The sequence below is a fragment of the Cibotium barometz genome, chromosome 12 (genome assembly GCF_041138505.1).
Source record: "Cibotium barometz isolate CiBa-2024 chromosome 12, ASM4113850v1, whole genome shotgun sequence".
Lineage (NCBI taxonomy): Eukaryota > Viridiplantae > Streptophyta > Polypodiopsida > Cyatheales > Cibotiaceae > Cibotium > Cibotium barometz.
This window is the reverse complement of record NC_141057.1, coordinates 58,973,356-59,117,534: the sequence shown is the minus strand read 5'-3', so window position 1 is coordinate 59,117,534 and position 144,179 is coordinate 58,973,356. Positions and strand designations below refer to the sequence as shown.

At 41.2% G+C, this 144,179-nt stretch overlaps 2 protein-coding genes across 4 annotated transcripts; both read left to right on the top strand.

Annotated features, from left to right (window-relative positions):
* The first annotated feature begins 7,647 nt into the window (after nt 1-7,647).
* On the top strand, nt 7,648-9,047 carry LOC147633631 (chalcone isomerase-like protein 2). Of its 2 annotated transcripts, none has more exons than XM_086806776.1 (5): nt 7,648-7,779; nt 7,907-7,999; nt 8,102-8,260; nt 8,348-8,574; nt 8,672-9,047. In XM_086806776.1, coding segments are annotated over exons 1-5 (657 nt in total). In that variant the 5' UTR covers nt 7,648-7,778; the 3' UTR covers nt 8,849-9,047. The 2 variants fall into 2 exon arrangements, with proteins under 2 accessions (XP_086662902.1, XP_086662901.1); XM_086806775.1 differs by having other exon boundaries at nt 8,656-9,047.
* Nucleotides 9,048-50,710: 41,663 nt separating this feature from the next.
* LOC147633630 (uncharacterized) lies at nt 50,711-117,752 on the top strand. 2 transcript variants are annotated; one of them, XM_086806774.1, is made up of 4 exons: nt 50,711-50,955; nt 51,337-53,032; nt 114,878-117,475; nt 117,569-117,752. In XM_086806774.1, exons 1-4 carry the CDS (start codon nt 50,831-50,833, stop codon nt 117,587-117,589), a joined length of 4,440 nt encoding a protein of 1,479 aa, XP_086662900.1. In that variant the 5' UTR covers nt 50,711-50,830; the 3' UTR covers nt 117,590-117,752. The 2 variants fall into 2 exon arrangements, with proteins under 2 accessions (XP_086662900.1, XP_086662899.1); XM_086806773.1 differs by having other exon boundaries at nt 50,713-50,955; nt 114,878-117,752.
* The last annotated feature ends 26,427 nt before the right edge of the window (nt 117,753-144,179 follow it).

The following is a 144,179-nucleotide window of genomic DNA, read 5'->3' as shown; positions in this document are numbered from 1 at the left end:
TTCCATGGACATCATTTAGGAATGCCATTCCGTCGTCATCAACACAATCCTAACATTGATTACAACACTCATACTATACAATTCACACATAATGACACATTGATATCAATTTATAGTGACTCTTCACTTGATTTTTTTCCATTGATTACACATACACAAGCAAAAAGAGCACAAAGCATACATGATTTATGTGATTGAGATAGAGAAAGTAAACTAAATACTCACCCCACATAAACAACACTTTCTTGATTCTTTTCATGATTGTTTTGTTAATAATGACTATCCCTTACCTCCTTCTCGCCCCCGAGGACCATAAAAATATATCTCTTGCCAGAAAGTCAACCACCACATCGTGCACCTTATAGACAAAACCCTTTGCAACAACAAGAAATTTAATGCCAAATTAAGGAATTACTAGATAGAGGATTGATACAACCATTTGGAGCACCAATCTTGTTAGTTCAGAAGAATAAGACTTATTGACATGACTATCTCAAATATCTCTTAACTCACGCCCCAATCCTATAGTTACCTAGCTTTACTAGACCATTTTTTCCTAGTTGTCACTGACCCTAGTGGATCTGATATAGGAGAAGTTTTGATGCAAGATGACCATCCCTTAGCATTTTGAAAGTTGTAATCTAAAATCCTCTAAACTCAACTATAGCACCTATGATAAGGAACTTTTAGCCGTAGTACATGCTCTTTGCATGTGGAAACACTACTTCATGGCTTCAGAATTCTTGATTAAGACTGACCAGCCAACAAAACATTAGACACCTACTTAGTCAACCATTGATCTTTGACCATCATATTAAATGGGCTTCCTTTCTTGATTAAGACTGACCAGCCAACAAAACATTAGACACCTACTTAGTCAGCCATTGATCTTTGACCATCATATTAAATGGGCTTCCTTTCTTCAAAGTTTTCACCCCATGATCCAATATCAATTAGGTTATGCTAATGTTGTTGTAGATGCTTTGAACTATAGACCATCAATAATATTTATGTTATTCATATTGAATCTTTTGATGTTATGCATGATAGTTATGCCCATGATGTTGATTTTTCAAATGATTGGAATGCACTTATTCATAATAACTATTTGCCTCTCAATAGTTATTCATATGCTAATGGTTTCCTATTATTTGAGAAAAGATTATGCATTATTGCACCATTTAGGTATATTGTTTTGCAAGAAATGCATGAACCACCTTATAATGGGCATTGTGGCATACCTTCTACTTTGAAATCATGTGAAAAACTTTTTTATTGACCTAACATGAAAAAAGATATTGCAAAATATGTCTCTGATTGCATTGTTTGTCAACTTGTCAAGCGTCATCATGGAAAACCATATGGACTATTGATGCCTTTGCCAATTTCGAATGGTCCATGGAAAGAAATTTCAATGGATTTCATTACAAGATTACCTACTACTTCCTCGCATAATGATATGATTTGGACCATAGTAGATATGTTTTGCAAACAAGCATTCTTTGTGGCATGCAAGAAGACATTGACTGCTCCACTTGTTGCAAAGATATTTATTAAAACTGTTTTCACTCATCATGGTTTTCCTAGACTAATTGTTTTTGATAGAGACTCTCGCTTTTGCAATCATTTTTGGATAGCTTTGTTTTAAAATTTAGGCTCTAAGATGGACATTAGTTCTGCTTTCCACCCAGAAAGCAATGGCCAGGACCGAAGTTACTAATAGCACTATCATGAACTTTAGTTTCGCTTTCTACCTAGAAAGCAATGGTAGACCGAAGCTACTAATAGCACTATCATGGACCTTTTGAGGGCCTATACCATTGACAAACCTTCTAATTGGGATGAGAATTTGCACATTTTGCAATTTTCTTATAACAATACCACACACTCTGCCCCACAGGAAAGGCACCCTTTGAAGTTATCTATGGTAAAAAGTTACCTACTTCGACTTTTAGAATCGGAACACAAGTTCCAGCCGCCACATACCATTTTGCATGTGACCATACCTAGATTTTGACTAAAGTGACTCAATCTATTCAAAAAGCTTAAGAAAGATATATAAAACAAGTAAACAAGAAGCGAAGACCTATGCAATTTCAAGAGAATGGCATCGTTTGGTTAAGAATCGAAAAAGAGACCTAAGAGCATAGAAAAGCACCCCAAGCTTAAACTCACTCCATGTTTTTATGGGCCTTTCAAGATTTTGAAGAAAATCAATGCCAATGCTTTTAAATTGATATCCCACCTCACTCACGTATACACAACTTCTTCCATATCAGTTTGCTATGCCCATTTAAGGGAACTCTTCCACTTTATACTATTCTAGATGACCCACCTCTTTTACAAGAAGACTTAGAAATTTTAATCCAAGAATCTATCCTTGACCATGACCAGACCATTGCTCATACAGGTACTATGTATCATCTATACTTGATTCAATACAAGAATCACTCTACTGAAGAAGCAAAGTGGATACCTGAATCATCGTTGTCCACCTATCATGCCCTAATTACTGCCTACTATTCATAGTCGCCTTGATTCCAGCTATGTGCATAGACTCGTTGATTGAGATAGTGAACATATATGCATTTGTGTGTATAGACTCGCCGATTGTGGGCAGCATGATTTTGTGTAGACTCGCTGACTGAGGCAACACGAGTAGAGGAAGAAGACTCACCGATTGAGGCATCTTCCTAGCTTTTGTGGTATATTTTTCATGGATATTTATTTTTGATTATTTGCCACATGGTCAGTGACTTACTGCAAGGTATTGGTTGCACCATGTTAGGTAGATAGTCATTGGATATATAAATCTTGTGCATGTGTTTTTAATAGCAGATCAGTGGCAGTGCTAGTGCGAGCGGCATGATAATGGGTTACACATTTTTGGTGTGCATATTCGATGCACATTTTGGCATCACTATGTTCATGGCAATATTATATTTTTGGCAACAATATATTTATGCGACATTTTATGTAGTGGCTTGGTGGCCATCAATATCTTGTACATAAAATGGTGGCACACATATTTATTATAGGGACATATTTATTCAAATGGTTTGTTTACCCTTAGTAGATGGCCCATATAAATTTGTACATGACACTTTGCTAAAGTCAAGGCCCAAAGATGGTTCACATTACTTCATGCATGACACTTTCCTTAAGTTTAGGGGCAAGGCCCAAAGTGGAGTGTAAAAGTCATTTTTGGCTCACAAAACAATATATCTAAATACACTTGCTTGAAAGCGTAAGCCATCAAGCAAGTGGGGGGAGATTGTAGCCAATGTGTGTGTCGTGCATCTTCTCTTTTTTCATGTTCATGCAAGTTTATTTCTCAATAAGCTATGGTGTTTTGAGAGAGGTAGAGTGAGCTTTGTCCATTATTTTATTGAATTTGTGTATGAGGACTACAACCCTCTCACAACATGTTGTGCTAGTCAACATGGAGTGTGAGTGCAATTATACCTTTTGAGATAAAAATTAATGTACTTGGAATATCATTGCAAAACAAAACTTTATGAGTAAATTTATGTGATTTGTGAGCGTATTATCTTTCCAAGCCTCTTGTTAATTAAGTTTTCTAGTTATATTAATTATTCAACTATGAGTTTGTTTATGATTTCCACCAGAGGATACTCATCAAGCTAGTGGAAACAATTAAGGAGGATCTAGTCACCTTTATTGAGATATATTATGTTCTAATGGATCCTTGAATTCACAAAATGAGGATACTCATCAAGCTAGTGGAAATAATTAAGGAGGATCTAGTCACCTTTATTGAGATATATTATGTTCTAATGGATCCTTGAATTCACAAAATGATCCTCAATTATGAGCTTATTCATGCCATTTATGAGATGTCCATGTATCTCGATACAAAGTTTTATTGTCCAACATCACTTCTTATCAATGTTCTCACTACCCCTACTTTTGAGCTTACACTATTTAAAGGTTTTTTAATATCGACTTCAAGCTCTAGACAATGGACCATTGGATCATAAGCATGAGATTTTGGTGCCTTGTGTTGATGGGGACACATTAGTAGATCTCCTTGGTTAACTTTCACATGCAAATCAAAAGCAAGAACAAGAAGAATATGATGAGGTGCCAACAACACTGCATTATCATCCCAAGGGCTCAATCATTCCATTAATTGAGTCATCATCATCATTTCATCACCATTTTAGATGTAGAATAGATAGCCAAGTGGTGTACTTGTACTCTCAAGTGGACAACTTCAAGTCTTGACTAAAATGTTTCCCAAAAGCCAACCATTATAGTCTTGTACATAACTATAACATATATCTAGTCTTATACACATATAGCTACTCTTGTACATATATATAGCCTTGAACATAACTATAACATATTGCTAGGGATGGGGCAAGTGTAGTCCTATTAATGTGTCTAGGCTAACTTTTTTACTCAATAATGTTAATAAATAATATAAAGATATGATAGTATAAGGTATCAGTGAGTTATGGATTGTGAAGTGTACTTAGCATATTTTAACACTTTGTATATAAACTTTTTTCTCTACATTCTAATGGGATTTACATGCTTAATCTTAATTTAGGAACTCAACTCCCTTTTTTCCTCTCATTATAAATTCCCGTTTCTTCATATGGTATACCCTCGTTAATTTGCAGGTGCTATGGAGTTTATGAGTCCTCAAGCCATTAAAGATTTAGTTTAGCTTTTAGATAACTCTTATGGTTGCTGATGTTATGGTAATTAATTTATTATTGGGTGATCCAATAAGTAAAGAGAATATCTTGGGTGACCCAAGTGTGATTAATTTGGTTGTGAGTGAATCCAACCAACTGTGACACGTGTGACACATGTAAGAAATGTGTGAGTTTGATTGTGAGTGAATCCAATCAACTCTTTTGAATTAATGAGGGTGACCCTAGTTGGTTGTGAGTGAGTTCAACTAGTTGTGACACGTGTGAGACCTGTGGTATACTTTTGAATACGTGTGATGTGTATGAAAACATTATGAGTGAATCCAATGTACAAGTTTGATTGTGAGTGAGTTCGATCAATTCTTTTTAATTAATTCTTGATGAGGGTGACCGTAGTTGGTTATGAGTGAGTCCAACAACTGTGACATGTGTGGTGTACTCTGTGAATACGTGTGACTCGTATGAAAACATTGTTAGTGAATCCAATGTAGCAGGAGTTTGATTGTGAGTGAGTCCAATCAACTCTAAGACGTGTGATGCATGTAAAGGTCCTGTGAATTTGATCGTGAGTGAATCCGATCAACTTTAAGACACATGTGGTGCGTGTGAGAATATGTGGGAGTGAATCCACTTAAATACATAATGACGTTGTGAGTAAATCCAATGTGGGAACAATTAATGTGTTTGATCACTCGCATGTACTGATAGTTACAACCGAGGGGACGGTTGTTTTCTCAAATGGGAGGACTATCACGGGAGTGAGTTTTTTTAGAATATTTTTTCATGGGAGTGAATCCAATTAATTACGTGTGATGCATGGTTCATGTGTGAAGCATGGTAAAGTGAATGATTTCCGTTTGTTAGAATAATTTTTGTGAGTGATTCCGAAGAAGTAATCTAGCCAAGTACACGTGTGCTAAATATTTAATTTTGTATAGTTTGGCCCATTGTACATATGTTGGGCAAGGTTTATTTTTGATGAGATGCTTTAAAAGCATTGGACGAAGGTCCAATTTTGTAAAAAGCCCAACTTTACAAAAGCTATGCTATTTATGGCTCCAAGGGCTAAATTTATTAATATGATTTAAATACCACTTGTGGGAGTGGAGCCACACATATCGAGGGGGAGTTTGCACCCAATCTTGTGTTCTTTGATTTTCATGTTCTTGATTTATGCTATGATGTTATGGTTTATTTTTTTTATTATTTAATTTGTGGAATAATCTAATCTCCATGTACCATGGTCCTGAAACGCAGAATAAAAGGTTAAGGAGTGTTAAGAAACACACATAGAGCTTCTCTTTGAGTCAAGAGTCCAGAGAGAGCCACTTGGTTGAAGTCCTTGTAAAATGAGTGAAAGAAAGCTTGGGATGGGAAACTAGTAGTGATAGGGAGTTGTGAGAAGCTATCATAGAATGTAGATTGGAAAACCAACTTAATTAGGTGTAGGGATTCAAGAGTGCAATTGTGAGTTTTTAAGTTTCTGAAGTCCTAATAGGATAGCCATCTCTTATTAATCTTCTAATTATTAAGGTGAGCATTTCTACACAAGGAATCATTTCCTTTAAGTGATAGAAGTGTCAATGCATAAGGAAGCATTTCCTTTAAGAGATAGAAGTGTCAATGCACATTGATGAGTTTGAGAGAACGCATAGTCCTTAATTTTGGAAGAATGCATGCAAGATCTACTGGGCTTTGACCAAAGGTTATTTTTGGGATTGTTATTCGAGAAAGATGGGTGGTAAAGAAAGATGAAAAAATGGCTCAAGGTGATAATTAGAAGAGGGAGAACTGGGTAGGCTTAAACGGACAACACCTCACGCCTTGTCCAAATTTTACCATTACTATAGAGCCACTCATGCATCTATTATGTTAACAAACCTCTGGAAAGAGACTCTTGTGCATCCTAGACATTAGACTAACAAAAAAAGTTACTTTCTGGTCTCACAATATTTCTACAAGGAGTAGACTAGAGATAAAGCTTGCAAGTATGTGAAAGGCATGTAAGGGATCAATAATTTATTCATTGCTCCATATACAAATAAAGAGTAGACCGTACAAGAAGAGAACAATTGTCTAAACTAGAAAAATGACACATACTCTGTCAAAATGATAAGCCTAAATTTTTTTCTCTTTTTATTTGCTTAAAACATTGAAGATTAGCATGAGAACAATTCCTCTTATGTGGTAGTTTTTTATTGGATGGAAAATGGTTTTTTTCCCTCAAAATAAATCGGGTAGGATCAAAGGTTCAAGTAGTACAAAGATTGGTGCAGAAATAATCATTTTAGACTATAATCACAACAAAATAGAATGTTTATACACATTTCTATTTGTAAGTCACCCCTTGTCCCGGGTTGGGGGATATATTCGACTTGTCCATGGCATTTCTAGCTCCCCTTTTACACCTCTAAATATATGGAAAGAGTTTGAAAACACATAAAAAGCTTTAGTCTTTTTAATGCAATTGGCTAGTTATTGCATGCCTATCCTAGCACCACGTTGTGTTTAAACGAGTAGGGGGGTAACTATAAAATATGTAACCAGAAATTCACAAAATTATACATTTCACAAAATCGTAAAATTCAATTTTCATAAAGGTAAAGATTGCCCAAATCTTTTGAGAGCGTGGGTTTCCTTGTGAAAATTTTCGTGGGCCCCGACCTTTACCTATCTGAGAGCTATATATATATATATATTGTGTAAAGAAGACGAGCCACGGAGAGCTTGCGCTCGCAATGAATGCGATGCTTGCTGGTCGGGGGATCTCATCCTCCAACTAACCAAATAGACCAAAAACGATATGCCCGTCTCTGCTGGGACACGTTTTTGCGTGAGCTGAGCGAGAAGTAGGTGACGTGTAGCGTTCCTCCTCCTCGTGCATGTTAATGTGTGTGTCGCACGAGATCCACACGACGGGCGAACTGCACAGGAGGCAATCGGCGCATTCTAACCGACTGAGTAGTCCTCATCATTATTAGGCTTTACAATTAAAGAAGAAGAAGAAGGGCAAGGAGTTCTCAGGAATTCCTCTGCATCAAACTAGCCTGAAGCAAGCGGCTTTGCTCTTGCTGGATCCAGATCAGAACTCCAAGTACACTCACATTCAACCTCTGCACGACCCTTATTCTTCTGTGTATTTCGATGCTCAGCAATCTTTTCTACGCCCGTCATTCTAACTTCTTTCACGTGCATGTGCAATATATGGCCGGTCGGAGCAGTGGGATCAGAGTGCGTTGCTTTCGAAGGGACAAGTTTTCCATGCTTAGTTGCATCACCTTCCTCCTCCAAACCTTTAGCTCTCCTGGGCTGTGGTAGTTCTCATTTCTTTTGGTACTGTTGTAGTGATCTCGGCATCGCTAACGCGCTAGATGTTTGCTCATGGACTGAATTTTGTGGGCAATTTGTATTGGCAGGCATCTACGACACGGAGATTCACTACCTTCAGATCAAGTTCTATGCGATCGGAGTGTATGTCGAATCCGATGTTGCACAACACCTTCAGCCGTGGAAAGGAAAGGCGCAGGACGATCTTTTGGCAGAAGACAGTGGCTTCTTCCCCAGTTTTTGCAAAGGTAATTGATGCTCCTATGTGTATTAATCTCTAGCTTGCGACCCCCAGACTGCAGTAACGCTGAAGGTCTTAGTGTAATGGTCTGCAGCTCCTGTGGAGAAGTTGTTTAAAATAGTGATCATCAAGGAGGTGAAGGGCAGCCAGTTCGTGACACCGTTGCAGTCCAGCGTGAGAGACAAGCTCGCATACGCAGACAAGTACGAGGAGGAAGAGGAGAACGTGCTGGACAAGTTGGTAGAGTATTTCCAGAAGAAGACGTGGCTGTCCAAGGACACCACCATCTACCTCCACTGGCCATCCCAAAAATCGCTACAGGTGAGGCAGTCGTCTCTCGCTCCCCATGTATGATCTGTAGACTGCCCTCTGGGCTCATCTCTGTGCTTTAAAAATGCGTAGTGGGCCTCTACTGCAGGTGAGCGTTTGCAAAGACGTTTGGGATGCAGGAGATGTCCCAAAGAGTTTCGAGTTCTGCCTGGAGAACGAGAACGTGGTGGGTGGAATCTTGGAGTGGATCGTGGGAGACTGTTCCTTCTCTCCCTCCCTTCTCAAGTCCGTCGCTGCTCACGTTGCACAACGCCTCTCCTCCTAGCTACACTAGAGTTAGCTTCTCACAAGGGGGGATTATAGCGGCCACTGCCAGGTTATCCGTAGAGCTAAAAAATCCTATTAAATAACAAGACTGGCACCCAACCATGACCAGCAGCAGCAGTAGTGTTTCTTGCAAGTCCCAAGCTTCGACCCCTTTAATTTCCCCCTCCCCGACGCTAATGTTGTTGTGAATTGATTTATCGTGTGCCCTTTTAATGTTCTACTCTTCTCCACGTTTTTGAATTTAAGCGTTGCTATATGATCTGGTATATTTGCGAGGCGCCTCAACACTTGTTTATTCAGTTCACGTCTCAGCTTGTGGTTGTTCCTCCACCTAATTGTACAACCCTCTTATTTCTCTTGCGCGCAGAGTAAATTGCCGTACTAAAAAAAATGAGTGTCTAATTTTATGGTCATTACTTAGGCAAGTGGAAGGTTCTCAGTTCAAAAATCTATTAGTACCTCGATGAAGGTTTTTTTTAATTTAAATTTCTCAGAGGGTGAAGGAAAATGTGATATTTTTATAGATAGTTATTCCAATTACTCCATATATATGGGCGGACGGTATTGGACTCGCGCAGAAGGTCAATTAATGAGTAATGCCATGATATAAAACAGAAGCTAAAAATCTGTGATCTTTTACCAATTCATCTTTGATCCAACCTCCATGCGATTATAAGATGTTAAGCACTCCTCCTTAATGCTCATCGTTCTGCTCACACCGGTTTTACAATTATGGCGTCCTGAAAGATGAGAGTAGAGATATGATTGTGGTCTTAAAATTGCACGTTCGAACTTAACCTACCAATGTAACTTCCACATTCTTTAGCAGGTGGGCGACTAAGTGTAGTAAAAATTGCATCTTAAAAACCACTCTCGCTTGACGACTTTCGTTTCGCATCCTCGATAAATAATAATTTGGACATGTTCCATTCATACTTATCATACGCAATATTCAACATCAATCTTTATATCAACTCATAAATAGCAGAAACATGAATTGGGACATGTTCCACTTCAAACAACTTTCTTAAAATAGTCATACTAAGAATCTTATACTCATACATTTAATTCAACACAAAATTCGTCACATCAGCTACTAGAGAGTCCTAAAGTAAAAATGGTGGAACCATTTTGATGTGTGCGTCTCCTTATCTTATGTCGAAGATAACGAAAAGTTGTAATGTTAGTATGCGAGGTTTGCTAATTACCATGGCAAGGAGTGGAAAGTAACAAAGCACAACACCATCAGTAGTAGACACTTCAGTCACGGCCTAGTTCCATCTAAGAAGTGAAGCCATGTTACTACTCCACAGGGTCTTGTTGCATCTTTTCGTTAAGCTACAAAGTGTATGCGCAACACATGCCATCTACTCATTAGATGAGTAACAAAGAAGGCTCTCGTCTACATTTTCTCCTTGTGCCTTCTATTGCTCTTCTTTAAATAATAAAAAGTGGTGGTGAAGGTATGAAAACAAAACATAGGATTCAAAGGAGGTTGGTTAAGTTTTTTGATGTAGGGCACCAAGATATTTTCATTATCTAAGAAGTCTATATAGAGCTTTTTAAAGTATGTTATCCTTAACCTAAGGAGAAGTTGATATGCTTTTGTCAATTCTACATATAATCTTAAGATACATTGTGTGCATGTGTCGCATGTGCACTATGTTTAGAAGGTAGATAGAGGGAAGAGATAGTGACTAATTCTGGTATAGACCCTAATATCAATCGGAGAGAACTAAGCTAGGGAGCTTCAAAACACATTGTTGCATCTAGCAGGTCTGTGGTGGTAGAAAGCGCTGACAACCCACTCCCCATGTCACACCACCTCGGTATCACACTTGTGGAGGTGATAAACTGCAACCATTGGAGAGTCGTTGTCAAGAACAAGAAGACTCTGCCTGAAAGGGCAACTGGTCTCTATAGATGGTGACGAGGGTTAATGCTGCGTTAGGTACGAGAAGAGATGAGTGCTCAGATAGCAGCAATGTATGAAGGGTGCAATAGCTGTATGCTCTTAACAGATAGTTGACAGTTGTGTCATGAATCTTGTTATAATGATATTACTTAGGGAATGTTAGTTCATAATGGTCAATTGCTCTGTTTTAGACTGAAATGCTTCTGGAATATGACCAAGTGCAAGCTTGCCATCTCACTATTGTTTTGAGTTGTTCTCTACATTGTGTGGATTAAATTTATAGTATCTCTATTCTATTGAACATGTTGTCTATGTATGAGAGAGTGAGTGAGATAGTTAGTGAACAGACGGAGAGTGAGAGTGAAGGTTTGCTCACAGCAGAGTGGTGTCCTATGTCTCCATTACCATATGAGAGTTGGAATTCGTACCCAAAAATTCTGGTGGGTGGCTGTACATCTCCCACGGCATTTTACCTGACTGGTTTATTACCACAGACTAATGTCTTACCATTCCCAAGAGGAAAATCAGCAAAAGAAACACTCGGAGATCTTGCTGGGGAAACAACAAACATACTGCTAGGGAAAACATTCATGTATTAACATTCTCTACACCATCAGCCAAAGGAAAGTGTAGGACTACTTAGAACAAATATGAGAAGAAACCATAACATAAAAGAATCTTTCTAGAGAAGACAATACGGTGAGCTTCGCACCACACAACTCAGCCAACTTTAGGCATGCCTCATTCTTGGGTCCAAGGACGGTGGAAAATAATGCCTTCCAAAAGACCCTCTAGGAAGCTCACAACTGGGAGTGCATCACGCCATTCTACAATGAAGAAGAAAGTGTTGAAACTTCTGCAACCCTGCACGAGCAAGAAGAAGTGTTAAAATTCAGGCACAACTTGGATCAAGCCAAGGAGTGCCAAGAGTGAGAAGCCGACCACAGTCCAGGTCCGTCTGGAAAGCTCAAGAACGGTGGAGTAGCAAAACTAGGAAGAACAACCATAACAAAACCCCGAAAAAGGTTCAAGGGAGCCATGGCATCATTACGCAAAAATTTCATACTGTTCTCAGGAGAAAATGGGGAAGATGTAGATATGCATGTGAGGAAGGTTGACTTCAAGGTCAGCGTGGTGGTTTTTACCACAGAAAACCACATCGGGTCTTACCAGGTGTTATTGGGAAGGTCCTGGTTGAGAAATGGCAAGGTAAAGTAGGACTAGAGCAGGAATAGAATTACCATCAGTAAAGGAAAGTGGAAAGTGCATGTTGATCTCTATGATGCAAGGGGTTCAGTGAAGCTTGCTCAAAGATCAGTCCATGTAGAAATATTCAATATGGCAAAAGGCTTTGATGGAGGACAAAGAGAACACAATACTTCGTGAACATTCAACATGTCAGAAGACTTTGATGATGACATTCAACATGTCAGAAGGCTTTAATGACAGCAAAGAGAACAGAATACTCTGTGAACACTCGGACCTAGTGCCTCGTACATGTTGAATGTGGATGAAGTAAAAAGTGCAACCGGAATCTTATTCTAGGAATTGATTGTGGAAGAGTAGAGAATTAATTCAATCATAAAAACCATTGCTTGTAAGCTTCAACTAAATCAAATCAATTGAAATTTAAACACTTCAACAAAATTAAAAATACTTAGCTCATAGACCATATTGGGTGCAATCTTCCCCCCTCTTGTGCGTGGCCTCTCCCCACACAAGAGTATTTCTTTATTAGCTTTCTTTTTCACCAAAATTAGGCCATAGCCCCCAAAATATACAAGATGTGCTTTTTAGAGCACGGCACTCTTCTTTAACAAAAATAGAGTGTCAAATTGGGACTAGGGTAAAGCCATAGGCTTTAATAAATTCCACATAAATAAATGTATCTTTCCTAAAGTTCAAAATGGAAAAATCATTTGATAAGGTTACAAGCTACTATGCTTGTCAGAAATGAAATGTGATGAACCAAGACATTTCTTCCAAAGTAAACTCTTCAATTCCCATAGTCTTCATCACGTGAAAATATAAGCCCAATTAATTATTAAATTAATCCCACAAATATTAAACAGGCACAAATCATCACCAACTCATGACTACCAGGCGTAAGTACCCCAGGAATCACCCTGCCATACAAACCTAACTGAAATAATCATAGGTGGCCTCAAACATACGTCATATACCACACGTATTAATATTTATAGTGGTGTCACCCACGATATTAACCTAGCCGACATGACGCAAGAGTAATCTAGGCGTCCCCAAATTACTCAAGAGGGGATAAATAATATTTTTCTAGAGGACTTAAAATATATTCTCATGACAATAAGGCATTATGCAGAAGCAAAGGGTGAAAAATAAGGAGGCACCAGACAATCAAATGAAGAGAGAAGCAGATTTTGAAAAGATAGAGGCCTCAAAATTGAGCAAAACCTTGCAAAAAAAAGCCTTGGAAGAAATCAAATGGGCCCAAAATCTGGAGCAAGAAGAAGAGATCCAGGAGATTCGGGACTAGGTGTAAACGAAAAAGAAGAACCAGGAAAAAATGCCACAAAAGTAAGCCCGGACAAACTACAGGAGGTAAATCTAGGGGATGGAAAAGAAGAAAAACATGTAAAGATCAATCTCAAACTGGAAGATGAATTCAAACAGGAGTTGGTATCCTTGCTAAAGGAATACCAAGATGTCTTCGCTTGGTCATACAAAGACATGGAGGGCATTGGAGTTGGTATCCTTGAAAAGACCGCATTCATCACCGAATGGGGTGTCTTTATGGCAACTATTATGATATTTGGCTTTAAAAATGCACTGCCACCTTCCAAACAATTGCACAAGAGATTTTCTATGACTATCTGACAGACTTCATGAAAGCTTTTGTGGACTATTCCAGCGAGTCTAGAAATAAGGCAAAGCACATCTATTATTTAAGGCTATGTTTGCAGAGGTGCAGAGATACAAGGCTGAAGTTGAATCCGGCCAAGTGTGCTTTTGCAGTAAAATCTGGAACATTGTTAGGACACATTGTGTCAGCCCAAAGATTGGCTATAGATCCATCTAAGACGGAGGCCATATCCAAAATGTTTGCTCCCTATAACATTAAGAAACTTGAATGATTCCTTGGCAAGGTGAAGTGGCATGCGAGATTTTTGAAGTATTTAGCACATGTAGCTTACCCATTATATGCACTTACCAAGAAAGATGCAAAGTATGAATGGAGTCTGGAATGTCAGAAGGTATTCCATTGGCTGAAAAGCATGGTGTCATCCGCACCAGTGATGATCAACCTAGAATGGAATTTAATGCTCCATGTTGATGTAGATGCTTCAGACAAAACAGTGGGCAACACACTAATGCAGGAAAAACGAAAAGGTTCTATGCAACCCATCCATTATGCCAACAAAGCTCTCACAAGGGCAAAAAGAAGCTACAGCACAACAGAACGAGAAGCCCTCTCAATGATTTATGCTGCTGCGAACAAGTTCTGGCACTATCTCTTTTTTGTTTTCCATGTGGACCATCAAACACTCATTTACCTAGTAAAGAAAGCTTTTCTGGTGGGAAAAGTGGCAAGATGGATGCTCCTACTTCAAGAATTTGAGTTCACCATCTATAGAGCACACACCCGAAAAAGAAAATGCGGTGGTAGATTTATTGTCTAGATTAGATTCCGGAGAACCTGCCTTGGGGGGTGTAGAAGATCAACTCCCAGACACCAACTTATTCAGAGTAGCAGCGGCCCGAAGTGGAAGAAAACTGGTATTATGACATGATGCAGTTTCTAGAGGATGGGAATTTTCCAGAAGGATACACGCTAACAAGAAAAAGAGAATTGCCTTAAGAAGCATAAAATTCACCATGATTACTGGGCACGTCTACAAAAGAGGCATAGACCATATCTTAGGCAGATGTGTCCTAGATCATGAGCAGCAACAAGCTGTGATAAGAGAAGCACACTTACTGTGGGATCACCGGAGGACACATGGGCGAAGAAATAACAACTCGAAAATTTTACATAAGGGATGCCAACAGTGAAGCAAAGAACTGTGATGTCTAGCAATGAATGGGTCAACCTGAATATTCCGATAGATTTCCCATCTCACTTATACTGCCGCTATCTTCATTCATGAAGTGGGGATTGGATTTCGTTGGACCAGTTAAGCCACCCACAAAGAGCAGTAGATGTGAGTACATCATTGCTACAGACTATTTTACCAAGTGGGCTGGAAGCTAGAGTTGTAAAGAGCAACTCCATAGAAGAGGTCGTGAAGTTCCTCTTCAAGGCCATCTTTGCTAGGCATGGATTGCTAGTGGAAATAGTCAGTTACCAGGGCATGCATTTCATGAACAAAGTAATGAAAGGGTTGATGGAGAGATACCTGATCGATCACAAGAAGTCCTCACCCTACTGCAACGGCCAGGTAGATCAACTAACAAAGTTTTGACCAAGATTCTAAAGAAAATTGTAAATGCTAACAAAAATGATTGGAAACAAGAAGCTGGATGCAGCCCTATGGGCATTCTGCACATTCTACAAAGTCTAAACTAGGCAAACACCATTCAAGCTGATCTACAAGTTGGAAGCAGTTATGCCCATGGAGTTGGTGGTACCCAACCTGAGAAGCTGCCACAATGGAAAAATCCTGGGAGATTAGAATACAGGAACTCTTAGTCTTAGAGGAAGAAAGGTAAATCAGCTCTCTAAAGGCGACGATAGTGTAGCGAAGAAGAAAGGCTTGGACTAATAGGCAGCTCAAGCACATGATTTTTGAGAAAGGAGATCTTGTATTGGTCTACAATTCCAAATTGAGAGCTCACCCCGGAAAATGCAAAATCCGATGGATCAGACCATTCATAGTATAGTGAAAGATCGGATCAGCTAGAATGCCTTTACCTTAGAAAACTTGGATGGCACACCTTTTCAAAAGACAGTAAATGGCTTCAGGGGGATGAGAAAATACGAAGGCCACCCGATGGTGATTACACCGCCAAGAAGCAGAAGCGGAGGACCAGGAGCCGGTCTGGAGCATATGTTGTGGCATGATCTCACTAGTGGAGGTGGATGCAAAAAATTAAAGAGACCGCAAAGCTGTAGAAGGATTTCCAGTCTGCAAGGGTGGCCAGACTGCAAAACCTCATATCTCCGCAACCAATCAAAGCCAAAATAGTAGAAAAGCACATGACCAAGTGTGTGCCAGCCCGATCCATGTCAACAAGTCAAAAGGTCATGAGGATAGCATAAGCAACTACATGGAGGACAAGTGTCACGACATCATTAAAACACCACTCGCAAGTAAGACGGGAAGACAGTAAGAACGCTTTAATACCATTAAGCCGAGATGGCAGCCATAATATAAATCAAGGGTCACATCACATCAAAAAGCGAGAAGTTTAAAATGACAATGCCCCAAAAAAGGAAGTGAAAAGGAGAAAACATCACAACAAAGAACACAAGGAGTCTAAAAATGCACATTCACAATCTACCCTCTTGCTGAGAACTCTCGCACCTATCTGCAGCACTTTCTCAGAAAACATCACCATGCCAAAGGTCAATATGTCCTAGGGGCGAGACAAAAGGCCTGAGAAAAGCCTCTGCATGCCCATGATCATCCCCGATATGAGGAAGAAAGAGCATCAGGAGTGGGCAAGGAAGTGTGGATTTGAAAAACTGTTGGAGCACCACAGGGAAGAGCTGCAAGACCCCGACGATGGAGGGAAACTGATAAATCAATTTTTGGAGACAAACACAGCTCATATAGAGGGAAAGGAGCCCATAAAGGTTTCTGAGCTCGTAGTGCATCATGCATTGGGATTACTAATGGATGGTGCGATGGACACAAATCTGAAGTCGAGGGTGGAAGAAGAAATTCCAAAGATTGGAAACATGCATCACGTGAAGGACATGGAGAATGAAATCCATGACAAACATCAACATAAGGAAGCCTGAGGATCCTCAAAAGTTGCCATAGTCACTTTTAGTTCATTTGAGGATGACATAGATTAGGAGGAGGAAAACGACAAAAGATTGCTCAGAAAGCTAGCAAAGAAAACACAGGGTAGATGAAGAGATGTTGCTTGACCCGGAAGAGGTCAAGAAACAAAGAGTAGAAGAAGAAAGAAAAAGGGAGTTGGAGGAGAGATAGAAGTAGGAAGCTGCTACAGAAGAAAGAAAGAAGAAGCTTGAAGAAGAGGAAAAGAAGAAGGAAGAAGAGGAAAAGAGAAGAAAGGAGGAAGGAGGAAGGAGAAGAAAAGGAAAGAAGGAGAACAACAGAAAAAGAAAGAAGAAGCTCAAAAGGAAAAATTGCCCATAAGAACAGAAGTGGTCATCCCAGTAGAACTGCAGCCTTAGGTAGCAAATCTGGCACAAAAGGTCCAGGAAGGAGCAAGCCACAATTTTAAGCTACCCAGAGAATTGGAAGCAGGACTTCCCAGCCAGCAACTCCATATAAACAAAGGGCTGATGATTGTAGCCTAGAACATCCTCTCACAAGCTCTCTCGTCTGTGGGACTCGGGGGGTTCACTATAAGTAAACCCTCCATATCATGTGCGTTCAAGGCCTATTTTAAAAATTCCTTATCTGTGAATTTTTTATGAATAAAACATATCCTTTTTCTATTCAACCTGTGAGTCCCCCTTTTATATGGTAACCTTTTGTATGTAAAAAGTGTGTAAAAAAGGGACTTTAAAAATCCCTTCTGTTGAACCCGGAATGTGTGCCCGGAATCATAAACAACATGGAATGCTAGTGAACGCCACAACTAAAGCCAAAGAGTTAGAAAGCAAATCACATTGATGGCACAACAAAATGAGGAGATGCAAAAAAATATTGCCATATCAGAGAGGGCCTTAGTGCAACAAAAGGAGCTGAGTGAGGGGAAAATTAGAGCCCTCATGAGCAAAAGGCACCTGCTCCAAGCTCAGGTGAGGAGGCTCCATGCAAAATTAGCATAAGCAAGAAAGCCAACAAAGGTCTAGGCTAATACCATACAAGCACTGAAAGACAAAGTGCTGGATAGCACAACAACGGTGCCTGTAGCACAATCAAAAGCCAAGCCCTGAAAAACCAAGACGAAGAAGAAGTTATGTGCCTACCACTAGACACCAAAGCAACGGTGATAAAAATAGTAAAGGCCAAACTTAGTAAGGTGTGGGATCACGCATTGCATGTCCTAATAGAAATTCAAGAATAGATGTCTTGCAAACCGCAAGTCTTGCAAACCGCAAACAGGTCATCCATGACTTGGATAAAGGTGATAATGCAGACAGGGAACTGCAACAACAACAACAACAGCAACAACAACACTAGCACCAAAAATAGCCAATGGGACAAGAGTCCCCCAAAACAAGCACTTCAGGAAAAGGAAAGCAACTGGAGGATGAGGACCATAATCTGGCACAAGCACTGAAGGCCACCACTTGGAAAGAAGAACACTGGGAAAAGGATGTGAAGAAGTTAGCTGAAAGAAATAAGGTGTTGCAGAGTAGGAGTTGCAGGATGCCACACCCTCCGAAGAATATGCAGATATATTGAGAGAAGCCCTCCAAGATAGAGATAAGGCCAAAGATCAAGTAGAGGAGTACAAACAGAGGCTTGAAAAGGAGTACTAAATTTGAGATAGATACCATCAATGAGGTGAATGCACTAGAATTAGAAATGCAGTAATGCATGGAAAATGAGAATCAACTCAGAGAAGAAGGGCCCGAAGATTGGGAAAGTTACAAAGCCGCCCTCCAAATGCAAATAGAAGAGGCAAAGCAAATGGCAGAAAGGGTGCAGTAGCAGACCCAGAAGACAAGACTACAATGGAAGATAGAGCTCACAGAAGCAAAGGAAGAAGTGGCCGGACTGCAAGCAGAATTAACAAAGGTAAAGGCCGATGTCGAGCTAGCCACTGAGAGCACAACAATGCTGTCACCCGGAGTTCCTAGAAAGGAAAGAGGAGAGCTATTGGTTGAGGTCCGGAAATTAAATGACACTAGCCAAGCCTACACAAAGAGAATGAGCACCTCAAAGACCGACTGGTCACAACAGCTCAGCAACTTCGTGGGCCAGCTTGGACAACCCATTTTTTGAAGCCACACATGTAATGTTCTCTAAGTTGCTGAGGGCCAACAAAGAACTACCACCATATTTCGAGAATGAAGACAGAATAAGTTCAATGCTTACCAGGAAGCCTCTTCCCCCGAAACACCCATGCTCACAATTCTTATTCTCACAGATGCTCCCACTTATAATGAAACCAACCATAAGTGTCAATATCTAGAAGTGGGGTACTGGAGATCCACAAGTGGAAAAGGTGCAAAGCTCACCTATAGATGATCAAGCAGAGTATGAAGAAGCTACACAGTGGAGGTTGATACCAATGGTGGCAGAAAACAAGATGCTGCTCAGAAAAGTAGGCAGAAAAACTAAAGAGAAAGGAGAAGCATGCCACCTACTCAGATGACATATACATCCCGGACCATACTCCCCAGAGATGTTCATAAGATTCAAAGAGAAATTTGTCATGGCAATGGGTTCAGGAGTAGAAGCTCAAGCATCAAGGGTGCCAAGTGTTGCGCCCAACAGCTCAGTGGTAGTAGAAGATGCCGACAACCCACTCCCCATGTCATGAGCACCACCTCGGTATCACACATGTGGAGGTGGTAAACTGTAACCACTGGAGAGCCGTTTTCAAGTACAAGAAGACTCGGCATAAAAGGACAACTGGTCTCTACAAATAGTGATGAGGGTTAATGCTGTGTTAGGTAGGAGTAGAGATGAATGCTCAGATAAAAGGAATGTATGAAGGGTGCAGTAGTTGTATGCTCTCAATAGATAGTTGACAGTTGTGTCATGAAGCTTGTTATAATGATAATACTTAGGGAATGTTAGTCTTTATAATGGGCAATTACTCTGTATTAATATAACTAAGTGCAAGCTTGCCATCTCATTGTTGTTCTAAGTTGTTCTCTACATTGTGTGGATTTAGTCTGCAGTATCTCTGTAACATGTTCTACTGAACATGTTGTCTATGTATGAGAGAGTGAATGAGATAGTTAGTGAATAGATGTAGAGTGAGAACTGAGAGAGTGAGAGTGAAGGTTTTGCTCAGTAGTGTGGTGTTCTATGTGTCCCCATGACCATATGAGAGTTAGTGTTCGTACCCGAAAACTTTGGTGGGTGGCTGTACATCTCCCACAACATTGCCTGACTAGTCTATCACCACAGATTGTTGTCTTGCCATTCCACTAAGAGGGAAATCAGCGAGAAACACACATCAATGTCTTTATGATTAATGAAGGAACGTAATCACAACAGTATTGGTTTTTGCTACTAGAGACCTTCAGGTATGCAAAGAATTCTTGCTTGGGATATAGCTAAAGCTTTAGTCCATTAGATGGCCAATTGATAATCTTAATTTATTCTATATGATTGAATCTAAATACAAAGCTCAACTAGGTGGTCAATGAGATTCTTGCCTATAGCACAAGCTCTCAAATAAATCATGTCACAAATCCATGCTAATTACATACATAACATAGTCAAGTCCTACTAAGCAGCCTTAATCAAAGTGTAAAGCAACCTAAAATCATTTATTAGGAAAAATTCGGGCTCCAAAGAGGCCCTTTATTATGGACTTTCTCTTTCTTCCCAAAATCTAAGAAAAGTGCAAAAATAATATTTTTATATTGGGTTTCTCTCTCTACTTTTAGAATCTAAATACACTTTTTTTTAATATTTTCTAAAGAGATTCAATGCTTATTTTATTCTTCTAATGTGCTTAAATTTCACATAACTTCAACCACTATGAGTTAAAATTCATAAATGTGAAAAGCTAGTACTCTATAAAGTAAGAAAACAAGTATGAGAATACTTTTGACATAAGTAACTATGTAACTTCAAGTACAATATGGAATTCAAAGATGTCGATTGAAAAAAGTAGCATTAAAAAAAACTTGAATATATCTTGAAGTAGACTTAGTATTTTGAAAAGTTTTTTTTTCCAGTGCATATAAACACGCTTAAGTTCTATTCTAGTGCATTTTCATGAAGTTACCATAGTTGTTATTGGGCAAGTTTTCCTCATTTAATAGCCACTCTTCTCACCCAACCTCCATTTGAATTTTCCTTCATTTAAATCTTCAATCTCTCAAGAAATCCTTTAAGATTTCACCGGAATCTCCCCTTTCCTCACATACTATTTATGCATAGACAACAATGAAGAGAGATTTAATTTTCTGGTGCCATTAAGTGGAACCAAAAAGTCATATTTTCCTTTCTTGATTTTCTATACCCAATTTCTCTATTACCCGGAAGTCTTTTTGCATCAGGAAGTGTTGCTACTATACTTTTCAATGGAGGTATGGATATGTTAAAAGGGCATTAATTTTATGTTATTTGAAATGCAAGTGTCTAAAATTAATGATAACGTTTTACTACGCTTATTTTTTTTAAAAGAAAGGAGTTAATTACAATTACTATTGTTTTATGGTTTGTAGAACATTAAAAAATGATTCTAAGAAGCGATTTATACATGTGGACCTGAATGATGGGTATGCTCCTCTCTACAAAAGAACAGAGGCTTCTAAGGTCAACCCTTATGTAATGCAATAGGCTAGGGCATTAGGGAGAAAGCATGTTGATATATGGTTAAAAGGATCAATTTACCCACCCGATCCCTCAACTCAACAACCACGTAAATTTTCATGGATAGCGACTAATAGGTTCTTCTAATGTAGAAGGCCCATTGGAATGAGAAGGTTTTAGAAAAATTCTTCTACAACTAGGACACAAAGTTCAAACCTCAAAAAAATTATTCTTAAATGCTTTCCAAGTGGTTGGATCTCATCCACTCATCTTTAGTCCCATATCTTCAGTCCCATGGTGGCAGCTACTTCTTTAGGAAGTTGAATATGAGATACAAAAGAGATTGAGTTTCCTTCAATGCCGGTATGTAGTTCAAACTTCTTTTGCATCCTCGTATGATTGATGAGTCATAATGTGATCATCCCACCTATGAATGAAAATGTGAGAGATTCTTTAGTATCAAGATGATGGGTGTTCCTTGGCTTTTTTTAACAAAAATCTAGCAATGTTAGGACGTTTTGAGGCATTAGATATTTTTACTTACTCAAAAAAACATGTTGGGGTCCCCTCTAAGAGATAATTACCCCTCAACCTCACACACACACACACACACACACACACACACATAGACTCCCATATTTTTATTTCTATTAAGTTAATTTTGAATTCTTATTTTGATAGAGCATGAAAAATCGAGCACTTTTGCTTTTTATAGCTCATCAATCCGAGCTACGGATCAAAAGTTATGGTCATTTCTTTAACACTCTTGAGAAAGTCACTACAAAGCGATCTAGGACATCCAACAAGATTGTGACCATCTAATCACCTTGTAGTGATTCTACTTTATTTTCTCACATAAGTTCTTCATAATGTAACATGAAACCATTTCTTCGACACCCTTGAGAAAGTCACTATAAAGTGATTTGGGACATCCAACAAGATTGTGACTATCTAATTGCCTTATAGTGATTCTACAGCAATTTCTCTCCCTACCCTTCTTGTATCCATCTACTCCTCTCCCTCTACTGTCACACCTATGAGATGTTTTGCACTAGACACCATGGGCCACTATCATTGCAACTCATTTAAAAAGACACCATGTTATGATCTAAAACTTTCATTATATTTCAAAGCAAATTTACAAGAACACAACATTACATGGTAAACACCTATGAGATGTTAAACACACACAACAATAGATGAAAGAATTTGTGTACACAATGTTCTTTACTTCTATGGGCCACCATCATTGCAACTCCTTTATAAAGACACCATATTATGATCTAAAACTTGCATTATATTCCGAAGCATATTTAGAAGACCACAATATTACATGACAAAATCTGGCGGCGGAGATGTTGAACACATGCATTGATACATGAACACAAGGGTGTACACAATGTTCTTTACTTCTATGGGCCACTATCATTACTACTTCTTCACAACGACATAGAGAGATGCAACTTCCGTTATATTTCAAAGAAAAATTACAATATTGTAGCATATTATGACAAACACCTATGAATATGTTGAACACATGCAACAATATATGAAAGCGTTTTGGGCCTCAACTATCATCTTGGCCTTCTCCATCTACCCTAAATTTACAATGAAGGTGACAACTTTTACTCGAAGAGGAACCTCCTTTGCCTCTTCATCAATGATACCAAAAGCTCTCTATAGCTTTCACCTCTAGCATATTCTTGTCTACAAGGTCTACCACTTTCTCTGTTGTGAGCTTTTTGTAGAGCTCTTGCACTTCATATGTTATTGTCCATGCTTCCATAAGGGCATCTGATCTAGGTTCCTTTTCTTTGAGGTGCATGAAAGATTGAAGAGATTTACTTAAGATGCTTGCAAATGTAGTAGTATTAGAGGGATTGCTGGATGACGCCATGATAAAAGAGTTTATGCCTAGTCTATTGCAACATGAACATATGAGGGGAGGGTGGGGTGGGATGTGTGCCTAGAAGAAGAGCACTGGAACATGGCGATATCTACTATATTTATAACTCCTCAGAAATATAAATAACTATTTTAAGCAAAAAAAACTATTTTAAGCATAATAATTATTTTAAGGTCTCACTCACACTCTCTCTCGTGGCCTTGAGATCTCTATCCATCTTGCTGCATCTTTCTCAATTGTCAATTTAATTACCTAAATGGTCATGATAGAAGCTAAAAAAAACTATTTTAAGCATAATAATTATTTTAAGGTCTCACTCACACTCTCTCTCGTGGCCTTGAGATCTCTATCCATCTTGCTGCATCTTTCTCAATTGTCAATTTAATTACCTAAATGGTCATGATAGAAGCTAAAAACAATGCCATTGACATAATTTGAGTGTACAAGAGTGCATCACAATAATGTCTAAAATAATATATTTCTTTCATTACAAGTGAGTGAAATACATCAGTAAGGACGTCGTGGGTGCTGGTGGAAGAAGGAAGGTGGTATGGGATAGGAAGCTCTACCAAATGGTGCGAAAATAGTAGCCTCGCAAGCTCAGGATGTGGTGCCTATGATGAGGGCATTGTAAAAGAACCCACGGGGGATATCTGTGGCATGACATGTTGATATTGGGGCTCACTTGGAACATCGGCGGGTGGCCATAACAAGGCACTTAACTATGTTGGGCTCATGGGTGTGGGACTCATGCTCATCATCCTTAGAGTGGCTATCCTCAACATCCTCATCAATGTCATCCCCTTCCCACTTTGGCTGTGACCTCTTTTTGGGCGTTGGTGTCACGGTTGTGGACAATGGAGGCTCCTCGTTTGTTGATTTCTTTCCCTTCTTCTTGGGGTCGATTGCTACTCAGTGCCAGGCTTCTTGCCCTTCTTCGCTCTTGCATCATTCAACCAATATAGGAACTTTAAACTCCCAAAAAACAAGCTTCAGAGTTCATACAAATGTGCTACCCTACGCAATGAAACGTACTCTGAAAATGCTCAGCCTCCTTTGGAGGAAAGTCCCCCTCTGGGTAGTCTACCAACCATGGGCACAGTATCAAAGTGTCCTTACCCTGTAGCTCATTGATCCACTCCTCGGCGGGGTATAATCGCATCTCCTCTATCTCGGATTGCACCCATGCGTCTGAAGGATGTACAGGAATATATATCCGAGTGCACACACTACACCTATGCATCTGGAGGGTGTTCGAGAATACCCGAGTACACACAGTGCACCTAAGAATTTGAAGGGTGCTCGGAAATATATACCCAAGTACACACACTACACCCATACGTCTAAATGGTGTTTGGGAATATATACCAAAGTACACACACTACACCCATGCGTCTGAAGGGTGTTTAGGAATACACACACTACTTCTCCACCACCTAATAAAGAAACATTAATATTCTATAAGAAATCAATAAAATAACAATAACAACTTCTCCACCAAGTAATGTGATAAAATAACAATAATAGTATTGTGACATGCTACTACATACCTGTACAAGAGGCATCGTGCCGTGCACGATAGGTGTGGTTGCTAGTCAGGATCCAAGGTGGCATGCATTTACCCTTTCCACCTTATAAACGCCTTCTTAAAGTGAGTCTTCTTGTAATATTTGAGGACATCCGTGATACCTACCCCAAAGTCCACTGTGGCTCTCTCATGCACGGTGGCAGCTACGATGGGTGAGCCCATCTCTAACTTCGCATACAATTGTAGTGTGTACTCAGTCAATTAGAACTAGTACACCGCCAATATGTCCTGGAGCCTACATTTTTTGCATTGTGAATCAACGTTAAGTTTCTACCTACGTATAAAAAATATTTTTATGCATGTAGAGAGTTAGAGATCTTACTTTCCATTTGGATTATGTGTTGAGTGTAATCTCTGCTAGCTTGAGAGGAGTGAATTTGCTAGCCTTTTTACCCCAGCCCTAGCAGCAGGAGATCACTTTCTTGAAAAACTCTTGCCATAGTCAGGGTTGGCAATTTGTGCCAACTCATGTTCCCTCTTAGTAAATAGTGCCTCCCTCTCCTTCAGGGCATCTTTGTAATTCTTGTCGAGAACATTTATACATTCAAAAGGTATTTTCTACTCCCTCGCTCAAGCAAGCCACTGACATTGGCTTAGTACGTGGCATTGAACTCCGACTATAATGCGTTGTGTTCGGCACATGAATGGTAGTGACCTTAGCAATTTTACATGTATATAAAATAAGGTAAATGATGACATATAAGATGTTTGTTCATTTGAATCACACAAAAACAAGATACAATCCACTTACTTATTTATCATTCGCAACACCAACTCGGCACATGAATGGTAGTGACCTTAGCAATTTTACATGCATATAAAATAAGGTAAATGATGACATATAAGATGTTTGTTCATTTGAATCACACAAAAACAAGATACAATCCATTACTTATTTATCATTCGCAACACCAACAAGAACTCTGCCCCCTTCTCCTCAAGGAATCGGACCACTCTACAAATCACCTTGGGAATCTTCTCTCTTTCAAAACTCAATTTGTTTTTACCCATTCTTGCCATGCTTTGAGTTGATGGTTGCTATCCTAGACAACAAACATCTTTCCATGTGTTGCCATCCTTCCATCTATTGTAGTATCATGTCAAACTCTATTGACAAATGATAGGTTGTGGACAACTGCACTTCAACGGTCGAATGGAAAGGACCCTCGACTAGGGAATCCCTCTGAGATAATGAACGCCGCCATTGTCGACTCGTGTGGGATATCTTTCATGCTTTTAATTAACTCCTCGATAGAATCCTCATTCGTACGGATTGTCTAGTTTGCAAGGAGGACACAAAGAGGCACTCGAGTGATGCATCCTTCTCGACTTGTGCGAGTAATGTCTTCAAATATAACATGCATATAAGCTGGTAGACATTTGAGGCGGTGGTAGTACAACATCATGCCACACTCATTAGAGCCTTGGTTCATGTCGAAGAGTAACTGATCTACCTTAAAGCCATCATATCTTTCTTTAGGTTGGTCAATAAGCACCACGATCAGCTTTAAGAATCAGACATTTGCCACAATTATTAGATCTAAAATATGGCATCACACACGTATCCATGTCAACATTTGTTGTCATTGTTGTGCTATTATCGCAAAAGCTATTGTTGGGACAAACAATGGAAAGTTGTAGCATAGATGTGAATCACGCTACTTTGCATCATGGAATTCCAAGGGCATCATCCTTCTTTTTACTGGCATGTATAGTGGATCCACGCACGTATCCATGTCAGCATTTGTTGTCGTTGTTGCGCTATTGTCGCAAAAGTTGTTGGGACAAACAATGGAAAGTTGTAGCACAGATGTGAGTTACGCTGCTTTGCATCATGGAATTCCAAGGATCTGGAATACGGTGCCATACACATCATAGAAAGTTGGATCTAGAATACAACGCCACGCACGTATCCATGTCAACATTTGTTGTCGTGTTGTTGCGCTATTGTCGTAAAAGTTGCTAAGGTAAACAATGGAAAGTTGTAGTACAGGTGTGAGTCGTGTTGCTTTGCATCATGGAATTCCAACAATGTCATCCTTCTTTTTACTGGCACATACAGTGGGTCCACTCTTTGTGTGGGTGGGGCACACTGGTATTGTTGACTATACTCTAGAATGGTTAAGTATTCCTTTCGCCATGCTGGTTGTATACCAAAATCTTCTATTTTGGGACTTGCATCATCTGTGACTATTGTGGTGTAGCCCCCTCTTGTATGGACAGGATGCACTTTTTGCCATCGGCGGGAAACAATAGCTGATCATAAAAGTAACAATTCGGATCTCAAGTAGATCCAACAAATAAGGGTTGGCCAGTTTGGTATGCTTTGCCACATTTGCCCATAAAGTTCCTTCTCCTCCTAGTGGCAATAATTCCTCCAGTTCTGGAATTGGTGCGTGGAGATGATATGGTACATACGACTACTTTGTATATATGACTTTCGAGTAGGCTTCTAGCAGTATTCATCTGGTTGGTTCAAATGTTGTGATTTGCATTAGTACCTTGAACATCAATTTTGGCTTTAACAAGGGATTGCCTGCTCTGATTAATCCTTCATATTCTTCACACAACGACTCAAGCACAGTGTCATCAGTAAAAGGCTGAATGTTATCTTGTGGTTGAATGTGACATACCTCTTGAGTTGGCTGTGGTGGAGACGTGTGGGGTGTCGAAAAAACTCCTTGGGGGCGAGTGTGAGTGGGAAATTCTAAAGGGATAGAAGGAAGACGAGAGAATATTCAATCTGCCTTAGACTTGTTAGTAGGAGTAACACTAGGGTATGGATGTAGTAGTTTACTAGCTACTACAGAGGAAAACACAGGGTAAGTGGTGAGATTTGAAGAACTTAGTGTTTCCTCTTGACCCTCTCCGGAGCTAGGGGTGGGTGGGAGGGCATGTTAACTTTCATGAACTCTTGGAGTTCTATGATATCTTCATTAGTTACATCAGGATATTCGATGTGCACTTTATCAAAGTTATAGATTAATGTAGTCATTATGGCTTCTAGATGTTTATGTATATAACAATAAAGTTTGAGAATGCCATAAGGATGATAGAGGGTTGATTCACTAATATTTAAATGTTGGTGTGTGTTATAAACTTCTAGCCATCCATGACTAATTATCCATTGATAACTTCTTGCTACAACCTCATAGTTGGCTGGTGTATTTGGGATATCATCTAGTACATACAGATCAAGTTTATTGACAATGTTGTCCAAGATGTCTAAATTTTGCAACACCCTACACCAACTACGTAGGTTGAGCACAATGGGATCCAATGGGTAGAAGAAGATATCTTTGGGGTCAGTTAGTACTATGTCCCCCCAAAAAATACCCATAATAATGGTTCGGTCGGCATCTCTCTCTGTATTTTGCCTAATTAGTGTTAAATCTCCTAGGCTTAAGTCTTCAAATAAGTTGGTTTCATATTGAAGTAATGAGAGGGTTAGTGTAGATAAAAACAAAGTTAGAGTTTGAGGAGGGGCCCGAGGAGTCACCGGCCAACGAACCTATCTCCGAGGCTCGCTGAAGAAGCAATCACAATTTGTCTATGTTGGCTCTTGTCTTTCGCTTCTTTCTCGAATTGCTAGTTGGCGCTCCTGTTCTTGTATCCTTGCATCTTTGGTTGAGAGAAGATCGGATCTTACCATTTCTTAAACAATTCTAGTCGCATCCAAGTCCTCAAACCTACGTGTGGTTGCTTCCTGTGCTCTTTTTGCGGATGCTTCCAACCCTTGAGCCTCTTCAATCCTCTCAAGAATTTTTGCTACCAATACTTGGTTGTCCTTAAGATGCTGAGTGAGTTGGTCCATTTCCTGTTTATGGCTCTTGGACATCTGTTCTATTTCCAAGGACTTAGCATTGAGCATCTCATTTAATGTTCTTACTTTTTCTGCATGTGCTTTGTTTGTCTGTTCCCTTTCAGCCTAAAGATGAAGTATCTTTTGTTCAGTAGATGCAAGGGCTTCATTTATTATAGTTATGGTCTTGGTGAAATCCTCTACCTTTTTGTTAGCTTCTTGAAGCTGTTGGGCATGCTGCTAGGCTTGTTCCTTTGTGTGTGCAACTTCTTTTTGAATTTGTTTTTTGGCTTGCTCCACTTGCGCCTTTAGTTCTGTATTTTCCTTAATCCTCTGTATAATCGTTTGGCTCTCTAAGACCTGGTACCTTGCTTCTTGCTCCTTTGCAGCCTTTAACCCTTTGAGGATTACATCTTTGTGTGTAGATGCAGCTTCCACCATTTGTTCTTGGATAGTTTGCACCTAGTCAGTTTGCCTCTTGGATTTGCCTCCACAATGTAGCATTTATGTCGCTAAGCATGTGAGTGGTTAATAGGTGGCAGTGCCACACCCTCTATTCTTGTTCCCAAATGGAGGCACTTGATGGCTAATAATCGTCAACAACCACTCATGGGCATCCAAATGCTTCAAAAAGTGCAATCATTTGTACAACCGATTGGGTGGTGCCAAAGTCCCATTGCCAACTACCAATCCTACAATCATGGACACAGTATGATCAATCGTTTATGAGCAATCGTATACGAGTAGTCCGTTATACGACCAATGCCAAGAAGTTACTGATTGGTGAGCCCGATCACTGGAGGTTATGAACGTTGGATTATCCAATCACCAATCATTTACAGATTGCCCAAAGTTTGGTTACCCTAATTTGACCAATCCAAACATTGGAAACTAATCTTCGAAGTGTAATTGTCCTAGAGTTGAATTAGTCAATCAAACTATCCAATCGCCCAATGAAAGATTCTAGGGACAAAATTTTTAGAAATTTTAGAGAGTGACCTAATCTAATTTACTGACATGTGTGAGACCTAGGACCTTCACAAAACCAGTCATTCTTAAAAAAACACACATAAAAACCTAAAAAACCATTAAAAAAGTATAAAATTTCAAAAAAGTAAAACATTGAAAAACCTAGAAAATCATAAAAGCATCTCTGAGAGTAATTTCAGCATTGGACTAAGTGCTTATACATTCCCTTGGTTAGGAAGTGCTATCATCAAAGCCACTGACCAAAATGTGTACTTTGATGAGAAGAGGGTAACACCTATTACCCAAAATTTCCGAGGTTGCAGATACCAAAGGGTCTAGGCAGGGGGTGTCATCTCACCTGCAACAACCGACCAAGGACAAGAAGCTTCAAGAGCTAACAAATTAAGGATGTCCCAGCCGGCAGAGATAACTTCAAATCCTAGTAGTCCAAAGGTTGGGCATGACTTTTTTGAATCCCAATATGTAAACAAGAAGGTGAAGACTAACTTCCTTTTTTTATGCATAAGCATAAAGCTTATACATAAGCTATAACTATAAACATATGCATAAGGCCTTGTGCGTGGATTATAATGATTAAGATTTTGTGGCAAAGGACAAAGGCAAAGAAAGGGAAGTTAGGTAGTTATTATCCCCAATGGCTGATTATGGACAGCCATAAAAAAGATGCTAGTAGACCCAAGAAGAAGGGCAAATGCAATTATTGTAAAAATCAAGGTCACTACTTTGATGAGTGTAAAAAGATGATTGTGCCAAGGAAAAGAAAAAGGAATCTTGCATGATAGTCACAGATGCCTTGGCTTCTAGTGCTAAGAAAGAAGAACCCTCGGTCAATTTTTTGCAAGATGATTGGGCTTTTCTTGTATGCAGCTATCATGTCTCTAAGGAGGACATGTCATTGAAGACACGATCACAGAGGGAGGAGCATCAAGCTCCATTAGAGGCCAGATCTAGGCAAAGGGAATCAACACTTCATGAAAGACCTAGAAGTGCTACCCTGATAGAACCCATCATACCTATTCAACCAAGAACGATGAGCAAATAGACCTGGGAGGCAGAAACATAGTGTTCCAAGTGCACATGTGACTAGTAGGATACAAGTCTATGGACCATGATACATACAACAATTAAGCCTTTAGAACCTTAACAAGAAATATTGTTAAATTGTAGAATTATCTTTTTGTGCACTACTATTATCTCCTAGAGACAAGCTAAGATATATACCTGCCATGGCTCCTGAACCAACAGAAGAGGGAGCTCATACTCATATTCCTAAGGAAGTGAGAAAAGTTATAGACACCATTCCAATGGGGGTTGAACCACCAAGAAAAATGAGATTAGAATATGAACACAACCCTCTAAGGATAAGAGCCTTATAGAAGGATCTTAAGGAAGACTTAGAGCTAGCATCTATCACAAGGGGACTAAGCTTTGTGAAGAGAATAAAAACAATATGAAGCTTATCAGAGCTACGATACTAGAAATTCCAAAATAAACCTTATCTCACGAGGGAAAGGAGAGACATAAATAGAGAAAAATCCCTCAAATAAAGCCACAACAGCACCAATCCAAGGCTTTAGTGTAGGCCTTGAGCCTAGTAGCACCTCTGAAAGTGAGGACAATGAGGAGGAAGAGGTGAAGTCTGCAAGGCTTTGCTTGGATAAGATCCCCATGACATAAGGGTGTATAATATAAGTTTCAAAATAAACACCTTATAATTAAGGGAATATGGGTATGCTTAATATATATATACGCACTCTTATTAGCCTCTTAATTTGTAGTAGCCTTTAAAAGAACTATGCTATTGCAACTCTTTGATGAGAGATAAAGTATATAACATCACCATAGCAAAAGGTGCAAGGTATATTATACCTTATATAAATATGGTGAAAGTCTAAATTAGAAGCTATTGTAAGGTCCCTCCCTCTCTAAAACTTGTGAATTTTGCTTGGGTAGTAGGCTATAAAAATTCTTAAGCTGGGCATTATAAAGGGATATAATATTACTTTTTTATTCCAAGACTTAGAGATAGATACTAATAGATATTTTGTAAATTCTATAGGGCAATGGTGTAGTAAATATTAGATAAGAAAATTTTCACTCGATAAAGAGTTAGAAAAATTATTAAACCTAGTCATTATTGGGATTTATGCTAATAAATTTTAATTTCAAGATGGGCATGGTACATTAGCAAGGTATCAAAGAAAAAAATAAATTATTTTTTAAAATTACAAAAAAATAGTCTTGGTTATTTTTGTGAAGGGTGAAATTTTGGGCCAGTGTAAGTGACCATTCGAGCACCTAGGTGTGTGTAGATTGTAAACTTAGTCAGTTAAACCTAATTAATAAGAGGCCTACTTAAGGAACCTAGATGTGTGTAGATTGTAACCTTAGTCAATTGAACCTAATTAAAATAAGAGGCCTATTTAAGTAACCTGCTTAAGGGGCTTGCTTACCCATTCTCAACCATGTGTCTCCCGTATGGGCAAATATGCTATTCACCTCACCTCTTGCCATCCCCTTTTCATGGGAGACCTGCCATTCTATTGGCAATTTTGGCATGTTTGGATGCTTCTCTTTTTATCCTCATGGATGAAAAATGCACCTACTTCGTTGCCCCTTGGTAGTCACTTTTTGTCATAACAAAGTTTCCCTTTTGCTACCTTTTGCCTCCTACTATACCCCCTCCACTCTCTAGTGCTTTTAGAGATGTTTCTAGAGTAGAGGCCACATCCTACTCTCCCAAAGTGAAGTTATGTGTGTTGTAAGTAAAAGTTTTAGTTTTTCTCTTAAGTTTTAGTAATTATTTTTCTAAGGTCTAATTATGTTGCTAATGTGCTATGGAATGTTGTAGAGTGTCTTGGTTTTTCTCTTAATTTTTTTGTAATTAAACTTAATTTATTTTTCTAATTATGTTTCTAATGTGCTATGGAATGTTGTAGACTGTCTTGGGACACCATTTCTTGGGGCTTTCATCTATGAGCAACAGCAAACTGGGCTAATGTTACCCACAAAATCTAAACCCCATTTTTCAAATGTTGTTTTCAAATAACTGGGGTTAGGAGTATTTGGTCCTTCTCATGGACTACGACCAACCTTTGGCATTCATTGTTGCAAATGTTTAATAAACTTAGCTACATTTCATAAACTGTAGGCCACCAAAGTCTGGCCTAGAGAACTGAACCTTGCAGGCAATCGTGTCCTTAGCAAAGTGTCCTCTACCTATGTCGAAATGGGCTTACTCTCGAGTGAAAACAAAGTCATCTTCATGAATACATCTTGTCATGATTCTATCTTGACCCTTCCTGTAAAGCATTCCCGCTATCAATTGATAGGGGGCCACATTCCTAATGAGATGTCTGGCTCTATCCTTTTTTGTGGGATAATCAATGGGAAATCCATTGGCCAAGAAGTAGGTGGTCTTCACTTTGTTTCGGTATGTGGTCAATGTGGAACAATGGAGTGTCAAGAAGACCATCTTTCACTCCTAGAGGGGGTTCTCCATTTGGAATTCTCGAAAGGTGGTCATCAACGACATGCATGTACTGAGCGCCGTCAAACGCAAGTTGACGCGCTCATGGATTTAGCAATGGAGCTCCCCTACCTTGCCACCCCCCCCACAAAACCCCACCCAAATCCTCGACCTCCACCACCATGCCATCCGCCTCAACCTCCTCCAACACGAAATTTTCATTAACGACCCCATCTCCCATGCCACCCTTTACTACATCCTCACCAAACTCCCATCTGACTCCATCTCTTTTCTCGTCACCCTCTTCTTCCACGCGTGAATCTCCTTCTTGGAACTTGCCACCCTCGTCACCCTCCTCGTTCACCCTCTCTCGGGCTGACCCATCAACTAGGCAAACCTCATCAGGTACAAGCACCCACTAACCACTATAGAACCCCTCGACTTCGCCATTCTCGACGGACTCTGCACGTACCCATACCCCTCCTCTCCAAAACTGTCCACGCTGTCCATTTCCTCCAACACCAGGGGTGGGAGATCATCTATTGGGATTGCAAGTCTCTATGCCACTACTATGAGCTCCCACCTTATATTTCCTCTAGCACTAGGGGTGGGAGACCATCTATTGGGCCTACAAGTCTCTACGCTGCTACTACAAGCTCTCACCCTACACCCCCAGGGCCTCCTCATCGTCTACCACCGATGCCACCTCCAACTCCAGGTCATCTAGGCCACTGGGATCATGCAGTTCAATGATTCCCATGTGGCCATCCCCCTTGCCTTGTCTCCCTAGGAAGCAGAAGAAGCCCACATTCTACCGACAATATGGATGATGACGAATGGGATCCACAAGCATAATTATATCACTATATTGAGAAAGGGATTTGTACCCCCATAAAGGGATTCGATTACATAAGCCCAGAATGTCCACACCCTAAGCGAAACCCGTGTGCATACTAGTGCTTCCACCAATAACTGTGGCACCTTCCAACAGGTACAAGCCACAAACGGAGATTCTAAATGTGTCCAATATTACATCTCTCTCTCTCTCTCTCTCTCTCTCTCTCTCTCTCCACGTAGACAACGCAGTCCATGTGGCAGTTTCCATGTGTAATGCTAGAGCTCAGGCAATACACGTGGCAATGTCGCATGTCATGTGCATGCCACGTGGTGCTTCCTATTGTTGTCTAACGGCTTTTTAAGGGCTCACAATAGCCCTCCCCCCTCAACCACCACCTGCAATGAGCACTCGCCCTCACGCGCTCCCCCTCAACGCGCCCTCTTTCCTCAACATGCCCCCCCTTCAAAGAACCTTAGATATGTAGGATGAGGTTTGTAAGATTCCTCCCTCCGGCTTTTGAGGTGTGCAGGTGCAAGAACCTCCCCTTGTGATCTTATAATTATTCCCCTCTCTGAAATAAAAGAAATACCCTGTTTTGGCCTAGAGAGAGAAAATATTCTAGAGAGAGATTATTCAATTTTTAGATATTTTTGGATGGAAAAATATCTCTTCTTATTAAAATAAATTCCCCCGAAATAGAAGTTCAAAAAGATTTTCAGAAGGTGCATTAGAAATCAATTATAATCTGTTCAAAAGGCCTTATCCTAAGGATCTTGATTTTTGAAAAATTTTAAATTAAGGTTATGAGGGGCCAATTAGATTAATCCAAATGTAGGGAGGAGATAAATTGAAGAAATAAAGAAAATCCCCCAAAAATGAGTAAATACCCAAATGTAGGGAGGAGATAAATTGAAGAAATAAAGAAAATCCCCTAAAAATGAGTAAATACTCACATAAGATGAAGAGTTGACTAAGGACAAGGATATTAGTTAAAAAAGAAGAGATATTTAGAGAAATGATGCATTTTTGACACCTCAGTGTGGGGGAATTCCCCTCATGAAGGAGGCGCCTATTTCACGTGTGGTTGAGTTTTAAACTCACAAATAATGAGATATTTTCATCTCTCCTCTCTCCCGCTTCAACTACATCCAAAAAGTAAGCTAAACTGACCTAAAAATGGTCAAAAATTGACCAAACTGATCTGAAAAATTCTAGAATCAGTTTCCTTGGTTAGAGGCTCACTTTTTCCTATAAATGAAGCCTCCCTCTTTGTAAATGGATAATAGTGTTTTATGCATTGTTACTCTACTTCTCTCCAGAGTCAAAAACTGTGAATTTATTAATAATTCATTAGTTTTTGACCATTCCCTCTTCTAAAGAATTGGTGGCCACTCTTGTTACAAACAAGAGTAGATCCCTCAAACCATCAAGCCAAAGGAAAGCTCCCAGAAATTCATGTAAGTTAGAAATCCTACTTTTTCTTATTCCTTTTAATGGTTTTCTAATTTTTGTTTTGTTTTAAAATGTAAAATGATGCTATGCCTTGCTGGAAAGGCTTTCCCCCTCTCTTCTTCTTAAAGTCAGTCTTTCTTTATCCTAGATAAGTAATCTAATTGTTGGAATTAAACTTTTTATATTGTTTCTCTTTTAAAAGTGGAATTTGATTAGTTTAGAATGCTTTAAACCATTTGGGGATAATTTTTAAGTAACTTAAAGAATAGATAAAATTTAAAAAATGGTCAGCCATACAAAGGAGGTTATGGAAAAATTTTCTTAAATTTTGTGAAATAAGTTTTATCTTTTATTATTCAAAAAGAGTAATCCCCATCGTTTGTGTATTCTAAAAGTGTTATTTTCATTCTATGCATAGAAAAATGCATAGTATAAATATTTTTATTATAAAAGTGTTATTTCTATTAAAATTAAATTCTATGCATAGAAAGATGCATACTGAATTTTTTTTAATTATAAAAGTGTTACTTTCATCAATTTTGATTTTATGCATAGAAAGATGCATAAAGAATTTATTTTTATTTCAAAAGAGTTATTCTCATCAATTTTTGATTTTATGCATAGAAAGATGCATAAAGAATTTATTTTTATTTCAAAAGAGTTATTCTCATCAATTTTGATTTTATGCATAGAAAGATGCATAAAGGAATTTATTTTTATTTTATTTTCAAAGTGTTATTTTCCTTAAAATTGAATTTATGCATAAATAGATGTATAAAGGGATTTTTATAAAAGTGTTATTCCCACTGAAGTTGATTTTTATATAAGAATGGATGGATGGATAGATGTGACGTGAATCAGATAAATGTGAATGATGTGATGGAATCAGATAAATGTGAATGAATGGATGAATAGATGTGATGTGAATCAGATAAATGTGAATGAATGGATGGATAGATGTGATGAGAATCAGATAAATGTGAATGAATGGATGGATAGATGTGATGTGAATCAGATAAATGTGAATGAATGGATGGATAGATGTGATGTGAATCAGATAAATGTGAATGAATGGATGGATAGATGTGATGTGAATCAGATAAATGTGAATGAATGGATGGATAGATGTGATGAGAATCAGATAAATGTGAATGAATAGATGGATGGATGTGGATGTGTGTATGTGAAAGGATGGATGTGGATGTATGTGAAGAATAGAAGTGGATGTATGTGAAAGAATGGATGTGGATGTGTGTATGTGAAGGGATGGATGTGGATGTATGGACGTGTGTATGTGAAAGGATGGATGTGGATGTATGTGAAGAATAGAAGTGGATGTATGTGAAAGAATGGATGTGGATGTGTGTATGTGAAAGGATGGATGTGGATGTATGTGAAGAATAGAAGTGGATGTATGTGAAGAGTAGAAGTGGATGTATGTGAAAGAATGGATGTGGATGTATGTGAAAGGATAGATGTGGATGTGTATGTGATAAGTATGGATGTGGATGTATGTGAAAGGATACATGTGGATGTAAATGTGATGGATATGAATGAGAATTGAGGCGATGAGATGTGATGTAAATTAGATAGATATGAATGATAAGGGATGTGAATGAATGTGATAGCATGTGAAACAGCATGTAAACATGTGAATCAAGATGTGAATGAATGATAAGGGATGTGAATGAATGTGATAGCATGTAAATCAGGATATAAACATGTGAATCGGGATGTGAATGAATGATATAGGATGTGAATGAATGTGTTAGCATGTGAATCGGGATGTGAATGAATGATATAGGATGTGCATGAATGTGTTAGTATGTGAATCAGGATGTGAATGAATGATAAGTGGTGAAGTGATGAGATGTATGGGTAGATGCAAGTGGATGAGACCTAATGAGGATAAATGAGGAAGTAAGTGATGAGATAGAAAAAGATGTGATTAGATGAGAATGGGAATACTTATGAAATGAATGTGGATTGATGTGTGGGTAATGTGGATTGATGTGGATGGATGGATTGATGTGGATGGATGTATGGATGATGTGGGTTGATGTGGATGATGTGAATGGATGTGTGAATAATGTGGATTGATGTGGATGGATGTATGGATAATGTGGATTGATGTGGATGGATGTATGGATGATGTGGATTGATGTGGTTGATGTGGTTGATGTGGTTGATGTGGATGGATGTATGGATGATGTGGATTAATGTGTGGATGATGCGATTGGATGTGATTTGATGTGGGAATGATGTGATGTGATAGGGATTGATGAAGAAAATAAAATTGTGGTAAGATGAGAAAAGATGGGGACTAATGTGAAAGGATGTGGAGTAATGAGAAAAGATGGAAATATTGTTGGAACTGTATTTGTATGTGAAATCTGTTTTTAAATGACTGTTTTACATCAAGAATGCTGGGAAAGCATTTTGACCGTCTTGTGATTGAGGTCGTGGAGACCTATCTGTTAAAGTTGCAACTGCTAACGGAGAGTCAACGGAGGACGTCTCGCGTAGCAAGGTCGGCCGAGGTCTTGACCAGCCTCCTCGGATTGATTTAAATGGTGAGCTTCCGGTACAGTGGATGAGGGACCAAGGAAGCGGCCTATGAGTGAAGCGCACTTGCGAAGGATCCTAGAGGGTGCTGACCATACGGTGCTCGGGCTTTGGGTCGTCGAAGATACCCACAAGTACGTCAGGGAAGATATTGGAACAAAGTAAGAGTTGTTTTCTGAATTCGGGCATGGATTTGGTTGATTGACCTTGCTGGTCCTCAAAACGGATGAGTCCATGGCTCTTTTATATGGATCTGTTGGTTGATCTTGCTGATCTTCAACGGAGATTCCATCTGGATACTTTTATGTGATTATATTGTCGGGTACTATGAGCTAGGAACTATTGAAAAGGCCCTTGAGTGAACAGGTGGTGAGCGTTCTGGTTGCTAATGATGCCATAGGTACACCGATGAAGGAATGAATTGGAAATTAAGATTCAACTGGATAATTAGAGGATTATGATCAATAACACTATGGTTTCATTAAATGATTGTTTTAAAGATTGCTGAATCTGTGAAAAAGGCAAGTTCATATTGGGTGTGTAAGTGGTGTGACTAGTTTTATGTTTGCATGAATATCCGGCTAGGGGGCCTGGGAACTCTTTCCCTGGTACCCAGGACAAAACCTAACCAAATTCCTAATTGGATCCCATCACTACAGTGGTTGGGCGGTTGGCTAACCCATGGGACTAATGGATCCGTAAATCAAGATTCAATTTCTGTATAGTACGATAGATGAGGTAAATCTTGGATATAAATTGTTCTATGGAAAAGAATCAACGGCTGTGCCTCTCAATGTGGAAAAAAGCATTGGTGTCTATGATCCAAGTATAATCTTTTCCCTGATCTGACTATGGGACTTACGGGTTCGGTTAGATCAGTTCAGTTAGTTCAGGCTTTTGACTACGTTAGAGAAAAGTTATCCTGGAGGAATCGCCCGTGCTTTCCGGGGGGGCAAGGGAAGTTTTTCGAGTTTGGTTTTGGAAGAACCGATGGATTAGTCTCTTATATGGATATCCGTGGGGCGAGGCCCCATGGATATCCGTGGGGCGAGGCCCCGAGTGTGGGACCCTGCCCGCGCAAGAAGTGCTACTTCCGCTGCTAGCACCCCCAAATTCATTGCGCAGTGGGGTCAGGGATCTTACAAGGTTGGAAATAATATATACTTTATCCTTGTATTATAAGAGGTTATTGTGAAGCTTGTAATGAGGGATATCTTCATGATCACCTTGCTAATTTCTTGTAAATATGTACATCACCCTCATTTAAAAGATAATCCTCTTGAATCTTTGTAATGCAATCACTATAAACCTCCATGATTGATTTCATAGTGCAAGCTCACATCCTTGACAATTCATCCGCTACCACATTGTCCTTGCCTGGTGTATATGATATCTCAAAATCATAACTTTGAAGAGTGGCTAGGCACCTCTTTTACTTGGCAGAGAGCTTAGGTTAGGATATACGAAAATTCAACACTCTATGGTCACTTCTCACCTTGAAATGGACACCATAAAGGTAATGATGTCACTTCTTGATGGCATAAAGAATAGCAAGCATTTTTTTTTCATGAATATACAATCCCATCTCCTTATCACAGTAAGCATTCTACTCTCAAATGCAATGACTCCATGCTCTTGGTATAAAACAGTCCCAAGTCCCTTTCCACTTGCATTCGCTCTCACATAGAAAGTCTTTGAAAAATCAAAGCAAACAAGAACGAGGGCTGATATAAGTAAAGATTTGAGTTCATTAAAACTTTTGTTGGTAATGGAATCCCAAAATAAAGCTTCTCTCTTGAGAAGATCGATAAGAGGTGCAGTTATCAATGCATAGTACTCCATAAATCTCCTATAGAAAGAAGACAATCCCATAAATCTCATATAGAAAGAAGATAATCCCAAAAACCCTCTTAGTTGGGTAGAGTTGCTTGATGTTGGCGAATCTTTGACACATGCCACTTTCTTTGGAGCCACCCTTATGCCATTCTCTATAATCCCCATCCATTGATACTTGCATAGTCAAAACATTGTCCTTTGTTTGAATAAATCCAATACCTAATGATCCAATTGCTGATTCAATTTGAGTAGAGTGTCGATGATGAGGATTTGCTTGCCAATATCTTGGCCAAACCTTCTCACCTCCTTACCAAGTTTGGAATAATCCAATGGCAAGGATTGAGGCCAAATCTTCACACCAATTTACCTAATCCCCCTCCTTTACCGCTTTTTCAAAAGCACTCACATTAAGGAGAGTTTAAGACATGCTCCCCCTTGGCCTCTTCCCCAATACCAAGGGTACCCTCTTAACATGCTAGATTCTAGCGCTTGTTTATAATGAACTTACATAATTGGATTGAGAATCTAGCAATGTAAAGAGAGTAAAGTGTTCAAGGGCTTATACTTCAAAGCATCTACTCGTGTTTCTATACATTATAAACTTTAGCATGCACTCGTGCTTGCATTATGCTCCTTGTTCCCTTTCTTCATCAAAATCCATTGCTCTAAAGCCTGTAATAGTCATCCAACAATAGAGAAGCAATACAATGCCCTCACCAAGGTATAACAAGTGTAAAAACCATCAATGATTCCATGCTTTTTCCCGTTATTTAATTTAAATGTTGGTTTCTTTGTATGTGTAGGGTAAAGGTGATTGGAGAAGTGTGTGGGAATGTTCAAGAGCATGTAGAGGTTCAAGACAATGTAAGCATTATGCAAAAAAAAATGAAGAGAATCTCTCCTTAATTTGTAAGGATTTTTCCTAAACCCTGTTTTCTCCCAAAACCCTAATGCGTGTGGCCAAATTAATCAAGCAATGCATGGTTGTGTAGAAGAGATCAAGGGGAAAAGGATTATGGATTGAAAACTCAAGAAATCCCACCATAAACCCTAATCTTGAAGGAAATTCCCAAAACATTGTTTCTCCCAATAAACCTTAAAATAGTAATTGTTATGCAAATCAATGGTATGGGAGAGTAGAGGAGAGTTAGGGGAAGGGAACTAACACCTTGGATCCCAAACTTTTTTTGGTGGAAACCCTAATTTTGGAAAAAATCCCAAATTTGGAGAAAGAGGTAAAGAAACCCTAATCCCATGGTTTAAGAGCCAATCAAATACATGAGTGAGTAGGAAAGAGCATGAGGAAAAAGATTATGGAGTGAATTTATGCATAAACCCCTCAAAAACCCTAATTTGATGTAAAACCCTAATTCCTTAAAACAAGCTCAAATGTATGTGTAGGGTAAAGGTGATTGGAGAAGTGTGTGGGAATGTTCAAGAGCATGTAGAGGTTAAAGACAGTGTAAGCATTATGCAAAGAAATGAAGAGAATCCCCCCTTAATTTGTAAGGATTTTTCCTAAACCCTGTTTTCTCCCAAAACCCTAATGCGTGTGGCCAAATTAATCAAGCAATGCATGGTTGTGTAGAAGAGATCAAGGGGAAAAGGATTATGGATTGAAAACTCAAGAAATCCCACCATAAACCCTAATCTTGAAGGAAATTCCCAAAACATTGTTTCTCCCAAGAAACCCTAAAATAGTAATTGTTATGCAAATCAATGGTATGGGAGGGTTGAGGAGAGTTAGGGGAAGGGAACTAACACCTTGGATCCCAAAAAAATTTGGTGGAAACCCTAATTTTGGAAGAAACCCCAAATTTGGAGAAAGAGGTAAAGAAACCCTAATCCCATGGTTTAAGAGCCAACCAAATGCATGAGTAAGTAGGGAAGAGCAAGAGGAAAAAGATTATGGAGTCAATTTATGCATAAACCCCTCAAAAATCCTAATTTGATGTAAAACCCTAATTCCTTGAAACAAGCTCAAATGATGCAAAAGAAGTACCAAATGCAAGCATATTGATCATAGGGAAGCTTGTATACCATGTATGAGCCCTACTTGGTGATGAGAAACTCCAAAAGACCACAAGAAGAGGGTGGCAATTTCAGCCTGCATGATAGAACTTCGTGGACTTCATCTTGCCAATAGTGTGCTTGCCAAGTGATTGGGAATCAAATTGGTGAGATTTCAAGCATCAAATGTGAAAATAAGGGAGTGTAGAGGGCAAGCAAATGAACTTTCTATGGAAGCTTGGAGGAGGGGGGAGGAAAATGTAGAAACGTGGAGAAATTAAATGCTTTCCCCCAATTTTCGTCTTGCAGATCAAAATTTGCTCCAAACTGGGGCAAATTTGGTGCCCATGCTCAAATCTTGCTCCAAAACCTTAGAAAATTGATGAAATGAAGCAAAATTTTGCAATCTCACCATCTCCCCCATTAACATCCAGGAAATCTAAGGAAATGCAAAATTTAGAGTATGCAGAAAATCAAGAACATACCAAAAGCACATGTAAATATACATTTTCTTAGAAGTTTCTTGCCCAAATGTATAATAAAACTCCAAAAAATCAAAATCGAGGATCTGATACCAATTGTAGTGAAGAATCACTGATGCAAAACTTGAAAACTAAGATATAGAAAATCACCATGGAATCTTGCATGTATTAAAAAGATAATCTCATACAAAGCCATGCTGCCTAAGTGAGTTAACCTCTCACCAAGAGGATGGAAATAGCCTTCCACAAGCCCAAAGTAAGAAAGCCTAAGACTCCAAGATTTTCCAAACGATAAAATGTTAAAAGATACAATAATGGCCCATGAGTCCCCTTTTATACTTGAGTCCATGACCATGATCCCTAAATCTAACTAATGAAGTTGCTACTTCATTGCATATGTATAGAGAGTATGGGTGAGGGAGATCTTATTCCCATCTAGCCTAAGTTGTATTCCATCCTTGTGTTTTTTCTTAAATTAGCTAGTTGAGTGAGTTTATCTCCTCCTCGTTCTCTCGGGATTTAAGCTTAGAATGTGATGTGTTTGGGCATAGCATACTCACTCTCGAGCACTCCCCATGTGTAAGAGGCTTGCAGTTGAGAGCTTGTGTGTAGGTTTTGCCATGTTCTTGTCATTTGCCTGAGCTTAGGCTTGTGAGAGTGAGAGGTGAGTATGGAGTAAGAGTGTGTAGTGATGGTGTGAGAATGAGTGTGTTGTGTTGCTTGCCTTTTCCTTTTCTTTAGGTTCATTCCCTCTTGTTACCCTCTTCCCTTCTTATTATTCCCATTAGATTAGCCCATCAAACTAGACTACAAATGGAGATTAACACATTCATTATTCTTTTCTCAAGGGCTTGGGTGAGAGATAAACTCTTGAGTGCCTCCCATGGGCATCGACCCTGAACACTCAGACTAGAGACCACTCATTTTTATCTTTAAAACAATTTCAATGGTTTGAAAAATGTGTTTTACCATAGTTCTTCCAAAGGCTACTAAAAATTAAGAGGCTAATAAGAATGCGTCTTTGTAATTAAGCATACTCACATTCCCTTCATAATCAATTGCTATTTTGAGTGGATGTGTTTGAAAAATGTGTTTTACCATAGTTCTTCCAAAGGCTACTAAAAATTAAGAGGCTAATAAGAATGCTTCTTTGTAATTAAGCATACTCACATTCCCTTCATAATCAATTGCTATTTTAAGTAGACACAGCTCATGCTGCAATCAAAGGGTTATACGTTTCATTATAATGCTATTTTGTGTTACTAGGCACGTTTGGATAGATGGTACCTTCTAAATGTCACTCAATATGATGCATACACATGTAAGATGTGGATTGATGACACGTGCCTTTCTGATCATTCACTAGTATGGCTTGCTTTGTACTTTGGCATGGTTGACAAGGATTATCCCGTACCTTCATAAAAGATTTCTCATGATTAATAATAGTTATTTGTCGCATGCTCTTTTTACTAATTTCATACATATAACTCTGCATCCTCTTCTCATGTAAGAGGATATAGATTTTTCTTGGTTCAGCTTTGTACGGTGAATGCAAGCTGTGATACAAGACTATGGAAGGTGATATATGGGAGGAGAGAACAGAAAACAAGTTGAACAAGCAAAATTGGCAATATAAGAGTACACTAAAATTAGTCATTATGGAGAGCTGAATAATGATGAGCATTAACACAAGCTGAAAAAAGAAAACAAGTTGAACAAGGTGATATATGGGAGAGAACAGAAAATAAGTTGAACAAGCAAAATTGGCAATACAAGAGTACACTAAAATTAATCATTCTAGAGAGCTGAATAATGATGAGCATTGACGCAAGTTGAAATTTATCTTCGTCATGATGACTTAAGCTTAATAAATGGCAAACTAGGGTAAGGCAAAAGCCATTTGCTTGGTAAAGGCTGTTCACCAAAATCTTTTTTCAAAGGTCTCCATGCTTTTAAGAAAAAACAATGCATTGCAAGAGTGAAAATAACAGACGGTACCTTGACATGCACAAAAACATAGCTTGTAAAGGCTTGCCATGATTACTTTTCTCATATTTTTGTTGCCCCTCTCCCTCTTTTAAGAGAGGCTCTTGATGCGCGAGAACTTTTCTTACATCAGGTTATGCCTATCATTACACGCCAAGAGGTTGACAATATGGATGAGCCCTTCATGGATGTGAACTAGATGATGCTTTAAAAGTCCTAGGTAAATGGAAGTCTCTAGGCTGGGATGGTTTGACAGTGGAGTTATTTCAAATGTTATGAGATATTTTGAGATCGCCAATTTTGCTTATGGTGGGTGAATCACTGCTGAAATGTTGGATGCTTGCCATCCTCATGGAAAGAGGGTTTGTTGAAATTACTGCCCAAAAAACAGCTTTGTGAAGCCATATCAGATTGGCGTCCTATATCTTTAATGCCAATCATATATAAATTGGTTACCAAGATGCTTGTTAATAGAATAAAAGTTGTCTTACATGTAGGTTTGCATCCTGCGCAGCAGTATGGATTTGTCCCTTGAAGACAAATCACTAATAATATAGCAAATGTGTATACTGGCATTAAATATGCCAAGCATACAGATTAGGATGTTCTTATCATGTAGGTGGACATAGCTAAGGCTTTTAATACAGTACAATGGGAGTTCATAGCTCAGGTGATGGACAGAATGGGATTCAAGCCTTAAATGAAAAATTTCATCTTTTGGCTTTATCAAGAGGAATCAACTAAATGCATTTTGGACGGAGAACTTTCAGCCTTATGGTATCTTGGGAAATCTATTCGGTAGGGTTGTTCACTTGTGTGTATGCCATTGCAACTCACCCAATGCTCCTTTACATGGATAGATTAACACGAGATGGACAGCTACATGCTCTCTCCATGGCCGCATCGGTACACAATTTGTGGCACATGCATATGCTGACGACTCTTTCTTTTTTCCCAAGAATAGAGAGGCTTATGTAAGAACTCTCATAAAAGCATTGTCCCTCTATGGTTTGGCTGCAGGATTACATGTAAATTTTTTAAAACCAAAGTTTCTCACTTTGAAAGATTATAATTGGCATATCAGCTTTTGTGGTTGGGTCAAATCATCCCACTAAAAAGATAGTCAAACATCTTGATTATCCCATTGGTTGGGAATTGTCTTTGAAAGATGAAACTCAATGGGTGACGGAAAATTTGCACTCTAAAATAGAATACTGGAAATTATCTACATGGCCTCTACATGTGCAATTGCATATAGTACAATCAATAATTATAGCATATGTCCAGTTCTATCGTTTGCTCTTACCTTGGTCGAGCAAATAGATTAATAATTTCATGTTTAAAGCAATGGAATGTCTAGGAAAACCAACACAGATAGAAAAGGCGTACGTTTGTTAAGACACGACTTTATCTATTTGCCCAAAGTGCATGGTGGGCTTAATGTCCTTAACATTCATTATCATATACTGACAAGGAAAGCCACTCTTCTACCTACATTTACAGAGCACGTCAAGCCATGGGCATGCATGCTTGGAGCTCTATGCACTGACATGTAAACAGATGTATATAGACATTGGATCATCAATTATGATGATAAAATCTTTGGGCATTTCATTGTCGTATTCTAGGCTCTCCATATTCAATGCTCTCATTCAAGATTGGCAAGCTACATTGTGTCACTTGAAATGGTCAAATAGGCCTCCAAATCAAGGAAACTCACTAATTTTACAAAGTATTCATTGGAGCAGGGTGTTTGATCCTCCGCTTGCTTTGCCTTAACAAAGAAAGGCCTACAATCTTTCTACATTGGGAATTCGTTGCATATGCGACGTTGTGGATGAAAATGGTTATATTCTTAGCTTCCCACATGAACTCAGACAATGTAATTTGGGGATGCACCACAAGCCAATTTGAAACTCATTTCATAAATAATCCAGCCCTTTCAGCCAGTCCCAATGCTTGAGGAATCAATGAGAATTCAAGATTGGCATTTTGATAGGCAACTTTGAGGATATACTCTTGTATCATTGGAGCAGGGTGTTTGATCCTCCGCTTGCTTTGCCTTAACAAAGAAAGGCCTACAATCTTTCTACATTGGGAATTCATTGCATATGCAACGTTGTGGATGAAAATGGTTATATTCTTAGCTTCCCACGTGAAGTTAGACAATGTAATTTGGGGATGCACCACAAGCCAATCTGAAACTCATTTCATAAATAATCCAGCCCTTTCAGCCAGTCTCCCAATGCTTGAGGAATCGATGAGAATTCAAGATTGGCATTTTGATAGGCAACTAGGATATACTCTTGTATCATTTGCTAATTTGTCTATAGCTAAGGCTTATAGGTTGCTTTTACCACCTCCATGGATTGAGGATCATGTAAATCACCTTTGGCATATGTCAAAATCCATTTCTTGGTGGAAAGTTGCAAAGAATTTGGAAGAGTGGATTACCCCTCAAGCAATGATTGTTTTTTAGGAGATGTCTAGTTGGAGTATTTCCAGTTGGATCTCTTTTGGTATGAAGGTGCATTGCCACTGCTTCTTGTAGACGATGCTCTCATCCTACAGAGATAATGCCTCACCTTCTATGGTATTGTTCACACTCTCACGATTTTTTTGATGATTTGTCTGCACATCTTTGGGCTCTTTTTTTGGGGAGGCGCTTCGGGGGAGAGAGAGAGAGAGAGAGAGAGAGAGAGAGAGAGAGAGAGAAGTTTCATAATGGTTTCAAACCCTTTAAAAGACATGATGGGTAAAAGCACTAAAAAGTTACGAGGTTTGATAAATTATGCTTATTTTTATAAGCATAATTTACGAGGTTTGATAAATTATGCTTATTTCTATAAGACCATCACTTGTCACCATTTCAGATTCATAGCCCTCAAAGCATGTAATTCTTCGTAAGTGAGAGATGGTAACTAGAGTTTATTTGAACATTTTTGTATGACAATAGGGGTGGATAACGAGTGAGAAATGATTTTTCATTAACTTGTGTAAGAGGCATAATAGGAAAACCTTAGAAGTGCTATGGATTTAATGAAGGTTTTTAATTGTAATGGAAATTTGAGATCAATATTAAAGAAAGAAAGAAAGTTTAAACCTTAGTTTTATAATCAATGGAGAGTTCTAAAGATTAGCAATCCCTTGTAGGCTAGTATGACATTGAACATAAATTTAAAAAAATTCAGAATAAGAGTTGGATCCACTTATTCTTGCCTCTTCATGCATGTAGGTAGGTATTTATGAAATTTGAACATTTGAAGCATTCATTTTTTCTTTAAAACTTTGTGTGGTTTGAAATTTTTTATTTTTCACCTATATAGGCAAGCCTTTTCACACATATTCACTCAAACCTATTAATTAATTTTTTTAGGTGGTGCATATTCACTCAAACCTAGACTTTATAAGGTTACCAATCTTTTAAAGTCTATGGTTACAAAATTTACATTTTCTATCCTGAAAGTTTTAATTAATAAATACCTTATACCTTAGGGTATCCCTCTCTCCCTCGAAGTGAAAAAGCTCTCTTGCCTTTTTAAAGAAAATCGTGAGCCCCAAAAAAGAAAGATTATGGAGGACATCACGAGCCCAAAAAAAGAAACATTATGGAGGACATCAGTCTTTTAAAAAAGAAAGTAATGGAGGCTAACATAGATAGAAAGAAAGCAAAAATAGAAAGCATGTGGACCCAACACCATTTCCATTTTTGACCTTACAAAAAACCTTACTAAACATAACAAAATTTTGGTGCGTTGAACCCAAGGTTTGTACACACCAACTAATTAATTAATTAATCACAAAAAAAAGTTTTGGGTGCATATAGGCAAGCCTTTTCACACATTTAAGGCTTAACTCACTTGGATGCTTTCAATCAATTATCAAGATCTTTCTTGGCTATTCATAGTTTGGAATATACAGTCGGGAAGGGGCTGGACAATAGCAAACAGTCCACCAAAGCTTATTGAAAAACACCCACAAAGTAGGTAGATCCATCGAAGAAGAGGCAGGCTGAAGTGCCACAAGTCTGTGGCGCTCCACACATGCCTTGTTATGCTTCTAAAGAGTGCATGCAATTTTCATGCAATTTTATTGTTAGCCTTCGTTATTTTCTCTACCATCTTAAAGAAAACAAGGCAACTTGGTTATGGTGGTGCAAGTTATGAGTACTTATGCAAAGACATAGTAAATATGCACCCCAAATCTTTTTTAGGGGTATTTAATTTATTATTACACTTACTATCAACATGTGTTAAGGGTTGGGGTGCAACACGTGTTGGATGCATGCATGTGTATTAAGGTGTGCACGTGTTTGTTTACTGGACAAGTGTTTGATTATGGTTTTGAAATTAAGGCTTCCATGTAACCTTCGCCTGCTTCGTTGGGCTTCCATGCAACCTTCACCCGCTTCTGTTCGTTGGACTTCTGGAGCGAGTCATCACCAATTTTTCTGGTTTTGGGTCTTCTGGAATGGTACGGCGCAACCTTCCCCTGCTTTCGTTCGTTGGGCTTTTGGAGCGAGTCATCACCGTTTTTTCTAGTTCTGGCTCTTCTGGAATGGTATGGCGAGCTGTTCTTCTTCACGTGCTTCTGGATTTGCTTCGTGGCCTCTCCACATGATTGCTCGTGCGGGCAACTTTTTGGATGCTCGTGCCGTTTTGAAGCTTATACGTGTCAATGTTCCGTTCTCGCCTCTTATTGGCAGGTTATGGTTCTTGTACCTATTTAACGAATGTTGTGTTCGTCTTTTTGGTGTATCTCTTTGGTATCACAGTTCGTATAGTTGCCTTCTCTACAGTTTGTGTGATCCTGCTCTATGAAATGGCTCCTAAAAGGAAAGCCATGAATGATATCACCAACTTTATGTGTGTTGATCGTCGCCGTCCTTCTACTTTGGGTTGTCCTCAAGGACATCCCTCTGCCATGACAGTTTCTGGTGTCCCTACTCGTCGTTCAGATGGAGTTAATGCATGCATGCAAAATCCGGCACGAGCATCTCAAATTTTCGATTGCCCTACTGCATCTACTTTGCCTAGAGACGTCTCTGTGGGACCGTGCATCACCACTCCACAGGATGGGCCTTCTGGAGTCCATAATCTTCGTGCGGTCAAGCAAACAACTAGATTGTTCGGTATGTAGTTGCTTGTTTATTTTTTGTTGTTATGTTATCATTTTTTCCCTGCCTCATTCTGATAGGCTATTGTATGAAGGATTTGCACAAGCCACACTTTGAATTTTTCTCACACAACATTTCAACTGAAGAGATAACAAGAGGTAGACAGCTATATGCTTTGTATGGCTAGGCAGACTTAAAAAATAAGGTTTGCCTATCACCTGTAAACTTATTTGAGAGAGCATATGTATATATGTACAACTACATAGCCAATAAACTAGGAGCCTCATTGCAAAGCACACTTTTGAAGATGGTACGTACGGGTAAATACTACCCGGCTGCTTCATGAATCATTCCCAAAACTGGTTCTGGCATGAACAGGCAAAGATCAACGCTATTTGGAAAGTAATGAAACTGCCTCACCTGAGCCAATGTATTGACATCGAAGAAATTTTCTTCTCGGAAGAACCTGACAGAAGATATTTCAACCAGATGAATGCAGCACCTCAAGCCCAACATGAAGATGAAGGCAGCGACAACACCGAAGAAGAACAATATGTGAACAACAACGAGCTAGGGACTCGAAACAACCCGATTGTGGTTGATGATGATGTGCCAGAACAGCAACAACTAGACTACAACACATCATTTCTTTCCGTGTGGGAAAGGACTATAGACTTCAAAAGATCTATTATGGAAGGACATAGTTTTGTACCTCTATCTTCTGAAGTGTGTAAATATGTGGGCCTTAGTGAAGAAGTCTATAGCTTTTTTGATAAAACTCACTTTCAAAGTATAGTGCCCCGCTTGTAATGAAGTTGTTCTACTTGATGTATTATACAAGTCAACTTTTTCCCGAAATCTACTTCTCTTTTTTCTCTGTAATGTATTACTTCGGTTATACCAAAAGAGTGCGTATAAACATCGAAGGTTCTAGTTTTTTTCTAAAGTTTATGACCTTAGTCGTATACATCAAAGGTTCTATTTTTTTCCTCATGTGTATGACCCTTAGTCATTAACATCGAAGGTTCTATTTTTTTCCTAAAGTTTATGACCTTAGTTATATACATCGAAGGTTCTATTTTTTTCCAAAAGTTTATGACCTTAGTCCATCTTTAATTTTTTTCCACCACCAACAAAACAAACTTAATTAATATGCAGAGTGAATAAGCACCACCAACAAAAAAAAATAATTAATATGCAAAGACGTAGTAACTTATCTATCGTGGCACAACTCTTTTATCTTGTGAACTTCTTAGTTGATGTATGGTTTGCAAGTGCAAGCAGCAGCAATAATAATAATTATTATGCTCGCTTCTGTCTTTCGCCACCACCACTCCTCCCCCATTCATATTCATTTTATTTTATAGGGGAGAGAGAGAGAGAGAGAGAGAGAGAACAGCTGGGTTTCCCTTTTCTCTCTCTACACCCTTTTCCTGGCCCCCCACCAGCTCCAGGCGATGGCGACGGTAACGATCACGGTGTTGTTGGCGACGACGACGATGATGGTGGCGGCTAAGGAGGACTACCCTTCTTTCTGCGGAGCGCGGCATTTCAATCTCAAGCACAAGCCTGCATGCCCATGGTACCTCCTCTCCCCTTTCTTGCTTTCCACGCACAGAAAGCAAACAGTTGCTTCTTCCAAAGATTCCATCTTTTTCTTTGCTGAGCTCCTGAGCTCAAACGAAACTTGCGAGGACTGCGGTTTCTTGAAATTCCACGGTCTTCTCGGGGCGGAAACTGACTGCTGCCGCTGATCAGCTGCCACCCTTATGTAACTGTAGTCCTTTTTACCTTCACTGATACTCAAAAGGCCCTGCGGCAGGCATACTTTTGTTTGCTTTGTGTTTTGCACCGAGACGAAAGTTTAAAGTAGCGGCCGGAATTTGTTTACCATAGGGTGGGTCAGAGGTTCGATTACAACTGTCTTGCGCCAGTTAACACACATGTTGGGATGCGTATGCAGGACATCGTGGTGCTGCAAGCAAGGATGGCAGCTGTTCCAGTTGATTTTTCCCTGGTTTATATTGCTAGCGCTATGCATGCCTTGCATTGGTGCCACAGGGCAGAGCATATTCAGAACAGACGTGAAATGTCTCCATTCTAACCTTGGTTCCTCAGAGGTTGGGGTTATGGCCCCTGACAAGGAATCAAGGCCAGTTGCTCGTACAGTGAGTGATGGCCTTGCAAGAACCACCCGGCAAAAGGATCCCTCACCAGGTGGAAGTGGATCGTTTCTCAAGGCTCCAGAGGTTGGCAAAGTTGACCTAATGGGTGGCTTTGAAGCAGCAGAGTCGGTGGACCCAGGAGTTTCTGTGGCAGAAGAGGAGCTTGAATCTAGGTCATCAGATTCCTACATTCTAGAGTGCTTTGCCTCATTCTTAAAAAGTTGGGCTCATGTGCAGCAAGTCTTACTTATTACATTCACTCCAGTTGAATCAGCAGCCCGATTTGTTGTTCAGGCTTCTTCATCACAGGAGTGGATTGTGTCTGCCCTTTTAGACTGGGGTTCTCACGCTCTTTATTTGGCTTCTTTGAAATTTCTGACTATAGTTAATGCACAAAAAAATACAGGACTATTTGTTTTTAGGCCCTTCAGTAGTAACACACAGTTTTGTACAGTTGGCTTTCAAGAAGCAGTTTTTCCTCGGGATAGTGTTCTCTCAATACCTGTTGTATACATACCTACGTGTAGTGGTAAGGCAGAAGGTATGGTACTTTTGCAGACAAGTGTAGGTGGATACTTGGTTGAAATTCTAGGAGAGGGGATTCCGTCTCCTTACAAGCTGCATCCTCTTTCAGGCCTGATGGTTGTTCCAAAGGCAGAAGTGCAGTATGCAATCTTCTTCTACAATCCTTTTGATGAACCGCTTTTTGTCAAGGAAGCTTATGCATGGGTAGAATCCAGCAATAGATTTTCTACTTGTTCTCAGGCAATGGGTGAAGAGGTACTCTGCAAAAGGTATGTCTCCATGACTAGAAGCTCTAGTCTCAGCAGGCTCACTATAAGACCCACAGGAATCTGGGTTGTTGCTCCCCTTTCTTTAAGCCCAATTGTGGACGTGGGGATCCTAATTGATGATGGGGAGCATTTAATAGGGACCTTGTGCTTAAAAATATATCGCCATTCTATGCAGCTTTATGAGATGCTGGTTGTGCCTGTGAAAACAGAGTGGATTAATAAAGAGAATGATGGTGCTAAAAACCATGCAAGAACAAACTTTGAAGTGTTGATCAAAACAAAACAGGAAAGTAAATGGGCTGTGTATTTGGTGAATTCTGGATTACTGCCAGTCCAGGTTAGCAGGGCATTTTCTCTCGTTGAAGACAACCACCTATCAAGTATCAGTTTTACTGGAGAGTTGATATCGGATTCTGGAATCAAAATGCAGGTTGCAACCATCACTTTTAGTGCTTTTGAGTGCAAATCATGTTGGTTGCCAGGATTCTGTGTTCAAAATAAGTTGATCATGCACATCAATAGGACAATTGACACAGTTGTTGAGGTTCCATTTGGTGTTTTGATACTTCATGGAGCAATTAAATGTGCTGCCGCAACACGCATATTGGAATCAAGGATGTGCTTGGGAACTTTTCCAGAACATACATGTGATGCTTCACGTTGTGAGAATCGTTTTGACATGCCTTCTGCACCATCCAAAGTAAGTACCTATTTTTCTTTGCAGTAAAACTTGAAGGTTGAGATTTTACTAGTTTTGCAACCCCCTATTTTTTTCCTTGTCATCATCTGCTAAAAAGAAAAAGAAAAAGTGGGGGGGGATATATTGCTCAGTATGATTTTATAGGCACGAAGACTGCAAAGTTATTGCAAAGTCTCCGTCGTGTGATTATCCCTTGGAAGAACTTAGGAACATTGGATTTGATAATGTCTCAATATATAAACATATCTTTATATATAAACATATTTATTACTCAGTGAACTTGCAGTGCTTCTTAGGAGACTGCTATGTGATATGCAGCGGAAGTCTTTGTATTGGTTGATCCTGTCACACAATATGCTCACACCGTCTTCTGTATCCTGAGTTTCGTGAGTTTAGCAATCCATTTCATTTACTTCAAACTTTAAAGAGATGAGAGAGAGATATGAACACTGTACACCAGATTGGGTCCCGAATTACCCACTGAAGGGCCCCCTATCCCGATAACGAGATAGTATTTGCTTTATTACTTTAGAGAGAATGACTTTGGACTGTAGATAAGCCAAACGCAAGATCTCGGAGGATCGGAGTAGGGCTGATCTGTACACTGCTGTAGAAACACCTCGATGACTTGATCTTGAGCCTATGCACTCCTCCCAAGGGCATGAGGAAGGGCTGCACACCTGAGGCTCAAAGAAGAAGAAGGTGGACTGTTCTACACACTGTTAGAATGCTGAAAACACATATGAATGCTGAGTTACCTTCACCAGATGACTGCTGAATGTGCTGATGATGCAGAGAATGCTGGATACTGATGCAAACAACTGTTTCAATGCTGGAAACTGTTGTAAACTGTTGCTTCAGGGCTGGCTTCTGCTGTGGACAGAAACGCAGGTCTGTGGAGGATGCTGTGGACTGAAACGCAGCAGCAACAGGTGATTTCAGGGCTGCTACTGTGGCTGGAGCAAAACGCAGCACTTCTGTACTTGCTGGATCAGAAAACGCAGGTGAAACAGGCTGCAATCTGCTGGATTCAGGCGTTGAACTGAGATGAAGAGGATGCTGAATCTATGGCATGAACTGATGCTGAATTCAGGCTGAGTAGAGGCTGAGGACAAACACCTAGGGCTGGACTGAAGCTATGGTTCTCAAGGGCTGGAGAAGAAAGCTTATGGGCACTAGGGCATGGATTAGTCTTATGCTGAGAGAAAGAGAGAGAGGAGAGCTCTTAGCACAATGAAGACTGAATGAGCAAAAGAGGCTCTAGGCAAGCCTATTTATACTAACTGGGGGTTGGTCATTTAATAAACTTAATATTTATAAATGCCCAATAATGCAAATAATGATAAATAAATACTAATAAATATGGGAAAAATACCAGATAAATCCCAGTAAATTCCCTAAGGCTTTGGGGATGTTCTAAATGATGCACAGGCATATGTATGCATGTTATGCAAGATGCAGAGTGCTTTCTGATGCAAACCCTAAGGCTTCTACTGACTCTACATGCATGAATGATTCTCTCCAAGTGGGTTAAGGGACTTGACTGACTGACTGACCCACTAAGGCTGAGGAATGACCTACGTAGCTCGTGCCTGACTTATCCTGGACTGAGGATGTACAATGGGGTCACGGCGTACGACAAATATCATCCTACTGGGTTCTAAAACTGTACAAATGATGCACTTCTGATGATGAGCCATCTTGTCACCATGCACTAAGTGCAGAGTGCATGTGACATTCCCTCCTGATTAGCTTGGCGGCAGGTTCATGGCTTCCAAGTAGTCCGCCAATAACTGGGGGTACTCCTGGAAGAACTCCTCGTCGAGCCATACGGCTTCGTGGGTGCCTCGATCTCGGAACTTCGTATAGAACTGACGAATCCGTCGACCGGAACCATGCTTCCATCGATGAAGAAGGATCTGCTCAGGCTCAATAACTTCTGCCTCGTCTACCACGTCTGGCTGCTGTTCATCTGAAACATCAAACACTTCTGGACCAACATATGGTTTTAGCCAAGAAACATGGAAAACATCATGCATTGTCCAACTGGCAGGCAACTTTAACTTCATTGAGACATCACTTATCTTCTTAACTATTGGAAAAGGGCCAAAACTACGGAAAGAAAGCTTGGGACAACGTTTGCCCACTTGTTTCAATCTCTGCTTCATGATACGCAAATAGACCCAATCCCCTTCCTTGAAGTGGACATCTCGTCTAGATTTATTTGCCTGTCTGCTATATGCTTCCTGAGCTTTGGTCAAGCGGTCTTTGACTGACTCAATGATCTCGGAAAATGCTTCCGTGGTTTTATTAGCCTCTAAAGATGGAGACACCATTCTCGTCAAAAGAGAAGAAAAACGGCGACCAAAGGCTGCTTCATATGGAGTCCGTCCGACACTGGATGAATGCGTGTCGTTCAAGATAGCTTGGACCAACGGAAGATAGTGCTCCCATTTGGACTGCTGGTCATGACAATATGACTTGAGGACATCAAAGGCCAATTGATTATAAATTTCTGTCTGGCCATCTGTCTGGGGATGGAATGCACTAGACAACTGCAACTTAGTTCCAAAGTTTTCAAATAATGCCCTCCAGAAATGCGAGGTAAACTTGGAATCTCTATCTGATGTTATGGTGCTAGGCAAACCACAAATTGGATACCAATGCTTGAGAAACAGACGGGCTACGTCCTCGGCTGTGGCCGTATGTTTGCATGGGATGAGCATGCAGAACTTACTAAAGCGATCCACAATGGTAAAACACTGAGTGTTACGGGATCCAGTGGATGCTGGTAGAGGCCCTACAAAGTCCATAGATATGTCGATGAAAGGTCCGTCGGGGATAGGCAAAGGTTGAAGTAAACCTGCCTTCTTTGTATGGGGAACCTTGACTTTTTGACAAATCTTACAGGCTTGGACATGTGCATAGACATCACGCCTCATCTTTGGCCAATAAAAGGACCGTTCTAATTTCTCGAGGGTACTGTTGATACCCCTATGTCCTCCAACTAAGGAGTCATGGGCATCATGGAGAAGAGCGGAACGCTTTTCTCGAGTAACACAGAGACGGTTCTTGTAGAACAACCAACCGTTTTGTACTGAATAGTGGCCAGGCTCAGAAGTGAGGGCCAAACTATACTGAGTACCAAACTCAGGGGAGTCGACATATTGGTCTTTCATACTATCTAAGTCCTTCCCCGTGATTTCGAGAATGGTAGCTTCTTGAACTGCCTGGATGCTGGACTTGCGACTGAGAGCATCTGCTACTGGGTTATGCTTACCAGGGATGTATTCAATCATACCTCCAAACTGTTGGAAGATTTGACTCCACCTGGCCTGTCGATCACTCCACTGGGCACTTGGCATAGTCTGAAGCCACTTAAGTGCTTGGTGGTCTGTTTTCACTGTGAAAGCCTGTCCATAAAGAAAAGGCTTCCAATGTTTAAGCGCTGTGATCACACCCAAAAGCTCTTTGTCATATACCGAATAATTCTTTTCGGCGACATCCAATTTTCTGCTGTAATAAGCCACGGGTCTATTGTCCTGCTGGAGGACTGCACCTATGGCTACATTGCTGGCATCGGTGATGACCTCGAAAGGTTCGTCCCATGATGCTAACTTTAATACAGGTGCTTCTGAGGCAGCTTTCTGGAGTGCACGGAATGCATCAAGTGCCTTACCTGTAACTGAGACTTTCTGCTTGCGAGTCTTCACCCCCTTGAGCAAGTCGGTAAGAGGTGCTGCAAGGTTGGAAAACTGATGCACATGGGTACTATAGGCTTGACAAAGACCTACGAATGAACGGATTTCTTGGGCGGTCTTAGGAATATCCCAATCTAAGATCTCTTGAACCTTTGAGGGGTCCAGTCTAATCCCATCGGAACCGATGATGTAGCCCAAATACTGAACTTCCTTAACACCAAAGATAGACTTTTTGGCATTTATGTAGAGCTGATTATCTCGCAAAAGTTGCAAGACTTTCTCCACATCTTTCTCATGCTGCTCCGCAGTGGCTGAGAAGACTAGTATGTCATCAAGGAATATGAAAACACACTTCCCAATGTGGACTGCGAAAATCCTAGACATCATCTTATTGAACGTTGCTGGTGCGTTTGTAAGCCCAAAAGGCATGACTACGAACTCGTAGTGACCACGCTCTGTCCTGAAAGCTGTTTTTGGAATGTCAGCTTCAAAAATGCGGACCTGATGGTAACCACTCTTGAGATCGATCTTAGTGAAAAACTTAGCACCGTCTAAACGCTCCAAAATGTACTCTATCCTGGGCATAGGAAACTTGTTCTTGATAGTGAGTTTGTTTAATGCCCTGTAGTCTACACAAAGGCGTGCAGACTTGTCCTTCTTTTGGACAAATAGGATAGGTGCAGCAAATGGGGAGGAAGAAGGCCGAATGAATCCGGCTCGGAGAAGCTCAGATAACTGCTTTTCCAACTCGCCCTCTAAAGTCTTGGAAAGACGATAGGGAAACCTGCTCGGAGGGTCTGATCCAGGGACCAAATCAATGTGATGGTCCTCAAGGCGAGAGGGTGGGAGACTGGGTGGGAGATCGTCCCTAAGCATAATGTCCTGGTGTCTGGATAGGAGGTCTGCTAACTGAGGGACTGAAGATGTAATGGATGCTACTAATGAGGGAGAGGCTGTTTGAGCACGAACATAAAGCAGTGCTCCTTCTGCTCCCTTGCGGATAGCTCGTCGGGCCTGGAGATGCGAAATCAATGGGATGCCAAGAATGCTTCTATCCCCACGAATCATGACAGGCTCAGGAAAACCTTTACAAATAGTAAAAGTGTCCTGCCCCCAATCGGGAATAGGCTCATACTGACGGAACCACTGAATTCCTAAGATCATGTCACACCCTAACAGAGGGGAGACGATGAAATCTCGTTGAAATGAGGCCTTCTGAACTTCAAAGGCAAACTGCTGTGCCTTCTGGGAAATGTGGGTGCGAAGACCAGGTGTAAACCCGTCCACATCCAGATGATATGGGACTAATGTGCAGTTCAATTTATTAGCCAACTGGGGAGAGATGGCGTCTTCAGAACTACCCATATCGAAAAGGACTACAAACTGTCGGCCCTGGGCAGAGCCATAAGCTCGGATAAGGCTCTTCTGAGCAGCATCGCTCTCACCCTCCTGCTTAGCATCAAATACCACGGATGGTATAGGATGCATGGAAGGTAAAAGTTGAACTGCATTTGAGGTAGTAGGCGGGGCTGGAGGAGTTGGGGAAGCTGTGGCAACTGTGGCAGAAGGAGCTTTGGCAGCTTGTGCCGCTTGCCATTTGTGGCAATCCTTCTTACCATGCCCTATAATATGACAGAAAAAACATCTATTTTCTGACTGGTACTTCTTTTGCTCCTCTGGAGGAAGATAACCTCCAGTAATGCCTGCTTTAGCCTTTTCATCAGGGGTTTTCTTAGGTTCTTTATCCTTCTTACCCCCTGAACTGGAGCTATTACTGCTGTCCTTCTTAGCATCTTTAGAAGATGCGGTACCTTTCCCTGACTGTGCAGCTGATTGCTGCTGCTGGGGTTTGGTACTGGACTGAGATGTCTGCTTGGGCTTGCCCCCGTTGAGCTTCATTTCTTCATTCTGAGCGAGAGTCAGAGCCCGGTCATATGTACTTGGTTCAAAGTTACGAACTGTGAACCGAATGTTGGAGTCCAATCCACGAATGAATTGCTCCATCTTGGCCTGCTCAGATAACCCTAACTGCTGTGCTAAAGTAATAACCTTACCGGAAAACTGAAGCACTGGGGAACCGTTCTGTCTGAGTCCATAGAACTCGTCTTTCAGACCGGTCATGTACTGGGGCGGGAGAAATCTGGTCTTCAGGTCATGGACAAAGATGTCCCAGTCAAAGGCTGTGACACCTGTGGCCTGGTCAGTATGAATACTAGACCAATGCTGCCACCAAGTGACTGCCTCACCAGTGAGATGGGGAGCCGCTAAGTGGACTTTGTCTTGTGGGTCTGTGATCCTAGCTAATGGAAAATGAGCATTAAATTGATGAACAAATTGATTAACTGAAGAATGATCACACTTACCATCATACTTGCTGAAATTCGGTTGACTGCGAATGATGGTGGTTGAAGCTGCTGTTGCGGGATGCTGGCTGGTGACACCTATGACTGGGGAGACTGAGGAGAGCTGCTGATACCTCAAGTGTATGGCCTCCTTTTCCCGTTGGTGTTCGAGTAACATACGTTCTCGATCAAGCTCACGTTGGTGTTCCCGAGCGGCGAGTTCAGCCTGACGCCGGTCTTCTTCGATCCTGCGTTGGGCTTCCTCATAGTCCCGTCTTTCTTCTTTTTCTCTTCTCCGTCGGGCCTCGTCCTCTCTCCTTTGTTGTTCCATCTGAAAGAAGAGGGAGATGTAGTCGGGTGCTGCTGGAGGTGTAGAAGGACGTGTTGCTGCTGCCTCCAAGAGTTGGAGACGCTCCATGAGTAGCTGGTTCTGAGCTCTTAGAAGAGCTATGGTGTCTGCTGTAGGCGGAAGAGCAAGGTCTCCTTCGGGGGAGACGTCTTCCGGCTGATGAGTACTCTCTCCTGTAGACATGATGCTGAAGTCGGTGGTCGTGCCGGAACGCAATCTAACCATCCGAGGATGCCCCCACGCTAGGATACGGTGTGTGTGGACTATCTGAATCTGATACCAATGTGATATGCAGCGGAAGTCTTTGTATTGGTTGATCCTGTCACACAATATGCTCACACCGTCTTCTGTATCCTGAGTTTCGTGAGTTTAGCAATCCATTTCATTTACTTCAAACTTTAAAGAGATGAGAGAGAGATATGAACACTGTACACCAGATTGGGTCCCGAATTACCCACTGAAGGGCCCCCTATCCCGATAACGAGATAGTATTTGCTTTATTACTTTAGAGAGAATGACTTTGGACTGTAGATAAGCCAAACGCAAGATCTCGGAGGATCGGAGTAGGGCTGATCTGTACACTGCTGTAGAAACACCTCGATGACTTGATCTTGAGCCTATGCACTCCTCCCAAGGGCATGAGGAAGGGCTGCACACCTGAGGCTCAAAGAAGAAGAAGGTGGACTGTTCTACACACTGTTAGAATGCTGAAAACACATATGAATGCTGAGTTACCTTCACCAGATGACTGCTGAATGTGCTGATGATGCAGAGAATGCTGGATACTGATGCAAACAACTGTTTCAATGCTGGAAACTGTTGTAAACTGTTGCTTCAGGGCTGGCTTCTGCTGTGGACAGAAACGCAGGTCTGTGGAGGATGCTGTGGACTGAAACGCAGCAGCAACAGGTGATTTCAGGGCTGCTACTGTGGCTGGAGCAAAACGCAGCACTTCTGTACTTGCTGGATCAGAAAACGCAGGTGAAACAGGCTGCAATCTGCTGGATTCAGGCGTTGAACTGAGATGAAGAGGATGCTGAATCTATGGCATGAACTGATGCTGAATTCAGGCTGAGTAGAGGCTGAGGACAAACACCTAGGGCTGGACTGAAGCTATGGTTCTCAAGGGCTGGAGAAGAAAGCTTATGGGCACTAGGGCATGGATTAGTCTTATGCTGAGAGAAAGAGAGAGAGGAGAGCTCTTAGCACAATGAAGACTGAATGAGCAAAAGAGGCTCTAGGCAAGCCTATTTATACTAACTGGGGGTTGGTCATTTAATAAACTTAATATTTATAAATGCCCAATAATGCAAATAATGATAAATAAATACTAATAAATATGGGAAAAATACCAGATAAATCCCAGTAAATTCCCTAAGGCTTTGGGGATGTTCTAAATGATGCACAGGCATATGTATGCATGTTATGCAAGATGCAGAGTGCTTTCTGATGCAAACCCTAAGGCTTCTACTGACTCTACATGCATGAATGATTCTCTCCAAGTGGGTTAAGGGACTTGACTGACTGACTGACCCACTAAGGCTGAGGAATGACCTACGTAGCTCGTGCCTGACTTATCCTGGACTGAGGATGTACAATGGGGTCACGGCGTACGACAAATATCATCCTACTGGGTTCTAAAACTGTACAAATGATGCACTTCTGATGATGAGCCATCTTGTCACCATGCACTAAGTGCAGAGTGCATGTGACATGCTATGTGCTAGACCTCTAAGCCCCTCATGTAAAGAATATAAAGTTCAGATCTCAGCTCCAGCAAGACTTTTGTGATTGTATCTGCCAAGTGCGAAAAAAGTGTGACAAGGTGCTTTTGGTATGATGTAGAGCAGTTGACATGACCAATTCTTTTCAGACGTTCAGGGCCTGGAAAGATATCTCAGAACGAGTGACATGTTGTTTTAGGTATGGCTGAAAAGTCTTCGCTACACAGTGATGCTGACTAAACCAAAGTACATGAATGAAAAATCAAAATGAAGTGCAAAAGCCTGTGTTATACATCTCTGTTGTTTGGGTAAGTGCTGAATTGTTAATAATTCGGGCTTGCTTAGAACACCTTCCAATGACGTACTGAAACAACCTTATGATTTTATCCTGAATGGTAATGGTGAACTAAGAGGGCCATATATTTCAGGGTCAAAAAGGTGATGTTTACAGGCAAGGCTTATTGTCGAAATTGATGGAGGGAAACTTTTTCTGCCCCATCTAGACAAAAAGTAAAAAAATCCAAAACACGTGAATAACTTTTGGGGAGCCTGCTGCTGCTCCTGAGTGCCGTTGTTGCCCTGTTTGCTGCTGTTGCTGTTGCTGACAGCCTCCTTCATACACTGCTGTCCCTGAGCACGGTTCTATTGATGCTGTACCTGCACGTAGCTCTGCTGTACTCGCACTCGTACATGCTGGCACCTCGTCTGTCAGCTGTGCAGCACTGCCACGTCAGCTGTACCCGCAGGCTGCCACACCAGCAAAAATTATGGTTTTTCAGACATCAGGTAAAAATCATCACATTTGAGCTCTTTCAATCACAAAAATTTTGGGATTTTGCAAAAAGTAGCCGTCTGCATCATATAGGACCACCTGCAGCATCCAAAATTTGGGGCTTTTCCAAGTTAAAGCCTCCTACATTGATTTGAAGTTCCTATTGTGCCATGGCAGGAGCAGTGGCATGGAAACATTGCCAAGAGAGGTCATTCTTCACCGAAGTACAAGGGGAAGTTTGTGAACTTCCCAAAAAAAATTACTTTCCCTATTTTTGTGTTTGAGTCATGGGTTCTTTACCCACGAAGTTCCCCCCACCCCCAAAAACTGAATTAAATCTTCTCTATGTATGTTTCCATTTTGTAATGCCTTAATGTTATAGAAGGTCTCGTTTCGTGTCATACCTTGCATAGAGCAAGGGGATTTGTCTTTGGGTAGACTGATGTAGGCACACTCATGTGTGATCAAGCTCTTCTATTAGGCATGAGAGGAGAGTTTCAAGTGTTGGCACATTGTGTTCTTTTGTACGACGTGGTGGAGTTTAGAGCTCAAATCACCATGGCTATTGAAGGTCTTCTCAAGCATCTGCACCTTTGCTCCGAAGGGGGGGTTGTTGGGATTTGGAGTCTCATGTGTGTATGTCCCCTTGTGTGTTTGAACTTCTATTTGTGTGTGTGTGTGTGTGTGTGTGTCTGTGTGTCCCCTTGTGTGTTTGAACTTCTATTTGTGTGTGTGTGTGTGTGTGTGTGTGTGTGTGTCTCTGTGTGAACAGCCCCTAAAAGGGTTATTGTTATAAGGCTGCAAGCTTACAAAAGCATTATACTTGGTGAGTATCAATAATTTCTATCAATCTAATTTATCATTTAGTCATGCAATACTCTCTGTCTCTTGAGCTTGTCACAAATCTCTTTCTCCCCCTCTCTCTCTACACACACACCATGGATATCTTCCATCCACCTTAGCTTAGTTGCACCTATCAAATCGTAACCTTACCCTACAACTTTCTTGTTTAAATAGTTAACAGTTTTTGAATTTTCAGAAATTTTGTAGTTGTTTAAATAGTTAACAGTTTTTGAATTTTCAGAAATTTTGTAGTTTTACTATTTAAACAACTTTCTTGTTTAAATAGTTAAATAGTTAACAGTTTTTGAATTTTCAGAAATTTTGTAGTTTTTCTTTATGTCCTTGTATTCTTTGCAAAACTTTCTCAACTGATTTCCTTGTTTGTGGTTGTTTGTTGTTAAAAAAGTGCAATCATTCACGTTGGACATTTTCCAATCTTTTTTTTTTCTGACTAGCCTTAGGCCCAAGGTCCTCCCGTAGTTACCATTTTTCACCACCCGTAGGCGATGCCGTCGAGGAAGCACCTTGTGGGGTTTTGTGTTGAGAGATCGAGCAGCGCACGAAATGGCCAGCTGGCCAAGCCTCCCACAGAGCCCTCCGATCCCTCAACCCACTCACCCGTAAAGGGTGGTGAAGGGATGTGGGAGGCCTAAGGGTCTTTTGACCCTTATACTAAGGGTTTTTAACCCTTCACATAACATATGGGATAATACCCATGCTATGTGGCAGCAGGAGGAGACGGCTTCTTCCAACACCTCCCCTGGCGTCGACTTCGGCTCCTTGGTGATCATGAGAAAGGCTGCAGCGAGTACGATGGCTTGGCTCAGAGGCTTGACAGCGGCTTAGGCTCAGGGGCAGCATTGGCTTGGCCATGGCAACAGCAGCTTGGTCAGGGGCCATGGCGAGCTTGGGCGCAGAGGCTTTACGAAGAGCTTGGCTTGGTTCAGCCCAGCAACGTGTACACACAAGCGGGAGCAGACGACGAGCAGAGCAAGGCGAGGAGAGCGACCCGCTCTGATACCATGTTGAGAGATCGAGTAGCGCACGAAATGGCCCAGTTGGCCGAGCCTCCCACAGAGCCCTCCGATCCCTCAACCCTCTCACGCGTAAAGGGTGGTGGAGGGATGTGGGAGGCCTAAGGGTCTTTTGACCCTTAATACTAAGGGTTTTTAACCCTTCACATAACATATGGGATAATACCCATGCTACCTGGTAGCAGGAGGAGACGACTTCTTCCAACATTTTGAACCCAGGACCTCCAGGTCCTAAGCAAACACATTCACCAATTGGGTTGTCACCTCATTGGCGGACATATTCTAATCTTATGAAGGTACATACTCGATCCTATCCTCATTGCTTAGTATTTTACTCCCCTTGGTTATGTTAGAGTGTGCATAGGCGGAAGCATAGACAAAGAGAGAGAGAGAGAGAGAGAGAGAGAGAGAGAGAGAGAGAGAGAGCGATTGCAGACAAGATCACCTTATTGATTAGCAAGAGGCTTACGATGGCAATAGCCAGCAAATGGGCATTACAATGTGCTTTAGGATTGGATACAAGAGTGAGAAGACGAGGCCTTCATAAAGGAGGCCGTGTAGTTGGCCGACTAGCACCATGAAGCTGACCGACCCACGACTCATAAAACATGGAAAAATACATGTGCGCCAATAAAAGGCCATGTTCCCACAACACCAGATACACAAAATTCTAACACCCCCTTTGCAGCTCATAGTGTGCAAAAGTCTGAAGAAGATCAGTTGATGAAGATGCAACCATGGACACTCTAGTATTACGCTATACCAGATACACCTCGGAAAGAGCACATATCAACTTGGCTCCTCGAAACAAAATGTCACCTTGAACAACAAAGAAATCTGCTTGGCTCCGAAGTCCCACACCAATGTGTAGTGAACTCCAAGTATATAGAATGATGAGTTGTCGGACAAAACGCACCCATTATTCCCCAATGGTGGACTGTGAACACATCACGTTCTAAAAACTTTGAACAATGAACTTGACACACATAGTGTCCATAGTCTTTGCTACACCAAGCAATGAATTTGAAACACAATCAATCCATAGCTACCAAAGGTAACCTTGTCTTGCCAGATTTTCCTGCTTGGAACTCCGACTCACGGTTCCCATGCACCGAAATTAGGAGCTGCTAACCGCCCACAAGCCTAGTATAGCTAGAGAAGAACACCATCCTGGTCCTCTCGGGCCGGAAGCGCCCTGGGAGCCCTAGACGAGTCACTAGTATCATCTAAATCACTGTCTTGTGTCCTGTCTTTGCCCTTCTTTTGGGATGAAGACTCACCCTTGCCCTTGTTGTCACATGCACCCTGCATTGGAGTGCTATGTGACACACTCGCTCTACATCAGTACAACATTCATACAATAGGATTTACCTTTTTAGAAATATTTGTTGTATGCCGTGACCCCATTGTGAGCCCCAATCCGGGACATGTCAAGCACGAGCTACGTAGGTTAGTCTCCATAGCCATAGAGAGTCTGCATGTGTTAGTCCTCTTACCCACTTGGAAAATTCATGAGATAGGGCATATAGAAGTCAAACCATAGCATGTAGTTGCATGGGAAATAGGTCTATGGGCTAGCCAAAGGCCAGCCCATAAGTGCATCATCCAAAGCCAGGCAGCTAGGCGCTTACAGATGCCCCAGATCTGTGGTCAGTCAGCACTAGATGCCTACAGCCATCAGTCGGCCAGCATTGAAAAGGCACAGGATATGTTCAGCGCAGCATTAAATACCGTAAATAGCATTATTTGTCCAAATGAAACAGGCCGACAGCATGAAGCCCACTGACCAGCAGCACATAAGCATATCACACCCAGTTGGTGTACAAGTGACATGGCATTCTAGGCATTCATAAGCATTAAGCAGATAGTATTCATGAGCATTAAGCAAAGGCATTCAAGCATTTACAGCATGGTATGGGACTGTTAACAGCACCTACAGCAGTACATGAAGCATTCAGGGCATTTAGTGCATGCATCCCATCAGGTCAGGGCTTGTGGAACCAGCCGACAGGAGTATTACAACAGCTGACTAGGCTTTATTGCTAGTCCTGGTAATTATCAGCAGCTGACAGCAGCATATTAGGCATTTATGAAGTCGTGAGGTCCCAGACAGGCTGGCTGACTGCAGTACACTGGCTGACCAGCAGCATAATTCACTCAGTATACATAGAAGCGCATCATTCCTTTAGTCATAGCTTCCTACTCCTCAGTGTTTCCAGCCTATGGAGCAAGAGGGATCATCAGCATATCCAGCATTCAGCATACAATTAAGCATTCAGCAATCAGTTCATCTCCTTCTCCTACAGAGAGGAAAACTAGCATTCCAAGGGTGGACCTCGGCATTGGAGAAAGGAGCATTTAGTCATCATCAACATTCAGCCTTCATCGACATTCAGTCGTCATCTTCATCAGCATATCTCTCTCTTCACGAGAAAGGATATTCATTTAGGACCAGCATAGATCTATCAATAGATCTCATTGTAGCCATCGCATTTAATATAGCTGCATTGCATTGCATCGCATTGACACCATTGTCTATCTCTTACGTATTCTAAGTGCAGTTTAGTTAAGCCTAAGGTTGTTTTACTACGATCAATCTTTCGCATGTCACATTGGTATCAGAGCGTTATAGGGTAACCAGCCTTAGTTCATGTTCATTCCAAAGGTCATTCAGTAAGTCAGCATGTTAGTCGCTTCCACTCTGTTAAATCCAGTCCTTAAGATCTTGTAGGCCATCCTTAGGGTTTTCCCCTTAGGCATGCATCGGTAATCCATCCATCTGCATTCTTGCATAGCATATAGGGTTGCACATGGCTTGCATCAGCATAGTAGTCATCCTAGCAGGCCTTCCTTAGGGTTTTCCCCTTAGTAATGCATTAGTAACCCATCCATCTGCATTCTTGCATAGCATATAGGGTTGCACATGGTTTGCATGAGCATAGTAGTCATCCTAGCAGTCTAGTAAAGATAGTTAGTCTAAGCATCTTGCATTTGCAAGGCATACATGATTTACTCATGAGTTTTCTTGGGAAGAATGACATCCATCATCAAAGGAGCAAATGGAGTTTTGGGCTTCAACTGGCAAGAGCAAGGGGTTCTCTCCCACATAAGAAGATGGAAGTGGCTCCAACATCGCCTCAGGACGTCCAGGTGTCACCAGCCTGGACATTTCCCAGTATGAAAGGGGTTTCCCAATATGAAAGGGGTCTGGTGGACTCTAGGATATCTAAATATTTGGAAATTACAAGCTTTGGGAATGGGGGATTATCCTAGAATACAAAGGACCACACTCCTAAAATTTAGGAGAGTTGCTATTTTTGGCTGGACTCCGATGGAAATTCTGTTCACGTCATTACATGTGGAATTGAGCAAATACCAAGAGTTGGCAAAGTGCCTATGACAGAATGTCTACCAGTTGGGATATTTTTAGAGATAAAGTTTATGGAAGGTCCCATCTCTTAGATTTGGACATGTGGCAAGAAAGTGGACCAAAGTGAGACAAGTGGCCTGACACTTGTTAGAAAGTGGATCAAAGTGAGAAGTGGCCTGACACTTGTTAGAAAGTGGATCAAAGTGAGACAAGTGGCCTCACACTTGTCACTTCAGCTATTGTGTGGCTCTCCACTTGTCATTGTAGTCTTCTCTTGCCATTTTAGCTCATGGGAGGCCCAAATCTATAAATTGGAGCCCTCTCTCTTCATTAATAGAGGCTCTCTTGCTGCACACTAGCCTCTACCACTGTTACAGGTTGCCCTAATGATGGCTACTCTCTTTCTCTCTCACTTGAAGGCTGCCCATGAAGAATACCAGCTGTTGGGGACTGTTTTGGAGGCTTCCATCGCGAAGAAATATTGAAGGCAAGGGTATTTAATCATTTATTATGATTTGTAGCCATTGTACTTGTTGTACCAGCCTTTGTACTTGTTGTACCAGCCATCGTACCGGCTATACCAGCCACTGTAAAGACTGTACCAGCCATTGTACCGGATGTACCAACTATTGTACTTGCTGTACCGGCTGAATGGAGAGTTGTCCTTGCTGTACCAGCTCTATTGCATGAAGACCCGTGGTTTTTGGGGAAGAATCAATACACACACGGAGGTATATGGATTATGTTGTTGGCTTGGCATTTCTACAGCCTACGTTCCGGCTCGGTTGCCTCGTGTTGGGCTGTGTTATGGCATTTGTATATGGATAATCCGGCATCTCCTGTGGGGAGAGTAAGGCCCTCAAAGCTTGTACATGATATTATTCTCCTTGGGTAATAAAATACTCCAAGGGAGGGGGGTCGGCCCATTCCGGCCTCTATGCGGTATCACACGTGCAAGCTCCACTTTCAGCATTAGTGGATGTTTTGTCGTTTCATGCAAAGTGATGATGATGGATATATGTTAAGGCTGTGGCCATATTTAAATGTTTTAATATGCATTGATGGTATCAACAAGTGTGTCAAAGGCCCTAGTCTCCCGGGCACCTGCTGCGAGTTTCATTGGTATCAGAGCATAGGCTTTCTTGGAAGCGGAGGCTTCCTTCTATCAATAAGGAAGAGAAAAGATCTCAAGTGGGGACCACACTTACCATCATTGCTGTTAAGCATGGCCAGCCGCTTCATAGCTTATGAAGCAAGAGCATGAGCAGTAGACAGCTTGTTGATCTAAGGATTTATGAATTCACAAAATTTTATCTTGGAAGTGTGAAGTTGGCTTTATGTGCATACGTTTAGCACTCTTTCCATATGGATATTGTGGATTATATTATCAAGCTTACAAGCAAGCTATATGGAGATATATCTCGGGATATCTTAAGGATATGGTGAGGAGATATTTCTTTTGGCTTCATGACCAACCTGGCAAAGAAAAGCTAAGTATACTTTGAGTTTGCAAAGTTGGTGCTTTGGCTATTTACTATGAAGTGTTTTTGATGTTCACTAACCCTTGCATAGCTATGCAAGGAGAAAGGTGGTATTGTTTGCCTTGAGATGGTTTCAGGGAAACATTGTTTATTGGCTCGCTTTATTGGGATGGATTATATCTATGGAGATTTCTTTCTTGGACGAGATTTATATAGATATTGGGCTTCACAAGCAATTTCTATGGACGAATCTGTCGGAGTTTATAGAGAAGAAATCTTTGGATATCTCATGGATATGATGCTTTTATGGATAAAGCACAACATACCGTGTGTAGTGTTCTCTTGTCCTACGTGCTCTCTTGAAGATTGTTTCTACCATGTGTGGGTGGAACAATAGAGAGTAGATGGAAGGGAACATGGGCACTTGAGAGGGTAGTGTGAGTTGGTAGCCGAAATGCCTATAAACTATGTGTAGCAGAAATGCTTATGGAACACCAGGTTATCTATGCCTGCGAGTGATTGTTTTATCTTGTTACTTGAGCCCACCTCTCATCCAATGTGTGTGGTCAGAGTATCAACACGGAGTGCAAGTGGTAAAGTGGACATGATGCTTGGTTGGCACGGAACTAATATCTATGCCAAGGGTCATGTGGACCGATGCCTTATTGGCAGGAGACTTATTTTGTCTCGCCCATTTACTTGGGACATGGATTATGATATCTGGACTTATGGGACTGTTTTGTCTCACCCATTTCTTTGGGACATGGATTCTTCAGTTATATTGGATTTTTGAGACTGTCTTGTCTCGTCCACTTGATGGGACATGATTATATCTTGAATATATGGCTTGAAGCTTAAAGTTGCGGACAACTTTTAAGAAGCTGGGGAGGATGTCACCAGCTTGGACATTTCCTAGTATGAAAGGGGTCTGGTGGACTCCAGGATGTCTAAATATTTGGAAATTACAAGCTTTGGGAATGGGGGATTATCCTAGAATACAAAGGACCACACTCCTAAAATTTAGGAGAGTTGCTATTTTTGGCCGACTCCGATGGAAATTCTGTTCGCGTCATTACATGTGGAATTGAGCAGATACCAAGAGTTGGCAAAGTGCCTATGACAGAATGTCTACGAGTTGGGATATTTTTAGAGATAAAGTTTATGGAAGGTCCCATCTCTTAGATTGGGACATGTGGCAAGAAAGTGGACCAAAGTGAGACAAGTGGCTTGACACTTGTTAGAAAGTGGATCAAAGTGAGACAAGTGGCCTCACACTTGTCACTTCAGCTATTGTGTGGCTCTCCACTTGTCATTGTAGCCTTCTCTTGCCATTTTAGCTCGTGGGAGGCCCAAATCTATAAATTGGAGCCCTCTCTCTTCATTAATAGAGGCTCTCTTGCTGCACACTAGCCTCTACCACTGTTACAGGCTGCCCTAATGATGGCTACTCTCTTTCTCTCTCACTTGAAGGCTGCCCATGAAGAATACCGGCTGTTGGGGACTGTTTTGGAGGCTTCCATCGCGAAGAAATATTGAAGGCAAGGGTATTTAATCATTTATTATGATTTCTAGCCATTGTACTTGTTGTACCAGCCTTTGTACTTGCTATACCAGCCACCGTACCGGCTGTACCAGCCATTGTACCTACTGTACCAACCATTGTACCGGTTGTACCAGATATTGTACCTGTTGTACCGGCTGAATGGAGAGTTGTCCTTGCTGGACCAGCTCTATTGCATGAAGACCCGTGGTTTTTGGGGAAGAATCAGTACCCACATGGAGGTATATGGATTATGTTGTTGGCTCGGCATTTCTACAGCCTATGTTCTGGCTCAGTTGCCTCGTGTTGGGCTATGTTATGGCATTTGTATATGGTTAATCCGGCATCTCCCGTGGGGAGAGTAAGGCCCTCAAAGCTTGTACATGACATTATTCTCCTTGGGTAATAAAATACTCCAAGGGGGGGGGTCAGCCCATTCCGGCCTCTATGCGTTGTCACACGTGCAAGCTCCACTTTCAGCATTAGTGGATGTTTTGTCCAGCTTTTATGTTTCATGCAAAGTGATGATGATGGATATATGTTAAGGCTGTGGCCATATTTAAATGTTTTAATATGCATTGATGGTATCAACAAGTGTGTCAAAGGCCCTAGTCCCCTGGGCACCCGCCGCGAGTTTCACTAGAGTTCCATGAACGACGGAGATGGTGTGTGAAAGGATTTCACAGACAGGTTAGTGGTGATTCAGGTTTTTCCAAGCAGATTTAGCAGCATTTGCCATGTAGTTCCCGCAGTAGAGAAGTCTTTGGCTCAAAGAATTCAACTCCTAGAGTCGACCTCAGTCCCGGCGAAGAAGACAAAGTGGGGTAGTGGTTTAAGTGGAGGAGGATCAGCAGAGGAGTCGAAAGGTTGTCAGGTGTGCCATCTAGGAACAGTTTAGCAGAGAGGAATGTCACATGCACACCCAATTGGTGTACAAGTGACGTGGCATTCTAGGCATTCATAAGCATTATGCAGATAGTATTCATGAGCATTAAGCAAAGGCATTCAAGCATTTACAACATGTATGGGACTGTTAATAGCACCTACAGCAGTACATGAAGCATTCAAGGCATTTAGTGCATGCATTACATTAGGTTAGGGCTCGTGGAACTAGCCGAACGAGTATTACAACAACGGACTAGGCTTTATTGCTATTTGTGGTAATTATCAACGCAATTGATAGCAACATATTAGGCATTTATGAAGTTGTGAGGTCCTAGACAAGCTGGCCGATTGCAGTACACTAGCCGACCAGCAGCTTAACTTAGTATATATAGAAGCGCATCATTCGTGGATTTATCTAGGTATATAATTCAGCCGTATTAGCGGACATGCAGATTTCACATTGTGAATTTTTTGTCCGAGTTGCGGCCAGTTGATATTGTGCTTATTCTTTCTATCTTTAGCGGTGCATTCGCCCTATCAACTACCTATTTGCTTTATTAATTCTTTCTATTTGCTAGTTCCCTAAGTGCTAGGCTTCATTATGGCTGAGTTTGCCCTGCATCTCATCTCTGGAGGTTTGACAGAAACTTAGTACGAAGGCCTTTGTGTGAATATATGCTCTTATGTGTGTGTGTGTGTGTGTGTGGAGTGCATGTGTGACAGCATATCTTGATACAGAGTTCTACACCCATTATTGGGCACTGATGACGTTAGTGGGGATGTCGTAGTATCTAGTCCATACTATGCATAATGGAGTTGATAGTTATATAGTCTTGTGGGTTGACTACCATGAGTATATAACTTGCACGTTCCTAAAAGGTGAATTTGGGCACGTTCTTGGAGTCATCTAGGTATATAATTCAGCCGTATTAGTGGACATTCAGATTTCACATTGTGAATTTTTCGTTCGAGTTGCGGCCAATTGATATTGTGCTTATTCTTTCAATCTTTAGCGGTGCATTTGCCCTGTCAACTACCTATTTGCTGTACTAATTCTTTCTATTTGCTAGTTCCCCAAGTGCTAGGCTTCATTATGGCTGAGTCTGCCCTGCATCTTCAGAGGTTTGACAGAAACTCAGTACGAAGGCCTTTGTGTGAATATATGCTCTTATGTGTGTGTGTGTGAGAGAGAGAGAGCATATCTTGATACAGAGTTCTATACCCACTATTGGGCACTGATGACGTTAGTGGGGATGTCGTAGTATCTAGTCCATACTATGCATAATGGAGTTGATAGTTATATAGTCTTGTGGGTTGACTACCATGAGTATATAACTTGCACGTTCCTAAAACGTGAAATTGGGCATGTTCTTGGATTCATCTAGGTATATATATATATATCATTCCTTTAGTCATAGCTTCCTGCTCCTTAGCGTTTCTAGCCTATGGAGCAAGAGGGATCATCAGCATATTCAGCATTCAGCATACAGTCAAGCATTCAACAATCAGTTCATCTCATTCTCCTACAAAGAGGAAAACCAGCATTTTAAGGGTGGACCTTAGCATTGGAGAAAGGAACATTCAGTTATTATCAACATTCAGTCGTCATCTTCATCAGCATATCTCTCTCTTCTCGAGAAGGATATTCATTTAGGACCAGCATAGATCTATTCATAGATCTTCATTAGCATATCTCTCTCTTCCCGAGAAGGATATTCATTTAGGACCAGCATAGATCTATTCAGAGATCTCATTGTAACCATCGCATTTAATATAGCTGCATTGCATTGCATTGACACCATTGTCTATCTCTTAAGTATTCTAAGTGCAGTTTAGTTAAGCCTAAGGTTGTTTTACTACGATCAATCTCTCACATGTCACACATAAATAGATGCGCCCAACATTCAACATAATTCATTCCACAACAAATTAGTTCCACAGCAGTTCCAAGCAGTGCTTAAAGCCTCGAGGTTTTCTTGTGCATACTCTTAGCATTCAGCACCTTAGTGCGCTTTAGTCCCAAGGCTTCCACGAGGAGTTTCTTCAGCATTCAGCTAGCATATGTGCATTCCTCAGTGGTCATTGAAGAGCTATTCAAGGAGCTTGGACAACATCTGGATCAGCTTGCGTTTGGTCTACCTCGTCCTTGCGTTTGGCAGTCCTCAGTCATCATTCATATTCATTGTAAAAGTTCTCCAAATAAATATAAGGAAATACTCTTGCTTGCAGGGGGGGGGGGTGTGGGGGCTTCAATACTTTTTCATTTTGTTGGGATGACAGAGGATACCCCACACAGGTACACTGATTTGTCTCATAGGCCGAGTTCGGTCTTTTGGAAGACATTAATAAAATCTTTCTTTCTTTCTTTCTTTCTCTCTCTCCTCTCTCTCAAAGTGGAATTGCATAAACTCACAGTTATAAAGAAGGCTCTGTTGTGCGTTACGACGATCAACCTATTGCATGCTGCATTGGTATCAGAGCTGTAGGTTGTAACCCAACTTGGCTATCCTAAAGTGGGAGCATTCCGTGGATAGTAAAATTGCGGTAAGAAAAAGCCACCCAGGCCTCCACAATGCCAGGAAAGACATCGTCAGCAAGCTACAAAGAAGATATGGAAGAAGATATCTATAGGGAAGACACAACCATTACAAGATTGCTTTCGGAAAGCAATGAAGACTTCATCAGATTGCTCTTCGAGCAAAATAGGTTGTTAAGGCAACAAATAGAGGCCAAAGAAGAAGAAGCGGTCAAAGAAAGAAAAGCTAAGTAAGAGGCTGAAAAAGCCAAAGCAGTTGTTGAAAAAGTCAAAGAAAAGCAAAAAAGCCATAGTAAGTATGATGGTAAGTGTGATCACGTTGTAGTAATGCAATTCATTCATCAGTTTGTAGCATATTTTCCATTGGCTAAGCTTTCAGATCCTCAAGATCGAGTCCACCTGGCAGCACCTCAACTTTTCGGCGAAGCAGTCACTTGGTGGCAGCATTGGTCGAGTCTACATGTAGACCCGTTCACATAGGGGCTCCACAGTATGTATGGGTCACCTTTGTGTCCAACATAAAGAAACGGTTTCTGCCTCCACAGTACATGACCAATCTTGAGGTTGTGATCACGTTGTAGTAATGCAATTCATTCATTAGTTTGTAGCATATTTTCCATTGGCTAAGCTTTCAGATCCCCAAGATCGAGTCCACCTGGCAGCACCTCAACTTTTCGGCGAAGCAGTCACTTGGTGGCAGCATTGGTCGAGTCTACATGTAGACCCGTTCACACAAGGGCTCCAGAGTATGTATGGGTCACCTTTGGGTCCAACATAAAGAAACTGTTTCTACCTCCACAGTACATGACAGAGAACATATGTTTCTTCTGCCACACCGTAGGACATGGTAAGAAAGATTGTACCAAGTGGCAGAATGCACAAGCCGCCAAAGCCTTTGTCTCCATAGTAGCCACCGCCACAGCTACATCAACATCACTTTTTCCTAGTATCCGGGATAAAACATAATCAAATTTTTATAATGGATCCCATCAATACAGTGGTTGGGCGGTTGGCTAACCCATGGGATTGGATGGGGTAGGCTGGATCGATGGATTCCTACAATAAAATTCAATTCTATTCAAGTTACGATAGTTAAAGTAAGTCACGGGATAATTCTTGTTCTATGGAAAAGAATCAACGGTTGTGCCTCTTTTGGTGGGAAAAAAGTGTTGGTCTCTATGAACCAAGTGCAAGTTCCTCCTTTGATTCGGCCATGTGACCCGCGGGTTCGGTCGGAATACAAAGGATAGTTAAGGCTCTTGACTACGTGTTAGAAGATTTTCCTAGAGGAATCGCCTATGCTTTGTATTTGACAATCGAAAAGCCCAAAAATGGGCATGAAGACCATTCAAAATTAAGCTTGCTCTATGCACCAAGTATGTCCAACCCTTCACGTGAAAATGCCTCACCAAGAGCTACAAAACACTTGACTCAAAGGAGATTTACTAGGTATACAAAAGTACCAATGATGAAAAAGGTTCCCACCAAGAGGTTCACATTTTGCAAGTGTCCCATCTAGGAATCCCTTTCGTTTCACATTCACCCACTAGAGAGTGGAGAGGATTACCGCCTAATAGTATGTGCCTAAGTAGTATGCCATATAGTATGAACATGAAGTCGAAGTCGTGTCTCTTTGATATGGGAAGCTTTGAGGATACCATTTCTCCTGAGTTGGCTAAGAAGATGAGTTGTACACTTAAATCCCATCATCTGGATGTAGACGGGTTCACACCTGGTCTTCGCGCTCTTTGCACTCACATCTCTCATAAGGCTTAGCAATTCTCATTTATGGTTGAAAAGGCCACATTTTAGCGAGACTTCATTGTTTCACCTCTTTTGGGGTGTGATATGATTCTCAGCATTCAATGGTTTAGGGATTATGCATCCATTCTTGATTGGAGGCAAGACACTTTGTTGATGTTGTTCCTGAACTTGTCCTAATTTGCAGGGATAGGAGCATTCCAAGTATTCCCCTAATCTCACACATCCAAGCCCAACGAACTATCAGAAAAGGAGCCGAGTGCGCTTTGATATATGTCCGTAGCCAGCAGTCTGCTGTACAGTCAGCAATCCCATTAAAGCTAAAGCTGGATGGTCTCCTAGCATAGTTTCAAGACATCATGCTAAAGGATGATCTTCCGCGCAACTCCCACTAGTCATCGTGAGGATCATCGCATTGAGTTGGTCCTCGGGACAGAACCACCCAGTAAGTTCCCCTATTGCCTTTCTAAGGCTTTGGAGGGCGAAGTGGAGCAATAGCTTTCCCAGTTACTCCAAGTTGGATTTATTTGGCCTTTATCCTCCCCCTTTGTTGCACCTATCTTGTTTGTGTAGAAGAAAGACTAGTCCGTACGATTATGTGTGGACTACAGGACTCTTAACAAGCTCACAGTGAAGAACATGTTTCCAATGCCCAAGATTGAGTATATCCTTGAGCGACTCGACGGTGCGAAATTCTTTTTGAAGATAGACCTCAAGAGTGGATATATTATCACGTTTGGGATCTTTACAGCTGACATTTCAAAAATAGTTTTCAAGACTGAACATGGCCATTATGAGTTTGTGGTGTTGCCATTCGGTCTCACCAATGCACCGACGACGTTTAACAAGACAATGTCTTGGGTATTTGTTGAGCTCATAGGAAAGTGCATGTTCATCTTTTTAGATGATATACTCCTCTTTTTTGCTATTGCAGAGTAGCATGAGCTGGATGTCGAAAAGGTCTTGCAATTTTTGCGAGATAGTGCGTTCTACATCAATGCAAAGAAGAGAAAATTTGGAGTAGAAGAATTACATTATCTGGGATATGTTATCAGTGCAGACGAGATTAGCCTCGGTGCTGAAAAGGTAACGGTCATTCTCGGATGGGATGTTCCCAAGAATGTGTTGGAGATCCGCCCTTTTGTAGGTCTTTGCCAAGCATACAGTTCCCATATGGACAAGTTCTCTGACCTTGCAACACCTTTTACTTACCTGCTCACGGGTGTGAAGACGTGTCGACAGAAGGTGTCCGTTACAGGCAAAGCACTCAAGGCATTTCATGCAATGAAAAAATGTTGCCTATGAGTATCCGGTTCTCAAATTGGGGATGATCCTTTTGAGGTAATCACCGATGCCAACAATTTAGCCATAGAAGCTGTCCTCTAGCAGGAAGGACGCCCAGTGGCTTATTACAGCTGGAAATTGAATGATGTAGAAAAGAACTATTCTGTGTATGACAAAGGTTTATTGGGGGTGATGGCATTTAAACATTGGAAACATTTCCTTTACGGGAGAGATTTCAAGGTTAAGACAGATCATTAGGCACTTAAATGGTTGCAAACCATGCTTAGTGCCCAATGGAGTGACAGACAAGCTAGATGGAGTCGGATCTTCCAACAGTTTGGAGGTATGATTGAATACATCCCTGGCTCAAATAACCTTGTTGCCGATTCTCTTAGTTGAAAAGGCACAATTCAAAATTTGCAGGAGTCCACTGTGCTTGAAATACAAGGAAAAGGTGTATGAAGGCACAATACGAGGATTCATTGGAATTTGGGACTCATTATAGATTGGCCCTGTAGTTAGAACAAGATCATTATACCATCCATGATGGGTGGTTATTTTACAAGAACCGGTTGTGCATTCTTAGGGAAAAGCGATAGGCACTTCTCCATGATGCCCATGACTCTCTCGTTGGAGGTCATTGTGGTATCAACAATACATTGGGGAAACTTGAGTGATCATTCTATTGGCCAAAGATGAGACAGGATGTCTATCAATATGTCGAAGCATGCCAGATATGCCAAAAAGTGAAGGTAGCTCATACGAAATAGGCAGGGTTGCTTCAATCTTTGCCAGTCCCCGAAGGTCCTTTCCAAGGTATCAATATGGACGTTGTTGGACCTCTTCCTGCTGCATTTGGATCTCGAACACACAATGCATGACCATTGTAGACCGATTCACATGTTGATCCTGTGCAAGCAAACGGCCACAGTTGAAGACATTGCTCACCTATTCATTCGACATTGGTACCCCATCAGAAGTTTGCGAAGGACAATAACATCATACATGGATTCCAAGTTTACTTCAAATTTTTGGAGAGCATTATTTGACTACTTTGGGACCAGATTGCATCTGTCCAATGCATTCCATCCACAAACAAAGGGCCAGATAGAAATCTACAATCAGTTGGCTTTGGTTGTTCTCAAATCATATTGCTATGACATGGAGTCAAAGTGGGATAATTATCTTCCTTTGGTTTAGGCCATCCTCAACGACACTCATTCATCTAACATTGGTCGGACTCCGTACGAGGCAACATTTGGTCGTCGTTTCTTGTCACTTCTGACAAGAATGGTATCACCTTCCTTGGAGGCCAACAAGACCACCGGAACATTTTTAGAGATCATTGAGTCTATCAAAGAGTGCCTTGCCAAATCACAGGAAGCATACATCAAGTAAGCCAACAACTCAAGACTAGACGTCAACTTTAAGGAAGGGGATTGGGTATTTCTCCGGATCATGAAGCACAGATTGAAGCAAGCGGGCAAACATTGTTTAAAACTCTCCTTTCGCGGCTTCAGACCCTTTCCTGTGATTATAAAGATAAATAATGTCTCCATGAAGCTTAAGCTTCTAGATAGTTGGATTATGCATAGTGTTTTCCATGTTTCTTTGTTGAAGCTCTACATTGGTCCAGCTTTGTAGGATATTGTAGATGAGCAACAACCAGACGTGGTAGACGAAGCTGAAGTAATCGAGCCTGAAGGTATTCTCCTCCACATATGGAAGCATGGATCTGGTTGAAGACAAAGACAATTCTACACGAAGTTTTGAGACCGAGGTACCCATGAAGCAGTATGGCTCGACGAAGAGTTCTTTCTAGAGTACCCCCAACTCTTGGCGGACTACTTGGAAGTGATGAACCTGCTGCCAACCTAAGCAGGAGGGAATGCCACATGCACCCTGCACTAGAGTGCTATGTGACACATTGGCTCTACATTAGTGCAACATTCATAGAGTAGGATTTACCTTTTTAGGAATATTTGTCAAATGCCGTGACCCCATTGTGAGCCCCAATCCGGGACATGTCAGGCACGAGCTACGTAGGTTAGTCTACACAGCCATAGAGACTCTGCATGTGTCAGTCCTCTTACCCACTTGGAGAATTCATCAGATAGGGCATGTAGTTGCATGGGAAATAGGTCTATGGGCCAGCCCATAAGGGCATCACCCAAAGCCATAGAGGCCCAGATCTGCGGGCCGGCCAGATGCCTACAGGCATTAGTCAGCCAGCATGGCTATAGGCAGCAGCAAGTCGTGGAGATGCTAACCGTTGGCCAGCATTGAAAAGGCACATGATATGTTCAGCGCAGCATTAAATGCTGTAAATAGCATTATTTGTCCAAATGAAACAGGCCGACAGCATGAAGCCCACCGACCAGCAGGACATAAGCATATAAATAGATGCGCTCAACATTCAGCACAATTCATTCCACAGCAAATCAGTTCTACAGCAGTTCCAAGCAGTTCTAGTGTGCTTAAAGCCTCCAAGTTTTCTTGTGCATACTCTCAGCATTCAGAACCTCAGTGTGCTTCAGTCCGATTCCCGAAGGCTTCCACGAGGAGTTTCTTCAGCATTCAGCCAGCTAATGTGCATCCCTCCCCTCAGTTTTGGGATTGCATAGTGGTTATTGAAGAGCTATTCAAGGAGCTTGGACAGCATTTGGATTAGCCTGTGTTAGGTCTACTTTGTCCTTGGGTTTGGCAGTCCTCAGTCATGACTCATCATTCAAATTCATTGTAAAAGGAAGATAAGCAAATACATATGCTTGTAGAGTGTGTGTGTGTGTGTGTGTGTGGGGGGGGGGGGGGGGGGAGGCTTCAATGGGTAATTGGGACCCAATACTATGTCAACTAGTATTCTCTCTCTCTCTCTCTCTCTCTCTCTCTCAAAGTGGAATTGCATAAACTCACAGGTATAAAGAAGGCTTTGTTGCGCGTTACGACGATCAACCTATTGCATACTACACTTGTCCTTCTTCTTGGACAAGTAGTCCTTAGACAAATGTCCTTTCTTCCCACACGAGTAGCAACGACTTTGAATCTTTTTCTTCACTAAAGCAAGTGCCTGATCTAGACCATTAAGAGACATCTTGACCTTACCCTGTGAAACGAGAAGGGACTCTTCTTCCAAGAGAAGGGGGCTGAAGTCATCAAAATCCAACTTGCTTTCTGTGACCTGGCACTGCAAAGCCCGAGAAACCACAATGTACTCTTTGTGAGGATAAGTAGAGCCAAGTGAGCAGAGGACAAGGGAGCGCCCATTGCGAGTAATTGGTCATGGATAACCTTATCTTTCATTAAAAATGACTCCATCAAACTGCCAGCAAAAAATACCAGACTGTAGAGTTTCCCTCGCAGAGTAACTGCCCTCATCGAGGAATCTCGAGCATAGAGATCCTCCAACTTGGACTAAACTTGATGTGCACAGGCAAGAGTTTGCACAGCCGGTGAGACCTCCTTCGTAATGGTCCGCACAAGCACTGAGTTCACCTTCAAATACGATCCTCCCAGTATTGTAATTCCGCAAGGAATTCATCCGCATGAACGTGGGTCCAACGCCTCGAGTTTTGAGGATGCTCAAGCTTCTTCTCACTGCCCTGAACAATATTCCACAAACCCTTATGAATGAAACAGATCCGCATATTCAGCCTCCAATGAGCATAATTTGTCCCATCAAGCTTGTCCTCCTTGTGCGTATAGGGGGGAGCCATACATAGTAACATGGGACGGGGAACGTAACGGGGAACGGGGACGGGGTCGGGGAAAGGGGGACGGCATGGGACAACATACAAAATATGCAATTTTAAGTAAGCACTCTTTCAAGAAACTTAACAATACTAAAACAAAGTCACTTTACACTTCCAAAGCATCAATATTAAGTCATAGTAGCAAAAAGATGGGTGTTACAAAAAAGGAGATCGGGCACCGAGGTGCCAAAGGCTAAAGCAAAAGACAAGGGCAAAGGCCTAGGCCCTAACCACGTAAGTGGCATACAAAAAAGAGACTATCACTAGAGTAGTACAAATGTCAAAAAGCCTCAAGGGGCATGTGAAGTGTTGGCCTCACGATCATGGGTCCCTGCAATGCCTGCAAGCTCCATAGAGATGTCCTCCACTTGCTCCTCCAACTCCTCATCATCTTGAGACATCTCCCACTCGGTAAATGCATCAGCCTTTGCAGTTGCACTCTTGCAAAGCATTCGCAAGTTTGCACTCACAAAGACTAGATCATTTGCCCGTTCCACCCCAAGATGGTTCCTCTTCTTCGATGCAATGTGACTGTATGAGCTCCAAAGTTGCTCTAGGCAAGAGGAACTCACTGCCTGGCTGAGAATGCGGATGGCTAGATGCTGAAGCTCAGGTTCATCCGAACCAAAATCTTCCCACCACAAAGCAGCCCCAACTTTGAAGCGATCATCCTGTGCATCCATGTCTCCATAAGAGCCCTGAAAGCTGCTATACCTGAACAACTGGTCACGGATCTTCCGCCTAACATTTGGGTGAGGCACAAGTCGAGTCAAGACAAGTCTCCATAGCTTGCTCACCTCTGCGTCACTTTTTTGCCCTTTACCTTGAAACTCAGGGTCCACCACATAGGTTGTTGCATGCAAAGGAGAGGAGTAGGAGTTCCACTTACGCACACACAGGGCATGGATCTCCTCATACTTGTCCTCATTTGGCTCCAAATCCCTCAGCTTCTTTATCTCATGCTGTCCATAGCCTCATATACCTTGCTGATGCATGGCTTCATAATGTGATTATTTTTGGCTTTTGCACATAGCCTCTTGTATATGTTTTATGCACGACCACCCTTTGATTTCGAGTACGAAATCATTGCAGGAGGGGATGGTTTGTAACAAAGTGTCCGTGGTGTACATGCACATGGGGATGGGCCTAAGCACATGGGGTTAGGGTCCATTTACACATGTGGGACACATGGGGTCCTAGGGATATAAATATGAGATTACTATCATGTACTAGAATCTTTTACTCACTTTATGACATTTGGACATCTATTCTCCTTGGAACATGTGTATAAATATGAGATTACTATCATGTACTAGAATCTTTTACTCACTTTATGACATTTGGACATCTATTCTCCTTGGAACATGTGTTCCCATGGATATGGTGCAAACTTCCATGAGTGCTCTAGGTATTGCTCCCTATGATGAACTTCCTCTAGGTGAGAGGCTAACACACCACACTTCCATAGTTTCTTGCAATACAGTTACATAAGTGGACAGACTTGTGCATTTGGCTCAGATTTATGGAGTGAAAGCCTGGAGGCTTGGACAATTGTATTGGGCAGATACACTTTTGCATTTGGGGATTTGCCTTGATTGCTTGATTGCAAATTGCAATGGCCGGCAATGACTTATTTGGCATGCTTGGAGTTGAGGACAAGCTCGATGGCACCAACTATCCCATGTGGGCATACATGATGCGTCATGTGTTGGTGGCCAAATATTGTTGCAGGAATTGACACTAGACCTCCTTCACCAGTGTCTACCACTGCACCTGCTTCTTCAGGTGGTGGAAATGCCGTTGATTCTTCATCCATGAGCACCATTCCTGCCTCTCCTCCCACACAGGAGCAGTTCAGATAGGATGGTAGAGACGCACAAGCACATGCATTGATTGCCTTGTCAGTTAAGAGAGGTATTATTCCTCATATATGGTCTTGCAAGACTGCTAAAGATGCATGGGATGAATTGGCTTCTCTCTATCAGATCAGGAATGAGGCTAGAGTGTTGGATGGTGTAAAGATGGAAGAAGGGGAGCATGGATGCATATCTTACTAAAGTCAAGGACTACAGAGAGTAGTTGGTGAACATTGATGAGATTGTACCAGACAATTAGGTTGTGCCCACTACTCTCCATGGACTTCTTGATTCATATTAGGGTTTTGCTACTACCTTGAGATTGGTGGCTACGGGTAATCCGAACCACTATTCTTTTGATCAGCTTGTCTCATTACTACTGCACGAAGAGCAGAGCCGTGGTAATTGTACTGCATCCATGACTGGAGATCAAGCCTTTGCCATTGATCATAAGGGCAAAGGCAAGGTAGGCAAAAGTTCAAGCAAGCCCAAAAGTAATGCTGGTGCTTATCTGATTCTAGCCAGAGTGATGGCAAAAAGAAAAAGAGATGCAATTATTGCAGGAAGCCAAGACATGATATATCAGAATGCAAAAATCGCATCGCATCTGAGAAGAAGAAGTAGTCAGGACTTGTAGTTTCAGATGCTTCTACTCCAGGTGAACAGAGCACTGAGGCAGCAAATATTGCTCATGATGCGTGGGCATTTGTTGTCACATGTTACAACCCTGTGTTTTTCCCTCCGAACAACAAGCAGGTGGGCACGGGCACGGGCACGGGCACGGGCACGGGCAAGTGTGAACAGGCATCAAGTTTGGGTATGAAAAGGAAACCAATATGTGGCCAGTCCAAGTGTGAAAGGGGACAAAAGGGATTTTGAGTTCATAAGGTTTTTAATCCTTTGATGATTTAAAATATTATTTTTATGGAGGCATGCGTTTTTAAATCCTTGCTTTTGGCGTTTTTGAGAAAAAGCGCATCACCTCCTTATAAATTGAAGGGTGGCGAGCATGAAGGTGGCCGTGTGGAGATCGCCGTGTGGGAGTCGCCGGCTGGATTATACCAGGTGCTGTTGCGCGTACCACAGGTTGCTGTGCTTGGGGCCGCTGTTGCTGATGGGCGCTGCTGCGCAGGAGGGTTGCCGCTGCGCAGGAGGGCTGCCGCTGTTGCCGCCGCCGTCGAGCCGCTGCCGCCGCCGCCGCCGCCGCCGCCGAGCGCTGCTGCACATATGGCTACAGACAGGCAGGTGGTGCTTCTGCTACCGCCGCCGCCGCTGCTGCTGCTGCTGCTGCCTCCAGGTATGCTGCTGATCGCCAAGCGCTGCTACGCATGGTGCTGCTACTGTTGCTGCCACCAGGTGCAACCACTGCTGCTGGGCGCTATTGTTCAAGGCCGCTGCCGCCAAATGTTGATGCTGCCGCCGCTGCCGCCGCTGCCGCCAGATGCTGATGCTGCCGCCGTCAGGTGTGCTGCTACTGCCGCTAGGTGCTATTGGCGCCAGTTGTGGACTACAGCCGGGCAGTATAGGGCAGCCAAGCAGGCAACCAGATGGGCAACCAGCAATGGGCAGCGAGGCAAGCATCAAGCAGGAATTTCTCTGCAGACAGTTGGGCAGCCAGACGAGTGTCAGATGGGAGGCCCTCTACGCCAGGTGGCTGCATGTGTGGAAGCAGTCAGCGTGGGTCTCTCTCTATCTCTCTTGGAAGAAGGCGAGCTGAAGGAGGCACCGAGGGGCTAACAGCCAGGGGGTTTCTCTCTCTCTCTCTCTCTCTCTCTCTCTCTTCGCAAGCAGGCTTTGTTTATGAGATTTGGATACAGAGGATCAAGTTAAGATGCACAGGATGATGTTCTTGGAAGAGATGTGTGTTACTCTTCATCTTGGACTTATGTGTATTCAGGGTTTGCTTGACAAGTCCTCTATCTTTCTCTCTCTAGGTTTTTGGCACCGTGATTGAATGGTGCATATGTGGATTTATCTGTCATGGAAACAGGACATTGGTTTTTCGAGAAGAAACAGGACTTTGGTAACAAGGATACAGGCCTATGGTTTATGGATACAGGTCTATGGTGTATCGGATACAGGTCTTTGGTTTCATGTGGAGAACATGTCTTTGGGTTCATGTGAATAGGTTATGGTTTTCTCGAGGTTACATGCAGGTTGTGACTATAGGAAGGACATATGGTTTGGTACAACCCTACTGTTGTTTGGGAAAGGGTTCATGGGGATCCATGGTTGAGATGGAGAAGACCTTTTTAAGCAGGGAGATATTGTACAGGTGTGCCTTCCCTATGGAATGCTTTGCTGCAATAACGAGAGTTCTTATTTGGAAAGTCCTGGGTGAAAAGCTAAAAGGGAACCTATTGGTGAAGGATTCGACAAGTTGGTACTTTGTATTCATTTTTGATCAAGTAAAGAAATACCGCAAGGGGCGCCACTGTGTTTTGGGGCCAATCGGTGTCCTTGTACTATTTGCAGGAGCATTCTAGCTCCCCTGTTTGTTTTCCTTTTCGAGGTTCTCATGGGTGATGAAGTGTTTTGTGTGCGAGTGTTTGTTCCACCGCCCATCAGATTTCTGAAGGCCGGTTTCATGGTTCCATCGTCGGGATATCATGGACTTTCTCAAGGAGGCGAGCCCGTGGTTGTCACATCAAAAGCTTCAACATGTGGAAAGTGAAAAGGAAGTGCAGGAGACAGTGCAGGATTGTGTGTCTTTGCCCATATGAGGTGAAGAGCAAAAGCTAAAGATGAAGCTCAGGAGAAAAGACACCAAGGACAGGAATTAATCAGCTAGGAACAAAGCAGTTGAAGAGTTATGGTGCAAGAGATGGGTTGAAGGCTATGGCTTTCGACACTTTGTCATGAATGGTATCTTCACTGAGGCTTCATGGGTTCGGAAGGCAGCTTCTTTCTATGTTTAGCAGTGGTGATCTACTATGCTTCATTGGGACTTGTGCTTACCACTTGGGTGGAGTGCAAGCAGGTTTCTGGGTGCATGTGGATGTTTCAGATGAGGCTCAGACAGAAGTGAAGGAACTTGATGAGGTTCTTATTCCTGAGTAGATATTGGCACATAAGGAAAGAAAGGTACGAGGTAAAGTTTCCCATCGCTATCCTGTGAAGTTCAACAACTGCTCACCAATGGATGCGAAGTGGATGGAGGAGGGTGACTTAGTAGATTCACCTCAGGTATTGCAGCTTTACCTTCACGCCTTTGAGTTGGAGCCGACTCTTGCGACAACTCATTCAGGTTCAGCAGAGCATGGGTCTGGAGCATTGCCTGATGCTCAAGAGGGGGGTAGCACCTCCGCTCCCTTGTTATAGATAGGCTCATTTTTTCATCTAGAAGTCGCTTGGTGACATCTTTGTATTCACCCGAGGTACTGAGGCTGACAGTACATCTGCTTATGAGACTTCTATGGTATTGTGTACTAGTCACATGAGATGGTAAAGTTGGGTATGATTCACAGTCGGCCGCACCATGAACTATAACTGCAACTATGGATGGTTTTTGCCTTTGGAACTAAGGTATGACTGAGGAAGATTGGGACATTGATCTTTGTCATATGGTTCTGGCTGTTCTTGACCACAGGATCGGTCAATTGGATATTGAGATGATGCTATTTGTGGAGTTGGTCTCCTTTGGAATGGCATGGTTTGGTTGAGCTCAAAGGCTACGGCAACCTGAGCTAACACTTCGAGACTCTATGGAGGGCATAAGTCTTGTGAGCAGTCCTAGAGTTGGTTTGGTTGATATATGGATTGAACTCTATTTGTGCATGTATTTATACACTTTCCGAGATATTATGGTATTCTGGTGCCATTGGATCCTGGTACCCTTGAGAATACATTGGGCAATACTCTGGATGTGTCAGGATGAGATGCATGTATGTTGGTATGATACATGAGGTACTTTACCATGTTCATGGTGTATCACTGAATGTGGATGGCCATAAGTAGAGTGTGTAAAGCATCAAGAGGGACATATGTGGGAAGTACTTTGTGAATGTATAGTTCAGATGCATTGAGTGCTTTCATATGCTCATGTTGTACCATCAGTCGTGGGTCCTGCGGGATATTCATGGGTGTAAGGCTTGCAAGCAACCCTGAGACTGTTATTTTGGAGTGGTAGAGCATCTTGAGGAGCAAATTGTTTGCGAATGCATATATGTATCATGCATATGTTTGTCATATGTAGAATGATGCATGGTTTTGTTTTTGGCTAACACAGATTACGTATTTCCACTTGATTTTAGACTATTGCCGCAGGTTCTGAAGGAACAAGCAAGAGTATGGTTGAGAATGAGAGTGGCCACAGGCTGGTCACCCTTTGTACCGACAGGGGGGGTGAATACATGTCACATGAGTTTGATGACTATTTGTCTTCTCATGGCATTGTTCACCAATGCACTACTCCTTATACACCGGAGCAAAATGGGGTTGCAAAACGCAAGAACCGAACTCTAATGGAGATGGCCAGGTGTATGCTTAAGGGCAAGTCTTTGCCTAATAAATTCTGGATGGATGCTATATGTGTGCTAATTATGTGCTAAATAGAGCACCCACCTGGGTATTCGGAGAGTATTCGGGTGCTTGGCATATGCGCATGTACCATCTCAGCTGCAGCACAAATTGGAGGATAAGGCCGTTAAGTGTATCTTCATTGGTTATAGCTCCGAGAGCAAAGGCTACCGTCTATATCAGCCCCATACTGGAAGGCTAATTATCAGTAGAGATGTCTCTGCTGAGCATTCAGCCTTTCCTTTGCTGGACTGTCAGAAACAGCCCAGTGTTGATGCCTGGATGTCTTTGACACATTGCTGCCCCTTTTCAAGTCCGGTACAGATTTTGAGCAGCCATTGGAGAGTCCCATTCCTACAGCTGCACACAGTTCTCAGCCTCCAAGTGCTGCAAATAATCAGCCTGATATGCCTCCAGTGGATGATAATGCTACTGATCAAGCTGTTGCCGAAGAAAGGGCTGTCATAAGACAGCATAAAACAGTCCCGAGATGGCTGTTGGATACCCTTAAAGACATCAAACAGGCTGCACCTTTGGCTGCCCGCACTAGAGGAGCCAACTGTCAAATACAGGGTCACTTAGTTGATGTTGCATTGGTTGCTACAGCCTGCAATGAAGAGCCTTTATGCCATAAGGATGCCTTTGACAGTAAGGAGTGGATGGATGCTATGCAGTCAGAGTTGGATTCCATTCACCAAAATGGCATCTTGGAGTTGTGTGACTTGCCTCCGCCTCCTGGCAAGCATGCCATCAGCACAAAGTGGGTCTACAAGTTGAAGCGGAAAGCTGATGGCAGTGTTGACCGCTACAAAGCCCGTCTTGTTGCAAAGGGCTATGCTCAGCAGCAGGGCATTGACTTTGAAGAAATTTTTGCCCCCACTTCATGCATCACTACTATCCGTTGTGTCATTGGTATTGCAGCTCAGAGGCATTGAGAAGTGCATCAGCTCGACATAAAGACTGCCTTTCTTCATGGTGATCTGCATGAGGAGGTATATGTCAGTCAACCTCTTGGCTTTGAGGTACATGGCTCTGAAAATAAGGTATGCCGGCTGCGTAAGGCCTTACGTGGGTTGAAGCAGGCACCCCGGGCATGGTATGCCAAGATACATGCACATTTGCTTGCCATTGGTTGTCAGAACAGCCACACGGAACCCACACTTTATGTCCGGAAGTGTGAATCAGAATTTCTGATTTTTAATTTTATATGTTGATGACATGCTCTTAATTGGGCTATCCACTCTGCAAATTGCAGCATTCAAAGCTGATTTGCAGCGGTACTTTGCAATGATAGGTATGGGCCAGTTACATTACTATCTTGGCATTCAGTTTGCAACAGGTTAAGGGGGGCATTATAATGACTCAGTCCAAGTACATTGGACAGCTTTTGAGTCGATTCCAGTTTGAGGATTGCAAACCTGTCTGTACCCCTATGGAGCCTAGTTTTAGATTCTCCTTGGAGGATGACAATGAGCCTTTTGATGCCACACTCTATCAGTAGGCTGTTGGATGCCTTATCTATTTATGTCATACGAGGCCTGACTTAGAGTATACCATCTCCCAATTGAATAGATTCATGCATATGCCCGATACACACCATTGGCAGGCAGTGAAAAGAGTCTTCAAATATTTGAAAGGCACTCAGTCATTGGGCCGTTTTTATAGTGACAGTTCTTCACTTAGCATGCATGCTTTCATAGACAGTGATTGGGCCGGTTGTTACGACACTCGGGTGTCGCATAGTGGCAATTGTTTTCTGCTTGGAGCTTAATGCATCTCATGGTTCAACAAGAAGCAGCCTACAGTTGCTATGTCCAGTTGTGTGGCTGAGTACAGGGCAGCCTTTGCAGCTATAGTGGAGTGTGTCTGGCTTCGGAAGTTGCTTGCCAATCTTGATGTTGGTCAGACTTGTGCCACTACTATCTACATTGACAGTCAGAGTGCCTTGGCTATTGCGCGCAATCCAGTGTTTCATGCGCGTACTAAGCACATTGAGGTTCATTATCACTATGTCAGGGAGCGATTGTCAGCTGGGGATATCCAGTTGTCTTATGTTCCAACGCAAGACAACTTGGCAAATCTGTTCACGAAGGCTTTACCACGGCCCAAGTTTGAAGCTTTTCGGCAAGCTTTACACTTGGTTCCATTTGTTACGTGATTCTGCTATCCCTGTACTATCATAGGTTGCTATATCCATTATGGATGAACATGTGCAACCATGATTTAGATGCCAAGTATCTCTGAGACGTTTCCAGGATACTTCTGCCATACCATGGAGGGAGGTTTGTTGCCACTTATTCCCTGGTATGTCTTGTAGGCTAGCTAGATTAGGCTAGATCTTGTTTTTAGTCCTTTTAGGGCACTTAGGGTAGTTATGACTCTTAAGTCATTAACTGCTATGACACATGTGACACTTATGACACCCACTTAGTGTTATCTCATGTTCTCACATCAGTTGTACTTACGACTTATTTTTTTCAGCATTGCAATACATTTCGTGCTTCTCTGTTGTCTCACTCCTTGAACCAACACAGCTGACTGCCTCTATATGTGATCATTGTATCTTTCATAATTCGTCTGAAAGTGTGAAAGATCATGACCTTGGTTTTCCCAAGGTTCATTGAAAGGCCTCTCTATGTACAAAAACCATCTAAGGCGTCCATGTGGCGTTGTAGTCCCTCTTGCGAGTCAAATATCAGAATGATGTCATCTGCATAGAGTAGTAAAGTGACCAAAACCCCTGAGAGTGATGCACCACATCTCCTCTGTCTATGAAGTCCGTGATCTCATCTATTTACAGGGCAAAGAGCGTCGAGGAGAGTGGGTAGCCCTGCTTCACCCCCATAGTACTATGTATCTCCTTTGACAGACCACCTGGGCATCTGGCTCGTCTCGTCACCCTCTCATATAAAGCAATGATCCCCTAGATCATATCTGAAGGCACCCCAAGAGTCTGCAATCTCTGTAGGACCGGTTCCGTGGCACTGTGTCGAATGCTTTGTGGAAATCCACAAAGCAACAATAGAGTCTCTGCTCCCGTGACTTGGCCTACTCAATCAGGCTCCTCAAGGGGAATATATGATCCAGCGTGCAGAAGTTACTGCGGAACCCAGCTTGTCCTGGAGCACGAAGACCCTCCCTCTCGGCTAGAGAGCTGAGCTTTGTCTCAAGTACTGATCCATATATCTTGGCCATAATATGGCCAACCATGAGTGTCCTGTAGTTCCCGGGGTCCATCGGGTCACCTGAATCCTGATTTGTCAATGGGGTTAATGATATTCATGCTCCATGTGTGTGGGAAGCCCAAGTGCCTTGTTGAAGAGATGTGCAAGGAAAGGAGCTATGGTGGTAGAGGCATAAGAGAAGTGCTCACCTTATATCCCTGTATGATCTGCAGATCTCCCATGATGTAGCATCTTAAGAGCTTTCTCTACTGTACTCGAAGTGAAAAATGTAGAGGTTGTGGGTCGAGGATCAGGCGGAGAGGGTAATGGGGGCTGATCTAGTACATGGTAGAGAGACTTTGTATAATCATGCCAGGTGGTCGGATCAGTGATGGGTGTGGGTGGTCGTGGCTCACGAAACCGCTCCCAAGCCTCTTTCGAGTTAATGCTCAAGAATAGTTGGTACAACTCCCAGTATGGTTTGATTTTGTGTTTCCTCCTCTTCCGACGGGTCAAAGCTCGGTTTAATCTTTGAGCTTCATGCTCAGAGATCTCCCCTAGTTCTTTCTGTCATTTGAGGCGAGCATGAGTCTCATGACACTCATCATCGTACCAACCATTCTGAGGCATCATCCCTACTTTAGCTTTAGAGGGGGTATGGATGGTATGAGGGAAGCTGGCAATGGCAGATGAGTGGAGTAGATCAGTCAACTGTGATGTGAGTATCTCCAGAGGTGCCGCGGGATCCATGTCAAGTAGACGGTGGTAAAGGGTATCCTGATATATGTGATCACAGTCATGAGTGAAGTGGACAATGGTGATGGGTGGAGGTGGGTGCTGAGGCAGGGGGAGGGGGGGTGGCTATCATGGTGAAAGATAAGTATGTGTGATCAGCTCCGATGGGTATGGGGGGTACTCAGAAATCATGTATGAGCTGAGCTGTCTCTCGGGAGCCTAGGATGTAATCCACTGTGCTACCATGTGGAAAGCATGGAAGTCCTCTTGACTGTGGCCATCTCTCCATCCCGTTATAGATGAGGAGAGAGTGACATGATCCTAGCTCCAGAAGCTCCCGTCCATAGTATGTGACTGGCTTAGTATCTGCAGACACCCTCCGTGATCCAAAGTCCTCATCCTCTAGAGTAGGTAGCTGTATGGGATCTCCCTCAAAATCATATGTAGTGCACTCTGTGATCCAGAGTCCTCATCCTCTAGAGTAGGTAGCTGTATGGGATCTCCCTTAAAAGCATATGCAATGCATTGTCTGCTCCTCGTCCTGGCATTGAAGGCTCCCACTGGTAAGACCTCTCCCAGTATGAGGTACTGTGTAATCTCATCTTAGAGCGCATTGTATGGTGATGTAGCTCCTCCGGTCTCCTCCCTCTCCTCCTGTAACTATTTGGTTCTCCAAGCTCTTTTCACATGATAGAACTCATGCTCGGACACATGGACAGGATGATGGACACATGGAAACAAGGTTCCTAATGTTGGCATTGGAAAAAGCAGCAGTCTTGGTCAAAAAGCAAGAAAAAGCAAAAGTCAAACTTTGTTGATAAAAAAGCTGAGGGCACCATTGGAAAGAGGACATCGAACTGGATCAAAAAGCTAAAAGCCGCTTTTTCAAAAACCAGCTCTAGTGCTAAAAAGCAAGAAGGCCTTGAAGATTGTAAAAGCACAAATCAAGAACTTTGACTATTATTAATATTTAATAAAGCAAAAGCAAGAAAATAAAACAAAAGCAAGGCAAGGCAAAAGCATGGACCCCTCCATCAAGTATATAAGAAGCTTGTACCCTCACGGTGGAACATAGAAAGAATTCTTGGAGATCTTGGAGAACTTGTGGAGACTCATCATCGTCTTCTTCCCTCTAGCATTGCCCCTCTCCGTCGGCAGCTGGCCTTGTAGTGCCTACAACCGTTGCTGCTCTGCTCCTGCAGTGCCCACATCCGCCCTGCTCCGCCTACCACCGCCACCTTGCTGCCTCTGTCTGTGCGCCGCTTGCGGCTTGAGCGCCGCCCTACCGCCTCCGTCTGTGTGTCGTCTCCATCCTGTGCGCTGCTTTCACTACCTCTGCCCTGTGAAGATGTGCCACCCTAAGAGCAGCGTCGTCCAGCAGTCAGCACTAGCCACCACCTTGACAGCAGCTCCACCTGCAACACCTCTCTGCACATCACTGCCGCCTCTGTACAGCAGCAGCGCTGCCCTGTTTGGCTGCTTTCTTTGAGCACTTGCGCCGCCCTTTGTTCCAATACTGCTTTGCCCCTCTTGTAGCCATCTGCGCTGTCTGATTCAGCCAGCAATGCCTGTCCTACAACAGCGCCTGTGCCACTTTAGTAGCAGTTCAGCTGCCGCTAGCTTCTCTAAACCCCTAAGAAGGATGGGATTACCTTGTGGAGACGTTTACTCGTCACCTTGGTGTGAGCCTCTTGAGATTGCCTTTGTCCGGATTGAGTACAGAGAGCCTTGTGGATATTTGGGAACATTAGTTTGATTCAGACATTGGATTTCGGTACTAGCCCGGTGTAAGACTCTTGTGGGTCATCCTCGTGGTGAGCTCGGCATCAGGCATCTTGTGCCTCGACATCGACTTCAGCCCGACCTTGGCATCGGCACTCTTGTTTGATATTATATTCATTTGTTGTATTGGTCCTAGCTTGGAAAAGCATGTGGATTGTTCCTGAAATAAATTCCTGAGGAGGGGGTGGGGCCTATTCCCCGCTCAACGTTTTGTACTGTGTGAAACCCCTATTCCTATCTCTTTCTCCCCTTCTCTCTCTCTACCTATTTCTCTTGTACATGTGGTTGAATCTGTCACTGCATGTTCCGTTGGGCCTACAATGGTATTAGAGCAAGGATTTCTCTTGAAGAAATCTTTTCTGGGGTGACAAAACCATGTCGAGAGTTGAGGGAAACCAAGGGTCTGAAGAAGGGAACAACTATGAAGCCAACCCAAACCATCAAGGAGGGATCCAAGGCTGCCTATCTGTCTCTCATGAGACCATGACATCAGTAGAATACTGAGATTTTCAAAAATTTCAACAGTATCTTCAGGATGAAGAGTTCCTAGCTTGGAGAACCACGAAGGAACAACGCTGCAGAAGAGCTCAGATGCTTGAAGACTTTATCAAAGACCAAGCCACTGAAGATGAAGGTGTGGAAGCCGCCAAAGCTTATCTATGAGGTAAAGGGGTTACCATTGGAGAAGAACCCAAAGCCACCCGATCCATCACTCATGGAGGATAGAGAGAAGTTACCCCTAGACTTGCATCTATCTGATGCAGCTTCCTTAGGCATAGCAAGAGAGAAGGCAAAGGAGCCTTCAACCGGAAAGTGGACTTCAAGCCGGGTGAGAAAAGCGTAAAGTTTGATACCTTTTATGGAAAGCGAGACACCTAGAAAGCCCTATCCTGCATCAAACAGTTTGATGCCGCCTTTGGAGGAGAGGACTTCTTTGAAAAGTCTTAACTTTGCATGGTCCGAATGTATTTGAAGGATGCTGCCTTGAATTGGGGGCTAAAAGTGGTTCAAGATGGAACCGAGCCTACTTCATGGACCGACTTAAAAACCATGTTCGACAAGAAGTTTCTTCCGGCAACCTTCGAGGCAGATGTGCAAAAGGAATGGGATGAGGTAAAGCAAAAGGCCGGAGAAAGCGTGGCAACATATCTTAATAATTTTCAGCCGTCTCATTGAAGTTTACCTCATATACTCCCATACCATCATTGATGGAAATGCGTAAGTTTGTCAATGGATTGCAACCAAAGCTTATGCAAGCAATTTATATGGCAAGACCTAAAACCTTGGAAGAAGCCCAAGACAAAGTCTTGCAAGCCGAAGCTTTACATATGCCTTGGATGGTGGGCATATCAAAGAATGAGAATCGAAACTCGTCCCAAAAGTAGAGGCTCAAAGGAGGATCTCAAGCAAGGAACGAGCCACAAGAAAAGAATGTTGGGGTAAAGGCATTATGCCCACCCTTGTAGTGTGTACAAGCCCATAAGTTATAGTACATAGTACACTTAGTACTTTTAATGTACTAAGTGCACTATGTGTACTAGTGCAATATACATGTGTGATAGGGGAGTCACACACTCAATGCTTGAGTTGACTTATCCCCACAACTCTCTCTCTCTCTCTCTCTCTCCCTTCTTCTCTCTGTGTGTGTCTCCCACATGAAACCTAACCCTAATTCTATCTCCCATCAACTGGTATCAGAGCTTAGGTAGCTGTCTTGATCCTCTCCCTCTTCCCCTCTATGGCTGCACCCAGCTCTTCACACAATCCCTCTTTTATGCTGGTCGCAATTCTGCTAGCTCTCTTCTCACAGTCCCGTGTGATCAGCATACTGTCCCGTGTGATCAGTATCAGTACATACTGTCCCGTGTAATCACTGGTCGCACTGTACTTTGCTGCCCAGCAGCTGGGCGTAGGTAGCCACCAGCAGACGTGGGCTGCCCAGCTAGCAGCGTGGGCTGCTCAGCTGCTGCCCAGCAGCAGCCACGCTGCCCAACCAGGCAGCGCAAAGGGCTGCCAAGCCATCCGTACTTGCACAGCAGCAGGCGCATCAGCATCAACACACGCACAACAACGAGCAGCAGCAGCATCATCGTGCAGCACCCTTTTCAGCAGCAGCAGCAGCATCCGATTCAGCAACATCAGCAAGAAGCGCCCCCCCCTTTCTGCAACAGCATCAACACAAAGAAATTCAGCCTGCAAATTGTAGAAAATCAAAAAATTAAGAGGTATTTGCCTTCAATTTTGGGATTTTCCTTGTCAATTATCATCAATTGAGCAGGTACAGGTTGCAATGGCTCAAATTTGAGCACAATTGGCAAAATTGGTGACATTGGTCACATTCTGGGTCAATTGGCAGGACATTGGCCGTTAAAATTTGGGGCTTTTGATGTAATTGTGCCATTGGGCATTCATACATGCTGTATGATGTGAGAAATCTCACATTCGGGCAAAATTGCAGAAAATTGGAGTGCAAATCAAAGGGCTTTTGTGCTAATTGGGTTGATTTGCATGCATACACTGGCATTTGATGCTTTGGGCAATGTGTTGATGCCTGTCAAGCACTCAATGTGCGAGTAAATCAAGGGGCTTTTATGTATTGGATGTATATGTGGCCAGGGGGAAGCATTGTGAAGACTCTGGATGCCTTCATGTGCGTTAATGTACAATGTATGATCAGAAATTGATCTTAAATCAAGGGGCTTTTTCAAGATTTTATGCTTGTTGAGCTTGGCAAAGCAGCAGGCAAGACTTTTATGCCTTGAATCCTCAGAAATCAGCTTGCAGTCAAGGGGCTTTTGCCCAATTTCTGTTCGGGACTGTTGTATGCAGTGGTCGGGACTGTAAAAGTCTGATTTTCACTCATTTGGACAGCCAGGAGAGCATTTATTGCTGCTGTACTTGCTGGTACAGATTTGGTACAACTTTGTGCAAGTTTTGGCATGGCTGTACACTGATTTGAGTGAGGAAAAGGTTCATTTTCAGCTGCTGTACTTGCCGGTACAGGTTTGGTACATCATTGGTGAACACTTAGTACTGCTGTACAGTACTTTGGAAGGGGAACAGAGCACATTTAAGGTGCTGTCCTAAATCTGCAGCAACCAGATTTTGGTGATTTTATCACATACAGTGGGAGAAAAGTTGCATTCGTGCTTCCGTAGTGGGAGATAAACTTTGGGAGAACAACTGTGAGCACTTTGTGTGCTTTTGGTGCAGTGTTTGCACACCTTGCAGGGAGTCAGGCATTGACAGGTTGCATATTGCTATGGCAACCACAGGTGAGAGCTCTTCATTGCTTCACATCAAGAAGCTTGAAGGCTCACATAACTATGATATTTGGCAAACCCAGTGCTATAATGTGTTGCTCCAGAAGAAGCAGCACAAGCCTATCAAAGAAAGGGGTGTAATGCCCGCTTCTCTTACTGCTGAAGAGTGGGAAGATATGGATGAGCTGGCAAGATCTACTATCATGTTGTCTGTGTCAGACTCTTTACTTTTCAGCATTCATGAAGAGAAGACAGCTTGGGGAATGTGGCAAAGATTGCAGGACTTGTATGCCCAACAAAGTGCCTCAAGCAAAGTGTATTGGTTGAAGAAACTTATAGGTCTTCAAATGAAGGAAGGGGCGTCTATGGCAGCCCATCTAAATGAGTTTAATGGTATTGTCAGCCAAGTTATAAATCAAAAGTTGGCAATGGACGATGAGTTCAAAGCCACCTTTCTCTTATGCACTTTGCCAGAGAGTTGGGACACATTCAGGACAGCCACTAGCAATTCGAATGCTATGCTGTCATATGCAGATGTTGAGGGTGCTCTTCTTCAAGAAGATATGAACAGGAAAAACAATTCCGTTGGAAAGTCCAATGCAATGAATGCACGTGGGAGATCCCAACAAAGGAGAAAAAGCCAAGAACGGGGAAGGAGCAAGTCCCGCTCCAAAAAGGACTTGGAATGCCATTATTGTGGCAAGAAGGGACACATCAAAAAGCAATGCTACAAATGGAAAAATGATCAAAAGAAAAAGGGAAAAGGCAAAGACAAAGACAAAGATGAAGCCAAAGATGTAAAGCCAAAGGGCAAAAGTGGAGTCAAGATTGAAGAAATCAATGTGTCACATGCAGGTGACAGTGAGGATGAGGTCCTATTCACGTCTTCACTTGATGCCCATTCACTTCTTGCAGGAGATGGTCATGGTATGCACTCATGGATCATTGATTCAGGACACTCTTTAGTTCATGCATGCAGGTGTTTGTCACCATGCTAATGTAAATGCAACCGAGCTGCCGGAAATTTCTCTGTGGCATAGCCGGTTGGGACACATGAGTGTCAAAGGAATGGAGCAATTGTCTCGTTTTGGTTACTTGCCTTCTCTAAAGTTTTCAAGTTTTCAGTTTTGTGAGCATTGTATATATGGCAGGCAACTCCAGTGCCCCCACACAAGAAAGCTCTTGGACTGAAAGATGCTCAGTTAGAGCTTGTGCATACAGATGTATGTGAGATGCCTCAGCTTTCTTTGGGAGGGGCAAAATATTTTGTCATTTATTGATGATGCCACACGCAAGGTGTGGGTTTATCCTCTTCGTTTGAAGAGTGATACATTCTCAGTGTTTGAGAAGTTTGTTGCTCTTGTTGAGAATCAAACTGGCAAAACATTGAAGGCTTTGCGTTCCGACAATGGTGGAGAGTATATGTCCAAACAGTTTCAGGACTTTTGTGATGCTAAAGGCATCAAGAGGGAGCTCTCTACTCCTTACGATCCTCCACAAAACGGGACAGCAGAGAGGATGAACAGGACCATTCAGGAGAAGGTCCGTTCTATGTTGTCACATGCTGCGTTACCTCATGGTTTTTGGGCTGAAGTTGTTATGACAACCGTTCACCTTATAAACAGGTCACCTAACACGAGGCTTGGTGGGAAAGTGCCAGAAGAAGTATGGACAGGGAAGCCTCCGTCATACAAGCACTTGAGAGTGTTTGGTTGCGTTGCGTACGTGCACATACGCAGGGAAATGCGCACCAAACTTGATCCTAAGTCTCACAAATGCATATTCCTAGGATATGGTGACAGAGGTGAAATGGGGTATAGACTTTGGGATCCCGTGAATAGAAAGATTATACGCAGCAATGATGTCATTTTTGATGAAACATGCATGTATAAGGAGCCTGCAAGGCAACAGGAGCCTGGCAGAGTCATCTTTGATGATGATGGACATCATGGACAACAACAAAGGGCTGTAAATCAGCCATTACAACAGGAAAACCAGCCCTTAAATGGTGCCGAAAATGGTCCAAATGGACAGCCAGAGATGGCAGAAAATATCCCTATGGATATCCCACAGTTAGAGGAGATACCGGGCATGATATTTCAGCCTTATGGCATGGAACAGGAGCCACCAATAGGTGATATGCAGGCTGGACAGCAACCTGCAAATGATGGTCATTGGGTACGGAGGTCCACAAGACCCTCCAGAGCCCCTGACAGGTTTGTTCCAGGGGTTGACTACTTGATGCTCACTGACTGTGGGGAGCCCTCATGTTATAAGGAGGCTTTACAGAGGGCAGACAAGGCTCTTTGGGAGCGTGCTATGAAGTCAGAGATGGATTCTCTGCACAAAAATGGAACATGGAAGTTGGTGCATTTGCCTACAGGCAAGAAAGTTTTGCCTTGCAAGTGGGTTTACAGGCTCAAAGTTGCACTTGATGCAAAGCCAAGATACAAAGCCAGGTTAGTAGCTAAGGGCTTTAAGCAGGAATATGGTGTGGACTTTGATGAGATCTTCTCTCCAGTGGTCAAAATGACCACACTTAGAGCTGTATTAGCTTTGGTTGCTCATGATGATCTGGATTTGATTCAGATGGATGTGAAGACTGCTTTTCTTCACGGTGATCTCCATGAGGAGATATATATGCAACAGCCAGAGGGTTATGCAGTGAATGGAAAGGAGAAGCTTGTATGCAAGCTGAAAAAGAGTCTTTATGGGCTCAAACAGGCACCAAGGGAATGGTATCATAAATTTGATACATTCGTGAAATCCCAGGACTTCAGGAGAAGTGACATAGATCACTGCTTATACACCAAGAAAGCTTTGGATGGCAGTCTATTGATCCTCATCTTGTATGTTGATGATATGTTGATTGCCGGGAAATCTCGTAAAGAGATGGATGCCTTGAAGAAGAGGCTGCATCAAACCTTTGATATGAAGGATTTGGGTGATGCAAATCACATTTTGGGTATGCGGATACTTCGGGACAGAAATCAGCATGTGTTGTATTTGTCTCAGAAGGAATACATTGGCAAAGTTTTGCAGAGGTTCAATATGGACGGGGGGAAGAAGACTAGTACTCCTTTGCCTCCTATGTGAAACTCAGTGCTATGGACAGCCCATAGTCAGATAGTGGCAGGGCTGATATGGCCAAGATTCCGTATGCTTCAGCTTGTGGCAGTCTCATGTATGCCATGGTTGCTACCAGGCCGGACATTGCATTTGCAGTGGGAGTGGTTGGGAAGCAGTGAAAGGTGTCATGAGATACCTGAAGGGCACACAGGATATGTGCATTTGCTTTGGCAAACAGGATGCATTAGTGCATGGTTACAGGGATTCGGATTATGCCGGTCATCCAGATAACTGGAAGTCTACTACCGGTTATGTGTTTACATTCACAGGAGGTGCTGTGTCATGGATATCCAGGATGCAGAAGTGCACTGCCTTATCTACTACAAAGGCCGAGTATATTGCAGCCACAGAGGCTTGCAAGGAGGCATTATGGTTATCTCGGTTAGTGGTTGATTTGGGTTATACAGGGGATATTCCACTGTTGCATTGTGACAGTCAGAGTGCCATCCAGTTGTTAAAGAACCCTGTCTTTCATGTAAAGGCGAAGCATGTGGATGTGAAGTATCACTTCATCAGAGAGGTGATAGAGAACAAGCAAATTCAGCTTGTTAAGATTCATACGGATGACAACTCGGCTGATCCGTTGACAAAAAGTTTGCCTCTGGAGCGGTTTGCTCATTGCAGACACTTGATGGGCATTGGATGAGGCCAGTTTCAGCCTTGATATGGCCTTGTATATTATCATGTACATGCTGATTTTTCTTTTCCTTCATTTAAGGGCACTTTGCCTCTAAGTGGGAGGTTGTTGGGGTAAAGGCATTATGCCCACCCTTGTAGTGTGTACAAGCCCATAAGTTATAGTACATAGTACACTTAGTACTTTTAATGTACTAAGTGCACTATGTGTACTAGTGCAATATACATGTGTGATAGGGGAGTCACACACTCAATGCTTGAGTCGACTTATCCCCACAACTCTCTCTCTCTCTCTCCCTTCTTCTCTCTGTGTGTATGTCTCCCACATGAAACCTAACTTCTATCTCCCATCAAAGAAGAACAAGAATGAGGATAAACCCCTATCATACCAAAAGAAGCTATCCCGCAAGCGACTCGAGAAGTATGTCAAAGAAGGTAAATGTTTCCAATGTGGAAAGAAAGGACAGATGGTTGCAAAATGTCGTGATAGACCAAATCAAGCAAACTCCCCCAAAGTAATACATCACCTAAAGAACTCCAACATCAAGATGACACACCACTAGAGAAGAGGCAACTTTTCAAAGCTTGGGGAAAAGTGGCAAACCAACTAGTGCTACTTCGATAGTGGTTCTATCTACCGCTGCATCCATCCTCCCTCCGGATAGGTTTGGAACTCCCATTACTGCAAGTGCCGCTTTTAAAGGAATGTCAGCTGAGGTGACTCCTATTTTGGGAAAGCTTCGCTTAATGATTGGAGACTGCGGATCATGAGAACTTTGTTGCTGGCAAAGTTGGACATTGTGATGTGATTTTGGGTATGCCCTGGCATAAGAAGATAGACCCGGCCATTGATTGGGCTGGAAACAAGATTAGGTTTCCTTTAAGGGCAAGAATGTAAGTTTTGATGTAGGAGTTGAGGGGAATTCCATTCCACTCATTAGTCATGTACAAGTTCCTTAAGCAATAAAGCAATCTATTTCCTCGTACGATATATGTAAGAGATCCAAAGGAATCTAAAGGTGATGAGTCACTCTCAACTCTTGATCATGAAAGGAAAGATTTCCTAAAGAAGTATGAAGATTGTTTTGCAGATACTCTTCTAGGAGAGCTACCTCCAAAGAGACCTGAAGATCATTGGATTGACATCATGCCAGGAAGCTCACCTCCTAATAGACCTCCTTATTGAGTGAGTCAGGCTTAACAAGAGGAGATTATGAAGCAGGTGACCGAGCTTTTGGAAAAGGGTTTGATTCGACCTAGCGCATCACCTTTTTGCTCTCCAATCTTATTGGTCCAGAAAAAGGATGGTTCTTGGCGTATGTGTATTGATTACAAGTCTCTTAACAAGATCACTATAACGAACAGGTTTTCTATCCCAGGATTGATAACATCCTAGATAGATTGGATGGAGCCGCTATCTTTAGTAGGATCGACTTGAAGAGTGGTTACCATCAAGTTAGGATTGTTTCAGAGGACATTCACAAGACCGCATTCAGGACTACCTTTGGACTCATGAGTATTTGGTGATGCCTTTTGGTCTTACCAATGCCCCGGCTACTTTCAACCGAATAATGGAAATAATATTTCAAGCACATAGAAAGTTTGTAGCTACTTTCTTTGATGACATTATTGTGCTTCAAAGAATGAAGAGGAGCATCGAAAGCACTTGGATATGGTATTTCAGGAATTGCGGAAGCACAAGCTGTATGTGAATGGCAAGAAGAGTGAGTTCTTTTTGTTAGAGATTCACTACATGGGTCATATAGTATCCAAGGTGTTAGAAATATAAGCCCAACTTGTTTCTTAGCCATCAAACAAATTTTCATAGGATGAAGTGTTATCCTAAGGTCAAATCAGAGTATGTAGCATCACTCCACATGTTCATCCACATGTCAAGGAGCATCCCTATATCAAAGGGCTCGTGGAGCATATTTAGGAGAAGCATCTAGCTCATCTACATCATCAGTGATGTCATCTAGGACTGGATCCAAAGGCTATATAAAGCCCATGTAGCACTCACACTATGAATGAAGCAATGAAGTTACTTCTCATATTATGAATGGCTCAAATCTCTTCCCACCTTGATTTCTTTCATGGTATCAGAGCCGATTATGCCAAAATTGGCTTTCCCAAAACAGTACCCACCTGTATTGGAGGACCTCCACCGCCTTCTACAGGGCATATCTTGGCACGTTTTCTTCACAAAATCTCCTTCTGCTCAGGGCGCAGGTCACCATCGCCTCAATTTTTCAGATCCATTGCTCCACGACCCGGCATTACAGTTTTCCCCAAATATTCATCGCGTCTGAGAAGGTGGCTGCTGCAGTGGCTTGTTCTCCCTCCACAAAAGGAATTGCTTCAATTCCTCTGAGCTTTCCATGCATCCCAATGTGCTCTTTCTTCTCCTAAAAGGGCTTGCGAAATGGTGCAGCCAATCTCTAATGGCAAGCTGATTTGCAGAGGGGGGTTCTGCTGCAGATTTTCTACATAAAGCATTTTAATGCTTGGTGGTAATGATCTTGCTTAATCCTTTTTTAACGATCATAATAATGTTATCTCATGCATAGAAGGTCTTTGATTAAGCATTATCACATCTCTATCCACATAGATAATAGGTGTGTATATGGTTATGAAGCTTGAAAGCCACCTCTTGTAAAGGGATTGTAGACATTGCCCCCAGTATATCTCCTCAGTGGGGTAAGACCTCCCTATCTATGGCATCCACATCAATCATGGCTTCTAATTCTAAGTGTCCTGATAAGTTCAATGGCATAGGGTTTCACACCTGGCAAACAAAGGTGAAGGGGCATTTAATGAGAAAGAACTTATGGAGCTTAGTTAAACCACAAGTAGAAAGAGAGGGAGAAGGAGTTGTCACTAGAGCTACCACTGTTGCGTTGCAAGCAAAGGATGAACAAGCTTTAGGGATAATAATCACAGCATTAGATGATAATTTTATACATTATATAGATGATGCTGACACTGCGGCTCAAGCTTGGGAAACACTTGAGAAAATTTTTGGTGCTAAAGCAAAGCATTCTAAGATTAGTCTTAAAATGCAACTCTATGGGCTCACAATAGAAGCAAATGAAGGAGTCTTATGACTCAACTTGTGTATGTCCAATCCCCTATACCTAATGAAGATGCTGTTGCCATCTTATTGAAGACTATGCCTTCAAAACTTGATCAACTTGTCACTGTGCTTAAAGAGAAGGATCCTATTCCTTCGTTGGAAAGTGTGATAAACTCTTTGCAGGAAGAAGAGAAAAAACAAATCAAAGACTTCCAAGAAGGTGCCTATGCGATCTCCACCATCAACAACAAGAAGAAATGTGTAACCGGTGGGAGAACTAATTACCAAACAAAGGATTGCTTCACTAACAACCCTTGTGTGCATTGTGGAAAGACAAATCATCCATCACAAAGATGCTACCTCAAGGACAAGAAGAAAGAGAAGGTTAACACTGTTGAAGAAAATCACATTGTAGAAGTCTCTGGTATTGTTGGACCTGGAGATGATGATGATTCCTATGCTTTGTTAAAAGGTTGTCATTGTTCACTCTTGTATGGTAAAAAAAAGAAAAAAGCCTTGGTTGTTTTTTTCCCTTGTTGTTTGTAAAGAGTACTCAAACCTTGTTATTGTATGGTTGCGACTCTAATGTATCAAGGGGGGATGTTGTTAGGCTCAAAACTTTTACTAGAGTGTCAAGTTTGGCTTAAGGGGGGTGTTCAAAATATAAGCCTAACTTGTTCCTTAGCCATCAAACAAATGTGCATAGGATGAAGTGTTATCCTAAGGTCAAATCAGAGTATGTAGCATCACTCCACATGTCCATCCACATGTCAAGGAGCATCCCTACATCAAAGGGGTCGTGGAGCATATTTAGGAGAAGCATCTAGCTCATCTACATGATACATCATCAGTGATGTCATCCAGGACTGGATCATGCAGTTCGAAGTTTCCTTGGCTTATGCTCTTATTACATGAAGTTTATCAAGTGGTTTGCCGTGGTAGCAAATCCACTACATGAAGTTTATCAAGTGGTTTGCCGTGGTAGCAAATCCACTACATGATTTGACAAAGAAAGCCGTGGGATTTTGGTGGGCCAAAGTTGAAAAAGAATCCTTTGAAGGAGTAAAGTTTTATGCTATCAAAGGACCAATATTGATTATTCTAGATTTATCAAAACCATTTATGGTAGAGTGTGATGTCTCAGGAGATTGCATTGGAGCAGTCTTGAACCAAGAGTGCCATGCCGTGGCCTACGAGAGTCGAAAAGACCGCACCCACATACGATAAAGAATTGATGGCCATCATTCATGCCTTAAAGATTTGGAAGCACTATCTTATGTGAGTGTTGAGTTTGTTATTAAGACGTAGGTATTTGTACGTTCACGGTTTTTACTGTATATATATATATGTGTGTGTGTGTGTGTGTGTGTGTGTGTGTGTATGTATGTATGTATGTATGTATATGTGTGTGTGTGTGTGTGTGTGTGCATATAAAATAAGAAACATCTAACATCCATACTGAGCAATGACCACTGACTACTAAAATAATTAAAAAATGAGCCAAATAAGTGTTGTACATTGAACCTCATATTTGGTACGAAGACCTTATCCGTACGAGGTACGGTACATATGGAGTGGTATGGAAAGTACTGAAGGTACTCATCGGATGAGTACGGGTATGGAATGCAACTATGTGGGACATGGAGGAATCATGACAACAACTCAGGCTTTGGAGAGTTATTTCTATTGGACTAGCATGAGAAGAGACATTGACCAATATGTTCGAGAATGTTTGGTTTGTCAGAAGATCAAGTTTGATCGGCAAAAACCCGCAAGATTATTACGACGTTTGCCAATTCTCAATATTCCATGAGAAAGTATCGCTATGGACTTCATCTTTGGGTTGCCAAAGTCAGGATTGGGAATGATGGAATATGGACTATTATTGATAGGTTCAGTAAGCAAGCCCACTTCATTCCAGTGAAGAAGACCATCCGCACGGATTATATGGCGAGATTGTTTATTCAACAGATTTTCCAGCATCATGGATTACCCAAATCCATTGTAGGGGATGGAGATCCTCGGATTACCTGTTTCTTTTTGGAGCACTTTTTGACAACATGGGAACAAAGCTTAATTTCTCTTCGGCTTATCATCCTCAAACAGATGGGCAAAGTGAGATTGCAAACCTCACTATTTTTGATATGCTAAAGTGTTATGCTCTCTAAGCAAAGGATCAATGGAAGAAGTACTTGCCATTGGTTGAGTTTGCCTACAACAACACTGTTCACTCTTCGACAGGCAAAGCTTCTTTTGAGATTATCTATGACAAACCATTGTTGTTGCCTATTTTAAAGACCAAGGAAGAGATCTTCCATGCGGATGAGTTTGTTCGAGATTTGGAAACGGTCTTTGCACAGGTTCGAAAGGCTATTGAGACGTCTCAAGCCAAGCAAAAGAAAGCTGCAGATAAGCACAGAAGGAAGGGATCGAGTCTTATTGCGATTTGAAAGAACAACACTTAGAAAGTCAAAAGCTAAGGAGCACAAAGAACCCAATTGCTCCCAGATATTATGGACCTTTTTGTTGGGGTAAAGGCACTATGCCCACCCTTATAGTGTGTACAAGCCCATAAGTTATAGTACATAGTACACTTAGTACTTTTAATGTACTAAGTGCACTATGTGTACTAGTGCAATATACATGTGTGATAGGGGAGTCACACACTCAATGCTATTGAGTTGACTTATCCCCACAACTCTCTCTCTCTCTCTCTCCCTGCTTCTCTCTGTGTATGTCTCCCACACATGAATAACTCTAACCCTAATCTCTCCCACACAAGTGGTATCAGAGCCCTGGTTTTAGGGTTTTGTTCTCAAGGGTGCTCATAGCTTCGCAGGCCCATGTTGCTGGAGAAGTAGCAACCAGGAGGAAAAGGTGCAAAGGATTTCCCACAGCCAGTCGTAGGCTCGCAGCAGGTGAGGAACTAAACGCCGCCAGCAAGCAGGTCGACTAGGTGTCAGCGCTGGGCAGCAATACGTGAGGTAGCGAGGAGGCCAGCGCATTCAACCTTGGCTACCTGCGCTAGGCGAAGGCAGGCGGACACGTAGTTGGCTGCTGGGTGTGAGCGAGTACCTGTAGCGCAAGCCACTGAAGGAGGCGGCGAAGGCACACAGCGACGTGTAGCGCTGGCTACCGGTCGGAGGCGGCAACCGGCGTTGGAGTGTTGCGAGACGGCCACTAGGCGGAGGCGGATCAACAAGGATTGCCCGCCGTGCTGCCGATCACGCCTGTCTCTTCTCGCCGTGGAGCTCCGATATACAGAGCCCGACGGAACCACGTGGTAGTATATGCAGAAGAGAGCAAGAGTAGCAGCAGTCCCGGTGGCGGCAGCAGCAGCAGCAGCACCTCCCCGTCTGGAAACGAAGAAAGCCCTAACATCGTCCTGCGGGCAGCCTGGTATGGAGCTAAGGCTCTAGGCAACATCGTGGCGGCATTCTACCCCAAGCCGTCCGTCTCTCTGCGACCAGCCCAAGCCCGACTACATGCTCTGTAACAAAGAACCCTTCGTCATAATCGTCCACCATTGCTTGTACGACATAATCCCGGCTGAGAGGCCCTTGGATGGCATCGACGTGGCCTTGTTTGGGCAGGCGAAGGACCAGACGGCACTAATAAAAAGCAACAGGCAGCAATAGCTTTCTGCAGCAGCACCAAATTCAGCAAACCCCCCTTTCCTGCAACAAAAAATCAGAAATTACAAGGTATTCTGCTTCTGCTTCAATTTTTTTTTGGGATTTGCAATTGAGCAAGTACAATCATCAATTGAGCAGGTACAGGTGCCGAATTGCTCAATTTTGAGCAAAATTGGCAAAATTGGGTGACATTGGTCACAATCAGGATCAATTTGCAGGAAATTGGATGTCGAAATTTGGGGCTTTTGATGTAATTGTGCAATTAAGCATTCATACATGTTGTATGATGTGAGAAATCGCACATTCGGGCAAAATTGCAGCAAATTGCAGTGCAAATCAAGGGGCTTTTGTGCCGATTGGATTGATTTGCATGCAGGCACTCGCATTTGATGCTTTGGGCAACGTGTTGATGCCTGTCAGGCACTCAATGTGCCTGTAAATCAAGGGGCTTTCATGTATTGGATGTATATGTGGCCAGGGGGAAGCATCGCGAAGACTCTGGATGCCTTCATGTGCGTTAATGTACCATGTATGATCAGAAATTGATCTTAAATCAAGGGGTTTTTCAAGATTTTATGCTTGTTGAGCTCGGCAAAGCAGCAGGCAAGACTTTTATGCCTTGAATCCTCAGAAATCAGCTTGCAGTCAAGGGGCTTTTGCCCAATTTCTGTTCGGAACTGTTGTATGCAGTGTTCGGGACTGTAAAAGTCTGATTTTCACTCTTTTAGACAGCCAGGAGAGCATTTTTTGCTACTGTACCTGCTGGTACAAATTTGGCACAGCTTTGTGCAAGTTTTGGCATGGCTGTACACTGATTTGAGTGAGGAAAAGGTTCAATTTCAGCTGCTGTACTTGCCGGTACAGGTTTGGTACATCATTGGTGAGCACTTGGTACTGTTGTACAGTACTTTGGAAGGGCAACAGAGCACATTTAAGGTGCTGTCCTAAATCTGCAGCAACCAGATTTTGGTGATTTCATCACATACAGTGGGAGAAAAGTTGCATTTGTGCTTCCACAGTGGGAGATAAAGCTTGGGAGAATAACTGTGAGCACTTTGTGTGCTTTTGGTGCAGTGTTTGCACATTTTGCAGGGAGTCAGGCATTGACAGGTTGCATATTGCTATGGCAACCACAGGTGAGAGCTCTTCATTGCTTCACATCAAGAAGCTTGAAGGCTCACATAACTATGATATTTGGCAAACCCAGTGCTATAATGTGTTGCTCCAGAAGAAGCAGCACAAGCCTATCAAAGAAAGGGGTGTAAAGCCCGCTTCTCTTACTGCTGAAGAGTGGGAAGATATGGATGAGCTGGCAAGATCTACTATCATGTTGTCTGTGTCAGACTCTTTACTTTTCAGCATTCGTGAAGAGAAGACAGCTTGGGGAATGTGGCAGAGATTGCAGGACTTGTATGCCCAGCAAAGTGCCTCAAGCAAAGTGTATTGGTTGAAGAAACTCATAGGTCTTCAGATGAAGGAAGGGGCGTCTATGGCAGCCCATCTAAATGAGTTTAATGGTATTGTCAGCCAAGTTATAAATCAAAAGTTGGCAATGGACGATGAGTTCAAAGCCACTTTTCTCTTATGCACTTTGCCAGAGAGTTGGGACACATTCAGGACAGCCACTAGCAATTCGAATGCTATGTTGTCATATGCAGATGTTGAGGGTGCTCTTCTTCAAGAAGAGATGAACAGGAAAAACAACTCTGTTGGAAAGTCCAATGCAATGAATGCACGTGGGAGATCCTAGCAAAGGGGTAAAAGCCAAGAACGGGGAAGGAGCAAGTCCCGCTCCAAAAAGGACTTGGAATGCCATTATTGTGGCAAGAAGGGACACATTAAAAAGCAATGCTACAAATGGAAAAATGATCAAAAGGAAAAGGGAAAAGGCAAAGACAAAGACAAAGATGAAGCCAAAGATGTAAAGCCAAAGGGCAAAAGTGGAGTCAAGATTGAAGAAATCAATGTGTCACATGCAGGTGACAGTGAGGATGAGGTCCTATTTACGTCTTCACTTGATGCCCATTCACTTCTTACAGGTGGTCATGGTATGCACTCATGGATCATTGATTCAGGTGCCTCCTTTCATGTCACAGGTTGCAGAGACTTGTTTGTCAGGTATACTACTGGCAATGAAGGAGTGGTTTATTTGGGTGATAACCATGCATGCAAGATTCTTGGCAGAGGTGATGTGAGGCTTGTGTTTTAGATGGCTCACAGCTTATGCTCCATGATGTCGAGATAAAGAAGAACCTGCTTTCTACTGGACAGCTTGATGATGCTGATTATGTTACCACATTTGGTCGTGGAAAGTGGAAAATTAGTAAGGGCTCACTGGTTGTTGCCAGAGGCTCTAAGGTGGACACTCTTTACTTCATGCATGCAGGTGTTTGTCACCATGCTAATGTAAATGCAACCTAGCTGCCGGAAATTTCTATGTGGCATAGCCGGTTGGGACACATGAGTGTCAAGGGAATGGAGCAATTGTCTCGTTTGGGTTACTTGCCTTCTCTAAAGTTTTCAAGTTTTCAGTTTTGTGAGCATTGTATATGGCAGGCAATTGCAGTGCCCCCACAAGAAAGCTCTTGGACAGAAAGATGCTCAGTTAGAGCTTGTGCATACAGATATATGTGAGATGCCTCAGCTTTCTTTGGGAGGGGCAAAATACTTTGTCTTTTATTGATGATGCCACACGCAAGGTGTGGGTCTATCCTCTTCATTTGAAGAGTGATACATTCTCAGTGTTTCAGAAGTTTGTTGCTCATGTTGAGAATCAAACTGGCAAAACACTGAAGGCTTTGCGTTCCGACAATGGTGGAGGGTATATGTCCAAACAGTTTCAGGACTTTTGTGATGCTAAAGGCATCAAGAGGGAGCTCTCTACTCCTTATGATCCTCGGACCTCCACAAAACGGGACAGCAAAGAGGATGAAGAGGACCATACAGGAGAAGGTCCGTTCTATGTTGTCACATGCTGCATTACCTCATGGTTTTTGGGCTGAAGTTGTTATGACAACCGTTCACCTTATAAACAGGTCACCTAACACGAGGCTTGGTGGGAAAGTGCCAGAAGAAGTATGGACAGGGAAGCCTCCGTCATACAAGCACTTGAGAGTGTTTGGTTGCGTTGCGTACGTGCACATACGCAGGGAAATGCGCACCAAACTTGATCCTAAGTCTCACAAATGCATATTCCTAGGATATGGTGACAGAGGTGAAATGGGGTATAGACTTTGGGATCCCGTGAATAGAAAGATTATACGCAGCAATGATGTCATTTTTGATGAAACATGCATGTATAAGGAGCCTGCAAGGCAACAGGAGCCTGGCAGAGTCATCTTTGATGATGATGGACATCATGGACAACAACAAAGGGCTGTAAATCAGCCATTACAACAGGAAAACCAGCCCTTAAATGGTGCCGAAAATGGTCCAAATGGATAGCCAGACATGGCAGAAGATATCCCTATGGATATACCATAGTTAGAGGAGATACCGGGCATGATTTTTCAGCCTTATGGCATGGAACAGGAGCCACCAATGGGTGATATGCAGGCTGGACAGCAACCTGCAAATGATGGTCATTGGGTACGGAGGTCCACAAGACCCTCCAGAGCCCCTGACAGGTTTGTTCCAGGGGTTGACTACTTGATGCTCACTGACTGTGGGGAGCCCTCATGTTACAAGGAGGCTTTACAGAGGGCAGACAAGGCTCTTTGGGAGCGTGCCATGAAGTCAGAGATGGATTCTCTGCACAAAAATGGAACATGGAAGTTGGTGCATTTGCCTGTAGGCAAGAAAGTTTTGCCATGCAAGTGGGTTTACAGGCTCAAAGTTGCACCTGATGCAAAGCCAAGATACAAAGCCAGGTTAGTGGCTAAGGGCTTCAAGCAGGAATATGGTGTGGACTTTGAGATCTTCTCTCCAGTGGTCAAAATGACCACACTTAGAGCTGTGTTAGCTTTGGTTGCGCATGATGATCTGGACTTGATTCAGATGGATGTGAAGACTGCTTTTCTTCACGGTGATCTCCATGAGGAGATATATATGCAACAGCCAGAGGGTTATGCAGTGAGTGGAAAGGAGAAGCTTGTATGCAAGCTGAAAAAGAGTCTTTATGGGCTCAAACAGGCACCAAGGGAATGGTATCATAAATTTGATACATTCATGAAATCCCAGAAATTCAGGAGAAGTGACATAGATCACTGCTTATATACCAAGAAAGCTTTGGATGGCAGTCTATTGATCCTCATCTTGTATGTTGATGATATGTTGATTGCCGGGAAATCTCGTAAGGAGATGGATACCTTGAAGCAGAGGCTGCATCAAACCTTTGATATGAAGGATTTGGGTGATGCAAATCACATTTTGGGTATGCAAATACTTCGGGACAGAAATCAGCATGTGTTGTATTTGTCTCAGAAGGAATACATTGGCAAAGTCTTGCAGAGGTTCAATATGGACGGGGGGAAGAAGACTAGTACTCCTTTGCCTCCATATGTGAAACTCAGTGCTATGGACAGCCCACAGTCAGATAGTGGCAGGGCTGATATGGCCAAGATTCCGTATGCTTCAGCTTGTGGCAGTCTCATGTATGCCATGGTTGCTACCAGGCGGACATTGCATTTGCAGTGGGAGTGGTTAGTAGATACATGGCCAACCCTGGCAAGAAGCATTGGGAAGCAGTGAAAGGTGTCATGAGATACCTGAAGGGCACACAGGATATGTGCATTTGCTTTGGCAAACAGGATGCATTAGTGCATGGTTACAGGGATTCGGATTATGCCGGTCATCCAGATAACCGGAAGTCTACTACCGGTTATGTGTTTACATTCACAGGAGGTGCTGTGTCATGGATATCCAGGATGCAGAAGTGCACTGCTTTATCTACTACAGAGGCCGAGTATATTGCAGTCCCACAGAGGCTTGCAAGGAGGCATTATGGCTATCTCGGTTAGTGGTTGATTTGGGCTATACAGGGGATATTCCATTGTTGCATTGTGACAGTCAGAGTGCCATCCAGTTGGCAAAGAACCCTGTTTTTCATGCAAAGACCAAGCATGTGGATGTGAAGTATCACTTCATCAGAGAGGTGATAGAGAACAAGCAAATTCAGCTTGTTAAGATTCATACGGATGACAACCCGGCTGATCTGTTGACAAAGAGTTTGCCTCCGGAGCGGTTTGCTCATTGGAGACACTTGATGGGCATTGGATGAGGCCAGTTTTAGCCTTGATATGGCCTTGTATATTATCATGTACATGCTGATTTTTTCTTTTCCTTTATTTAAGGGCACTTTGCCTTTAAGTGGGAGGTTGTTGGGGTAAAGGCACTATGCCCACCCTTATAGTGTGTACAAGCCCATAAGTTATAGTACATAGTACACTTAGTACTTTTAATGTACTAAGTGCACTATGTGTACTAGTGCAATATACATGTGTGATAGGGGAGTCACACACTCAATGCTATTGAGTTGACTTATCCCCACAACTCTCTCTCTCTCTCTCTCCCTGCTTCTCTCTGTGTATGTCTCCCACACATGAATAACTCTAACCCTAATCTCTCCCACACACTTTTCAGGTTACTAAGAAGATCAATGATGTATGTTATCGATTGGACCTTCCAGATCATTGGAGGATACATAATGCCTTCCATGTCAGTTTATTGAAGCTATATACAGGTTTATCCCAGAGGAGCTTGTATTGGAGGATCCACCAGAAGTGGAAGAACAAGAAGAAGTCTTATAGCCGTAACAGATTGTATTCCATTCCGTGAGAAAAAGAGGAACGACAGTGGTCAGGAAATTCCTCTTGAAGTTTAAGGATTATTCGCCTATGGATGCGAAATGGATGCCGGAAGAGTACTTCAAGGACTACCCAGATATTCTTCAAGCTTATGAGAAAGTAGTTGGTCTAGATGTATTTGAAGTACAAGCTTGAAATGGCATCGTCCACTGGGCTCCAGACTAACTGGCCAGGACTTGGAATACCCAATAGACGCGAATGATGCATACTTGTTTGTTGACTAGCTTGTGTCTAGTTTTTGCAGAAGGTGAGTAAGCATTTATTATATCTAACCCATGTCACAGGCTATGAAGAACATATACCATCAAGAAGAAGAACATCGGCCAAAGGGACAAGAGCACTAGATGGGGCTAGTACCACGATCATATGGCATATTTATATCCCACAGTTGAGGACAAATGTGATGTAAGAGGGAGGTAATGTAACTATTTGGTCCTCCAAGCTCTTTCACATGATAGAACTCATGCCCGGACACATGGACAGGATGATGGACACATGAAAACAGGGTTCCTAATGTTGGCATTGGAAAAAGCATTAGTCTTGGTCAAAGAGCAAGATAAAGCAAAAGTCAAACTTTGTTGAATGGGCACCATTGGAAAGAGGACATCGAACTGGATCAAAAAGCTAAAAGCCGCTTTTTCAAAAAGCAGCTCTAGGGTCAAAAAGCAAGGCCTTGAAGATTGTAAAAGCACAAATCAAGAACTTTGACTATTATTAATATTTAATAAAGCAAAAGCAAAGAGGCAAAGCAAAAGCAAGAAAATAAAACAAAAGCAAGAGGCAAAGCAAAAGCAAGGCAAGGCAAAAGCATGGACCCCCCATCAAGTATATAAGAAGCTTGTATCCTCATGGTGGAACATAGAAAGAATTCTTGGAGATCTTAGAGGAGAACTTGTGGAGGCTCATCATCATCTTCTTCCCTCTAGCATCGCCTAGCTCCTCCCTCTCTGCCAGCAGCCGCCCTTGCAGCGCCTACAACCGCCGGTGCTCCGCCCCCGTAGTGTCCACATCTGCCGCTGCTCTGCCTACCACCGCCGCCCTGCTGCCTCCGTCTGTGCGCCGCCCTGCCGCCTCCGTCTGTGTGTTGTCTCCATCTTGTGCACCGCTTTTACTACCTCTGTCCTATGAAGCTGCGCCACCCTGACAGCAGTGCCATCCAGCAGTGCCATCCAGCAGTTAGCGCTAGCCACCACCTTGACAAACAGCAGCGCCACCTGCAGCACCTCTCTACACATCGCTGCCGCCTCTGTACAGCAGCAGCGCCGCCCTGTTTGGCTGCTTTCTCTGGGCACCTGCGCTGCCCTGTGTTCCAGCACTGCTTTGCCCCTCTTGTAGCCATCTGCGCTGTCTGATTCAGCCAGCAACGCCTGTCCTACAGCAGCGCCTGTGCCACTTCAGCGGTTCTGCTGTTGCCAGCTTCTCTAAACCCATAAGAAGGAAGGGATTACCTTGTGGAGACGTTACTCATCACCTTGGTGTGAGCCTCTTGAGATTGCCTTTGTCCGGATTGAGTGCAGAGAGCCTTTTGGATATTTGGGAACATCAGATTGATTCAGACATTGGATTTCGGTACTAGCCCGATGTAAGACTCTTGTGGGTCATCCTTGTGGTGAGCTCGGCATTAGGTATCTTGTGCCTCGACATCGACTTCAGCCCGACCTTGGCATCGGCACTCTTGTTTGATATTGTATTCATTTGTTGTATTGGTCCTGCCTTGGAAAAGCTCGTGGATTGTTCCTGAAATAAATTTTTGAAGAGCGGGTGGGGCTTGTTCCCCGCTCAGTGTGGTGTATTGTGTGAAGCCCCTATTCCCATCTCTCTCTCCCCTTCTCTCTCTCTGTCTATTTCTCTTGTACACATGGTTGAATCTGTCACTGCACGCTCCGTTGGGCTTACACCTCCACCTCCTCTATCTCCTCTCCATCCTCTATCTCCTCTGTATTCGTGGCATAATGTGAGGTGTCTGGTGGAAAGTAACACACAGCAATGTACATAGTCCTGGCCTCTGTCAGCTGAAATCTCACCCACATAAAATGGGCCTTTGGGTCTCTGCTGATAATGCTGATCCTTGACTGAAGCTCTGTTTTGAATATAATGGCCACTCCTCCTGATCCTCTAGCTCTACCTGCTCTCTGTGTGCTCCCTCTGAAAGCTGATTCCCACTGGAATCCTGTTACATGTGGCAGACCTCTCTGAGGGCTCTTGCAGACAAGATCACCTTATTGATTAGCAAGAGGCTTACGATGGCAATAGCGAGCGAATGGGCATTACAACGTGCTTGAGGATTGGAGACAAGAGTGAGAAGATGAGGCCTTTATAAAGGAGGCGGCTGACTAGCACCATGAAGCTGGCCGACAGGCATAAAACAGCCCACTACTCATAAAACATGGATGTGCGCCAATAAAAGGCCATGTTCCCACAAGTTCACAACACAAAGAGATGCACAAAATTCTAACAGGTTATACAGCTTTGGTTTTTGTATTATCAGTAACAGTACTTGTTTTGAAAATTACAAGGCCACAGCATGTAGCACTTGTCATACAATAGACTTGGTGGTTTTGCCATTCGTCGCTTTTGGTTGTTTTTATTGTGGAAACATGTTTTTGGCTGTTTCTGATTTCATATGGGTCACTTCGAAGGATTGTCTATTTGTCTCAATATAGGGCTATGAGAATTCTAAGACACAAATTTGGTTTTTTGAATCTTTAATGGTTTCTGATTGCATCATATGGTTCACTTCGAAGGATTGTCTATTTGTCTCAATATAGGGCTATGAGAATTCTAAGACACAAATTTGGTTTTTTGAATCTTTAATGGGTCTGAATAATCAGCTTTGTAAAGACTTCAACTGATTGCTTGTTTGTCATGGCAAAATGCAGGAAAGGACAATGGTAAATGGTTCTGTTGGGATAGAAGATGTTCATGGACAAAAATCGATTCATGCTAATGATATAGATTGCAGTCACTTGTCCTCGGAGAATCATATTCTTGTGTTAGCTGCACAGAGCAGGCTGTGGTTGACTGTGATCAATTTGAGTGGCAACACTTGCCAGGGTTTTACATGTCTTATCTCAGTCGACATGACCAAAGCTGCTAAGCTTAGCACGGGTCAAAGGGATGACTTGGATTTACAGGGAGGGACAACAGGTGCTGTTTCTTACGACAAAGGCACTGTTATCTTTAGCCACATGTTTCTCTGCCCAAAATCTGGCGCAAAATCTGGCTGTGTTTGGCCTAGCATTGTGCTTGAAAAGAGCAAATTTACTGGGATAGAATGCACGTCAGTTGGTTCAACTGGGTCTAGGGGGTTAAGATTTTGGGATAGAAGTTATCCCGAGCTTTCACAGATGTATATTTCTGTAGCATTTCCACTATCGCTGAAGATATGTGCCGTCAAGCAACATAATCATGAGCTTTTCAGGGACAAAGGTACCAAATCCATTTTTGCAATGCAAGAAACCAAGTTTTTCAGGGTCCAAATTTCTGTAGATAGCTCCGTGCAAATGCAATTGGCTAATTTTGCAAAATGTGGTTCGGAGTATTGCAAACTGCATTCTTGTCATGAACAAGCTACAGAATTTATCATTTCACATCAGCCTGACCATCCTGAAGGAGCAACTGAAACATCTTTTGAGGTGCAATGTGCGCCTATAATTCTGCCAGATCTCTTATTCCCAGTCTATACTAAGTCAGCACCTTTCTACAGATTTGAGAAACTGCTCTTGAAGGTTTTTCTGATAACACTCTTTTCTATGCTTGTAATGCTGTTGAAAATGCTGAGACAAGAAAGGAATCTTGCCATGGATGCTAGGTTATGGCAGTCATGCAATTATACCTTCTTCTTCCAATCCGTTTATTCAAAAACTGGTTGCATCAAGGCTTCTGATAGGTCAAGCAACTTTGAGCATGCTTTAGATAAGCTAAATAGCACAAGGGGCTTGGTAAGCCAAAATGATCAGCCTCATAAGAGAAAATTTCCAGATGTGAAGGCAAGGGTTGCTAGAAACATTGGTTTCATCTTTAGATGGTTCTTTGATTCACAGGCCACAATTCTTAATGTCAGGGTCCAGATTGCGGAAAGTGCTTGTGATCTGAATGCAGTACCAATGGAACAAAGTAAACAAACTGTGAGCAAGGGCTTCACAGCAGATGATAAAAACTGTGGTGTTGCGATGAACAGTGTTGTGAAACAACTCTCTCATCTGACTTTTACAAACAAGGAAGGGATTGAAAGAACTTGCTGCACAGGCATTGCTGATACATCTAATGCAAATCGCTCAGTAGGCCAGAAGCATTTGGAGCCCAGAGCATTGCCATTGCTATTGGTATCTCTTCCATCAACATGCCCTACGATTGAAGGCATCATAGAGAGCTCACCTTCAATCAAAACACTTTGTACGTCTGAGGGATGTCCACAGAAAGAGAAGAAAGATAGGGGGAAACGAAGGAAGAGAAGAAGCAACATCAGTGACTTGAGGCAGGAATCAGAAAGGGGAGGTCGAAATGGCAGCTCTTCTCCTCCTTCCTCACCAGCTTCCCCTGCCACTCCACTCTTTTACAGTCCAATTAGTCCTTTTCTGCGGTCTGATTTATTATCGAATTCAGTTAAAAGCTCTACATGCTCCAGTGGATTTCAAAGTTTTAATGTTAAAGATTCTGTTTCTAGGAACTCTTGCATTCAGTTGTCTAATGAATCTCTGTCACAGCTTGATGTACATGCTGACCATGTTTACATGCCCTCAAATAAAGCAAGAATTCACCATCTTCAAGGGCTTGGTCCAAAGGCAAACATAGAAACTTTATCTTCAAAAAATCCAATAGCAGTAGGTACGATAATGTCTGGCAATCGGGTGGTAATGAAGGACAGTGCAAAAGATAGAACAGGCATTGTTGTTGGTGAAAATTGGGCTGCTGTTGCTCGGAGAGCAATAGCCACCTCTGAGGCAGATCAGTTACAAGGGTTGTCTAATTCACCAAGGCCATCGAGAAAAGATGGCACTCAGATTAAACCTGTTTTACTTCCATCAGCCACATTCCCACAGGGTGGTCGAAGCATGCAATGGAGTCCTCAATTGTCTCAAGAGAAAATCATGCCATTGAATGATCCCATGTCAAGCCCCTCTTTAGTTTCAACCTCACTCGTTGCTCCGAATGCCCGAGCTCCAGGAAGTAGACCGGCAAAGCAATGCAATAATAAACCATCAGTCCACCTTCCAGAAGTGGCTGTTGGGCAATCGAATATGGACAACAATGATACGTCTGCTGGTTCAAGGAAGCAGACAGGTTCTAAGAGTTATGATTTTATCTATGACATTTGGGGCGATCATTTTGCAGGGATTAGTCGCAGTACCCAACCAGTTCGGTATTCCAGCTACTCTTTCCTAGAGGATGACTTGGCACCAAAGAACTCTTCACCATCTCAGAACCCTCAAAGCTTTTTTGCTGCATCTGAATTCATGATTCCTACTCCAGCCACAGTGAGTGCAGATGCTGCAGTGCTTCATTCATCCTCTTCAAATGGTATGGGGTTTTCAATTTTTTCATCTGACACAATTTTCTCCCCTTATCAGCTGGAGGATGCAACTTGCTGATCAACACCAAAATCAGTAATAGGGCATTGAATCAGTACATTACAATTTCACAAGGGGTGCTGACATAAACTAAGAACTCTTTATTTGAAATCTATGGAAAATTTGGGCTGGTAACATTCATGAGTATCATTGGCAAGAAGTTTACATGGAGCCCTTTTTGAAATCCTTGGCATGATGACTTATTCTCATGTCACTACGTTGGTTCTGAAGTGTTTGATTGCTTTTCAACTTTAGGTAGCGGGGATAGCTAGGTTTGTGTTTTGGTGTTCCTTTCAATACATTTGGTAACGTGCACTTCCATAGCTGTCTGTAGGGATTTGTTTGATGTAACAGGCTTGCTGTGTACTAGAAGCACTAATGGCTTTTCTGATTGAGTTGTGAGGATGCATGGGGTGGCTGACCAATTTCTCATGTGGCAGTTATTATATGAAAATGTGGTAGCCTGTTAAAAGAAAATTGTTGTCTACAGAAAAAGAAAGTAGTTAGGAGTTCGGAGATGCATTTTTTTTGCACTAGGCTTGGGGTGGGTTTTCCTTGGTCCTTTGCCCTCTTAGTGATTTGCCTCGATGGAAATGCAGAGAGTAGCTTTTGGCTTTATGTGTGGTGGCCTGAGATGAATCAAGTTTACAGTCAAGTAAGCTTTCTTTGTGTATGACATTATTTAAGCCTTAGCTAGAGCACCTACCATCAATAATTAAGGAGGTGGTAAGGAGACGAGACTGATATTGATGGATCTACGAGACAAAAACAATAGACGGTTCTTGCTTTTGGGTGGCTTTCTTCCCCAGGAGTAAGAGTGGGTTGCAGTGGAGAATTTGACATTTAAGTTGTTGGAACCACTACATGACAGTAAGATCTTATAAATTTTCCTCAAGCATGAAGAAGAAAGTAAGATCTGAAGGTGTCTTTAGATACTGTCTTTATATACCCTGCTGGCTCTGCATACCCTGAGGACTACATTGGGTTGTCATAAAGTGTTGTTTGTTGAGACGCTCTCATGCACGTGCCACACTGCTGCTCCTCTTCCGACACAAAGAGCTACCATATTTCTATCCACTGGACGAATGAGTGTGTAGAAGATTCAGGGTCTTAGTCTGTGTCAATGCATAGAGACTGTACATGCTAGTTTTAACCAAAATTAAACGAAATGAGAAAAGTTGTGTTGAATGACAAGCTTGCGGTCCTCCGGCAACACTTACGCTCTTCGTAGATAGGACGACCTCGGTTCGGTGTAGTTGGAATCATCATCATCCTTTTCCCCTTCGGCCAAAGCTAAATATTATGTAGTCTCGAGAATCCGTCCCTTGTTGTGCTTGAAAAGAAGGCTGGCTCTTGTAGTAGTAGTGAGCGCCTTTCCGCCGAGCGCCACCATCGAAATCGGGCACTTTAAGCTGTTCAATGGCGCATAATGAGCCAGACTCCACACTGTAGCCACCGTGGAGAGCTGCTGGCCGTCGTCGTCGTCGTCGTCGTCGTCGTCGTCCAAGCAAAATCTAGGTTGTTTTTCTAAGTGCTTCCCTTCTTCACGCACCTTCATAGATGGAGGAGTATTATTTTTTTCCCTCAAATTTTAAGACGGGGGTGTTTTTTAAAACCTCAAAGTCCCTTGAAAAAAAGATTGCACGTGCTACATGGGTTTCTGTATAGTGAACTCAAAATGACAAACAACACACATTAATACAACAAAATCAACTTGACAACATCTTTTTTCTTGTTTTCATTTTATGTTCAAAATTCATCGCACATTGTTTCAATTATATACCATGTTATCGAAAACATTGCTCTAGAAGTTGTTGCACATTACTCCAAAATAATATAAATTACTCTCAAAATCAAGGGTCCATTTTTTGAACTTATAAATATTGGACAGCAAGGGCACAAATTCTCCCTACTACGGATGTGCTTTTTTGTTTTTCGAGTGGAGGTCTGACATGGCCTTAGAATGTCGCCCATAGAATCCAATAGAGAAACACTTTTTTCATTAGCTTTCTTTTTTTATTTATATGATGAAAAGCAAATCATTTACTACTACTTTTTTTGATCACTAATATACTCGAGGCAATGGGGAAAGTTGACCCATTCAATTGTGCTAGACCATTGATGAGTGTCAATTTTTTTTTTCATGCTCTTTTTTCAATATTCTTCAAAGTTGTGTGAATTTAACTATCTTTTGTAAATGTGTATGTTATTCACAAATGTATTTCAAACACATCAAAAAAAGCAAGCAGTTGCTACTCTCTACTAGTTGGTGATTAGCATGTCCTTGGTGATCAATGCAGCATAGTTAATGTGTATCCATGGTGATCAATGTGTGCCCAATAGCTCATTTGTATCATTGGTTGTTCATGTACAATTGCTTCTCATCTCAATGGTCAAGGCCATCATTAGTTCAAGGGTTAAGTTAGAAAAATGGTGCTTGCACAACCCCCCTTCCTTAGCTTTTATTTCTGGTTACTTGCATGTTTCTTGTTTGTTGCAACTTTCTAACCTCTCTCCAATCTTATTGCAACCTTCTAACTGCTCTCTAATCTTGTTGCAAGCTTCTAACCTCTCTCCTTAATTTTACTGCAAGTTTCCAATCCTCTTGCAAGCTTCCATATCTGCCTAAACTGTCTAATCATTCTCTAACTACTCCTAAATTTGTCTATAGGATTTCTAAGCTCTTCTCTAATTCTTTTGTATCTATCCTCCCTATTCCTCCTCTATATCCACTCAAGTCACTTTATCAGCCTCTAAGCTAGTTCTTAGCCATGGCAAGCTCTAGTAGGAGACCTAATGACTCCATCTGTGAGTGTCTTCATCACAACTTTAGGGATGAGCAAGGTGTGCAGATTGGACAGAGATTTAAGGTCAATGATTGGGAACTTCCTTGCTTTCCTAGAGAGGATTGAGTGGGCTAGTTAGTAGGAGTTATTTTATATATTCTCATGCACCATCAACTTTGAAAAACACTATCCTCATCGATGAACAGGACTTCAAGGAGACCGTCATGTACATGAATATGTACTTGCTAGTTGTTTGCAAGCGGTGAGCATGTCTGGCAGTGACACCATTTGTGTCTTTTGCAACCTCCTATGCGACATTAACAAATGTAATGAAGGAATTTTAGTGTGCACATGCACATAGGGCTTAGGGAATCTTTATGCATATGGGACTAGGGCACATGTGGCCTTGGGCTTAGGGCATCTCTATGCATATGGGACTAGGGAACATGTGGCTTTGGGCCTTGTACCCTTTTTGATATCTTTTGATAATATACACTTTATTGTTCTTGGAGCTTATGGCCCAAGCTTTCATGGTTGTGTTATGGTAGACTTTCATGTCTAGGTGCTACTTCCTATGATGAGTATTCTCTTTAGGATGGTGACCTACACCCATGTCTATTCTCTCCCTTGAGTAGCCCCTTCCTTGCATTGGTATATCAGAGATTTTCTTTGATCTTGATAGCTTTTGGCTTTGATCCTGATAGTGATTAAGACTTAATCATTTTCAAATTAAGTTCTACAAAATTTTTAGGATTACCTTTATCTTTATTCATATGGATTAGTAATAAGATTAGTTTTGATTATTTTTTAATAAGATTACTTTTATCTTTATTTATGTCGATTATTAATAAGACTAGTGTTAATTATTTTTGAACATATACTAATCACTAGTTTCAAAAATCATATTCTTTGAGTTTAGTACATAGTTTCCTTGATGATTGACTTATTTCATCAAATCTTTTTTTAAATCCTAGTTTCCTTTAACATTTTCCTAGTTTCTTTAGATTCTTTTCAGTTTGGGAGCTATTGGTGGGTTGGTTGTGCAAAACTTGGTGCACAACTTATCAAGAAAGTATATAGATTGCAATTTTGTAGGCAAATTTGAGTAGAGTGTAATGTGAAGATTAGAGTTCTATTTTGGAGATTTGAGTAGATTTATGTACAGTTTACAGTTCTATTGATTTAGATAGAGTTTCTGAGTAGAGTGGAGTTTAGAGGAATCTTGGTATAGATTTGTAAAGTTTACAAAGATTAAGTAAAAAAATCAAATCTTGAGCAGACTTAACATGAATGAGTGATTCTTGATCAAATCTTTCTTAATCTTGATCATTTCTTGGTGCAAGCAATGGTGTTTCTTTAAAAAGGAATTATTGCAAACTTCAAGAAATGATGAATATTGTGGAAAACTCAAGCAAGAAAATCACAATTGTTGGATTCTTGCTGAAATTTATTTAAGAAAAGCAAGATTAGTGAATCTTGTGGAAGCAGTGAAAGATTGATCAAGTTCTTCACATTTTGCATCAGTGGGTGACATCTAAAAAGTTCTTGGTCAAGATAGCATTTGATAGCAAGAAGAAGTAAACCTTGGTATAAATTAGTATTAACAATGGTGACATCTTGACTTATGCAAAGGCTACAATAAATGGATTAACACGTGACTCAAGTGACAACATCGTAGCAACTGTTATGATTATATAACCCCATTGGGTGTTGAACCCAACCCTTTTGGTGTAAGCACTAGTACACAACTGGTGAGCTCGGGGTCCCATACCTGCATACAAGAGTCAGTAACAGTTTGGAGAAGAAAAGGGCAAAGCATGAAACAAAGCCAACTCATAGACTAGTGTACTTAAATTAGAATGAGGAATTAGAAGAGATCAATGGGAGATTAATAAAGCATTGCAATACGTACCGTCTATTATAAATTAATGCCATGTAATATGTTACACAGAATACTAACACAGACACACAATCATGAAGGTTCTATGATTAATGAGGATAAGCCAAAGATTTGGGTTTTTAGACATCATCAAGAGAAGTTGGAGTGAAGATCTTGCATATGTGACAAGTTTGATGTGGAGAGTTATAAGAAGAGTAAAGAAGGTTTCAAGAAAAACCCTACTACAGATAATAGAAGCTAACAATAGATTAAGGAGTTGATTAAGCTACATAAGCTTGATTGATAATTGCTACTACATGCTGATTAAAGGTCATTAAGCACCATGAATTTTTTGTATGCACATGCACATGGGGCATGGGCCTAGGCACATGGGGCTTAGGACATCTTTATGCATATGGGACTTGGTGGCCTTGGGACATAAAAGACACATGGCCTATGTACTTTGTACCTTTTTTGATATCTTTTGATAATATACAATTTATCTTTCTTGGAGCTTATGGCCCAAGCTTTCATGCCTGTGTCATGGTAGACTTCCCATGTCTAGGTGCTACTCCCTATGATGAGTATTCTCTTTAGGATGGTGACCTAGACCCATGTCTACTCCATATCTTGAGTAGCCCCTTCCTTATATTTTGTAGTGAAGGAATTTTAGTATGCACATGGTGCTTAGGGAATTTTTATGAGAGTAGGGCCACATGTAGCCTTGGGACTATAAAAGGCACATGGCCTATGAACTTTATACCCTTTTTGATATCTTTTGATAATATACACTTTATCTTTCTTGGAGCTTATGGCCAAGATTTCATGGCTGTGTCAGACTTCCCATGTCCAGGTGCTACTCCCTCTATGATGAGTATTAGGATGGTGGCTTACAACCATGTCTAGGTGCTACTTCCTATGATGATTATTCTCTTTAGGATGGTGACCTACACCCATGTCTATTCGATGCCTTGAGTAGCCCCTTCCTTGCAATTGGTATCAACGATTTGCTTTAACCTTAATAGCTTGAATTTTGTATATAGCCTCTTTTATATGTTGTTTATGCACGACCACCCTTTGATTTTGAAGATGAAATCATTGTAGAAGGGGATGGTTTGTAATGAAGGAATTTTAGTATGCACATACACATGGGCCATGTATCTTTTATAGTTGCAAGGCCACATGTGCCCCTCCTATTATGATTTCATCTTTGAAATCAAAGGGTGGTCGTGCACAAACAACATATACAAGAGGCTACATACAAAAGCCCAAAATAGACCATAAGTAATGGCGAGGCAAATGGATGCCAAAAACATGAGTCGCATGATGTTACTACACCAAAAACATGAGTAGCATGATGTTTTTGGCAAATGGATACAAAAAACATGAGTTGCATGATGTTACTGCCAAAGTCACATGATGTTACTGCTACCACAGTCGCATAACCCCCTGGATTGAAAAGGAAAGGAAGGTGGAATGCCATCAAAGATGAGGCTTATACAAACACATACAACTTCATTAAGCTCAAAAGAGCTCGGCAAGAAGGCTCTGCAAGGCTTAGAGAGAGTGGAAGCATCATCAAGATTTGTAGACAAGCTCTCAACTGAATAGCATGAGGAGGAGGAGGCAAATTTTTTTTGAGAGAGAAAAAAAGAAGGGGGGTGCCCATTCACCTTTTTAAAGGGTTTTCTTCTACCTTTCACACTTTTCCTTTTTCACATCTTCCAACCTTTTGCCACTTGCATTGGGTGTGCCCATTTACACTTTGGCCACACTATCTAGCCTTGCTTTGTCTACAATCTTGGCCATCTCACATTTTTTTTTTTCCCATTTCCCTTGTCATCCTTATCACCATGGACGGGTAGATTTGCATTATCTCAACTGTTCCCATGCTATGTTTGAGGTCTCCACATGCCTTGTATTTTGTGGAGGGTTTTCACTTGTGCTTCACATTTTGGGTGGTTTAGCATTTGATTTGAGCACTTTGGACACCGTGTGTTCATACGCTTTGAGTGTGTTGGGTGGTGTTCATGTGTAGCCATGATTTACTACTACTATTCATTGGATTGACATGCTATACACCATCATCGTCTCACCGACATTGCTTTGTTTCCATTTCAGATTTCAATAGTAGGAGATTTTCTCATGCTTTGCCCATCATGGCTCTATGCTTATTATCACGAGTTGCCATCTCATGTCTTGGATCACATTTCTTTTGCCGAGTTCACATGTCGGTTCTCACACACATACTTGGGTACTACAAGGCTTAGACCTCTAGATCCCCACTCGTCGACTTCATGCTATGATGAGGTGGCATACTCATGCCATGGTTGGGTGTTTGAGCTTGAGGGTTTGATGTCTAACCATTTGAGGTACTTATTTGATGAGAGGGATATATGTGCCAGATGATCTAGATGGTTTGTATACGGTGACTTTGTTGAATCATTGCTTGGATACCTCGATACGGATGGTTCGGCATTGTTTGGATGGGATGATTCTTCTTTTGGAGACTTTCATGAGTGCCATAAACTCTTGAGCCATCATGATTATGTTCGTGAGGATGTAGACTACTTCAACACAAATTCAGATGGTTATGATGATGTATTGCACACACATACACATGATGTTCTATCGAACACATATACTCATGATGATAGTGATACACGTGCACATGATGTTAATATTGACATTTATGCACATGATGCACATGATGATGATATATGTGGTATTGATGTGTGTAAGCTAGATCATGTGGACACGATCTCAAGGGAAGGTACAATATCGAGTAACATGAGTACACCTATGTCTATCTACCATTCTAGGGATCATGGGGATGCATTAGACATCAATGAGGGCCTACTAGAGGATCATGAGCATTTGACTAGTGATGCATCCATTATTATACACGAGGTTAGTGATACTTCACATATGGGTTCATGAGAGACCTATGAGAATAAGCGTGAGCTTCTTGTGTTATAGATATGTCAGGTTAATCTTCTAGGGCTTACACATGTGGGTTTATTTTTGATTCAACCACCACTCCTAGATCTCATAGCTTTCCTCTAGTAGCATTTGTGTGTATAGAGTTCATGTATTTGATTAGTCTAGCATAGTGCATGAGAGTAGTGATGATTTTGTTAAGGCGAGGCCTCTTAGGGAGAGGCAAGATTATGCATATGGGGAATATTCTTATTAGATCATATGTTGTTGATCTTGAGATATTTGTATTTGAGATAGGCATCATCCTAGATTTAGTATTGATGGAGATTGATCTATCATGGGATATAGGTCATATAGGGGCACCCTTGATGAAGGTAGACTATGTCTATGGGGACGACCTTAGAGACCTTGAGGATGCCATGGATGATACCACTTATCTCTCATGTGTGGATTTGTTATTAGTATCCACCGATGATTATGATGATCTTGTTTCTACTTTGGGTCATCATACACATGTAGATGGTCTTGCACATGAGGATATGATATATCGTATGGATCATGCCTATGTACATATTTGTGAGATCCCACTGCCCCCTCTGCGCACCGGATTCCCGGATGGCAGCGGAAGTACTTTCCTCTTGCGTGCGGCAGGGTTTCTCACTCGGGCCTCGCCCTCGAATGTCCGGGCACGAGACTAAGCTGGTGGTCCTTCCAAAAATCGAAACCGAAAAAATTTCCCATGCCTGGAAAGTGGGGACGATTCCACCATTTTTATTTTCTTAACAGATTTTTCTAACGAGGTCAAGATACTGAACTAACCTTCATCTGAATAAACCAGATAGAAGGGAAACTATTACAGACTTAACTTGAAGGAATCAATGCTTTTTTCCTGATTGAATCAGGCACAGCCGTTGATTTATTCTTTAGAGAAGTCTTCAGGATTCTAATTAACTACTCGAGTTCTGGGCGTATTCCTATTAATCAATTTTATTGTTTTAAAACTCTACTGATTCCAGCCTAACCCCATCCGGCCCATGGGTTAGCCACCACCCAACCACTGGAATAGTAGAACTAGACAAGTACTCACCCACCCATAATTGAATGCCTTTCTTAACTTTTGCTTTAGAATATAGATACACACACACTCCTCTTTAAACTTTAACTTATAAAACAATCCATTGACAATGGTTACATATGTCATAACTCAAAATTTCCATTGAGTCTTTGTTTCTCACAAACAGTATCACTCTGGACTCTCCGTTGAGACGAGCGGGTCAACAACGAGATTCAGTAATAGATTACAATGAACATTGGTCCATCATACAATATCTTCATCGACATACGCATGGGTGTCCTCGGCACTGTGAGCCCGTGCATCGCCTGTCAGAACCCTTCAGGATCCTCCTTAGGTGTCCTGGCACTTCACTCAGGGACCGCTTCGTCGGCCCTCATCCATCGTACCAGAAGCACACCATTTTAACCATACAGTGTTGGTCAAGACCTGGGTAGGCTTTGCCGCGTGAGCTATCCTTTGAACACTCCCCGCTAGCTGTTGCAACCGAACTTCTCTTAGAAAACACATATACCAAATGCTCCCTCCAGCATTCTGGCGTAAGACAGTCTTTTAAGAAAACAGGGTTTCTATGCAAGTTTTCAGTTTTGCTTTTCTTTTGAATACAATGAGTATATCTTAATTCCGTATCCCAAGACTTCTAGATCACAGTCTGGATTCCCAAGCACAATTCCTCGAATTCTGAATTCTTAATCCTCAGATCAAAATCAAAGGTTAGTTTCAGATTCGGTGGGTGATTTGAGTGTAGATTATGGAATTGGTCACATTGTCATTTCTTGAAATTGACGAAGGAGTTATGTCTTGGTTATAGTCTGATTCAGGTTTTGAGTTTGGAAAGGTTCTTCTTGAACTATCTTTATCAAAGGGAAATATTTTAATTACTACTTTACTGAATTTAAAACTAATCATAAATTCCTATGAGGAATCATTTATCTAAAATTCCGATTTCGATAGCTTCACTGAATTTTCTCATTGTGATCTTAGAGAATATGAAACGGTAGTATTTTCTTTCACAGAGTATTTACTTAATCATTTACCAATATTCATGGGAATTAGACATAGGATTAAAGAGAACTGTTATTTTGATATAAAAATAAAATTCTTTTATGCATCCCTTTATGCATAAAAATTGATATTAGTGAAAGTAACACTTTTACAATAATTTCTTTTTTTCTTTTATGCATTATTTTATGCATACAAATCAATAATGATGAAAGTAACACTTTTATAATAAATTTCTTTAATGCATTATTTTATGTATAAAAATCAATAATGATGAAAGTAACACTTTTATAATAAAAAAATTCTTTTTATGCATTATTTTATGCATAAAAATCAATAATGATGAAAGTAACACTTTTATAATAAAAAATTTCTTTTATGCATAAAAATCAATAATGATGAAAGTAACACTTTTATAATAAAAAAATTCTTTTATGCATAAAAATCAATAATGATAAAAGAAACACTTTTATAATAAAAAAAATATTCTTTTATGCATAAAAATCCATTTTGATGAAAGTAACACTTTCATAATTAAAAAAATATTCTTTTATACGTAAAATCCATTTTGATGAAAATAACACTTTCATAATTAAAAAAAAAATTCTTTTATGCATAAAAATCCATTTTGATGAAAGTAACACTTTCATAACAACAAATTTATTCTTTTATGCATAACAATCCATTTTGATGAAAGTAACACTTTCATAATAAAATTCTTTTATGCATAAAAATCCATTTTGATGAAAGTAACACTTTCATAATAAAAAAAATTTATTCTTTTATGCATAAAAATCCACTTTGATGAAAGTAACACTTTCATAATAAAAAATTTATTCTTTTATGCATAAAAATCCATTTTGATGAAAGTAACACTTCCATAATAAAAAAAATTATTCTTTTATGCATAAAAATCCATTTTGATGAAAGTAACACTTTCATAATAAAAAAAATTATTCTTTTATGCATAAAAATCCATTTTGATGAAAGTAACACTTTCATAAAAAAAATTATTCTTTTATGCATAAAAATCCATTTTGATGAAAGTAACACTTTCATAAAAAAAAAAAATATTCTTTTATGCATAAAAATCCATTTTGATGAAAGTAACACTTTCATAATAATAAAAAAATTATTCTTTTATGCATTTAAAAAAAATCAATATGCATCTTCTATGCATGAAAATGACACTTTTAGAATATAGAAACGATAGGGATTACTCTTTTAGAATAATAAAAGATAATACTTATTTCTAATTTTTTGAAAAATTTTACCATAACCTCCTTTGTATGGCTAACCATTTTTCGTTTTTTCCTACTTATTTTTACTTAACAAATAACCTCAATTGGTTTTAAGCATTCTAAACAATTTTCACTTTTTAATGAGAAATAATATGAAAGTTTAATTCCAACTATTAGTTCACTTAACTAGGATAAATAAGGGCTGATTTTTAAGAATGAGAGAGGGGGAAAGCCTTTCCACAAGGCATAGCATCCATTTATCACTTCAAACAACACAAAAATTAGAAAGCATAAAAAGAATAAAGAAAAATATAAGATTTCTAACTTACATAAATTCTTGGGAGCTTTCCTTTGGCTTGATGGTTTGAGGGTTTTACTCTTGTTTGTAACAAGAGTGGCCACCAATCTTTAGAAGAGGGAAAGGTCAAAAACTAGTGAATTATTAAGAAATTCACAGTTCTGCTCTTGGGAGGAGTAGAGTAACAGTGCATAAACACTATTATTTTTCAACAAAGGGGGAGGCTTCTATTTGTAGGAAAAAGTGAGCTCCTAACCAAGCAAACTGATTCTAGAATTTTCCAAATCAGTTTGGTCAATTTTTGACAATTTTTAGGTCAGTTTAGCTTACTTTTTGGAGCTAGACTTGAATTAGGAGAGAGGAGAGATAAAATATCTCAATTTTTGAAGATTTAAAACTCCACCCCACATGTGCAGTAGGCGCCTCATTCATGAGGGGGGAATTCCCATTGTGAGGTGTCAAAAATCCATTTTTAAGCTTTTTCTTTGGTCCTTAGTCCACTCTTCATCTTATGTGAGTATTTACTCATTTTTGGGGGGGATTTTCTTTATTTCTTCTATTTATCTTCTTCATACATTTGGATGAATTTGATTGGCCCTTCAAAACCTTAATATAATTTTTTTTAAAAATCTGGACTCCTAGGATAAGGCCTCTTGAACAGATTATACTTGATTTCTAATGCACCTTCTGAAAATCTTTTTGAACTTCTATTTCGGGGGAACTTATTTTAATAAGAAGAGATATTTTTTCATCCAAAAATATTCAAAATCTGAATATTCTCTCTATAGAACATTTTCTCTCTCTAGGTCAAAATAGGTAGAAGCAAGATCTTTTATATTTCTGAAGAGGGATTTGATTACAAAGGGAAGATGCTGGACATCTTGAGAGGCTGGGGAGGAATCTTACATTCTCTCCCACTTGAAAAACGCGAGATGTCCTCATCTTGCAAACTGGGGTTAATCTCGTAATAGTTCGGCTTCCTTCTCCTCCCCAGGTGGCATCTTCAAAAGGATAGAACTTCCATTTAACCAATAATTCTCTCAGAATTCTATTCTTGAGAACCTTTTCATGAACCATCAAGGATTTCTTCAGGTTGGAGTTCCATGTGTCCTTGGGTTGAAGAAGTTAAGATTTCATCATCAAGCACATGATTCGGGCTTGGTATATACTTTTTAAGAAGACTGACATGAAATACATTATGTACTTTAAGATGAGGAGGTAGAAGAAGCTCGTAGGCTAAGTCACCTACTTTTTTTGTAATCTGATATGGCCCACAATATCTGGGGGATAACTTCTTATACTTCCCAAGAGATAGAGAACTTCTTTTTGGGCGTACTCGAATGAAGACTATATCTGCTTCTTCGAATTCTTTGTCTGTCCTCTTCTTATCTGCATACTGCTTCTGTCTATCCTGGGCAGCTTTTATATCTTTACGAATTGCAATCTGGCAACTTCAGGACGACGGGATTGGCTACCAAGTTAGTCTTCAGCTTATCAAAAGCACTCTGGCACCTGGCAGACCATTGAAACGGAATATTCTTCTTGAGAAGATTAATTAGGGGGGAAGCTATGAGAGCATACTTTGGTATAAAAATTCTATACCAACCAATCAATCCCAAGGATCCTCTGACTTCTTTTAGTGTCTTTGGTTTAGGCCAATCTATGACTGTATGGACTTTTGCGGAATCTGGAGAAATTCTATCTTTTGATACCAGAAAGCCCAAGTATTCAACATGGTCGGCAGAGAAAGTGCATTTGCTCTTTTTGGCAAAGAGTTGGTGCTTCCTTAGAATCTCAAGACAAAATCCCTTTTTCACAATTGATTTTCAGTCTTCTTGCTCTTGTGATTGGAGTAGCTTGTATGCTTTCTCTTCTTCTTTGTTGTATGCATGATTGGAGTAGCTTGCTCTTTTGAGTCTTCTTGCTCTTGTGTTGCGATTGGAGTAGCTTGTATGCTTTCTCTTCTCTTCTTCTTTGTTGTATGCATGCTTAGGGATTGTGTGGATGAGTGATGGTGTTGATGTATGTTCTCTTCTCCTTCTCTCTTTCTCTTATCTACTCTTTCATGCTCTCACTAATAATTAGGGCATCAAAGTAGAGGTTACCTTTCCATAGATCTCTCTCTCTCTTCACTCCCCACCCATTGCAAAGCTCCTTCATTGACAATGAAGGAGGTAAGGTTAAGGACCCTGGCTCTCTAGAAGAGAGAGTTTCTCTACCAAGTGTGGCTTGAGATGCAAAAATTGATAAGGCCCTTGCATTTTTCTCTCCTTCTCTCTATCTTACAAGGCTCGAGTGTTCTCAATCGGTGAATAGTATGTATGTATATATGTATGTGGGTAAAAGCAAGGTAAGGTGGTACACTTACATAACTTTTTTGGGTACCCAATAGTAGGTGGTTTAAAAGTTCCATGGAAATCTCTCAAAATAATAAAATTTATCAATTCAAACAAAAACGATATCATCATTGAAAGGAGTTGCAACTTTTTGGGTATTTAATAAAGATCTCAAAATAATAAATTTTGTTAATTCAAACAAGAAGAGCCTCGTAGATATAATCATTGAATAGAGTTGCAACTTCATCATCATGAGACTGTATATGCAGAACTTCACGGCGGCTCCTCTAGCAGTTCCCTGTTTGCTACTTCCTTGAACAAAAGTAAACCTTCTCCATTTCCTACTTCCTTGAATCAATTGGACAAAAGTGCTGCTTCACGGTTTGGCTTCCAAGGTATTCTCCTCCTCCTCCTCCTCCTCCTCCCTCCCTCCCTCCCTCTCTCTCTCTCTCTCTCTCTCTCTCTCTCTCTCTCTCTCTCGCTCTCTCTCTCCGCCTTCTTCTCTATCAACATCATCATCTTATGTGTGTGTTATAGGTTCTTTACTGAATTTAATGTTATATTACAGTGATTGGTGTAATTGGTTTGCTGCCTAAATGAGGACTCCAACACGCTCTCCTAAGTCTTCAAGTGAGTATTCTAGGTTTGTCACATTGCCGTGTACATATGGCTATTATGGATTGTAGTTGATATTTGGTTGTCTTGCAGAGATTGACCCAATTTTAGCCATGGTTACGTGGTATTCAATTTCCAAGATTGACCCAATTTTGTTATATGAAAGAGGATTTTCACACTGAAGCTTGCATGGAAAAGATAAAAGAGCCTTGTCAGAGGAGGATATTCCTGACAAGAAATGGCTAGCTTTTTTCACACAACTCCACAAGAAGAAAGATAAGATACACCTTAGCATGGTATGCCCTAATATGCAAGAGGAACGCATGCTGCTATATCATAAGGTGTACCAAGAGCCCCCCTCAAACAATGAGTTAGGGATTTCTTTCTCTCAGGGTTTTTCATTTGAAAGATGTTGGAGAGCCTAAAGTCCATCGAAGAAGTCAGCACGTGTGGTCACATGGGAAAAATTCACAGAGCATGTGGTGTAGCTTATCCAAGCACAACTGGGTGCATTGCAATGAAAGCTGGACCACTAAAGAAGTGACAATGGATCATCTAATGCACAAATATCTTCTTTTGGAGGGGCTAACATGGCTGAGATGGAGTGTGAGAAAGAAGAAGAGGATCAAAAGATCCTACACAGTTGTCAGGGTGGTGAGGTCAAAAGCATTGTTTGTTTACATAGTTTTACAAATCAGTCCAAAGCATATGCTACTTGTAGAATTCATGGCCTCTCAAGCACAGGAAAAAGTTGATGAATTGGCTAAAAAGAAAGCTCTATTAGATGGAAAAAAGGAGAAAATATCACGTTCGGAAGGTGCCTTCAATGCCTTGGCCACTTTACAAGGGCAATTAGAATTTGCACATAACAAATTAGCAGTTTTGGACTAGGCAAATATGGAGGAAGTATTGAAACTAGAAGCACAGATTTCAACATGCACTTCTCTCCTATCTACTATTTGTGTGGATGAACAAATATTAAATTTGAAGGCTAATGTAGTAGAACCATAGGTAATTTTCCTACTTCTCATATAAGATCACTACTCTTTATGCTTCTATTAAAAGTTCTTATACATTGCTTTTCCTATGCTTTTTGATGTTTTAGTTCTTTGTGCATGGATCAATCCACTACTTGCATGTGCTTTTGACTATTAGGTGCTTCAAAAGGCCATAACTTCTATGAGCTTTTCAATGCTTTTTGGTGCTTTGGATTACTAGGCAAGCAAAGTGATTTTAGGTGCCATTAGTTATATGTATTTTGAACTACTTCTAGGTGCTTCTGACTGCTTCCAACTCTAATGTGATTTAAGCAATGTGGTGAAGCCACTGCTTTTAACAGCTTTTGGGTGCTTTGGACTTCTTGGGATGAAAAGTGCTTTAAGGTGCTTAGACATTGCTTTTTGGTGCTTCTTATTGCTTTTGAGTGCTTTGGACTACTTTGGAGAAAACATAGGGTACGTGCAACCTGATTTTAGGTGCTTTTGATTGCTTTTAGGTGCTTGTAGGTGTTTTTGATTGCTTTTACTACTAGGGAGGCAAAGCCCTCCTCAAGCAAGCTTAGTGGTGCTTTTTACATCTTGGGAAGGCAAAGTGCCTTGGTTCAGGCACTGAGGAGGTGCTTTTGATTGCTTTTAAGTGTTTTTTTACTACTTTTAGGTGCTTTTATTGTTGGGAGAAAAAGTACCCTCATCAACCCACTTTTTTTTGGTGCTTTTAGTGCAACCTACTACTTTTAGGTGCTTTTAAGGTCCCACTATTTTTAGGTGCTTTAAGGTTCTTTTAAGTATTGTACAGTGCTTTTGAGTACTTTAAGGTGCTTTTGAGTACTTTTACATGCTTTTGAGTACTTTTGAGTGCTTTTGAGTATTTTCAGGTGCTTTTGTCGGCTTCCTGTTACTTTTAGGTGCTTTTAAGTGCTTCCTACTACTTTTGGGTGTTTTTAAGTACTTTTAAGTGCTTCTAATTGCTTCTTACTACTTTTAGCTGCTTTTAAGTGCTTCCTACTACTTTTAGGTACGTTTGAGTACTTTTAGGTGCTTTTGATTACTTTTACTGTGCTAGGGGGAAATGTGCCTTGCTCAAACACTGCTTTTAGGTGCTTTTATTGCTTGAGAGGCAAAGTGTCTTGGTCAAGGCATTGCTTCTCAGTGCTTTTGAGTGCTTTCTACTACTTCAAAGTGCTTTGACATGATTTGGATTGCTTTTCTACTAGGGAGGCAAAGTGGCCTCAACCTACTGGTTTTACTACTAGGGAGACAAAGTGGGCTCAACCCACTACTTTTAGGTGTATTTGCTTCTTAAGAGACAAAGTGCTTTTAAGTGCTTTCTACTACTTTTAGACGATTTAGATGACTGATTGATTTTATCACTAGGGAGGCAAAGTGTTCTCCTCAACACACTGCTTTTAAGTGCTTTTACTACTTGAGATACAAAGTGCCTTGGTCGAGGCATCGCTTTCTGTGCTTTTGAGTGCTTTTAAGTGCTCTCTACTACTTTTAGGTGCTTTGAAGTACTAGGGAGGTAAAGTGCCCTCCTCAAGCCACTACTTTTAGGTGCTTTTGAGTGCTTTTAACTATATTAGGTGCTTTTGAGTGCTTTTAACTATATTAGGTGCTTTTAGATGCTTTTAATGCTAGAGAGTCAAAGTGCTCTCCTCCATCCACTTTTTAGGTGCTTTTGAGTGCTTTGAAGTGCTTTTGACTTGTAGAAAATTACTACAAAATGTTATGGTTACTCTCTAAATTTCTTATTGCACATGTTTTCAAGGAACAATGTGGCATGTTGGAGAGAGAATTGGAAGAAGTTCAATGTCAGTACACATTTTTTTCCACTGTACTTATGCAACTACTTGTAGAGGGAGCAAAGGTTGTACCTAGATCATGCACCTCCTCACCCACAACCAAATAAACTAGATAGACTTCATAGAGTCATTTTGAAAAATTGTGTGGCATGTGGCTTCTCGTTGCTGCAAGAAGAGGTTGTTGGGGTGTACATCCTACCATATACACATAAATATCACCCTTTGTGCTTTTCAAGCCTTTGTAGAAGAAGAAATGTGTGTGCTACACTTGGATGCCTTCAAGGTATCCCTATTAAGGCAAAAAGCATGGTGTTATTAAGTTCTTACTCTACAACACAAGATCATCATCTTTACTCAAAAAGAAGGAGAAAAAATGAAAGAGAGCAAGAGTCAGGCGACTTTCACTCTGGCTTTGATTATACCTCTAGCTTTGTAAACCATCAGTTCTTTGTTAGGCCTATGATCTACCATGTACACATCAATACCACCCTATGTGCTTTTCAAGCCTTTGTAAAAGAAGAAATGTGTGTGCTACTGCACTTGGATACCTTCAAAGTATCCCTATTAAGGCAAAAATCATGGTGTCAGGTTCTGATACTACAACACAGGATTTGCAACTTGACTAAAAAACAAGGAGAAAAAATGAAAGAGAGCAAGAGTCCGGTGACTTCCACTTTAGCTTTGATTTTACCTTTGGCTTTGTAAACCATTAATTCTATGTTAATCCTATGGCCTCCTAATTAGGGTCCAACCAAAAGCCACAACGTCAACCGAGTCCCACATCTACTCATGGGACGCCTGCAAGTGGCAAGAAGGGAAGGGATTTCAATGATAATATAGGGGGTGATTTGTAATTGTAGTAAGCATGTAACATAAAATATTTTATTTAGCATATACCATTGACTTTTAAACAATATGTTGCAAGAGAGCATCATGTGGATGTTAGTGAGATAAACCTAGATGGCACCTAGCTCCCAAGTGGTGAATAGGAGGAGAGGAATACAGTGGACCTGGATCGCACCCAGGTCCAAGGTGGTGAATAGGTGTAAGATTCCTCCCTCCAGCCTTTGAGGAGTAAAGGTATAAGAACCTCCCCTTTTGTTCTTATAATTATTTCCCTCTTTGAAATAGAAGAAAGATCTTGTTTTGTCCTAATTTGGCCTAGAGAGAGAAAATGTCTAGAGAGAGGTAATCCAAAATTGAGATATCTTTGGATATAAAAATCCTCCTAATGTCTAAAATGGATTCCCTTGAATCAGAAGTTCAAAGTGAACTTTCCAATGTACATTAGGAATTAATTGAAAATGGTATAAGGGACCTTAGCCTAAGGGTCTACATTTTCAAAAAAATTTGGATTATTATGGTCCAATTAAGTTTCCAATGGACCGATTGGATTAATCCAAGTGCTGGGATGAGATAAATCCAAAGAATAAAAGAAAATACCCAAAAATGAGTAAATTCTCACATAAGATGAAGAGTTGACTGAGTACGAGGTTTATTAGTTAAAAATTAAGAGATATTACTAAAAAAATGAGATATTTTGGAGAAATGATGCATTTTTGACACCTTGGTAGTAATAAGGAAAGGGGGACCTTTGAGGTAGGCACCTTTTTTACATGTGTGGAAGGGTTTTTTAATTTAAAAAAAATGTGATATTTTTATCTCTCCACTCTCCTGGATCAAACCAAATCAAAAAGGGAGTCAAACTGGTCCAAATCTTGTCCAAATTGAGTTAAACTGAAGCTGGAAAATTCTAGAACCTAGTTGGACTTGGTTAGTGGCCTCCCTCACCTATAAATAGACCCTTATTCCATTGTATTTTCATATTGGAGATATACCCTGCCAGTATTATAATAAAATAATCATATTTTTATTATCTCTTAAATTTTCCTTTCTCTTGGGAGCTTGGAGTTTCTCTCTCTCTCCAACAACTCTTGGAGTTTCTCTTCTCCTCTTGGTGGACCAATTGATTGGTCGGGGGCTTCACTGCTATTAGAGAATCAAGCCAAACTTGGAGGTAAAATTGATTTATATGGTTTTTTTAAATTATCTCAAGAACTTTCTTCTTCTCAACCCCTCTCAAGCTTGAGAAGCTTTCTGCATGATTGTTTTAATTCAAATCAAGCTTTCCCTAAAAATCTTAATGTTTAATTAAGAGAAAGTTAATCTTTATGCTTATTTGTAATGCTTTTCTTAAGTAAATATCTCTCTCTAAAAGAATAGCCATCTTTATGGATAAATCCCTTGGAAAAGGATGCTTCTCAATGATAGTCTCCTAATTGAAAGCTAAACTCTAGGCTTGATGAGCTACAGATTAAGAAAATGATATTTTCATGATTTTGTGCTATTAAAATAATGGTAAATTCTTTTAGATTGTTTATGAGTAGTTAAAAACTATTTTAATTCATTCTAAATGAGAAATGGATTATCTTAACAAATTGGAAAAAGAGGAATGTTGAAATTAGATTAATCTAGTGGGATAATCATAGTTATGTTTTTAATTATGGTTAAAATTATGATTTAAATTCATAATTTGATTTTAAGCATAAAATAAGAACTACTATCATATTGTCATTACAAGCTTTTATTCGTTTAGAAAAAAATTGAGAATTATTAGTAATAGCAGCGAAGCTATGGCAAAAGTTTTAGAAAATAATACATATCTTATTTTTATGCATAATGCTAAAAGAGAACTTCCTACCATATTCTAGGATTAGACATCCTATGCAAAAAGAATGATTTTCATCATATTCATGAGAAATAATTTTTTGTATTTATGCATAAATATTTAATTAAGAGAAAAGAGGAATTTTTGGTAAATTTATTTCTATGCAAAAAGAGGAATTCCCATGATATTCGAGATCTAAACAATAAAATATTAAAAGAGGAATTTTTGGCATAATTCAAATTATGAGTATTTATCAAAAGTGAAATTTTGAGTATTATTATTTTTATTGAGAAATATGGGTAGAATTGATTTTTGTAAATCCCATGAATATTTTTTTCAAAAAGAAGAATATTGAATATATCTTAATTGAGAAATTTGAGAAAGAATCCATCGAGAAAACTTTGATAATTCTTATTCAGAAAGGGAATCTAGAATCCCTGGGAGGAGGATCGAGGATCCAATGAGTAAATGGAAGTTTAGAATTAGTTCTTATTAATGAAGCTTAAGGAATGAAAATACAATATGTAAATGCTCTTTCTGAGTTTTTACTATTCAATTTTGATAAGGTTTATTTTTCCTTTTTAAACCTTCAACAACACTGTGATATGTAGATCCAAATGGATCGAGAAAAAGTACCTTTAACTAGGCCAAGCAATTGGCAGAAACTTAGAAAAGTCCTATCCGTATTGAAAGTAGAAACCGATACTAAAAGTGATGTGATAAGATGTGATGTGGATCTGAATGAATGTAAATGAATGTGATGGGATGTAAATGGATGCGATGTGATTAGATGAGATGATATGTGAATGGGTGTGATACGATGTAAATGAATGTGATGGGATGTAAATGAATGCGATGTGATTAGATGAGATGTGAATGTGATAAGAGGAGATGTGAATGTGATGTGATGAGATGTGATGATATGTGAATGGGTGTGATGTGATGTGAATGGATGAGAATGAGATGTGAAGTGATAGATGTGCATGTGAATGAATGGATGGATGTGGGTAGATGTGAATGGGAATGAATGGATGGATGTGGATAGATGTGAATGTGAATGAATGGATGGATATAGATAGATGTGAATGTGAATGAATGGATGGATGTGGATAGATGTGCATGTGAATGAATGGATGGATGTGGATAGATGTGAATGTGATGAGATATGGATAGATGTAGATGTGATGTAATGTGGATGGAATGAATGAGATGTGATGTGGATAGATGTGTATGTGATGTAATGTGGATGGAATGAATGTGATGTGATGTGGATGGATGTGAAGAGATGTGATAAGAAGAGGATGGATGTGACAAGATGTGAATGAATGTGGGATGTAAATGGGTGTGATGGATGTGAATGGATGTGATGAAATGTGAGTGGATGTGATGAGATGTGAATGGGTGTGATGAGATATGAATGGATGCGATGATATGTGAGTGGATACGATGAGATGTGAATGGATGTGAATGTGATGTGATGATATTTGAATGGATGTGGTGAGATGCGAATGTGAAGTAATGAGATGTGAATGGATGTGATGTGGATGTGGATGTGGTTAGATATGAATGGATGAGATATGATGTGGATAGATGAGATGTGATAATGTGATGAGATGTGATGAGGATCTGGGGTAGATGTGAATGGATGTGAAGTGATGTAAATAGATGTGAACGTGATGTGATGATATGTGGATGTGATGTGGATGTGAATGAATGTAGATGGATGTGATGTGATATGAATGGATGAGATGTGATGTGGATATGTTGTGACATAATGTGATGAGGATAGATGTGATGAGATGTAATATGATGTGATTGGATGAGAATGGATGAAGGACGATGGGAATACATATGACTGGATGTGAAATAAGCAATGTGAATTGATGTAGAAGAATGTCAAATAATGAGAAATGATGCGGAACAATGTGGAAAGATGAGAGTTCATTAGAAACTGTATTTATGAAACTTTTTTTTTAAATGACTGTTTTATGTCAAGAATGCTAGGGAAGCATTTTGACCATGTTATGAATGAGGTCGTAGAGACCTAAGTGATAAAGTTGCAACAGCTAAGAGACGGAGAGTCAATGGAGGACGTCTCGCGTAGCAAGGTCGTGGTCGAGGTCTTGAGTGACTAGCCTCGGTTTGATTTAAATGGTGAGCTTCCACAGTGTACGGTGGATGAGAGACCAAGGAAGTGGCCTATGAGTGAAGTGCTAGGTGACCTGTGAAGGAGCCTAGAGGGTACTGACCATACAGTGCTTGGGCTTTGGGTCATCGAAGATACCCACACGTGCGTCGGGGAAGAAAATGGAACAAGGAGTTAGAGTTATTTTTTGAACTCGGACATGGATCTGGTTGATTGGCCTTGCTGATTCTAAAAACGGATGAGTCCATGGCTCTTTTATATGGATCTGTTGGTTGATCTTGCTGATCTTCAATGGAGAGTCTATCTGGATTTTCTTATGTGATTATATTGCCGGGTACTAGCTAGGAACTATTGAAAAGGCCCCTGAGTGAACAAGTGGTGAGCGTTCTGGTTGCCAATGATGCCATAGGTACACCGATGAAGGAATGATTGGAAATTAGAATTTAAGCTAGATATTTTGGAGGATTATGATCAGTGATACTATGGTTTCATTAAAAGAATGTTTTAAAGACTGCTGAATCTGTGAAACAGGCAATTTCATATTGGGTGTGTAAGTGGTGTGACTATCTTGAAGTTTGCTTGAAGCGCCGACTAGGGAGCCTGGGAACTCTTTTCCTTGGTACCCGGGGCAAAACATAACCAAATTTCTAAATGGATCCTATCACTACACTGGTTTGGAAGTTGGTTAACCCATGGGATTGGATGGGGTTAGGCTAGACTGATGGATCCCTAAAATGAGACTCAATTCCGTTATGTTACCATAGTTGAAGTGAAATCCCGGATAACCCTTGTTTTATGGAAAAGAATCAACGGCTGTGCCTCTTGATGAGGAAAAAAGCATTGGTCTCTATGATCCAAGTGCAAGTCTCTTCCTTGATCTGACCATGTGACTTATAGGTTCGGTTGGATCAGTTTGGTTAGTTAGGCTCTTGACTACATTAGGATAAATTTTCTTGGAGGAATCGCCCGTGCTTTCCGGGCGAGGGAAGTTTTTTTTGGGTTCGGTTTTGGAAGAAGTGAGGGATTAGTCTTTTGTCCGGATATCTGTGGGTGGGCGAGGCCCCAAGTGAGAGGCTCTGCCCTCCGCAAGAAGTGCTACTTCCACTGTTAGTACCCCAGAATTTGTTGCGCGGAGGGGGCAGGGATCTTTCAGCTGGTATCAGAGTGAATTGGCTAAAGTGGAACAATCGAGAAGTTAGAAATGTCAAAAATGTATGAAGTACCAGTAAAAGATTGTAATTGTGTGACTGGTTAAGAATTGATGAATTGATTTGGATTCTGACTGAAGATGATGATTTCTGAATTTTGGTTGAAAGAAGATAAATTGAACAAAGCCACAATGAGGATGAATGGGACGAATCCTAATGATGATGTTAGTAACTGGAAGACGATTATGACTTCAACAAATCACTATGAGATTAGTGGATTGTGCTGACAGATTGTTGCTGTTTGACCTTTAACCCAGTGGATCTAATTAAGGAATGACAAATTAAGAAGCTCCATAAACTGAAATTCTCATGGAGGAATGTTCAGATGGAATTTTCGGTCTGATGGACCATTATTGTGCTAAGAAAATGAATGAATTATTCTCTGATAATGAGTTATGTATGTTCTTTTTAAAGGGATATTTATCCCAGGATTCTCTGAGGATTGACCAGACTAAAAAGAACCCCAAAATGAATCTTAAGGTGAAAGAGATTATCCTCCAGTTGTCCTCCCTCCAGTCTTTGAGAAGTAAAGGTATAAGAACCTCCCCTTCTGTTCTTATAATTATTTCCCTCTCTGAAATAGAAGAAAGATCTTGTTTTACCCTGTTTTGGTCTAGAGAGAGAAAATGTCTAGAGAGAGATAATCCAAAATTGAGATATCTTTGGATATAAAAATCTTCCTAATGTCTAAAATGGATTCCCCTAAATCAAAAGTTCAAAATGAACTTTCCAATGTGCATTAGGAATTAATTGAAAATGGTATAAGGGACCTTAGCCTAAGGGTCTACATTTTCAGAAATTTTTGGATTATGGTCCAATTAAGGTTCCAATGGGTCAATTGGATTAATCCAAGTGTTGGGATAAGATAAATCCAAAGAATAAAAGAAAATACCAAAAAATGAGTAAATTCTCACATAAGATGAAGAGTTGACTGAGTACAAGGTTTATTAGTTAAAAATTAAGAGATATTACTTAAAAAAATGAGATATTTTGGAGAAATGATGCATTTTTGACACCTTGGTAAGGAAAGGGGGACCTTTGAGGTAGGCGTCTTTTTCACATGTGTGGAAGGGTTTTTTAATTTAAAAAAAAATGTGATATTTTTATCTCTCCTGGATCAAACCAAATAAAAAAGGGAGCCAAACTGGTCCAAATCTTCCAAATTGAGTCAAACTGAAGCTGGAAAATTCTAGACCCCAGTTGCACTTGGTTAGTGGCCTCCCTCACCTATAAATAGACCCTTATTTCTTTGTATTTTTATATTGGAGCTATACCATGCCAGTATTATATTAAAATAATCATATTTTCTATTATCTCTTAAATTTTCATCTCTCTTGGGAGCTTGGAGCTTCTCTCTCCCTCTCTCTCTCTCTCTCTCTCTCTCTCTCTCTCCAACAACTCTTGGAGTTTCTCTTCTCCTCTTGGTGGACCAATTGATTGGTTGGGGGCTTCATTGCTATTATATAATCAAGCCAAACTTGGAGGTAAAATTGATTTATATGGTTTTTAAAATTATCTCAATAACTTTCTTGTTCTCAACCCCTCTCAAGCTTGAGAAGCTTTCTACATGATTGTTTTAATTCAAATCAAGCTTTCCCTAAAAATCTTAATGTTTAATTAAGAGAAAGTTAATCTTTATGCTTATTTGTAAGGCTTTACTTAAGTAAATCTCTCTCTCTAAAAGAATAGCCATCTTTATGGCTAAATCCCTTGGAAAAGGATGCTTCTCAATGATAGTCTCTTGATTCAAAGCTAAATTCTAGGCTTGATGAGCTAGAGATTAAGAAAATGATATTTTCATGATTTTGTGCTATAAAAATAATGGTAAATTCTTTTAGATTGTTTATGAGTAGTTAAAAACTATTTTAATTCATTCTAAATGAGAAATGGATTATCTTAACAAATTGGGAAAAGAGGAATGTTGAAATTAGGTTAATCTAGTGGGATAATCATAGTTACGTTTATAATTATGATTAAAATTATGATTTAAATTCATAATCTGATTTTAAGCATAAAAGAAGAACTACTATCATATTTTCATTACAAGCTTTTATTCTTTTAGAAAAAAATTAAGAATTATCAGTAATAGCAGCGAAGCTATGGCAAAATTTTTAGAAAATAATACATATCTTATTTTTATGCATAATGCTAAAAGAGAACTTTCTACCATATTCTAGGATTAGACATCCTATGCAAACAGAATGATTTTCATCATATTCATGGAAAATAATTTTTTGTATTTATGCATAAATATTTAATTAAGAGAAAAGAGAAATTTTTGGTAAATTTATTTCTATGCAAAAAGAGGAATTCCCATGATATTCGAGATCCAAACAATAAAACTTTAAGAGAGGAATTTTTGGCATAATTCAAATTATGAGTGTTTATCAAAAGTGAAATTTTGAGTATTATTATTTTTATTGAGAAATATGGGTAGAATTAATTTTTGTAAATCCCATGAATCTTTTATTCAAATAGAAGAATATTGAATATATCTTTATTGAGAAATTTGAGAAAGAATGTGAAAATATCCATTGAGAAAACTTGGATAATTCTTATTCAAAAAAGGGAATCTGGAATCCCTGGGAGGATCGAGGATCCAATGAGTAAACGGAAGTTTAGAATTAGTTCTCATTATTAATGAAGCTTAAGGAATGAAAATACAATATGTAAATGCTCTTTCTGAGTTTTTACTATTCAATTCTAATAAGGTTTATTTTCCCTTTTTAAACCTTCAACAACGCTCTGATACGTAGATCCAAATGGATCCATATGATTTTTTATGCATAAAAGGGGCATAAAAGAAAGCCATTCATTTTATGTTTGACAATAATCAAATGCCCAACCTATGCACATACTATACAAGATCTCATGATGCTAAACTTAGAATAAAGTAAACTCTAGGAGGCTTCTCACCGTGGGGAATACTCAAAACAAAGTGAAGCTTATAGGTTGCATGTGACTCAATGATTATTACTTAAGCGCAAATGCAATGTTTGATGAGAGGAAACTACAACAATTAACTCATTATGGCTAGGCTACTTGCCATGGAATTTAGGAAACAATGTGAAATTTATTATAGTTGATTCCGAGGAGACCTTTACTCTTGTTTTAAAAATGTAGTATCAATTTCTTTGCACATATGGAATGTATCCGTTCTTTGCAATGCAAGTTAGCCAAGCTCTTTGAGATTTTTTCTAGAGTAAAGAAGCTCAACAAGGTTACAAGATTTTAAATGCAAGGTCAAGAGAATATAGACTTGCTAGACCAAGAAAAATAAGAGCAATGACAAATGAGCACATATACTAACTTCTCAAGACTTGAACAAAATTGAAGATAATATATCGGAAAGAATCCAGAGGATAGATTTGAGGAGCAATAGCAAGAAGGTAGTTGAGGAAGTTGTGCCAAGAAATGGATGGAAAGGGAGAGAGTTTCTATATACGCACCACAAAGATATTATATGAAACGAAGGATAAGCACAACTTGTCATTCTTACATGTAGGAGAAAGCAACAGAAGAGTGACAATTTGAGTGAAAACCTTGGGGATCCTTAGACACAATCTAAAGGTTGGTATGCCTCTATTTCAAGGAGGAAATCACAGAAATCTAGGTATTTA

Excerpts from the sequence above, each read along its gene's own strand:
- LOC147633631 (XM_086806775.1), top strand. Across the intron at positions 8,000-8,101 it reads TTTAGCTCTCCTGGGCTGTG|GCATCTACGACACGGAGATT; the intron begins GTAGTTCTCATT and ends TTGTATTGGCAG. Across the intron at positions 8,575-8,655 it reads CATCCCAAAAATCGCTACAG|TGGGCCTCTACTGCAGGTGA; the intron begins GTGAGGCAGTCG and ends AAAAATGCGTAG.
- LOC147633630 (XM_086806773.1), top strand. The coding sequence starts at position 50,831 with ATGGCGACGGTAACGATCACGGTGTTGTTGGCGACGACGACGATGATG. Across the intron at positions 50,956-51,336 it reads CACAAGCCTGCATGCCCATG|GACATCGTGGTGCTGCAAGC; the intron begins GTACCTCCTCTC and ends ATGCGTATGCAG. Across the intron at positions 53,033-114,877 it reads TGCCTTCTGCACCATCCAAA|GAAAGGACAATGGTAAATGG; the intron begins GTAAGTACCTAT and ends GGCAAAATGCAG.